At 49.2% G+C, this 138412-nt stretch overlaps 8 protein-coding genes across 14 annotated transcripts; 2 read left to right on the top strand and 6 right to left on the bottom strand.

The window, feature by feature from the left end:
* Positions 1-9291: 9291 nt before the first annotated feature.
* Positions 9292-12462, bottom strand: KAZALD1 (Kazal type serine peptidase inhibitor domain 1). Its single transcript, XM_082673462.1, has 5 exons — positions 12376-12462; positions 11406-11971; positions 10103-10263; positions 9875-10022; positions 9292-9690 (listed from the first exon to the last, which is right to left on the bottom strand). Exons 2-5 carry the CDS (start codon positions 11917-11919, stop codon positions 9596-9598), a joined length of 918 nt encoding a protein of 305 aa, XP_082529588.1. The 5' UTR covers positions 11920-11971; positions 12376-12462; the 3' UTR covers positions 9292-9595.
* A 19003-nt stretch (positions 12463-31465) lies between these two features.
* Positions 31466-38651, bottom strand: SFXN3 (sideroflexin 3). The gene is made up of 11 exons (XM_082674267.1): positions 38560-38651; positions 37234-37397; positions 36397-36571; positions 35958-36052; positions 35546-35621; positions 35104-35189; positions 34755-34882; positions 34545-34594; positions 33631-33680; positions 33101-33148; positions 31466-32828 (listed from the first exon to the last, which is right to left on the bottom strand). The coding sequence occupies exons 2-11, from the start codon at positions 37392-37394 to the stop codon at positions 32732-32734; spliced, it is 966 nt and encodes a 321-aa protein (XP_082530393.1). The 5' UTR covers positions 37395-37397; positions 38560-38651; the 3' UTR covers positions 31466-32731.
* A 2196-nt stretch (positions 38652-40847) lies between these two features.
* PDZD7 (PDZ domain containing 7) lies at positions 40848-58139 on the top strand (the record flags this gene model as incomplete). 2 transcript variants are annotated; one of them, XM_082674141.1, is made up of 17 exons in its annotated part: positions 40848-41085; positions 45234-45374; positions 45679-45853; positions 46359-46535; positions 46772-46919; positions 48116-48176; positions 48561-48968; positions 49469-49666; positions 50840-50932; positions 51250-51300; positions 51892-52067; positions 55095-55186; positions 55312-55403; positions 55549-55620; positions 56478-57071; positions 57380-57480; positions 57902-58139. In XM_082674141.1, 17 exons carry the CDS (start codon positions 40863-40865, stop codon positions 58115-58117), a joined length of 3018 nt encoding a protein of 1005 aa, XP_082530267.1. In that variant the 3' UTR covers positions 58118-58139. The 2 variants fall into 2 exon arrangements, with proteins under 2 accessions (XP_082530267.1, XP_082530266.1); XM_082674140.1 differs by lacking the exon at positions 50840-50932 and having other exon boundaries at positions 40863-41085.
* Positions 58140-58885: 746 nt separating this feature from the next.
* Positions 58886-68970, bottom strand: LZTS2 (leucine zipper tumor suppressor 2). Of its 3 annotated transcripts, none has more exons than XM_082674107.1 (5): positions 68881-68970; positions 63171-63620; positions 61891-62538; positions 61102-61353; positions 58886-60279 (listed from the first exon to the last, which is right to left on the bottom strand). In XM_082674107.1, exons 2-5 carry the CDS (start codon positions 63576-63578, stop codon positions 59596-59598), a joined length of 1992 nt encoding a protein of 663 aa, XP_082530233.1. In that variant the 5' UTR covers positions 63579-63620; positions 68881-68970; the 3' UTR covers positions 58886-59595. The 3 variants fall into 3 exon arrangements, with proteins under 3 accessions (XP_082530233.1, XP_082530234.1, XP_082530232.1); XM_082674108.1 differs by lacking the exon at positions 68881-68970 and adding an exon at positions 67834-67874; XM_082674106.1 differs by lacking the exon at positions 68881-68970 and adding an exon at positions 66125-66263.
* A 3077-nt stretch (positions 68971-72047) lies between these two features.
* Positions 72048-77034, bottom strand: TWNK (twinkle mtDNA helicase). Its single transcript, XM_082673712.1, has 5 exons — positions 75449-77034; positions 75016-75256; positions 74773-74880; positions 74323-74464; positions 72048-73243 (listed from the first exon to the last, which is right to left on the bottom strand). The coding sequence occupies exons 1-5, from the start codon at positions 76689-76691 to the stop codon at positions 72923-72925; spliced, it is 2055 nt and encodes a 684-aa protein (XP_082529838.1). The 5' UTR covers positions 76692-77034; the 3' UTR covers positions 72048-72922.
* A 338-nt stretch (positions 77035-77372) lies between these two features.
* MRPL43 (mitochondrial ribosomal protein L43) lies at positions 77373-78878 on the top strand. Its single transcript, XM_082674364.1, has 3 exons — positions 77373-77543; positions 77634-77740; positions 77853-78878. The coding sequence occupies exons 1-3, from the start codon at positions 77413-77415 to the stop codon at positions 78086-78088; spliced, it is 474 nt and encodes a 157-aa protein (XP_082530490.1). The 5' UTR covers positions 77373-77412; the 3' UTR covers positions 78089-78878.
* A 1353-nt stretch (positions 78879-80231) lies between these two features.
* On the bottom strand, positions 80232-92632 carry SEMA4G (semaphorin 4G). 2 transcript variants are annotated; one of them, XM_082674362.1, is made up of 15 exons: positions 92514-92632; positions 89078-89556; positions 88835-88983; positions 88506-88568; positions 85699-85797; positions 85484-85577; positions 85224-85337; positions 84865-85034; positions 84612-84781; positions 84202-84346; positions 83851-84073; positions 83333-83448; positions 83016-83191; positions 82770-82831; positions 80232-81385 (listed from the first exon to the last, which is right to left on the bottom strand). In XM_082674362.1, exons 2-15 carry the CDS (start codon positions 89199-89201, stop codon positions 80559-80561), a joined length of 2532 nt encoding a protein of 843 aa, XP_082530488.1. In that variant the 5' UTR covers positions 89202-89556; positions 92514-92632; the 3' UTR covers positions 80232-80558. The 2 variants fall into 2 exon arrangements, with proteins under 2 accessions (XP_082530488.1, XP_082530489.1); XM_082674363.1 differs by having other exon boundaries at positions 83031-83191.
* Positions 92633-98713: 6081 nt separating this feature from the next.
* Positions 98714-138145, bottom strand: SLF2 (SMC5-SMC6 complex localization factor 2). Of its 3 annotated transcripts, XM_082674016.1 has the most exons (20): positions 137875-138145; positions 135197-135240; positions 133962-134686; positions 132558-132615; positions 127074-128062; positions 126016-126086; positions 122977-123099; positions 121847-122014; positions 120623-120725; positions 116666-116741; positions 115723-115864; positions 111552-111654; positions 110467-110643; positions 109001-109098; positions 108178-108265; positions 105793-105924; positions 105301-105378; positions 103560-103646; positions 101337-101405; positions 98714-98889 (listed from the first exon to the last, which is right to left on the bottom strand). In XM_082674016.1, the coding sequence occupies exons 1-20, from the start codon at positions 138012-138014 to the stop codon at positions 98854-98856; spliced, it is 3507 nt and encodes a 1168-aa protein (XP_082530142.1). In that variant the 5' UTR covers positions 138015-138145; the 3' UTR covers positions 98714-98853. The 3 variants fall into 3 exon arrangements, 2 of the variants coding, with proteins under 2 accessions (XP_082530142.1, XP_082530143.1); XR_014297898.1 differs by lacking the exons at positions 98714-98889; positions 101337-101405; positions 103560-103646; positions 105301-105378 and having other exon boundaries at positions 105897-105924; positions 108991-109098; XM_082674017.1 differs by lacking the exons at positions 98714-98889; positions 101337-101405; positions 103560-103646; ... (14 more) ...; positions 133962-134686; positions 135197-135240 and having other exon boundaries at positions 137527-138145.
* Between the last annotated feature and the right edge of the window lie 267 nt (positions 138146-138412).

The raw sequence follows: 138412 nt of genomic DNA, 5'->3' as shown, positions 1-138412 counted from the left end.
ACTTCTAAAAGAGATGGGAAAAGCTAGAATCTCTTGGCCTTCAGGCTGCCCAGGGGACAGGCAGGGTCCTTTCCCTCTGCACCCCTCAGAGCCCAGCAGTGACAGCAACCCCTCTTCTTATGGTCCGGGCTGCTTCCCTCCTCTTCCTGGGCAAACCCCAGGGCGTAGCAGTCTGACTGCTGGGAATACTCTATATTCACGTTTGTCTCCTTGGCTGCAGGCGATTCTTGCCTGACCCTGAGTCCCACCTGCCTCATCCAAGGATCTAGCCCAAGACAAATTTGTCTTCTTCCTGTGCAAGCTGAGTCCAGCCACCCTGCCCCCCAGGGCCTTACTTTACTTTTTAGAAGCATCCTCTGTCTACCACCCCAAATCTGGAGTCCTTGTCATCCACAGCCCCTTGGCATTGGGCTCACTTTCCTTCTGCGGGAATAAGGTGAAACCCCTCCCCCTTTAGTGATTGGAAGAGTAATTAATCCTTAACACAAGCTTTAGTCATTTGCCATCCACGCAAAACACCAGCATGGCGTCCCCCACCCCCTCTACACCACCCAACAATCTCTTCCTCCTGCTTGTCCCTGTGCAAAGCTCGTACACGAAAGACTCTCCCTCACATCACTGTTCTTCCAAATCAGCCCCCAGGCCTTCAAGAGGGGCCTGAACTCCTGAGATAGGAGGGAGAGTGGTGAGTCTGTGAGTGCACTTGGCTTTCTCCCGTCCCTCTAATCACCTCTCCCAACTCCCAGCCATTCCCCAGGAAGAGAGTGGAAAGAAGGGTGCAGAAAAGAAGTTGGCAGGGCAATAAAAATGTCAGGGCCTTTCCTCCCTTTCCTCTCAGCGCCCTTCTCTAGTTTCTCCCGCTTTCTCCCTTCGCCCCTCCCTCCCCCTCCCTCCCCCTTTCTTCTCTCTGGCAGATCCTGCAGCGAGTGCGGCCGGCCGGCCAGGAGAGGCAGCCGCATTCGGGGTGTGAGGCGGGAGAGGTTAATTATTGCTCCCCCGCCCCCCACTCCCCCCTCACCCCCGCACAAGATGTATCTGACTGTCAGAAGCGGTGACAGATGAAGACAAAGTACAGGTACGGCTCCCGCGAACCCGGCCCTCGACGTACCAGCCAGGGGTGGGAGTGGAGGGGGGCACGCTACCGAAGTTTTAACCCCTCTAACGCCGGGCCACACAGCAGGGGAGAGAGGGGGCGGGGGAGGTGGGGAAATCCGAATTAGAACCCGGTCCCCTCCAGGGCAGCTGAGCCTAGGAGACCTGTTGGCCTTCTCCCGCCTGGGGTGGGGAACGGGTGGGAGGCAGGGAGGACTCCGTCCCAGAGGCTGCGGAATCAAGGTCGGGAGAGAGACCGTTCCGAGGATGTTACAGGTACAGAGAAATGGGCTCATGGAGTAGCCTGGGGGGTAGGTCGATTTGGGGACCCAGGGACCCCAATGAGAGGGAGAGTTCTACCCCTCCTCCTTCTCCGTGATAACATTCAGCCTCACCCCCAGCTTCATTGCTAGGCTCCTTGTCAGGGTGCGCTTGTGTGTTTGTTTTGTTGGTTGGTTGGTTGGTTTGGCCACGCCTCCCGCCTTGCGGGATCTCAGTTTCCCGACCAAGGATTGAACCCAGGCCAAGGCAATGAAAGCCCAGAATCCTAATCACTAGGCCACCAAGGAACTCCTGCACTTGTGTGTTTAAGAATGAGAATTGTGTGTCTGAACATGTATATACTGGTGATGATACAACTCGACAGACTTGATAAAGTCTAAATATGTTGGGGGGGGGCATGCATTCACACCTCCAATGCTTGGAAGGGGTGTGTGTGGGTACCTGTGAGGGGGCCTATACTGTGAGCACAATGTGTTGCGAGTGTTTGTGTAGGAGAGAGAGCTTTTGCCTGTAGGTATGGCTGTGGTACAGGAGTGTATCTTCAGGTGGGTGGATGCTCTGAGCTTGCAAGTACTGAGGAGTCTGCATTTGGGAGGGTGTGGATGAGGTGTGTCTTTCTGTGGGTGCACAGTGTGTGCCAGCGTGAGGGGCTCTGTGTGGTGACTCATGCAGCTGTGAGTGTGAGCCTGATTGTGTGTGCCTGTCTGTAGGGCCTGTGCATGTGCATGCACGCATGTGCCAGCCCAAAGCTGCAAGCCTCTTCCCTCACTGGCATCCCTCCCTTTCCTGACTCTCCTCTCACCATAAGCAAACGAGGTGAAATAATTACTTTTCCATTTAAATGCCCCATGTTCAAGCCAGAATGAAAACAAAGTGTTTTAATAAAATTGTCTTTAAAAGGAAAAAGAGGAAAATAAACGTCTGCTCTGCTTCTCTCCCTGGCGTTCAGGGAGGCCCCAAGCCCTTCAAAGTTAATTAAAACAGGAACTAAAATCGCAGAATCACTTACTAACCTTTCCCCCATCTTTGTCTTAAAGGTAAGGCAGCCCCCAGAAGGCTTGCCTCTGGCCTGGACCTTGAGGTCCCCCTGTTCTCAGGCTCAAGTTCTCCCTGGGACCAACCTTCATGCTTGGCAGGTACCCTGGCTTTCCGGCAGCCACATCTGGGGATGGGGGGGAGCTCTGCCCCTTCCCTCCTCCCAAAGAGTCATTAAAGGCCTCCTCCGGCCATTTGAAGCCCTTGATGGGCATCATCCCCGTCAGAAGCTTCCGGCCCTCGCCTCCTCTCAGGACACAGCCCGCCCTCAGCCCCTGCTGCCCCTCCCCACGGGTCTCCTGAGTTCCCAGCTGCTCTGAGCTTTATCTGTCTTCACTGACCCCCTGGCCTGGTCCTCAGCTCCAGCTCAGCACAGTTCCGGCTGCTTCCGCCTGGTCTGTATCTGTTCCCCATCAGAGGCCCCATTGGAGCTCCAGCCCTTCAGCAGCCCAGATAAAAGAGATGGATGGAAGTGAGTTTCGAGGATGCCCCTCCCTCCAAGCCCAGAGCTAGAGCCCTGGGTTCTGACAGGGGCTCCCTGAGGAGGGCGGGGGTTGGGGGTGTGTGAGGGTGAAGGCTGCCAAGCTCTCTGGAAGCCCAGCCCCTACCCATCCCCACCTTGCCATAGCCCTTCCCCTCCTCCTAACACCCAATTTCTCAGGCCTCCTTCAGGCAGGCACAAGACTGTAATTACCCACACACTTCAGCAGGAAGCTCTGTGCTAGGTACCCTGCCCCATCTCCATGTAGCTCACCCACCTAGAAATAGTGACAGTGAAATTGACCATTTGTTGAATACCTATTGTGTTTCAGACACATTACTTATAAGATCTCTAATCTCATCACAACCGTTACAGAGGAAGTTTTATCACTGTTTTGCAGAGGAGGACACAGAAGAAGGAAAGCTTAGAAACTTGCCCAAGGTATGCACTTACAAAGCAGTACCACAAAAGCTCATGTCCCCTCTCCAGCCTGTCCTTGACCACAGACCCCCAGTTCTGTTCCCAAAGACCTAGCTTTACCCTTCAGAGACCAACTTCCCCTAGAGATCCCCAGGAGTTAAAACCTGGGCCCCTGTGGGCCCTGAGTCCCGAAGACCTGTGGGTCCTTCTCCCCGCTTTAGTGATCTGGGGTTGGGATGGGGGGACAGAGGGAAGGCAGGAAGTAATTGTCCCTAGAGCCCTCAACACTCATCCTGGAAGACCCCATCACTTCTCATGACCCCATTTCAGTACCCTAAAGTCCATCCTGCCTCCCATGGTGCTGCCCACCAAGGGGACAGGGTGAAACTTGATTGTGGGGTAACATTTGTCACCAAAACTGATTTTCATAACTCTTCACCCTCTTCAGAGAGCTTTCAGTTGCCCAGATAGCAGAGAAAATATAGAAAATAAAGGCAGGCCAGGAACCAGCCTGTATCTTCAGCCCACCCCTCTTCCCTCAACCAGTGTGGTCACAGTCCAGGGACCTAAGATCTCAACCCTGGGAAGAAAAGGACTGAAGAAGGGGAGGAGAGGCAATGAAAGGACAGAAACCCTGGTTTTAGGATGATGTAGTCCAGCACAGGAGGCTGAGAAGGAAGGGGACAGGAATGAGGTGTTACCACAGACCAAGAGTGAGGATGGCACCTGAAGACTTCTGGCCTTGACTGTGTCTGGAGAACATCTAGCAAAAGGAGGGAAGGAATGATCCAGAAGCACCTTTTTCCCAGTTCAGTCCCAGGAATGTATGTGTGGTGAGGGGAGGGTATGTTCTGTGATCTTTTCCAGGTCACCATTGTTTGAACCCCCTGGGCTGAGCCCAAATTGAAACCTGGTAATGGCAGCTGGGCAGGCAATGAGCCAGGTGGCTGGGATGGGGTTTCATGGGACCGTGGTGCTGAGAGTTCTGCCTCACCTCGCCCACCAATGAGTCACCTAAGCCAGGCCAAGGTCTGGAGCCTAAGCTCTTCTCCTCTGCCCCCCACACATCTGGGACCCAGCTTGAGGAGAGAGGACTAGAGAAGAACATTAGGGGCCCCTGCATGGAGAAGGGAGGGGTGGGAGAAAGGGAGGGATGACTCCATCTGAGATGGCCTCCAAATTCCACCCCAAGATTGGTTTTCCTTGCCACCAGAGGCTCTACCTCCATACCCTCCCAACTCCATCCCTGATCCTGGCCTCATTACTCCCCTCAGGCCCCATCTCTATCCACCAGCTCATCCTTCCCCCAAGAATTCTCAAATCACCCCCATTATCTGCAACTGAGTCCCAGAGCTTCCATCACTACCTCCCAGACTGGATCTCTTCCAGTCTCTAAATGCACCACTGCCCTCCGAGTAACTATTCCTACCCCCAGCCTCCCAGACTCCATTCCCACCCATCCCCAACCCATCATCCTTCCTCCTAAGGTGCTCTGCTTTGAGCAGAGAGGTGAGAATTGATCTTCATTAACATTCCATCACTCTAAGTGGACTTACCTAGCTGTTCCCTGTTTAGAAAGAACCTAGTCATTCAGAGGGCTGAGGAAATAACCAAAACATATCCTAGGAGGTAATCAGCCTATGTCTCCAGCCTCTTTCCCTCTGCCCTCAGCTGCCTACACACTTAGAAATAGAGTCCTAGGTGACAGGACCTGAGCTTTTAAACAAAAAAACAGGGAATCTCCAAGCCCACCAGAGTATTTAAGCCTGTCTATTCCTCACATATATATATGTAAACAGAGTTATACATATATACATGCACACACAATCCTGTAAACATACATGTATATAATTAATTCACATGCACATCTTAGAATAGAATGTAAGGGGACTTCCCTGGTGGCACAGTGGTTAGGAATCCACCTGCCAATGCAGGGGACACGGGTTCGAGCCCTGGTCCAGGAAGAACTCACATGCCGTGGAGCAACTAAGCCCGTGCGCCACAACTACTGAGCCTGCGCTCTAGAGCTCACGAGCCACAACTACTGAGCCCACGTGCCACAACCACTGAAGCCCGCGTGCCTAGAGCCTGTGCTCCACAACAAAAGAAGCCACTGCAATGAGAAGCCCGTGCACCACAACGAAGAGTATCCCCCGCTCGCCGCAACTAGAGAAAGCCTGCGTGCAGCAACGAAGACCCAACGCAGCCAAAAATAACATAAATAAAATAAATTAAAAGAAAAAAAAAAAGAGGGCTTGCCTGATGGCGCAGTGGTTGAGAGTCCGCCTGCCGATGCAGGGGACACGGGTTTGTGCCCGGTCCGGGAGGATGCCACATGTCGCAGAGTGGCTGGGCCCGTGAGGCATGGCCACTGAGCCTGCGCGTCCGGAGCCTGTGCTCCGCAACCGGAGAGGCTACAACAGCGAGAGGCCCGCGTACCGCATAAAAAAAAAAAAATTTGTTGAAAGAAAGGCAAATAATAGAACATGTACTTGCAAATAAATGTATACATACAGCTATATACACATATAACAACACATCCATATATACAGTGCTTATGTACACACATACATATATGCACCTACATGGTTATCTACATACATATATCTGCATTTAGATAATCTACATACATAACATTGTGATGTACCTACATATACATACATGTACACAGTGCATGTAAACACATATACACACATAAATAGTATGAACATATTATAGATATCACATATATACTACATATACATGTGCACCTTCACATATGTATATGAATACAAATCAAGCACTTTTTTTTTTTGCGGTACGCGGGCCTCTCACTGTTGTGGCCTCTCCCGTTGCAGAGCACAGGCTCGGGACGCGCAGGCTCAGCGGCCATGGCTCACGGGCCTAGCCGCTCCGCGGCATGTGGGATCTTCCCGGACCGGGGCACGAACCCGTGTTCCCTGCATCGGCAGGCGGACTCTCAACCACTGCGCCACCAGGGAAGCCCTCAAGCACCTTTTTACTCAAATTTTTCCAGTCAATTTAACTGTCTCAAGACCCTAGGCCCAGGTTTGGCTGCTACAACCAGAAATAACCACCAGATGGCACTCTTTCACCACTTCCTGTACTCCCAAGTGTTGCCAGAGGTGTCGCCAGACGTGTCTCTCTCCGCCTAGGCCCAAAGCTTGCAGAGCCGGCGTACCCCAGGCACTGCCCTGTCCCCTACCTACAAGACTGATGCGCTTGTCCTTGGTGCCCAAAGCCTGCAATCTCTGCCCTCTCTCAAATCAGATTCATCCTCTTGGGCCTCCAGGCTTCTGTTGGAGAAGTGGACTCCCCTTTGGGGCTCCAGATCTGCTCAGCCCTCAGATCCACACACACATACACACACCCTGTTCACCAAAGAGCTAGCGGTTGGACTTCACCTGGACTCCCTCGACTCAGACCAGCGCGGCTCAAGGACCCTTCCTTGAAGCCTTCGAACTAACAAGCAACCGGCTTCAGTGGCCCTATTCCCCAAAATGGCCCAAGGAGTGAGTCGAGGACATTTGGACACTTGTAGCACCTACACACTGGTACACACAGCCCCCTTTGGCAGCTTACTCCCCACATCCTGCCTGGGACGCCCAGCCGGGTCAGCCAAAAGCTGGGAGGAGAGTGGCTAGGCCCTGGGACTTAGTACCCTCAGCCTGGGAGCGGCTGGTCCCGGTTTAACCCTTCCTGCCCCGGTCCAGTCTTGACTTCAGACCTCTGGTTCAGAGCTGGAAGGAAGCGCATTTGCTCATCTTAGGCAAACTACTTAAAATCCCAGAGATGGGGGAAGTAGGATGGGGCAGAGTCTCTCCTGCCTCCAGACCTAGACCACTGCGAGTCAGCTCCCCTGGAACCTCATACGTCGGGTGTGAGCAACCTAGGACGAAAAACGCGAGGAAGGCTTGGAAACCCGTGGGGAGGCGAAGTCGGGAGTACTGGCAGCAGCTCGGCTTCCCCCTCCACCTCCCCTCTCCTCCCCCGGGAGCTGCGGGAAATTATTTATTAAAACGCCGCCCGCGTTCTCATTTATTTGCGGAGAATAATCCTCGGCATTGCAGCGCGTTTATTAAACCTTTCCCGTCCCAGCAATTCTTTAATAATAAATCGCGTGTCACTTTCCAGCGACGTTATTAAAGCCAGTCCGCTGGAGCAGGTGGGGGGGGGGGGTATGCGCAGCAGGGGTTCCTCCTATTCAAGGCTGTGGGGCCTGAACCTGTAGCACCGCGGAGGGGGAAACTGAGGCTATAAGGAGGCTGCACCTGAACATCCTGTAATATCTGCAAAAGTGATGGAGTTGTACGGGTTCTGGAGATGCGTGTGACCCTCTAGGATCGTGCGGAGCCTCTGCTCTGCAAGTGGGCGCGGTAGGATCGATGGGCCCACCAGGGGGCGCCTTCGAGCCCAGCTGGCCGGGAGTCGCCGGCGAAGAACAAGACAGTGGCGGATTCCCTGGCTGCTGGGGGACGCAGACCCCAGTCCCCTCTTTCAGCGCGGAGCAGACCTCCTTCTGGGCCGGACGCTGAACGGCCTGACCCTCCTGCCCCCACCATACTGCTCACATCCCTATCCCTACTTTCGCGGTCAACTTAAAATTCGCCCCAAGTATCCAACCCGCTCGAGCTGTTGAGTGCTGCTGGAAACGCCGGACTCCAGCCAGGACTCGGCAACGAGAGCTGTCCTCTGACTTAGCCTCTGGACGAGTCCTGAGGTTCTGCGGGAGGGGCAGCCAAGCCCTTAGGTTGGGGTCCGGGCCACGCCCCTCCCAAGAGGCCGGGCTCCCTGCGTTGGGCCCCAGAGGACAAGCTCAGACACCGAGTCAACTACGACCTCTCCCGTTGTGTGGCGCCAGGCTTCGGGTGGAACCCAGGCACGTAGGAGGCCTTCGACACCCACACACGGGGGTCTTGGCCTCGCCAACTTAAGCTTTCATTTTCTCCTTTAGTCAGTCAATAAACAGTTCGCCTCACCAGTGTCCCTGGGCGAGGTAAGGGGAGTGTGGAGAGAGATTTCGGGAGCAAAAGAGTACAGCTCTGTGAGGCACCTCCAGCCAGAGAAGACAAGTCACAGTTGGGGCAGACGAGAAAAAAGCTTACCATGATTTTGTCTGGGTTCGGCTGGGAAATGGGCGGCTTCGTAGGGAAATCCTAGGGTGTGGCCCATACATGTGACCAAACTTCTCCCCTCCTCCATCCAGTTTATGCTTTCATACTGGGTCCTACCCACATAGATCTGGTTTCCCATTCTGCCTGGGGAGGGGACAGAGAGGCAGGCAATCTATCTCTAGACCAGCCCCAATGGAGTGCAGACTGGGGGGATACCCTCCCTCCCAACCAGATGGCTCCAACCTTCCTGCCTGGGGCGGGGGGAGGCCCCAGCTCAAGCTTCCTCCACATCTGGCAGGCATGTGCTTAAAGAGCAGGACCTACAGCTTCTGGAAGCCAGAGTCCTACTACCCTGGGAGGCCTCCCAGAGAAATGCGGTCTCTGTGTGCAAATCTGCATGAACCATCTGTCTCAGTTCGTTCATAAATCTTTATTGCGTGCCTACTGTGCCTAGTCTTGTGCTAGGCATCGTCCAGTACAAAGTGGTATAATATATGGTACTGCCCTCATGGAGTTCCCAGAACGACAGGAAAATCAGACATGCCCAAATGCCCATCTTACTGCACTGAGCTAAACCACGCTCCATCGTGCCTTCCTGGACAGCAGATGGCAAACAGCAAAGAGGATTGCAGTTAGTATGTGCAATTGGGACTTAGAGAGAGGGAAATTTTCTAGAAGGTGAGTTTCAAGAAAGGGTAGACTGAGGTTAGGCAAAGACTGGGGACTAGGAAAATAACAGCAGGAGCTGTGCAGAAGGGCAGTCAGAAGACTGGCTGAGCAAAGCTGGAGGGAGGGCTGCTGGAAAGAAGTAAAGGATCCTGTTGTCTGCACCCCTTTGTGTCAGCTCCACTCCTCCCCACCCCTACCCCCACCCCCCCCCACTCAGCCTAGAGACCAGCAGGCAGCTATTGCCTAATGCCTGGTTGGTCCACACAGGAGACTGTCCTGGCCAGAGCACCTCCTGCATGGGCCCCTCTGCATCCCACCTCCCCTAGTCGCTGCCTCTCTCCTTACCCTCCAACTTTTGTCTCTCCCACCACCATCACATCTCCCCTACTAAGGGCATTAAAGCGATCTGTGAAGGGGCCCTGCTCCCGCTTTCTAGATCTTTTCAAGAGCAGGGTTGAAAACTATCCCCACTCACCCACCCCCATGGGCCACGGCTCTGGACCTAGTAGTAATCCTCGGCCTCTTCACTCTCAGCCTCCTTCTCAGGAAAAAGGTGCAGGAATGACAGCTGGGGGATGCCTGTGGAGTTCAGCTGGTCTGCAAACACATGGGGACAAAGGAGAGGGAACAGGAAAGAGGGCTGTCAGTGCCCATGTATCCCAGTCTGTGAGAAAGCCATGCTTGTGTGTGTACCCACATGCATATACACACATGGACACACATTCAAAGGCATGAATCCACCACCTTCCCCCAGCCCCCAGAGCTCAGGGCTCTCCCTTACCCAGTGTGAGCACTGTCAGGCTAGCTGGGGCCTCAACCTGGCCGAGGGCATTGCGGGCCAGGCAGCGGTAGATGCCCTCATCGCTAGGACGCACAGCCTGGATCTGCAGCCAGCCCGTCACCTCAAACCTCTGGGGTCCACCCCTAAACTGGAGCCAGGAGGAGTCAGCAGCATCGTTCTAGAGGGACGGTGGGCTGCCCCGGGGAGGCCTCTGCTCCCTGTCCCTACCTGCACAGAGATGTGGGGGTCATCCCCTGGCAGCTGAATGTCCAAGCCGTCCTTTCTCCACTCAATGGAAGCCATGGGGTAGGCAAACACTTCACAGCCAAAGATCACATCCTGCCCCGTCACGTTCCAAATGTCATATGGATGCGACACAATCTGGGGCTCTGGGGGTGGAGATAGGAGGCCTAAGAACAGGATGGCACATCCAGCCCAGCAAGGACCCCATATACAAACCATTTTGAATGTGTTTGTGAGGGAATACATATATGCTGAAGTAAATACACATCCATAAACATGACATGACACATACACAAATGTAGCTGCAGGTACACACAAGGGTGGGAACACAGCGGTGGAAATGCACAGGCAGACAAAATGCGCAAACAAGCACAGAGACCCACACCTCAGCTTGGCAACCACACTCTGTCCCTGATTGCTCCCCTGTCCTCATTCCACCCTCTAGGCCCCTACCCTGCTGGACTTGTAAGCAACACCTCCCTCCCCCACACCCTCCCCGTTCTCTAACCAGGTCCTGCTGCCAAAGTCCCGAAGATCAGCCCTTCCCCCACCCCACCCTGGTGGCGGGGCAGTCCACGTGGCAAAGGCAAGGACACTGAAATCAATCTGGGCAGCAGGCAGAAAGCCTGGGGTCGTGGGGGGACCCTCCAGCAGCGCGTTTACTTTCCCAGCAGCCCCAGCCAAGCCAGACCCCTCAAAGGGGCTCAGGAAGTGAAGGTTACTAGAGCTGCCAAAGAAAACTTGAGGCTTGAATAGCCCTCAGCCCGCTGGGATGGGGGAGGAGGAGCTAGAAGAGTCCCCCTGCTCCACTAAGCCCTAAACGCAGAGGAAAGGGGAGCGCAGGCAGAGGCCCGGAGACTAGATTAACTAAGCACTGGCTCTACGGAGCCGCCCAAACGAAACCGGATTGCATCTCACAGGAACCCAAGTTTCCCTGCCTGAATTCTAGTGGTCTGGGCAAAGTCTGAGAGTCTCTCTTCACTCTCTCAATTTTGAGGCCAAGCGTTGGCTATGTGCCTGCTCTCTCAGAGGGTTGGTCTCTGCCAGCCAGGTCTGGAGCTTTCACGCGCCCCAGCGCACGCTGCTTATTGACAAAGCTCCGGACCCGCACCTTCAGGCGGTGGCTTCTGCGGACCGGCCCCGAGAGCAAACTCTTATAATGGACTCGAGCCCTCCCTGGCGTCAACTTTTTCGCTCCGCTGGCCAGAGACCAATGCCGTCGGGGACCGGGGAGCAACGCCTTTTGGAAACCCAAGTGGCGGGGGTGGGGGTCGTGGGCCGTGCGTACCCGATTCGCAGGGCCCGGGGTGCGCCACGGTGAGGTTGGCGTCCGGCCGAGCGCGGGCCGCCTCCTGCAGGCGGCAGATCTGAGCGTAGGTGCGGCCGTCGGAACCGCAGAGAGGGCGCTGCGAGCGGCAGGCACACAGCGGCTCGGGCACCTCTCCGCGGCTCAGGTCGCCACCAGCGTCCAACTGGCACTCAAGCTGCTCGCCGCAACGCCCGTAGAAGTGGGCACTGGGGTCCAGGTCGCAGAGCTGGCCCTCGAGATTGGCGCATTCCCAGCAGCAGCCGCACGCGTCGCGCACCCGGCCGGCCAGGCAGCCCCGCGGCGAGGCGCACTCTTCTGGCCGGCAGGAAGCGCAGCCCTCGCCCTCCGCCAGCAGCCGTAGCCAGCCGCGCCGCAGGTAATCGGGGCCTAGGGATGGCCGCGCGCCAGCCGGGGACGGCGTCCGCACCACCAGGAGTAGCAGCAGCAGCAGCAGCACGGGCAGCGACAAGGCAGCTGCGGGCGGCTGGGGCATGATTAGCTGGAAGCCTCGAGAGCACTAGGGGCTTCAGCGCGTGCGTGGCACCCTGCCGGGGATGGAAACCAGGTCAGGAGGTCAGAAGCAACCTCCTTGTTACTCGTACCAACTTGGACCCTAGCACTGCCCCCTCCCCTGCTACCCTGGAGTCAAGTGTCGAAGGGTCATAGGAGGGGTCATCCAGTTACGCTGGGTGGTAATTGATTGGGCTGTTCTTGGGGGTTGGGGAGAGGTGAGAGGAGGGAGTGATAAAGCTCAAGCACACACGCGCACCACCTCTACCACCACCACCACAAACCATCCAACTTCAAAGGTTCCTGCCCTAGAGGTGGGTGGGAATGGCTGGTCCCAGGAGGAAGGAGTTGTTAATAAGGGTGGAAAGGGGGTGGAGCGGGGGAGGTTGTGTGAGTTAGGGTGGGGGTGGGGTGATGCCCTGGGGCCCAGAGCGCTCACCTGGTGTCCGGGACTATGCCCCTCAGAGCAGCCGTGACTCCTGTCCGAAAAAGCAGGCAGTGGAAAGGAATCGGGTGGGCCCGCCAGCCACCTCTGCTCCGACTTGAGAATCTCTGACAGAGTCCACGGACTTAAACTCACAGAGCAGCTCCTCCGCCCCCTCTCCCCGCCCCTCGACGTTGCATACCCCACCCCCTCCCCTAGTTCTGAAGCTGCCAATTTCATGCAGCCGTACGGGACCCTCCTGGGCCACTTCCCCCTAGCCTGGTCCAAACTCACAGTAGTAACCGGACACCCAAGCTGGGAAAGGACTAGAGATGGGGTGGAGTGCGGGTTCGGAGTAGGGGATGGGAGGGTGTGGGGTAGCTGGGAAGTTAGAGTTGGTTGAAAGGCTAGGCCCTGTCCCATCTGACTTTACAGTCCAATCCACTAGAGCAGCTGCAAAAATGACAAGGAGGTAGGAATTCTTGTGCCAAGTCGGGCGCTCCTGCAGGGCAAAGCCAACCAACGTCGTCTCCCCGCAGCCCAGGGGCGATTGCAGGCTTGTCCACCCCACTTCCCCACCAAGTCGCGGACCAGAGACTCGGCGTTTACTTCTGCCTCCTCACATCTGGCCTCCTCCTCCCTCCCCACATCCGGCAGGTGCTCCAACCCGAGGAGGAGCCGGGTGATTATAGAGGTCCCAGCCGACCGGCGGCCGCTGGGAGAGGTGGGCGGGGCGCCTCCCCAGTGGGCAGCGCTCCGGGTCAGAATTACAGGTTATGGTTGCTAGGCCGGCAGGGCCAGAGGCATTCGGTCTCGCGGCCGCCACCGGCGCCACCGTGGCACTTCGGGCTGGGGGCGGGGAGGAGAACATTCCTGGAGGCCCGACCTCCGTACCGGGGGGTCTGCCAGGCCCCGCCCCGGCCTGCCCCCAGCGGCTTACAGAAACCGCGCTGCAGTCCAGTTTGTAGGGGGCGAAGACTGAGCTTTGCAGCCAGGGAGGGGACGTTATTCAGTCAGGCTCCTTCCGGAAGGACCTGGCCCGGGGTGGACACCGGCCTCTCCATCAACCGCGAAGCTAGCGGCTGGGCCTCGGCCTCTGGACCGCCCAGGAGGACTGGCTCCGCATGCGCACTGGGTGCCGGGGAGTCGAGCTCTCGGAAGCGGTCAGAGACTCTCTCTCCTGACCTGAACGCAGCCAAGCCCCTTCATTTAGGGGTTCCCTCGAATGGCTCTACTGAGGTGGCCGTAGCCAGATACACAGTCACCCTAGTCTCTAAAACGCAGACGAGTGAAGGGACGCAAACTTCACGCGATGTCTCGTAACTGTCGCGAGAATCAAAACAGGAAGGAAGTCTAGGAATTCAGAACAGGAAAAGCCCGCGGGTTTTAAACCGTAAAAAGAATGGGTGGAGCCCGGTAAGGCTGATAGTTGTGGGTAATTCCTTGTCCTTGGCCCTGGGGGGCAACTGAGAGTGTCGACCTGGGGCAGAAGTGAACTGTAAGAGAACTGCGGGAAGCCCTGAAAAAAAAGGGGGATGGGGGACTTGAAATTGGGGAGCTGACTAATGGAGCCACCCAAGGACACGTCTCTGGCTCTGGTTTACAAAGTACCATGAGGGCTGAGATCGATGTCCGGGTTACAGAGCGGAAGCAATCCGGGATCTCTTAATGAATTGTTACCGGCTTCTAAAACCAGGAGCCAATATTTAAATAACAAACTCCACAGATCTAGAAACTCTTCACTTACCCACCTTGTTGTAGCCGGTTGTTTACTTTCAGTCTCTGCTGTGCTCTTTACGTCTGGTATTAGGAATTGTGACTAACTCACCACTGTATCTTGTGAACCTAGCCCCTCTCCTGGCAGCCCAATAAATTGTCGGTAAATATTTGTGGATTAAATGTGGAAGACTTTTCCTGAGTGTGAAAGTCAAGTTTAACGTGGATTTTCGGAGTCGCTGACGAAGGCTGGATAGACAGGGAACGAGCGCCCTCTGGTGGTCTTGCGGTTGGTGACGAGAACAGGACCATGCATACAGTAGGCACCAAAGTTGTTGACTCTACAGGACATCTTTTTTTATTAAGTAAAGATTTGTTTCAGGAAAACTCAACATAAAATACGTTTAGAAGGGAATTTTTTGCATAAGACACAATTTGAAAGTTTAGATACTTCCCCAGATCCCCATCATCTGACACTTGATCCACTAAGGCTCCAAAACACATTCAGTAACATCTATTCGCATCGTAAATAGTAAATAAATAAATAAATTTAATAAATTTGCATACTTACACTTTGAAAATGTTGACTCAGTTTGACCGGATCATGCAAAATTGTTGGGCCACAGGAAAAGGATTCTCTTAATTCAGATGATGTGACTACTGCAAGGAAAGAAGCCAGGTGGCAGCATCCTTTGCATCGGCATGAGGGAGACTAGATTCAGGTGAGGAGGGTGAAGTTAAAATTTGTTGAAGAACAGATAATCCTGCCTCTTTCCTCTCCTTACTCTTTCCTATAGATGCTTGTACTGAAGAAGGAATGGGGTATAGAATATAGTTTGCTTTCCACTGTGAGCCATAGCCTGGAGTTCACGGTTATCATACATTTACTTTCTTTCAGCCACTGATCCATGAGATAATTGTTAAATATAATGACAGAATGAAATGGGTCCTAGACAAATGAACAACCTAAGATGAAACACAGCATAAAGGATCAGTTTGGTAAGAAATTACTTGGGAGGACCCACACATTCTAACCTGTCACTTCTTGAACCCTATTTTGACACAACTAGTGAAAATTATAGGGTTGCAACTTTGGAAAAAGCAGAAGTGAAATAGATGGTCCAGATTGACCCGTTAGAAATGGATACAGAGAAATTGTGCTTCCAGTGAACATTAGAATCAGTTAAGTCAAAAAAATCTCAACATAAATAATTAAGACGGAATACCTTGTAGCTACCTACTATGACAAACTGGTGAACTCGGTCAAAATGAAAAATACATGTTGGAAAATAGAGTTAAGTGAAGAGGAGAAGTATATGAATACTGATCACAGCTGTGTAAATATTATATATATCATCAATAAACACCCTAAGAGAGTGGAACAAGGCAAATGGTTGAGTATAATGCTCACAATCCTTTATTTTGTAAAATTATTTTTCATAATAAAAAAGTAGAGGCTACTTTTATAGGTAAATTAGGATGTTGAGATAAATGTAGAACGTTGGGCTAACCAGGTGGGAAGATAAGCATTATAATTCAGCAACAAAGAGCATTACGAAATGAAAGCTGGAACACCCAGCAGACTAGCTCTCTGGAATACCAAAACATTAAGGCAACTTGAATGAGCTTTGTGACATGCAGAAAGAAATCAGGTGAAAATTTTCTTCAGCTTACTTTTCTTATGTCACAGGAGGCAACTCCTTCCCCCAGGATCCCAGTTTCCCATCCATCTTTTTTTTTAAAAAATTAATTAATTAATTAATTTATGGCTGCATCAGGTCTTCTTCGTTGCTGCGCGCAGGCTTTCTCTAGTTGCGGTGAGCGGGGGCTGCTCTTCATTGCTGTGCACAGGCTTCTGACTGTGGTGGCTTCTCTTGTTGCGGAGCACAGGCTATAGGCACATGGGCTTTGGTAGCTGTGGCTCGTGGACTGTAGAGCACAGGCTCAGTAGTTGTGGCGCACAGGCTTAGTTGCTCTGTGGCATGTGGGATCTTCCCAGACCAGGGCTCGAACCTGTGTCCCCTGCATTGGCAGACAGATTCTTAACCACTGCGCTACCAGGGAAGTCCCCCATCCACCTTTGAGATGGAAATCATAGCTCCATCTGACCTAACAATGTGGCCACATTTTGTATTGATAAACTTAGAAGTGATGTAAAATCATTGACTCTTTCTATATTTCTGTTCTCTTTGTTTTTAACCTTTTTTTTAAAAAATTTTGAAATATAACAGACAAGCAGAAAAGTGCACAAAGTAGATATAGAGTTTGATTAATTATTACAAAATAAACACTCATGTGATCATCATCCAGGTCAAGAAATACAACATTGTTAACACCCCCAGAAGCCCCCATCATGATTAATCCCTCCTTTTCCCCCTGGATAACCACGTCTAAGCTCTATATTTTTGACTTTTATATAAGTTAGGATACACCTAGGAATGGAATTGCTGCTTCTCATGATATGCATGCATTCAACAGTAGTTACTACCAAACCATTTTTCCAAATTTTTTCCCCATTATGCCACATCCTTGCCAACACTTGGTATTGTCAGTCTTTTTAGTTTTAGCCGTTAAATAAATATTTTAGAGCCTAAGATTCTAACATGACCCATCCCACAAGGATTTCCTCCCCTGGATTTTCAAAAAGCTTTATTTTGAAATAATTTTTAGACTTGTATAGAAATTACAAAAATAGCACAGAAGGTTCCCATGTACCCTTCACTCACCCTGACCCAATGATAATATTTTATTTAACCATAGTATAATTATCAGAAGCAGGACATTGGCATTGCTACAATACTATTAATTAAACTATGGGCATTAATTCAGATTTCACCTGTTTTTACATGTATTCGTGTGTGTGTGTGTGTGTGTGTGTTTATAATTGAAAATTTATCACATACATAGGTTTATGTAACCATGAGGTGAGTTAATGAGTCTTCTGGCGTATGAGAAGCTAAAGCTCATGCCAAGGGAAAAGCCAGTAGAATCTGCAATACTAGATAAAATGTCATTTAATATATAAGTTGCCTTTTCAATTATTACCCAGAGTCACTGAAGGGAAGCGAGGCTAGTTGTCAGGATAGCTAATACTCTCACACTTTCCACTCTACATCTACCTGTTGGGGCGGCTGTGGGCATGGGGAGAGTCCCAGGTTCACTGGTTGAAGTCTACTTGTTGTTATGGCACACCTGGAAGGGAAGGTTTGGTGATGACAAGTGGTGTTCTCCAAAGCAGAAGGCTCTTCAGTCCCACCTGACTTTTTACTTGACAATTTTGTGTGAGGCCAGTGAGATACCCTCCTGCTGACACCTCTACAGTGACTCCTCATTCCTTCCACCATTATTTTATATAATGTCCAGATGATTACCAAACTTCTATCTCTGGCACAGACCTTTATCCTGAAAGTCACACCAATATATCCAAACTGATGAATCTCCTAATGTTTTCTTCTAAGCAGCCAAGGAAGAAGGCCATCAGCAGCTCCAGCCTACGTTATACTTATGGCTCCCAGAAAAAGCATCAGTACATCAAATTGCAGGGAAATATGTTATTGACTCTACTAGGGTGATGTGCTCAACAGGAATTAATCACGTGGCTGAGGCCTGACCAGCCTGGAGCTCGTCTCCCCTGCAGCAGGTGTAGTCGATGCCCCGCCCCGCAAAGTTTACTTGCAGACAGTTCCTGTACAATCTCATGGGTCTCTCTACCTGAAGGAGTCCTCTGGCCCCTAGAGTGAGCTCAGCTAGCAGGGCAGTCTAAAAATGCCACAGAGTTAATTCAGGAGCAAGCCATAGCCAGCGAGGCCCAGGAGTTGGAGGATAAATACCCCTGCTTCCTTTCCTTTCAGTGGAATAATTCTGTGCTGTATTCTCTTCAGGCCTGCAGAAGGGCTCCCCCTTACTGATGCACCTTTTATTTACTTTTCCTCCCTTCTGTCACTTCCCCTCTCTTTCACTGTGTTTTCTGGGATAACCTCCCAAACAATCCCTGTCTTAGGTTCTGCTTTCTGGGGAATCAAAATTAAGATAACCTCTGTAGAGGGAGGAGGCCATCTGTCTGAGAGCCCCATCAAGACCATATGGACGAGGAAAAGTTCTTGGACCCCAAGCTACATTTGTTAGTGACAGTATCCTTGCTTACATTCCACTTTCAACCTTTGCTCTTAAGACATAACACAGTTTAGTGTTGGCTTCTGTGGGGAGTTGGGCAATAGGTTAATATCCAAGACTCTCCTGAGCTGGCTGTTTCCTTGAAGCCAAGGAAGAAGTTGGGAAATGCATGCTAGAATTCCAAGGAAAAAATGGTGGGATGCTTTCCCAAGGGCTGATGGAAAATAGAGAGAACTTAACAGCAAGCCAGGAACTACTTGGTGTTTAGGCAACCAAATCACACATAGGATCCTGGACTCCCGGAGAGCATCAGAATATGGTAAGTATAATGCTGAGCAGAGAACAACTGCCACCTCTGTTCAGTATGGGCAATTCGGTGCTATCAGAACAAACGTGTTAGAAAGAACATGGGCTTGAAAGAAGAAACATGAGGCTCAGCATAAACCTTTGAGCATGTTATTGAGTCCATAAACCTTAAAAAAAAAAGTCCAGAAACCTTACATGTCGATATGCACAGCCTCACAAATCCCCAATTCCTTCGTGTATTTTCCACCATTCTCCCCAGGAGTAAGAAACAGGGAGAGAGGTACCAAAAGATGACGATCAGGTGAACTCTGCCTGGCAAGCCTCCTGCTGGTTCTGTCCCCTGACTGGGGGACACCCCAGTGGGAAATTTGTTGAATAGAATCACACGGAAGTTGAGCTCAAGAATTATGTAGAAATATGGCGCTTTAAGTTAAGGGACTGAAATCTTTGGGGTCCTGGGACTTGACCTGCTGTCACACTGCCCTCTACAACATTGTTTTATTTATTTATTTATTTATTTATGTCTGTGTTGAATCTTTGTTTCTGTGCGTGGGCTTTTCTCTAGTTGCGGCGAGCGGGGGCCACTCTTCATCGTGGTGCGCGGGCCTCTCACTGTCGCGGCCTCTCTTGTTGCGGAGCACAAGCTCCAGACTCACAGGCTCAGTAGTTGTGGCGCACAGGCCTAGTTGCTCCGCGGCACGTGGGATCTTCCCAGACCACGGCTCGAACCAGTGTCCCCTGCATTGACAGGCAGATTCTCAACCACTGCGCCACCAGGGAAGCCCTACAACATTTTTAAAGAATTTGGATTTATCACAAGAGCGAAGGCTGCCGTATATCAGTCTTGTGCGTTGGGAACTGTCAAGTGCTAACACTGGCCCAGCTGCCGGGTGCTGTCTGCAAAGCAGGCGGTAGCTGCAGTGGGAGGCAGCTTAAAATGCCCCACAGTCTAGGAAGGGCCTCCGAGAAGTTCTTATTTTAACATAGAATCCAGGCTTCCAGTCAGCTTTGCCAGCAGCTGTGACCCATCTGAACCTCAGTTTGTTCTGAGAAACGAAGATGAATTCAGCCTTCAAACATGTTGTATTTGGCACAGTGGGTTCTTTTTTCTTAATTGCCAATATTTAAATAATGAGAAATTTTATATAAAAATCCAGAATTTAGGGGCCGGAGTCATTAGGCCAGGATGTTCAGAGAGGCCTAAGGCCAGCTGCTTCTAGTGCTGAGATAAGGAAGTGAGAAAAGTTGGAGCTAATATCTAAGCTCCTAGTGCTGCCAGATTTTGGGGGAAAAAAGAAAACCCAGGGAATCTAGTCCACCCTGCAACCATTGAAGATGAGCATTGGCTGCTGTTTCAGGCAAGGCTGGCCCTCTCCAGCTCTCCACAGTCCCAACCAGGCTTACTTCCCTCACATAAGAATCCTGCTGGCCGAGCTTCCCTGGTGGCACAGTGGTTAAGAATCTGCCTGCCAATGCAGGGGACATGGGTTCGAGCCCTGGTCCGGGAAGGTCCCACATGCCACAGAGCAACAAAGCCTGTGCTCCACAACTACTGAGCCTGTGCTCTAGAGCCCACAAGACACAACTACTGAGCCCACCTGCCACAACTACTGAGACCTGCGCACCTAAAGCCCGTGCTCCACAACAAGAGAAGCCACCCAATGAGAAGCCCACACACTGCAACAAAGAGTAGCCCGGCTCGCCGCAACTAGAGAAAGCCCGTGCACAGCGCGTAGCAACAAAGACCCAACGCAGCCAAAAATAAATAAATAAATAAATTCATAAGAAAGATTCTTGCTGGCCCATGTGGCCTTTGAGTTTATGATCCTTGAACTAGATGGTTACTTCAGCTCTAACATACAAAAACAATAGCTACCCCTTATCAAATGGTTCCAGTGTGCCAGGCACTGTGGCAAGCAATTTACATACATCAGCTTATTTCAAACTTACAAAGGTATTATTATTAACCTTAATTTTTAAATGAGAAAACTGAGGTTTGGACCTGTAGGTAAATTTGCCCACTGTCACACTGACCAGTAAACAACAAAGCCAAGACTTGAACCTGGGGCTGCCAACATCCAAGGCCCCATTCTAACCATCACGTTTGTTATCCTGACGATATCGCTGTATCTTTGTCAGCCTAACTCCAGTGCAGCTGGAGCCAGAACTGCAGCTGGTGTTTTATAATTTAAACACCCTATATTCAGGAGCCAAGCTGTAGAAATACAGGTGAGTGTGCGCCCAGACGGCAGATCAGGAGGTGGGGAGGTGGTGGGGAACCTCGTTGGTCACAGCATCTGGTCATCTGAGGCCAAAGTGCTTCAGGGTTGGCATCAAGAGAAGACAACAGAGATGAGCTGGGGCTTCTGGGGAGGTGGCAGGGGGGAGGCAGGTCAGTCCCCTGTTAGAGGCCTTGGGGAGAACCTCCAGCGCCTCCTGGTGCTGAGACAGGCGGGTGGGAGGCGACAGGTGTTACAGCTGATACCTGAACTGCTAGAGTTGGCAGGAATCTTCCTGGCTATAGGTGGCTAGGGTGGAGGGGATGGTGACTGGAAATGTGGTGGCTCTCTGAGCTGGAGGGCAGCGTGAGCCCCTGAGCCATAGGGCCTAGGGGTCCCGCCCCAGCCTTCCTCATTCTTGTCCCTCTCCCCTCCTTGCTTGAGTGGTCGGTCTGTGGTGACCAGCGAGGCTCCTCTGCAGGAGGCAGACAGCTACCTCACAGGGAAAAATAGCATCGGAGCCCTCCTTAGATGCAGACACACAGCAATTTACCCAAGGCCTCTGGACCACGGCCACGTGCAATGCGTGAAGGTAGGAAGGGAAAGGAGGAAAGGTCGCGTCCAGGGGCGCCTCAGCTCGGCCTGGGGGCTGGGCCGCAACGTGCATGGCCCGGCGGGTAGCAGGGAGGATGAGGCGCCGTCCGGGGCCGAGGGCACCGAGCGGTTCCGCGGCCCAGTCAGATGGGTGGCCCGGAGCCCTGACCCCGGCGGTTTGGGTGGGGTCCTGCATCCAAGGCGCGGAGCGCCCTCTGCGAGGGCCGAGAACGCCGCAGGCAGATGGCAGCGCCGGGCTAGGTGGCCGGCGGAGGGAGCTCCAGCCCCGCCGGGGGAGCGGGGTGCGCCCCATACCACCTGCGCGAGGGCACCTCGCCTGCGGGAGGAGGGGCGGGAGTCCGAGGCGGGTCGGATTCCCAGCCAGCTCTCTCCTCACAGGAGGCGGCCCATTATCCGGCGTCGTAAAAGAGCAATTAGATGGAAATTAAGCCGAGAACAAGTATTGATTATCTCATTAAGGCCGGGGGAGCCCTTTCTGTCGGTGAGAGTTTACCGCCGCTCACCCCATTATCTGCAAGGTGAAAGCCTGCGGTCTTCAAAACCTAGTGAAGTATTGATCTGGTCTCCATCCCCAAACCCAGTCCCGCCCTTCCCCCCTAGCGTATGTGGGTTCTAGAGAGGTGACACGAGGGGTGTGACGAGGTGGAGGAAGAACTCAGGCCCCCACTCTCTCGTCTTAGTACTTCCTCTGTAGTTGCCTTCATTTTCTGCTCCCAAGTCATTTCCCCCCTGGAGCTGAGGGGTGAGGAGTAGGTGTGGGTATGGGAGAGGAAGATCAGAGACAGTTCACAACTCTCCAGGCCTGGAGAGATGAGAATCCCCTAGTTTTACATCCAAGGAAAAGAAACTAGAGTCGAGACTTAATGGAAAGAATTTGCCCCTGTTGACACAGAGCGTAGGGTGCATGTGGCGCCCAAACCCCTGGAGGGAGGGGGAAAGGCTTAGTTCTGGGTGACCACCATCGCCAAGGAAGAGACACCTGGGACCACCCCACACATTCCTCAACGCTTAGAAACCTCAGAATTCAGAAGGGGCTTCCTCAGGATCCCAGATGATGTGAGCTTTGGAGAAAAATCACAGTGTGTTGGACAGAAGAGTTGTTTTCATCCTGGCTCTGCTTCTAGTTGGTTGTGTGACCTCAGGCAAGTCACTTTGCCACTCTAGGCCTCGGAATCCTCAAAAGAATGGAGTTGGAAGAGCTCTAAAGCTCTTGAGTCCTCAGGCACCATAATCTGACCGACTAAGTGCTGAGCTCCCAGCTGGCAGGCAGCTGTGGGCCCAGCTCCTGCCTGCCCTCCGGGAGCTATGACCTCAAGGGAGAGAAAACATCAAACTGATAATTACAGAAATAAGTTACAATTATAATACGAATTAGAAGAAAGAGTGCAGGTGCTGTGAGGGTGCTTAAGAAGGTGGTGGGGGAGTTTACACAGGAAACAGATATTTCAATCGAAAAACACAGGGAACAAGCCTGTTGCCCACTCATCCATTCAACACACAATTACTGAAGGTGCTCCAGAGCTCATGGTGAGCAAAGCGATGGTCCCTTCCCCCTGGAGCCCCCAGTCCAGTGGCAGAGACAGACAATAACGTAATCACACAGATAAAGGTGAAAGCACACATATGGTACATATACTGAAAAATATGACACGGGGAAATGAGCAAGAATAAGAAAAGGAATTGACTTGGGGGAGAGGGGGTCAAGGAAGCCTCTCCGAGAAAGCGAAGGTCAGTCCATCATTTAAGGTCAGAAATCCTTCAATCAAACCCTGGGGTTGGTGGGGGAGACCCCTGAAGAGGGTGCACCTGCCTCCCCTACTCGCCTAGCCTCAGAACAAGCCCAGGTCGGAGACAGAGCAGGGCCTAGAATTCCGGTCTCTGACACTCCCGACACCACTGTGGGACTCATCCGATAGCCTCAGGGACGCCTGGGGGCGGAAAACGAGGTGGCAAGAGGGATGGCGGCGGCGAGTGGTGCGCCCGGCCCGCGCAAGGTTGGCCCGGCGCGGAGCGAGCGGCGCTGCAGCCGTATCTGGGCTCATCTCCCTGCCCCGAAGCTGGGCAACTATTAATCTTGGTTGACGGTTTCTAATGTCCTAATTGGGAGGTGGGGAGAGCGGCCCAGTCCGCCCTAAAGGTAGAAGCGGCTAATGGGCCTCTTCATCACCGCCAGGAGCGGGTGCCTGGCGGAGCGCAAGGCGTTGCTGCAGCAGGTGAGACGCGGAGCCGGCGGCGGCCCTTAATGAAGCTGTCGGGGCTGCGGCGGACCGAGAGGAAGCTTGGGGAGGGAGGCGGTTCCGGGGGTGAGAGGACGGGTCGCCCATTCCCGTCCGAAATCCCAGCTGTGGGGCTCACCTGGGCGCCCTTTATCTGAAGAGGCCTCCTGGGGGCGCAGGGCTGGGGGGAAGGTGCTGGGTTAGACCTGCGTAGTTAGGGATCTTTTCAGAGGAGTTGGGTGGGATACACGGGGAGGTGGAAGGTCTGAAAGCCCGAGTCTCCCTGCCGTAAGCAAGGGCCGGGCACAAAGTGGGCGCTCCGATGTTTGCTGACCTACGAGGCCTGTGCCCGACGTGTGCAGGGGGTAGATGTTAGGAGCAAGTGTGAATTCGCGGGCATCCATGACCCCATGGCTCCAGAGCGCCTCGTCTTTTCCTATTTGCGCTCCTTCCCCCTCTGTGACTCACCTTCCCTTCTGGGGCGGGTCTGTGAGCTCCCAGTCCTCCAACTCTCAAGCGCGTCCCCTCCTCCGGCTTATGCTAGCGGGACCTGCCGCTAACCCAATCCTCCCAAGGCAGCCCTCCTCACCCCCACCCCCATCCAGATCCAAACTGCCCGGGGAAGCAGGGTTGGGAGGGGATCGCCCACGCAGCCGCTCCTCAGCCCTCCCCTGGGGCCCGCCGCGCCGTGGAGCCCCGGCTTCTCTGCGGGATTCGCCGTCTCTCGCTCGCTGTCAGCCTCTTTCCCGCCCGCTCCCCGCTCCAGCCGCATCAGAAATATATTGTATTCTCACCTAATCCTGTTCAATTACAGCATAATAAAACACATAATAAAAACCTAATTCATTTTTCTCCCGTGCCCACCATCTCCCGGCATCTTTTTGCTCGGGATTAAAAATTTGTCTTCATGTTTGTGGCACCGCAGTCCCGGCGCCTCCGCATCTTTAATATACGAGCCGGGGCGCTAGGGACCCGCCAGTTCTGCAGTCTTCGCGCCGGGAAGGCGCCCACCAGTCACCTGAGGATGCGGGCGGGGAAGTAGAGAGAAGCATAGACCTGCATGGGGGCCCAGCGGCACCCACCCCCTCCCTCCCCGGGGATGGGGGCGGATCAAAGGCCCCAGATTTCCGGGGGTCGAGAGATAGCGCGTCTATTTGTCCAGCAGACCCAGTGTGGCCTCCAGGGGGCGTAGTGTGGGGCAGGTCTCTGGAGATTTTACCAAGGAGACTGGGCTACCTGGTGCAACCCAGCTGAAGGTGCAGAGCAGAGCCGTCAAGGCGGCGCCCCACTGTCCTCAGCCTCTATCCTCTCCTTCGCTTCTGATCTTCTGAGCTGACCAGGTCAACACGGCTCTGACTTCCAAGTTAACCACCACCATCCCCAGTCCCTAGGGATGCTCTACCACCCTCTGATCACATTGTGAACACCTGTATCACTGAAACAAGATTAGGACTCCCCAGAAGCAATTATTAAGAATTTAATAAGAGAAAGTTTCCTACAGAGGCACAGTACTTGCTGAGCTTACAGAGGGGCCAGGTCTGAGACCCAAATGCAACCCAGTGATATTCCCTCATTCCTTCATTCATTTAGGGCAGGGGTTCCCAAATTTTCTACATTCATGGAGCCCTTAGTTTTTCAGTGATTTTTTCACAGTACCCTAGGCCAAAAGAAATATCTTAACAATTCCCTTTAAATACTTAGGTCTAGGGCTTCCCTGGTGGCTCAGTGGTTGAGAATCTGCCTGCCAATGCAGGGGACATGGGTTCGAGCCCTGGTCCGGGAACATCCCACATGCCGCGGAGCAACTAAACCCGTGTGCCACAACTACTGAGCCTGTGCTCTAGAGCCTGTGAGCCACAACTACTGAGCCCGCGTGCCACAACTACTGAAGCCCGTGCGCCTAGAGCCCGTGCTCCGCAGCAAGGGAAGCCACGGCAATGAGAAGCCCTCACACCACAACAAAGAGCAGCCCCCACTCGCCGCAACTAAAGAAAGCCCGTGCGCAGCAACGAAGACCCAACACGGCCAAAAAAAAAAAAAAAGTACTTAGGTCCAAACAATTTAATAAATATTTACATCCTAACTCCTTCATAGCCATTTGAAAAACGAACACACATAAATTGGAAGAAAAAAAGAATATTTTTTACATTATTCTTAAGTTCGATTACTAATGAATGGAATGTGTGTCTGTTGGGCTCTGCATAACTTCTCAAAACTTGGAATCAGCTTGGATACTGCCACCAGTTCCTGTTCCACACTGACTTTTGTGTAATTCTTGCTGTTTGTCACAGCAACCATCAAAAACCCAGTTTTGCAAAGACATCATTGAAAGTGATGTAGCACAAACTAATTTTGAAACTGTGAACTACCTCAAGCTAGTAGTTTGTGCAGTGTCTAGCAAATGTCGAGTATTGCTGGATTTCCCTCAAAAACTTTAAATGTCTGGCAGTCCTATGAGTTCATTGTGTCTCAGTATACAGTTTGGAAACCACAGACTTAGGGAATCTACCTGTTTTCTTTAAGCAACAAGCCTCCTTAGTGGTCTTGGAAAGGTTGGGACGGCTGAACAGAGGTCATCTGATTTGGCCACAGGAAAAGAACTTGAATCTTATGCACAACTCAGAGGTCAGATATAAGGAGGGGAGTCTGACAGCCTGGAGGTTGAGGTGTTAGTCTTACATCACTGTTATCCAGCACCACCTTCCACCCCACTGTACCTTGGTGCCCTGGAAAGGAGGTCATGACAATGAAACTATATCACCAGAGACCAGCAACTCTGCGTGGGACTACTCTATAGGAACTGGACAAGAATGAGGTGAAGGTGTCTCCTTTCCAGCATGCCTTAAATGATGGCTGCTCGGTGCCCTCCCCAAGAAGTGGCAGAGGTGGAGGGCAGGTCAGTACCCCCGGGAACTGCCAAAAGGAAAAGGCATTGGCATGTGCAAGGAAGCAGACAGCACAGTTGGAGACAGTGGCTCTGATTACATGTTAGATACTTTCTCCCTCACCTCCCTGCATTTAGGACTCCTAGAGAGACACAGAAGAGGGAGGGCTGAGCTCCTTCTCTTACTGGCTATCATATGTAGGGACATCTCTAGGGACAAGCTTCATTTTGCCTAGGGGACTTTTCAAGCCACATTACCCCCAAGATTCTGACATGCCTCCTTGGGAGGACATGCTCCCCATCCTCGAGGCTGAAAATCACTGAAGCTGTGAGCCATTGTTTCTGTTGTGAATATGTCATATCTTTTAGGTTTGTTGAGGAGTAGAACAGATTGAGAACCACTCGGTTAGTGGTTAGTAACCTAGGACCAACATATGAGTGGGGTTTAGGGCACTTCTGGATTCCACATTCATTTATTCAGGAAACATGTATTGTGTACCTACTGTGGTTCGGGCACTATTATAGGTGCTGTGGGCATATAAAAGTGAAGATATGAGTAGTTGCTTAATGGGTAGAGAGTTTCAGACATGCAAATGAAAAAGTTATGAAGATCAGCTCCACAACAATGTGAATATACTTAACACTACTGAACTTAAACATGGTTAAGACGGTTTTTATGTTATGAGTTTTTCATCACAATAAAAAGTGAGTATCGGGCTTCCCTGGTGGCGCAGTTGTTGGGAGTCCGCCTGCCAGTGCGGGGGACATGGGTTTGAGTCCTGGTCCGGGAAGATCCCACATGCCACGGAGCAGTTGAGCCCGTGCGCCACAACTGCTGAGCCTGCGCTCTGGAGCCTGCGGGCCACAGCTGCTGATCCTGCGTGCCACAACTGGTGAAGCCCACGTGCCTAGAGCCCATGCACCGCAACGAAGAGTGGCCCCCACTCGCGGCAACTAGAGAAAGACCGCGTGCAGCAACAAGGACCCAACGCAGCAAAAAATAAATAAATAATTTTTTTAAAAAAGTGAATATCACAATAAAATGCTGCCTGCCCTCAGGTTTTTCATTTAAGCTGGAGAAAATCATTTGTATAGGATCAATAGGAATACGTGTTGTAGCAAATACCAATCAAGTTAAGTCCCAGCCAAAGTGAGCGAGTGGCATGGACATATACACACTACCAAATGTAAAACCGATAGCTAGTGGGAAGCAGCCGCATAGCACAGGGAGATCAGCTCGGTCCTTTTGACCACCTAAAGGGGTGGGATAGGGAGGGTGGGAGGGAGGGAGGGAGACGCAAGAGGGAGGGGATATGGGGATACATGTATACATATAGCTGATTCACTTTGTTATACAGCAGAAACTAACACACCATTGTAAAGCAATTATACTCCAATAAGGATGTTAATAAATAAATAAATAAATAAAGAGCAGTAATTATAAAAAACAAAACTTACGTCCCAGCTCACAACTGCCCTTCTTTGAGAACAGCCCCAACCACAGAGGTGGACCTGAAGTAATGATGTGTAGTGTCCTTGCAACTTGACCCTGACCTCTGGCCACCTCCTAGGGGTAGACAACTGATCTAAGTTGTACCAATTTTTCAAACTTGAACGGAGAGACTGAAGCTGGCTGAAGCTGTTACCTTCATGGCAGTGTCCATATACTCCCATTGCTGAGGCCTCCAGAACTGCCCAGCTTCTTGCCCTTTCCAAGGCCTGGTTGGTTAGCTCCATGTCTGATTCTGAGAGCTATGGCAGAATCCTTCCAATACATCCCTCCATTTACCGAAGCTAGCCACAATCATTCTCTGTTGCTTTCTACAAATAACTTCAATTATAACCCAAACCAGTGGTGCTCCTTCTGGGAAATAAAAGTTGTCAATTGAGGATTTGCTGGTGATAGGGGAGGGGAGGTCTTCAATCAGAAAATAGCATGGGTGGTTGATTTATAGATTAAAATAGCAAACTCTTGTTGCATAAGCAAACACTTTACCCTGAAGGAGCTGTGTATTGCTTGCTACAGGCACAGGGTTATTTTCCTACTGGAGGTATGGGGATGGGAGGAGGACAGAGTTGTGTAAGTAGCCTAAATTATTCCGAGTTCCTCCCCCATTCTCCTGGTCGTTATTCAGTTGCCAAATGTCGCTGGTCTGAGAAGACTGGAAGGAGGAAGCTGGAGGAGGCTGTGGCCTGAAGCTGAGGCTGCTGTTGCTGGGCTGGGACTGCCAGTCAGGAAAAAGATGTGTATAAAAGAAGAGAGAAGGGAGCAGCCCCAGAAGCTGTCTTCTGGACACTGATCCAGCTGGTTCGAGGTTCCTCCACAATTCCTAGCAAAAGGTTGCCCGGCATCAGGACCTGAGATCACTGCAACGTGCGGGGAGACTGAGGAAGAGGGGACCGAGAGAGGTGCCTTAATGCCTGCCCTGCACGGGGCTGTGTCCCTGCAGATGGGAAGGCCCTCTTCACCCAACAGCCCATTTCTACTCAGCGCCAGGCACAGAGCCACACTTAGCAGAGTTCAGTGAACTGTGGGATACAAGGGTGGAGAGACGGAGAGGCCACGGCAGGCGCAAGAGGCAGGACCAACAGCCTCGCAGGCCACTGGAAAAAATCGGGGCTTGGGACCCAGGAGGGGCCTCGCGTGATTCCTCACTAACCTCGCGGATTTCTAGGCGGGAAGTCAAAGGGCGGGCCCTGGGATGCTCTTGGATTTCGAAACTGGAAAGTAGGGAGGGGATTTGGCGGATTTAACGGTTCAGTACCGAGGTCATCAAGGAAGCGGATCTTTGACGTAGGTTCCAGGATCAGGTAGGCGAGGTGAATCGTATCCCCGGCCTGCGGCGCTGAAGTCACTGCCCGGGAAACGGGAAGGAGGCGGAGCCGGCCGAATTTTGACTGACAGGAGCCACGCAGGGGCGGGACTCTGCTTCTGACTGGCTGTGTCCCCCACGAGGGGCGTGGCTCACCTATGACTAACAGGCCCAGGGGCGGGGCTGGCTTGAGACTGACAAGCTTGACGGGGAGGAAATGGGACTTGGTTTTGGCTCTTTGGACACCAGCCAGGGTGGAACTAGGGTAGTCTGACTGGCATGAGTCCACAGGGCCTGAGCTAAAGCTGGCCTAAACCACCTGTCCTTAAGATGCCGGCCATTAGCCCCAGCGACCAAGGAAAAGAGCAGGATATGGCCACCTGGTCCCCTCCCTATGGCCAGGGTAAGCCAGGCCTCCAGGTCCAAGCCATTTTTTCCCTTCGAACATAGGCCAGGAGAGAGGAAGAAGGCTGGGGAGGAAGGCCAAGGATGCAGATGCAGGTTCCCAGAGAGGGTTCCTGGAGTCTGAGCACTGGGAGGAAGAGAGGAGGCCCAAGAATGGGGCCGATTATTTAACTGTGAGAAAAGTGCTATCTCTACCCAAATGCTGACTTCCGAGGAAAATTCCAAGCATGTGGAGGCAGTCTGGAAAACATGCCTGGCTAGGATTTGCCCCTAGAGAACCTGTGAAATTAGCTTAAACCAACCGTTTTTTCTTTGAGAAGCTGGTATGGAACTAGGAATGAAAGATGGCAGGAAAGCCTTCCTTCTAACTGGCCCACTGGTGCCCTGACCAGCCTTCTCTCTGACATGGTTTAGTATTATCTGCAGAGCACAGATAATTGTTATTAAATGTTCTTAATGATTTTGTTTTACAGAGATTCCAGCACCTCACTCCCCAAGTGGGTTTCTTTTACCTAGATTTTCCAGTAAAAGTGCAAGGCCTCTTTTCAAGGGTATAGCTGTGGGCAACTTCCTTAATGTCTTTAATAAGCCTGTGTCTTTGCTATGAATGGACATAACATGTCCGGCCTCACAGGGGTGGTTGTGGAGATCGAAGGAGACAATGAACTTAAAGTACTTGGCTTCAGTAAGCCTGCCTGGCACAACAGGGAAGGACTCAATGAGCAGTAGCTGGTGTCACCCCCACTGCCCATCAAGTAAACTCCTACTTCCTAAGAGGATCGAGTGAGCGCAGGCCAGGGTAACAGGTCACTTGAGGCTGTTGTGGGACCATTCAGCTCTAAAGATTTCTCCTGACCACCTAGTGTGAGAGCTTTAGGCTGAAAAAAAAGGGAGATGAGGGGTATTTCCTGCAGGGAATAGGGAATGGATTTTGTTATAGATTCATTCACGTTTATTCTTTTGAATCTTCCTAAGCCGAGACTTGGGGTAAGAGAGGCAACTATTGGGGGAATTCCCTGGTGGTCCAGTGGTTAGGACTCTGAACTTTCACTGCTGAGGGCAGAGGGTGCGGGTTCAATCCCTGGTCAGGGAACTAAGATCCCGCAATCCGCAGGGCCAAAAAAAAAAAAAAAGACAACTATACACTGTTTAATAGTAGCTCTCACCAGTTTTACATAGGCATGAACAGGACTTTGGGCCTTATTTTTCCTGGAAAAAAAAAGGCGGGGGTCATAAGCAGGGAGGGAGTAGAGGGCCCTGGGGTCGGGGGAAGGGGTGTTAACTAGCAAATGGTCCCGACCAGGCTTGTTCCAGTGTTGCATCAATGAGAGTGTGTAGGGGTGTAGAGGTGTGCTGGCGCCCTAACAACTTCTCTGATGGAGCCAGGCAGTCCTTAGCCCTCTAGCCTTCCTCTCCCAGAGGCCACCACCCCATGCCAAATGCCTGAAGGGAACCAAGAAGCCCAGAGCCTGAGTTGGTTTGTAGGTGTGTGATCAGCAAACCCGCATCCCCCGCCACCGCCCCCGGCCAGAAAAGAAGGAAATGAAGCCAGCACTCCATCTCCTGAGGGAATAGAAGGTGGAGGCAATCTACCCACATCCCTCCTACTTTAGTACTCAGGGTGCTGATGGAGGACTGATTTTTCTATACTCAGAGCTCCCTCTGCTGGGGGCTGAGGCTCCCTACAGAAGGGGAGGGAAGAGACTAAGAACTGAACTTTGTAGGGAGAGAATGGAAGGCCGCAGGCAGCAAGCTCTTCCTGGACACTCAGGACATAGAATTGAATGAAGATCAAGAAGTAGACAGGTTTTCGGTTTATTGAGTAACAGTGGCACCATAACTTTTATTACTGGTGGCGGTTGTTTGGGGGAGCAAGAAAGTGCTCTTAGAGGATCGCACTGGGGCTTTCACCCCACTTCAGCCAGAGGTCACAGGAGTTGGAGTCATGGTCCAGCTCTGCACTCCGTGAATTCACCAGCACATATTCCATCCCCAAGTCCACCTCCCCTATGGACCAGCCGTTGACTGCCGGGCCCTTCCTCCTCTTGGAGGTGGGGGTGTCGGGGAGCAGGGCCAAAAAGCCTCAAGAGAAGGAACTAAGATCAGGATCCTGCTGAACGTCCAGCAATATCAGTGGAACACAAAATCCCCTGTCTTGAGATCATATGCTCAGGGCCTAGTTGCCCTTGAGGTGTCCTAGTTACAGCCACTCAGACACCTGTGGAGTTTAAGCACCGTTCCCACGCTGTGTCCCTCCGTAAGAGGGTGCAGTGGGGGCTCTTAAACAGGAATGCTTGCTCTGCCTTTGTGGCTTTTTGGTTAGGGGAGGGGGTTGGGATTGTAACTTTAGACTTAAGGTTATGATGTCTTGCGGCCCAAGAACTCCTAAGATTGTGCCTGAAGATGCCCGTGCTACAGTGTGGGGGAGATGGGGAGATGGCAAGAGCAGTACAGGACACTGACACTCCTTTGTTCTAGCAGAGAAGAGGAGAGGAGATGACCCCTTCCAGGATGTAGGGAATGCGATAAGCCCCCTGCCTCCCTTATATTGCCATGTCATCCTCTGCCAGCCCAGTTCCTGAGTCAGCTTCGGAAGCCAGGAAGCAGAAATCTGAAGGATTCAGCCCAGTTTAGCCTGCTAGTGTCCCTCAGTCTCTGTCCTGAGATCCTGGGTCTCCTCCTGTGTCCAGAAGGGGCAAGGTTCCATCAGGAACGACTCGGCTGGTGGAACTGTTTAGGCGAGAAAGTCCCATAGCCTGGCCGGCTGGCAGGTGACAGGAGGCCAAGAAGGGAAGCCAGACATGAGGACATCCCAGGACAACCTGTACACACATGTATCACATATGTACATGTGTAGACACACTAGTGCAGAAGGGATCATGTGATCCTGCTCTTTGAAATCAGAGGAGAGAAAAAGGCTACGGGGGCACCTCTCCCACCCTAATGGATTGCTGGTCTCAACGGCTGCTCCCACACCAGGCCCCCGCCCAGTACCAGGCAGATGGAAAAGTGGCAGGGACGGCAAGGCTCCACTAAAGCAGCAGCCCAAGGAGGTGAGAGAGGAGGCCAGGGGCTGACGCCCCCTCAAAGCCCCTTGTTGTAGTAAACCGCTTCGATACTGGGGTTTTGCTCATGGATCTGAGCTCTCAGCTCCGGCTCCAGCCTGCTCACGTGGATGGAGCTGCAACAGAACAGCGCAGGCAGGCTGAATGTCCCTTGAGCCCACCCCCTCAGCTGGGTGCCCCCCGATCACCACCCCTCTTCCTCCCAGGTTGCTGAATCTTCTCCTTCGACTGCCAGAGGCCCAGATCACTGTCACTCCCCCACCCCCAGAATAAGCTGAATGCCTGCCAGGCCTCCTCCAGGAACACACTGAAGGAACCTAAATCAGCTGCTCCCAGAGACGTGGAGACCTGTCTGAAGCCCCCAGCCAAACCTGGGGGCAACACTTACCTTCTCTGGGGGAACAGGGCACAGCACAGGGGGGTGGCAAATACCAGGCTGAGGGAGAAGAGTGTTGGAAAGGTTTGTGAAGCTCTGATCTAAGAGTGTTCCCTCCCGGCACCCCACCCCATCTCTGGAGACAGCCCCTAGGGGTGGAGACTGATGAAAGCCAACGATGACATTAGGTTCTGGCCGAGGAAAGAGCCTCCAGAGCAGTGACCCAGAGCGCCACAGCCAGTGACAGAATCAGGAATTAAATGTGCATGAAACTCTGGGCTGGTACCAAAAGGTATATTTCCATGGTTTCCGTGGTGGATGTAGAACCCCTTCGACTAGATTCTTGACCTTCAAGAACAGAGATCACTCCTAACACACACAGTATGCCCTACAGGTGTCCAAGACCCCTACCAGCTGAATGTATGATGTATTTAATGTATTAAATTATCTTAATTATCTTATCTTAAAAGCAATAAGACCCCCCCACATCCACCACAGAAAGGATACTCCCACACATTCTAGCTAACTCCCTGCACACTTACCAGAAGCCCACCAGTCCCACCTGCAGGGGCGCCCCCAGCCAGGGGCGGCGCTGTGGGGAGAGAGAGAGAATGTAATGGTGTGTGTCCCCTGGCCCCCCTCACCCCTACACATTCACCCACCGCGGCTCTATCCCATCAGCGCTGCCTTTGAGCCTCTGATATGTGGCCCTTTTCTTTCCCCCAGTCCCATAACAGGGACTCACCACCCTGCACTCCAGCCAGGCCCATTTGCTGACACCCTCCCTAGCGTCCCACCGCCCATCTTCACCTCTCTGAATCGCTTCCCACACTTCCTTCAGGAGCTGCTTTCTTCAGGAAGCCCCCTCTAACCCTCCACTCCCTTCCTCCCATCCCACTGCGTGAATCTGTCCCTTTCCAAACACATCTCCTGCTCTGCACACCCTTCTTGATTTGCTCCAGCCTTAGAGGCCACCTATCTGTTGCTCCATGTACATGGCTGGCACTCAATAAATATTTGCGAATAAATGATTCAACAAATGAGCCAGAGCTTGTATCCCTGTGCCTTGCTTCTCCGTCCTGTTCGCATGCGGGTGAGCCTGTGTGTGTGTCTCAATGTTTTTTGTAGCTGACAGCACGAGCACGATATCAAGCGTGGCTGTGATAGTCCATCCCTATGTGTGTCAGAGGTCTCTGGAGTGACACCAGCTTTCTTCAGGACAGAAGCCCTTTCTTTCCTTCCCTTCCCTTCTCCTCCTGCACCCTCAGTGTTCCTTCCTTCCAGCTCAATTTATTCTTGCTGAATGAATTAGTGAAGGTGGAAGGGGTAGCACAGGGGTGAGGCAAACAGGTAGCAAGTCTTAGACTCAAGTCAGGTTGGAGAGGAAGTTGGGAACCGGTCACTTCTGCCCCCAGTCACCACTATTTCTAGGACGGGAGAGGTGAGAGTGATGTACCTTTAGGAAGTCTTTCTTCTCCAGGGTGTCCATGATCACTGGGGGAATGGCTGAGGGGAGAGCAGGGCAAGGAGGGAGGGAGTTAGTAGAGTGAAAGTCAGGACCCTAAGGAAGAGGCGATCCCCCTTTGCAGCTCCTCCCACTCCCCCCAGAGTCCTCAAACCCCCCGAATAACGGCACCCCCTTCTCTTAGAGCCGCCGCTGCCTTACCCATGGCAGGAATCGCCATGCAGATTCTTGACGTCACCACCTGGAAGATTCCTTGCTTGGCTGCGGCCACCGAGTGGCCAAGCCTCTGACCCTGTTCATCGGTCACTGGGATGCCCACCTGCAGCTCTCTGAGAAGGGAAGGGGGTGAGGGTCAGATCACAGGCCCCAAATCTGACCTGCCATGCTCTCACGGGCAGCTAGTCCCCTCAGACAGCCTAGATTCAAAGGCTGGCTCTCCCACCCCAGGATCCCAGCACCAGACCGAGACTAGGCCCAGCAGCTCGTGTGGCTGGCTGGTGTGCCTACGTGCACCCTGGGCGTGCACACGCCAGGAGCTGGGGCCTCTCACCTCTGCCTCATCAGGGGGATGTTGATGCAGTTGGCAGCTGCCACAGCTGCAAAGGGCACGAATCTGCCAACCAGCGGGGGCAAATGCTGGGGGAGGAAAGATGTCATTTAGTGCAGGGGTCCCCAACCCCAGGGCCGCACAGCAGAAGGTGAGTGGCAGGCGGGCGAGTGAGCGAGGCTTCATCTGCCGCTCCCCATCGCTCGCATTACCGCCTGACCCATCTCCCCACCCCCGTCCGTGGAAAAACTGTCTCCCACGAAACCGGTCCCTGGTGCCAAAAAGGTTGGGGACCGCTGATTTAGTGACCCTAAGGGCCATGGGGTGGTAAGGAACTCTGAGGAGAGAGATGGGGAGCCTGTAGGTTGGGGTGGAGGAGTGGTAGGGAAAAAGGAGGCAGATAAAGTGCGAACTGAGGGGGGGCAGTGGAATGGGGGGGATTTACCTTAGTGAGGGATTTGAGTCCCAGGGCCGTGGCCACAGCCCCGGTGGTAGCACTCACGTAAGCCGTTCCCAGCTGCCTGTGGACGGAAGAGCCAGGACACGAGGTGGGAGGTAAACAGTCCAGCATGTGGCTCTTTGCTTCAGGGACGTGAGGCATGGGAGGGTGGCCTCAGTGCAGAGAAACGTCTCCCCTGCTCCAGGGCAGACTTGTCTGGAAGCCCCAATCCCTACCCTTGAAGAGGACTGGGTCCCCCAAAGCATACACAAGAAGACCTCAGGCCCTCAGTCAGGCCAGGAAAGTGAGTGGGGGGCAGGCTGAGAGGAGGCCGCTGAGCCACTGGCTGCATAGGCCCAGGGGAACAGGAGAGAGCAATGGAGGGCCGGGAGAAGAGTCCCTGAGAACAAGCTCTCACCCCCCAGTGATGGGAGCATCGCCACTGCGGTTGGAGTAGTTAACGATGGCATTGAAGGACTGATTCACCCACTGCCAGAACACCACGGTTGGGGTCTTCCTGAGGGAACAAAGACACTTACTTCCACAGTGTCCCACATCCTTGGACACTGATAATAAAACCCCAAAGGTTAACCCCAAACCCTCAGGAGGGGCCCTGTTGATGCCCCTAGAACGTGCTCTGGTGACCCCTACATGACCCTCCTTACACAAACACACCCATTGTCTCTGGGGTGGGAGGACCCCGGGGGCTGAATTCTGAGGAATGGAAGGGATTCTAACGCAAGCTCTCACCCACCTACTATTTTCTGCCCAAACTGGCCCAGAGAGGAAGTGCCTAGTCATCAAGTCACACTGTACCTTGAACAGAGCACCCAGGGAGGAGACACACAGAATAGGACCTGCCTGTAGAAGGTGAGCATGCAGCCGGTGATGGTCATGTTCATGGGCACCTGGGCTGACATGCGGCCAATCAGGACCACCTTCTCCCCTGTGTCCGGATGGAAGGCAGAGTCGTACACATACTTGGCCCTCCAGAGCTGGTCCTCGGTGAGCCCTGGCGTCACCACGCCGGCCCTGCAGAGGTTGGCAAGGAGGAGACAGGCAATTCTAGGGGGTAGATCTGCCCTCCCAAGCCCTGCCCACCCAGCTCAGGGGAAGTCTGGGCAGAGGACCAGGCACTTTGGCTCCCAATTTCAAAACAAAGGAACTACTTGTCTCTGGGGAAGAATCATGTCTTGCCAGAAGGAGGGCTCCTATTTCTATTTCCCTTCTAGCCACACAAAGAGGGGTGCCCTTCTGTTTCTGCCCAAATGCTAGGTCAATGCTGGGTAATGGTGGTTTCCAATGAGTCAATGGCTCATTGGCTGGGGTGTTGCATGAGTTTTTCCTCCTGGAGACAAGGAGGCTGCCCTCCTACTTCCTTGGGACTCAGCTGAGCCCCTCTGTCCTTGCAGAGGATGGCCCAGCAGTGGGACAGGTCCTTGTACAGGGTTTGTGAAACACAGAGCAGCCCCCTACCCACAAATATCGACACCACCTCCTCAACCCAAACACCCTGAAATCCTTTAAGTTAAAGTTCTGTGCCCTAGTTGTCTGTGATTCCAATCGAGAGGGCAAGGGAGTGAAGGGGTGGAGGAGTGGAACAGGGTCACGCTCAAGTTAGGGGAGACAGGTGCAAAAGGTACTGTATTAACAGCAGGGAATGAGCCCCTGTGTTAAATGGGGTTGGGGGTCACCTGTAGTTCTGTATGATGTTCCGGGAAGCTTCTAGCTGTGCCCCAGACAACAGCAGATTTCGGGGGTCAGTCACAGTGAAGAAGTGCCGGGCTCTGCCCAGGAAAGTGCTCTGGTCCCAGCGAGGTTCCTGGATATTGATATCTAAGGGCAACTCACCCATTTTCTGCAGGGCAGGGACCAAAGTCAGAGGACTCCAAGGAGGGGTCCAAGGGGTCCACATGGGGGAGACTTTGGTGGTGCTGCCCTGGTCCCTGCCAATCCTTCTAGAGCTCAAGATGACTCTAGATAGGTAAGCAAGGATGTGGGGAGGAGCTGTGTTCTAGGCAATGTTCCAGCCCCCCTGGGCCACTAGAGAACATGGCCAGGAAAACAGATGTCCTTGCACTCTGGCCTGATACAGATTTTCATGAGTGAGGATTTACATGTGTGTGGTTGACGCATGAGCAGCAACTAATCCCATGCAGCTACTCTTGTGCTCTGTATGCACAGAAATGCAGATTATATGCATTACACATCCACGTTGATGTCAGCTTTAGGCCCCAGTTGCCTTGAGACCTACATACAAACCCCCAAGGCTGTTTGGGAAGATGGCATAAGCCATCTCACTCCCCAGGCCCTGACTGGAGGACAGCAAGGGTTCACTGGCAACTCCAGGGCTTACCTATTCCAGATCTCAAACAGGGGACTCTGATGCCAGCCAGCCTGGTGTGCTCGTGGGCATGCACAGTCCCCTCTCCAGACCCATCTTCCTCAGCCCACACTGTATGGCCCAAGGCTCGCCTTGTTCCCTAGCTGGGCAGGGCTGGCAGGAACACACATCCACCTCTCCCTGAGCTACCTACCTCTAAAGGAGCAGGATTCAGTGAGTGAACCCTCCACTCGGCACAGAGAAGAAAGCCTGAAGCATTCAACTGGCCATGTTGGGCAATATCCTACAGAATGACTAATTCTCTCCAACCACACTTCCTCCCTCACAGGCAGACACACCCTCCCCTCTCACACACTTACATTCACATACCCACACACAAAGACACCAGCATACACGCCCTACACAGACCTGCAAACAGGGTGGACATGCCCTGCATACAAAGACCGTTACTTACACACACACACACACACAGCTCATATCCATCAGTTGCAGACACTTGAATGTGTGACCATACAGAGTCTCACCCCGACATTCCCTCCCCAACCAACCTCCCCTCGTGCTTTAGAGCCGAAGATGCTGAATCTCGCAGGACGGAGGCAACTTTCCTCTCTGACTCCCAGCCCTCAAGCCCCTCTCCCCTGACCCCCGAACCCCGCCCGGCACAATGGGCACTCACGATTTCCTAGGCTCCTGGGCTCCCGTCCTCTGCAGCTCTCAGTCCCGCCTTCCTCTCCGCGCGACGCCCCCGCCCTCACATCCATCACGGGTAACGTCACGCGTGACGCTCGCCAGCCTGAGGGGCGGGGACTCCCTTGGCGCATCCGCCCGGCGAGGCCAGGGATTGGCAGAGCCTGGGGGCGATGGGTGTCATTTAAGGGCGACGCCCCCAGCCCGGGCCACTGAGACCCGGCCCTACGCTGTCTCCCAGAGCCAATCTGACCTCAGGGATCAGTTCTGGTCACGTCCCCAACCCGAGAGAGGAGGGTAGGAGCTGCCCCATTTGCTTGCAGTCCCCTGGCTGGCCTCGGGAGGCACCCGGCCTCTGCAACCGGGGGTCTAGGTGCCCGGGGCGAAGGCGGGCGGCGTGGAGGGGCATCCTCTGACGGTACGCCCAGAGAGACTCGGGTTACCGCCCGGCTTGTTTACTTAATGGCTGCCTTGGCAGTGGCCTCTGCCTACTTGGACCCCTGGTCTCCTACCCCGGTTCCCTCAAGGTCCTCTCGCAGCACCTTGGCATTCTCACCCCTTCACAGTCCGGTTCTGCTCGTGCCTGTGCCTCTTCGGTGTCCCCAGCCCTTTCCTCCTCCCTAGTCCCCTTTATACTCCCCTCTATAACCTCTAGCTCCACTGAGTCCCCAGTTTCCTTATGCCCCAATCCCTACCCCTGCATCACAGACCCTGGCCGCAGTCCCTGCCCCGGATGTGAAGGGGCAGAAAGCTCAAGGTACCTCTGTCTGCATCAAGAAAGTGGATCAGAAAGAGTCTTCCTCCTTCTAGTGTCCTGGAACCAGCTTCCCTGCCTTGCGTCCTTTCCAGAACTGGGTGGCCAGAGAGACACTTTCTGACATAGGAGGATGCATATGAGGGCAGCGCTCAAACACACACACACACACTCCCAACTCACCCAGTCACCATACAGAGCATGCGTGCTGCACACCCAGGTGCCAGCCCGCGCTCCTGCCCACCGCAGGCTCACGCCCCGCTCTGCCCAGGTGGCATTCCCTCGCTGAGGCCTCAAGGGTGACCGCGGAGGGGTGGCAATTCCATGAGCCCTGGTAGCTGGTTTGGCTTGGAGAAGACGTGGTTCTGGGCTCCCCTGCGCTGAACCGGTAGCGGGAGCTGGGCGAGCTGAGTGAGACCAAAGGCCTAAGTTCGCGGTGCGGGATGGGGCACCAGAACTCGAACTGGAGCGAGTAGAACACAGAGGCCCCAGCCCAGATTACAAACGGCCGACCGGGGTACCCAAGGGAGGTGGCTGGAGGGAGTGATTGGCGGCCCTCCCAGCCAATGGGAGCCCGGGGCTGCGCTGGGCGGCCCTATTCCTTCAGCCTCGGCGAGGCTTGGGCGGGGATCCCCCTGCTGCTGCTGCTGCTGCTGTCGCCCGCGCCCGCGGGCGGGCGAGGCTGGCGGCTGCAGCACGCGCGAGCAGGTGAGGGGGGCCGGGAGGACCGAGCCGGGGGTAGGGTGCTGCGTTCTGGGTCCAGGAGCTGCTCTGAGGGATTTGGCCCAGGTTTTGCGCGGGATGTTGGGGGGCTCTCGCCAGCAGGTCCTTCCCCCAAGGCTGGGAGAGGTTCACGCCCCTCTTTGGACGGGAGGGAAGGGGGGACAGAGGGGACCGCAGCCTGGGGCCTGGGGATCTCTGGGGCCCTTGGCTGCAGCTGTCCCAGGTTCTGAAGCCCCTCGAGGCGCAAGTCCCTGGGGCTGGCCCCCTACCCACATACACAGGAGGGGTGGTTCAGCGAACTGTACTGGCCCAAATTTCTCTCACACTGCTTGCAGCCCTAGGGCCGGCAATAATCCCATCTCCACTATCTCAACCTCTACTGAGGACTGGGGACCTACCGGAGTAGATGACTCAGCTGAGAGCAGGAACTAGGGGTGAAAGAGAGGTTCTCACCCACCTTGTTGTATAAATGGCTCCAGAAGTCCACAATGGTGGCTGAACTGGGCAGTTCTCTGGCCAGGGGGTGGGAGAGGTGAGAGGCCTAAGGCATGGGAGGCAGGATGCTCCAAGCAGGGGGTGGGGTGGAAGTTCTGGGGGGCAGCGGAGGCAGCATTCACACCCCTTCCCCAATCTCTGCTCTCCTTGTGCAGGCCTGGAGCACACACTCCTGAGAGACAGCAGAGATCAGGGACACCAGGTCCCTGAGATCCCAGTCAGCACAGAAGGCTCATGGAGCCTGGGGCACGTGGGGCCCTCCTCTCAAGGGCTAGCAGGTTCCCTCTGGACCTGTAGTGCACCACCCCCGTCTAGCCACCATGGCGCATGGCTTCCCAGTGGGCTTCGACCCAGTGGGCCTCAGAGACCTAAGCTCTGGCTCTCTGAGCTCCCTCTCCTCCCGAGGCCACCTGGGCAGCGAGTCAGGCTCTGCAACCCGATACCTGCTGAGAAAGCAACGGCGGCTGCTGAATGGGCCCCTCCGTGGAATCCGAGCCTCATCGCCCATGGGCCGTGTCATCCTCATCAACTCCCCCATCGAAGGTGGGAGCAGAGCCCAGCCACCGGGCCGGGAACTGCGGGTGGGGGTAGGGGACAGCAGGCACTAGGTAGGAGAGGGCAGAGCCAGTGTGGGTGGGGGAACTCAAGAAATGGCAATCATAGGGATGCAGGGAGAGAGAGCCTCTGGTAACCCATAGACTCTTCCTCATCTACCCTTTTCTCACCTTTAAGCCGATCCTTTAGTGTTCCAGGATTGTGGAGAGGTCAGAGGTGGGAGGTCTGGCATGAAGGTAGAGAAGGGGGGTGTGGTATGCCAGCCCCCAAGGAAGCAAGGCAGAGTATTAAATTGGCCCCTCACTCCTATGGACTCTTCCTTTCTCCAGACCCATTCATGTATGACTTTGGGGGGTGGGCAGGACGGAGAGGGACATTCTTCATCAACCAGTTCATTGTGAGCCCAGCTCTGTGCTGGGCTGTGAGGAGTGAATGTCCAGCTGGACAGAAAGAATTAAAGGCTTCACGTGCAGAGGACGGAGACAGAGGTAAAGTGGAAGATGTTGCAAAGAGTGGGGAGAAAAGGAGAGTTGAGGATAGGGAGGGAGCCCCAGGTCTGGGCCCTGAGGGAGGGGGACACCTAATCTTATGTAGTTGCTTAACGTTTCATTGCACACCTATTGTATACCAGCTCTCGTTAGGTCCTGTGGGAACCTACAGAGAAATAAGGCTCAATCTTCACCTTCCAGAAATTTCCAGTGTAGCAGGACTTAGAGACAGAGCAATGACAGCAGCTGGTGGTGGGGTGGAGATATCACAGACAAGGTTGAAACGGAAAGCATGGAATATGATGGGTGGGCACTTAGGAGACAGCCTGGCTGCAGTGACAGATGTGAGGCGACAAAGAGCCGGTGACCAAGGCAGGACCTTGAATACCAGCAGGGGAGTGGGGCCCCCTGGGCCTGGGCTTTCCGTGGGTGGGACCAGATAAGTATCTCCAGCTCCGCTCTTCTCTCTCAGCCAGCAGGGCTCCCCTGGCTGGATCCCAGACTGGACTTTTCAGCCTGCTCCTTCCCGCTGACTCAGCTGGGTCCCTCTGTCCCCTACCCAGGGCACCAGGGCAGGGGAGGAGCATGTTGCTCAGGGAGCAGGCTTTCCTGCACCAGTGGCCCATCACGCTCACCCCCATCGTCCACCAAGCCCGGCCTCAACTTCAGGTGAGCAGCAGGGCGGCATGTCATTCTGGACATGGAGCAGAAGTCGCCAGATAAGCTAGGAAACACAGAGGGGGAGAGAGGAGGTACTGTAGCACGGCCCTTGCAAGTCCCATCGTATTGGAAGAACTACGTCATACCTCCCCCTCACGTGCCCACATACTCCATGCCCAACTGTGATGCGAGGCCTATGCACACTGTCCCTCTTCCAGAAGTTCCATGAGGGCTCTCTCCCTCTGCCCCACCCCAGTGCCCTAGTGCAGCCAGGAGAGATGCATCCCCTAGCAATGGAAGGACTGGGGCATTGCTCCAGCCAGCTGGCTTCTCTGGGTTGGGGGCCTGTGAGCTCAGAATCATCCCCTCTGCCTGAGCACAAACATCTCCCAACTCACCACAGCCTGGAGCCCCTCCCCCACGTTATTATCAATATTTAGAACTTTCCAGAGGCCTAAAGTTAACTGATAAGGGAGACACAGTGGGAAGGGGAACACTACCACCCATATCACCCAGGAGTTCCCACCAACTCCTCAAACTCAGTGGGTCCCAGAGAAATGGTATAATCTTTAATCCCAACCAGCCCTTTCTCCTCACTCTCCTAATTCATTCATTTATTCATTATTCCACTTATTATTTCATTGATTAAAAGAAGACTTAGCAAATATCAAGCACAGTGCACAAAACTGGGGATACATTGGTGGAAAGAATTACTAAGTCCCTACCATGACTGAGCTTACAGTCCAGTGAAAAGAGAGCAAGGATAAATAATATACAAGTAAGCAAATGATGAGAAAGGATGGTAAGAATCTTGAAGGTACTAATTTGGATGATATGATAGAGCAGTGGTTCTCAAACTTCAGAATACAGCCGAATTGCCTGGGGGCCTTGTTAGATAGGTTACTGGGCCCTACACCCGGAGAATCTGATTCAGTGGGTCTGTGGTAAAACCCCCAAGTTCACATTTTTAATAACTTTCCAGGTGCTGCTATTCTGCTTGTCTGGAGAGCTCGCTTTGAGAACCATTCGAACAGAGACTACCTGGGAGGAGGGGGAAGGGACTTTCTTAGGTAGGGTTGTCCAGGAAGGCTTCTCTGAGAAAGTGGTGTTTGAGCCAGGAGGAAGTGGAAATAGGAGGTGGCTTTATGAAGGTCTGGGCAAGGGCATCGCAGGCAGAGGGAACACTGAAAGGACTGGCCGGTGAGAGGAACAGGAAGGTAGTCACTGTGGCTAAAGGTCATGAGGCTGGGGAGGGTGGCCAGAGGTGAGTGTAGAGAGGTGGGCAGAGGAAAGCCCAGGGAGGGCGTTATTGGGCATGGAAGGAATGTGGAGCTCCTTCTAGAAGCAGGGGTAGGCACTGAGGTTTTTAATCAGGGGAAAGGCATGATCTAGTATGAAAGTTGACTCTGGCCACTGTGTAGAGAATGGACTAAAGGAGGCAGGAGGGGAGGAGATAGTGAGGGGCTGCCGAGTGCCTGGAGGGATGCCTGGTGGCCCCAGGCTAGGGCAGTAGAGGTAGAGGATCTTCCCTCCTCAGAGGCCCCAAGCTCCTAGGCTCAAAACCCCAGATTTGACATCCCCCTGGCCCAGGGCCCTAGGGAGGCCCCCGAGGAGAGACTGAGGAGAAAGAGGGTTGGAGGGCGGGAGAGCAAAAGACTCCTTGTCTGGGCTGAGAAAGTCCTGGGACCTGTGCAGATAGAATCAGCTAGGAAGCCCCAGAATCTCCCACACCTCTGTCCTGCACTGTCCCCACCTACAGGCTGCCCTTGGGGATTACTTCCTGAGCTTCCCTGCTCACGTACTGTAACCTGATTTCTCTTAGATCGAATAGAAGTGTGTGTGTGCGTGTACGTGTGTGTGTGCGTGTGCGTGTGTGTGTGTGTGTGTGATATTTCTCCTCTCAAACACCTCTGAGTAAGCCTTCCCCAAGAAGAACTCTGACCTTCCCAACTGGGACCCAACTTACCCCTCCAGTCCCCTCACTTTTCTCTAACCAAAAGGCCACTTCTGAGCCTTTGCTCACTCCATCCCCTCATCAGTGCCTTTCCCTTCCCCTCCACCCATCCAAATCCCATCCTTCAAGAAACCTTCCCTGACAGCTCCAGTCCCGAAGGACCCCCTCCTCTGACTTTCCCCATCACTGATGGAGAGGACCACTTCTGTGCTCTGGGCACATACTGAGGCATGGTGGTTTGAGTTTCTTTCCTCATGTAGTCAGTTAGCTCCTAGAGCCCTCACCTCCAGGATCACAGAGTCTATGAGATACAAGGGGCCTCAGGATCCTTCCACAACATCCCAGACAGGGACTTACTAGGTATCAGCTTGTATGCCTCCAGTGATGGGAAACTCACTACCTTTCCTTGGAAAATTCATTCCATTGTCTGCCAACTGAAGGTTTTAGAAAGTTTTCCCTGATTAAATCTTCCTCCATATAACTCCACTGCGTGGGCTTGGTTCTGCCTTATGGATTACACAGACAAAAACATCTAATGCCTTTTATAGAAGAGCTCTTCAACTATTTGAATATAGACTTACCATACTCATCTCTACTGCAAGCTGGAGAGCCCAGACTCCCTCAACTGTGCCTCGTAGAATGGAATCTTGAACATCTTTCCCATCCATCTGACTCTCAGAGTGGCAGGATTTTTCAGAATTTGGCCTATCCCAGGCCTGTGGTCATGGGTAGCTTAGTAAGGATTAGAAACACACACACACAAACACACACACACACAGACTCTGCATTATGAGGAAAGGAGGACCGTGTCTTCTACCATAGAGTCCTGTCCTGCCTGTTCCCACACCCTCCCTGGCCCATGGTCTCAAAATCACCCAGAGAGGACTCAGAAATTAGCTACCTACCCCCTCATTTAGGGCCCTGGGTGCCGGTACCCAGCAACCCAGCCTTCGCAGGCCCCAAGCTGGGGAGGCCAGGGTCCCTCTCTGCCCAGAATGGGCAGGGGAGTCATGCCTGTGTCCCTACGCCAACAGCCAACAGCGATGAAAGTGACATCATCCATGCAGTTCGAGTGGAGAAGAGTCCAGCTGGGAGGCTGGGGTTCAGTGTGCGGGGCGGCTCTGAGCATGGCCTGGGCATCTTCGTCAGCAAAGTGGAGAAGGGGAGCAGTGCAGGTGAGTGGGGCCCAGGTCCTGGCTTCGGACGTGACCCCCACTTTGGTGGGGTGTGGAGATGCTGTTGTCAAGAATAAGAGGAGAGGGCCCTCAGCTTTGGAGGGCCTGATCCAATGGAGAGATGGAAGGGGCTAATGAACAGGTAGGTCCCTGTCTGATGGCAGATACTCAGACCCTACCTGGGGATCCCAATCTCATCAAAGAGGTTTTACCCCAGGGAGCCTAGTCTGATGGGAGAGGCTCAGCCTCAACCTGGGGGACTTCTCCCAAGTGGCCCATGCCAGCCATGCCTCCCCTGGTGCAGAGCGGGCTGGTCTGTGCGTGGGTGATAAGATCACCGAGGTGAATGGGCTGAGCCTGGAGAGCACCACGATGGGCAGTGCCGTGAAGGTGCTGACGGGCAGCAGCCGCCTGCACATGATGGTGAGGCGCATGGGCCGCGTACCAGGCATCAAGTTCTCCAAGGAGAAGACCACATGGTGAGCAGGCCTGGTCCCACCCCACCCACCCCAGCACCACCACCCAAAGCCGTGGAGGGAGAGGCCAATGGCACAGGGCTCAGCCGGGGGCCTGGCTAGTATGGCTTCCGTTCTTCCCATCCCCTGGCACTGGAAACACAGAGATCCGACAGCCTGACCTTGAAATGAGAAAAGACCATTTCTTTCCCCGAGCCCTCCTCTCAACACTCTGCTGTCTCAGACCCCAGTGGCCCTGCCCCTCCGTGCTGCGGCTGTGAGCCAGGGGCCAGTACAGGGCCTCTCCCTCGGGGCCTGGGGAGGATTTGAAATGGGGCCTGGCAGTTAGAGCTGCTCAATAAAGAGAGATTTGCATGGTTTCCCTGGCTTGATGAAATCTATGGCCCAGTGAAGATCTCAGGTCTGGGAGTCCCCCAGAGGCAGCCCTGCCTTTCCTATGCAATTGTCTTGGCTGCTGGGAGGTGAGGGGGTGGCCGGTGGTGGCTGAGGGCCCCGTGCTGTTGTCCAGGGTGGACGTGGTCAATCGGCGGCTGGTGGTGGAAAAGTGCAGCTCAACGCCCTCTGACAGTGGCTCAGAGGACGGCGCACGGCGCATCGTCCATCTCTACACAACCTCTGACGACTTCTGCCTGGGCTTCAACATCCGCGGGGGCAAGGAGTTTGGCCTGGGCATCTATGTGTCCAAGTGAGGGCCGGGGCAGGGTGTGGAACGGGGTTGGGCTGGAACCTGGGGATGGGTCAGCAAGTGAGTCCTGGCCAATGACCTAGGTCAGGGATGGCATCTGGAGAGGGGGTCGGGGGTCACCAGGAGGAGGGTCGAGGGGTTTGACTGGTGTATCCCTGTATGCAAGTGAAGAGTCTGGAAGAGGGTGAGGGAGAGCAGCCAGGTGGCCTATCAGAATGCCTCCTTTCTGACCCCAGAGTGGACCATGGTGGACTGGCCGAGGAGAACGGCATCAAGGTGGGGGACCAGGTCCTGGCGGCCAATGGTGTCAGGTTCGACGACATCAGCCACAGCCAAGCCGTGGAGGTGCTGAAGGGCCAAACACACATCATGTTGACCATCAAGGTGGGCAGGGCTGTGGGAGACAGGGAGAGGCCAGACTCTGGGAAGGACTTCCCAGGCCACTCTAGCACTTAGTGTTGCCCATCGCTGTGCAACTTATGACTTTCCACAGCCTCGTGAAAGGTAGGGCAGGCATTGTCCTCACACCTATTTCACAGAAGAAGAAACTGAGGCTCAGAGAGGCGACATAACTCAGGAATCACAGTCAATTACTCAGTTGATCAGTAGGAGGGCCTGGTTTCTGTCCAGCTCCCCACCAGATGCGTAGGCCAGTGTCCCTTTGTATGAGTGGTGGAGGTCTAGGGGCCTCCACCCAGAAAGGGGGGTGGTAGCTGTGGCTTTGGGCAGGACCTGGGTAGTGGGCATCCTCAGGGCACAGGGCAGGGAGGTCTGGGCTGGAGCCAGAGATTGTGTTTCAGGGGATACGCCTGGATTCATTATTCATGTGGGTCTCACACTTGCCTCAGGATCAAGTCCTTCTCACCCTGGCTCCCGGAGGAGGTGATGTCTCACTCTCCCCTAGCGCCCAACCCTGGCCCCTGCCCCCGTCGTCTCCCTTGTGAGACTTCTTCCCTCTCACCATTCAGTGCCTCCCCTGCCATCCCCCCTGCCACCGCCTCTATTTCCCACCTCTCCCACATCCCGTTTCTCTCTTTCCTTCCTCTCAGATTATCCCAAACACTCCTCCTCTCTCCCACTCTGCCCCCATTCATTCATTCAATATTTTTGAGTACCTACTACACGGCAGCCACTATGCCAGGTACTGGGTCACAGCAGTGAACAAGATAGACCAGGTCTCTGCTACTGGAGGGAAACAGACAAACTAGGTGCATGCGGACTGTGACAGCTGCTGTAGGGAAATTAACGGAGAGGTGGGATGGGGTAATTTGGGAAGGCTCTTTTAGCCAGGGGGGTCAGGACCTTTCAGCTCTGAGGAGGTGATACCTGAAGAGCTGGCCATAAGACGAGCTAAAGGAAGAGAAGCCAGGCAGAAGAGACAGCAAGTGCAAAGGCCCTAAAGTATAGAGGAACTTGGCACGTTCAGAAACAAAGTGGCTGGTGTGGCTAGAAGAACATGATGAGCTCGGAGGAGAGTAATCAGGTTGAAAAGTTGACTCCCGTCCCATCGCTCCTCCATTCTTACCCTCCCTCCTCACCCACTCCCCTGTGCCCTCCTGTGCCCACCATGCCCTCCCTAGGAGACTGGCCGGTACCCTGCCTACAAGGAGATGGTTTCTGAATACTGTTGGCTGGATCGATGTAAGTAGCCAAGCCTCCAAGGTTGGAAGGAAGGGGCTGAGGCCCTAAATTGGGGCTGAAATCTCTGAAGAATAAGTGGGCAGGGGCACCAAGATCTCCTCAGGACTTTCACACGCCCAGAGCCATTTATGGGCTCTCCTCCGAGAAGCTGCCGTTCCTTTACAGGCTCTCCTGGGGTCTGGAGTTGCAGGGGGTGGTTGAAGAAGTGACTTGCTTAAGATCTCTCAACCAGTCAGTGGCAAGACGGCTGAGCAGCTGGTTCCCTAGACCCCATGCTTACAACCTTGCTGCCGCCAAGCCCACGGGTGGCCTGCAGCCCCGGCAGGGCCCCAAAGCCACCCAGCCGGAATACTGAGACGCCCTTGCCCTCCCCACTGCCCGCAGTGAGCAACGGGGTGCTGCAGCAGCTGTCCCCCGCCTCGGAGAGCAGCTCCAGCGCCTCCTCGTTCGCCTCCAGTGCCCCCTACAGCTCGGCCGATGGCTGGAGCTCCCTGCCCTCGGACCACATGGATGTCTGCCTGGGGTCTGAGGAGCCGGGCAGCTGGGGGCCAGGCCGGGGGCGGGCAGACACGGCCATGCAGACGGAGCCAGACGCGGGGGGCCACGTGGAGACCTGGTGTAGCGTGCGGCCCACAGTCATCCTCAGGGACACGGCCATCCGCTCCGACGGCCCCCCGCCTGCCCCCCGCCTTGACTCTGCGCTCTCTGAGTCCCCCAAAACTGCTCTGCTCCTGGCCCTCAGCCAACCCCGGCCCCCCATCACCCGCTCCCAGAGCCACCTGACCTTGTGGGGTATGTGGGGGATGGGTGGCTGCTGCTCTCTCCAAAGCCCCTGCTCCAAAACCTGTCCCGCACCCTGCCCTGGGCCCCAAAGCTTCCTCTGCGCCAGGCTTTGCCCCAGCGCCAGCTGCAGAATACACTCAGACCCTGCTCTGGGCTCCATTTCAAACTAGCCCTGGACCCCAAACCTACCCTCAGCCCCAGCCCCATCTTGTCATCCCTGGGCCCCAAACCAGCCCTAACCCAGCCCCTCCATCCTGGAGTTCCCAGCCCTGTCTACAGACAGACAGACACACGCACACACTCCTCACATAGCTGTAGCTGTGGGTGGGGGAGGGGTAGAAAGCTGAAAGAGGAACCCCAGCCCCGTGCTCATCCCCACCTCCCCACATGGCTGCAGATCCCGTCTGCCCCCTACTCTCCCTTTTCTCTGCCCCTCCCCACACCCCTGCCCCTCGTCCTTCCCTTCTGCCCACCCCTCCAGCCCCCCGGGTGCTCCCTCGTGTCTGCAGAGGAGAAGAAACAGCGGAGGAAGGAGAAGTCGGGGTCCCCTGGGGAGAAGGGGGCCCTGCAGCGCTCCAAGACCCTGATGAACCTCTTCTTCAAGGGAGGGCGGCAGGGGCGGCTGGCACGGGACGGGCGCAGAGAGGCCTGGACGCTGGACAGTGGGAGCACAGCCAAGTCCCGCCCCCACCCGGACCTGGAGAAAGGTAAGTACTGGGCAGGTCAGCCAAGCAGGACAGAGGAAAAGTCCACTCTGGCCTCCAGCAGGTCTGAGCTTAAATCCCACACTGCTTTGTCCTAGCTGTGAGCCACCACTTCACCTTGCGAGCGTCATGAGTAAAATGAGAGTAATAATACCTATTTCTTTGGGAATAATGAGGAATAAGTGAATTAGTGTATGTTAATCATTTAGCACATGGTCTGACACACAGAAGATGCTCAGAAAATATAATGGTCCTTGTTATACTGCCTTATCTTCCCATTTTACAGAAGGGAAAACTGATGAGAGTCACAGCATAGACGAGAAAGCCTTGGGTCAGATCCCCGTGCTCTTGGCACTGAGGGGAGGCAGGGCACTCCTTTCCTAGAGCATTTGGCTTCACCTCCCCTGGCCAGAGCTCCACAGGCTTTACCCAATTCTAGAACCATCTTGAGCAAGGCCATTTGTAGATCAAGGGCCATGCAGGAAGGCCTAGACAGGCTTCACTCACGTCAGGGGCTTCCTAAGGACACTTACAGAGGGTGTCTCATCTCTCTCTGGTGAGATTCAGAGACTGGACCCAAAATGGATGAGTAGAGACTATAGGGGTTGCCTGTAACAGAAACTCAACTCAAGCTAGCTTTAAAAAGCGCTTCTTGGCTCAGCTACTGGTGGAAGCTGGGTCTAAACGTTTAAACAATCTTCCCAGACATCTGCCCCCTTCATCTTCTGGTTCCTCTTTCCCCTGGGTTGGCTTCATTATCTTCCTGGCTTTGCCACTTGGAGGTAAGAAGGCCACTGTCGCTTAGCAACCCAGGGGAAAGAGCTTCTCCTTAAATAGTTCCAGCTTAAGGCTCTCATTGGCCCAGCTGGGATCAGGCGCCCAACACATCACTTGTCATCTGGGAGAGAGAGAGGTGCTTTCATTGGCCAGCCTGGGTCATGTGTCCACCCTGGAGTACAGTGACTGAGAATGGGGTGGGGGGGGTGGTCCCCAAGTAAAATCAGGGTGCTGTTTCCAGAAGGGAGAGTGGATGTTGGGTAGGCAAAAACAACCAGGGGATGAGGGGCTGGGCCTTGCCCCTCCCTGGGGTCTCAAGGTGACAGTCTCATGGGAGAGACAACCCCTTCAAATCAGGGCAGGCCAGCCCCCTCCCTAAAGCCATCTCTTTTTCCAAAGCCCTCAGGGCCCTGCTCTCTCCTGGTTCTCCTCCTACTTCTCTGGCCACTCCTCTCCTTCAAAGGCTCCTCTTTTTCTCTCTGTCCCTTGAAGGTAGGTGATTTGCCCTTGGGGTTCTTCCCTCCATTCATTTGCTTCCAAATGAACCTCCATGAGCAGGTTCAGGGTGCAGACTGGACCCTCTCTTGATCCAAAGCCTTCACTGACTCCCCATTGCCTGTGAATGAATCCCTGGCCTGAACATGGCCTTCAAGACCCTCCTCAATAGCCTGGCCTCTTGCTTCCCGGTCCTATCACCTTCCAGCCTTGAACGCTCCATTCCAGCCAGTGATCCAGCCAGTCCTGAGCCCCCAAACCCCATTTTCAGATTGGGGACCAGGGCTGCAACTGAGCCTCTTTCTTCTTCATAGCAGGGGGAGTGGGATCCGTGCAGAAGTTTGTCACCTGGAGGCTGAGACGTGGTAATGCATGCATCCCTCTGCCAAGCCTGGTTTACAGTAGAGCTGCAGATGGGGTGCATATTGGGGGTAGTAGCTTAGGGGCTTTGGGCTAAACTCAGTTGGGGTCAAACATGGGGGATCAGACAGATAGGAAGGTACACACTGGGGGGCAGCTAAAAGAATTGGACTATACTTTCTAAGAAAGATAGGGTTGCAGACAGATATTGGGGTGCATTTTTGAGGAATGGGAGCTTGAGTTGGGTTTCCCCAAAGACAGATTTTTGGAGAGATGAGGGAGGTAACCTTGCTAGAACTCCAGTGGGGACGTTCAGGGGGTCCAGGGGGCACTGGGCTAGGACTCCACTAAGGAACAGCCTGGGATAGGGGTCTGTGTTGGGGGCTGAAGGGCCTGGATTGGAGCTCCAATGATGAGCAGATTGTATGGGAGACCGTGGTGGGGAGCATCTGGGCTAGACTGGGATTCCGTCGGGGGTACATGGGCCCCTTAGCCAGTCTGTTCTGGGGTCTGACCCCACTGAGGGGAGCCCCCCTGCCTCCTCTTCTGGATGGCTCCTGGCTCCTTCATCATACCCTTTTGCTCCTGCCCTGCAGACCGGGAGAGGGGCCGGACTCTGCTCTCTGCCAGGTCCAGGAGCCCCTCCAGCCAGCTGCCCAATGTGGATGAGAGGGTGCAGGCCTGGGAGAGCCGAAGGCCCCTGATTCAGGACCTGGCCCGGAGGCTGCTGACTGACGACGAGGTGCTGGCTGTCACCCGCCACTGTTCCCGGGTGAGCCTCCAGCCCGTCCCCAGCCCTAGTACATGGTCACTCAGTCTCCCAACCCTTCATTCAGGCCACTATCAATTGACAAGTATCTGGGCTTGACACTGTGAGGCCAGTGGTAAATAAAAGCAGAAGTTACCCCTGTAACTCGTGAGTGCACACAGACACACAGACACATGGACACACAGACACACAGACACACACGCTGAGCTCACAGCCAGGAAGGGAAGATAGACAGTAACTAAAACCTAAGCACCCATACTGACAAATCATGTGAAGTACTGTGAAGAAAAAGAACATGAGAAAATAACCTAAGAGGCACAAACTAGATGGCGTGGTCTGGGAGGGCCTCCCTGAGGAGGTGATATTTAAGCTGAGCGGACAAGGAGCCAGACCAGACAGGTGATGAGTTTGGGACTTGAGTCCCTGCAGTCACCTGCTCTGTTCTCTGTTCTCTTCTAAACCCAGGCTTCCCCACCCCTCATGCCTCCTTCCACTCCTGGGTCAGCCAACAGGTCTGGCCTCATGCCAAGCACCCTCCCCTGTTACCCAAGTCAGTAATCTTTTGTCCTCCCAACATACCCCAAGCCTCCCCCAACACCTGCACTGTTGCTCTCTGTTTCGTTCAACTTCAGACAGAAGCAGAGGGCCCCACGGTGGGGCAGAGGGTAGATCTGAGGGAGTCTTTGTGGCCTGGTTGTTGGGGAGGCTGCAGGAGGCACAGGCCACGCCCTCCAGGAGGATTGGAAGGCACTCTCCTATCCCTCTGCCTCAAGAACCTGCAGGTTTCCTGTGATGGGTTCCTTGTGCTCCATCTGCATCAGTGTGCGCGTGATCCTGTATACCAGGGCAAGCTGAGGAGTTTCAGGAAATTGTGGTTCCCCCGACCCCCTCACCTTGGCCACGGTGGGGCTGTGTTATGTCTGTGTGACATGTGCATTTGTTAATCTCTGGGGCACCTGAGTTTGTGTTGACTTAACTGTACGGTTGTATCTGTGTGTATGTCACCTGGAGACTGAGGCACACTAATTCATGCATCCTTTTGCCAATGCTTGGTTTACAGCAGAGCTACATATGGGGGTGCATCTGGGGGGCAGCTAAAGGCCTCTGGGCTAAACTCAGTTGAGTGTCACGCTCAGCTCTGAGCGCCATGTAGGGCTGTGCGTACCAAGCCTTTGTGAGCCTGCAACTCTAGGCCCTGGCCACTAGGTGGAGCTCTGCGTCAGTTTCTTTGGTAGGTTCCTGTTCCTCCACCCCTCTGCTCCTCCTACCCTGCCCAGGCCAGGAGGGCCTCTCTCTGTGCCCCAGAGCACCTAGGGAGCAATGCCTACCACCCAACCTGACCCAAGCCCCACCCACACCAAGAGATCAGACCCTCGGGGTGGAGTCCTGGCTGGAATGATTAGTAAAGCTCTGCTAGTGACTTGGCTGTGTGGTTCCCGAACCCCAAGCCTCCCTTCTCTCTCCCCCTCTCAGCCATCTCCCCACAGCCGCCAGACCAGGTATTATAAACCACCTCTCTGATCACTTTACACTCCCCAAGCCCCCTTGCAGCCTCATATCTTTGGCAGAATGGAGTACAAGTTCCTTATCCTCACATTCAAGGCCCTCCCTGATTTGATTCCCCAATTCACTAACCTCTGCTTTCCCATGGTCACCACATCACATCCTCTTCCCTTGGTATAACATATAACACTGGTTTATACAGCCTACGAATTGCACAACCCTAGGGGCACTACTCACACTGTAGTCACAAACTGTACAGCCTATATGGAGGCCCTCCATGTACCCCATGTTCCAGTTCAACCTCTATCTACCCATTATTCCACAGTACCCTTTCCTGCCAGCTATCATGCTGTTTCCCTGCATTTATCCTTAAGAGTCAGTGAAAGGCCATCTCCTCCATGCAGCCTCCTTTGATCTTCCCACCCTCCTCTGAGACTCCCTCTGCCCCGTCGCCAGTGGTCTGTAGTTTACTGGAGCATGTGGCTCTCTGTCATTGTGTGCCCACTGCCCAGTACAGGACCTGGCACTTAGTGGAAGCTGAACACAGGTTTGTGGACTTGAAGTGTGTGCACATATGTGACTGGTTCTGTGCAATTATGTGTATCTCTCTCCAGACAAAAGGGGGTGTATTGTCCATATTTGTAAGTGTGGGTCCCTGTAATTTTGTGTGTGGTTTAGGGCCACACACACAGTTGAATTTCCAGATATTTATGAATGTCTCACTCTGGCCACCAGGATGTGCTGTTTCCCTGTGTCTGTGCACGCCCGGGTTGCTCTGTGTGTGTCCCGGAACCAGTATGTGTGTCCCTCATAGCACTAGGGGGCAGTGTGCTGTCCAAGTCGGGTGGCTCCCAGTATACAGTTTGCCAGTTTGTCTGCGTCGGTGGGGTGTGGCTGGTGGCATCGGGGCAGTGCCAGGCAGAAAGGCCTCCACCACCCTGGGTACTGACTGGAGTGGCTTTCTGTAGGGCCACCCCTTCCCCAGAGTCCCCATTCCAGCCTTGAACAAAGCCTAATTTGTAGGTCTGTGCAGACACAAGCTGGGACAGCCAGGCGCACAGCCTAGACTTTGGCTCAAATTCCTTCCTTCAGCCCGGGAGGTGGGGTGGGGAGGAGAGTCCACGCCCTGCATATCCTTTTCCGGTACCACAGCAGGCAGGAGCCAGAGCTCTCAGGTTCCAGTCCCTCTTCACACTTCCTCATCTGTGTGGCCTGGGGCAAAGTCCTTCTCTCTGAGCCTCAGTTCCCTCATCTGTGAAACGGGAATAATTGACGTCTCTCTCAGAGTGGTTGCTAAATGAGGGACCGTGTGTACGAGGCCTAGAAAAAGGCCCAAAGCTGCTATTGTTACTGCTGTTACAGCTCTGTCATTATTATTGCAGGCTTCCACCCAGTCACCAAGATAAGACAGCCCGGGGGTGGGGAGAACCTCTCCAAAACGTGGGGTCCCTCCATGCCCAGGCATGCCCCCTCACCGGGCTCTGGAAGTCCCCGCTGCTATCTGACCTGTGGTGCCTCTCTCTGCAGTACGTGCATGAGGGCGGCGTGGAGGACCTGGTGAGGCCCCTGCTGGCCATTCTGGACAGGCCTGCGAAGCTGCTGCTGCTGAGGGACATCAGGTGGTGAGGGCCTGGGGGCAGGAAGGGGATCCCCGATACCTCCCCTAACCTCTCCAGGGCTGAAGTCCCTCCGGGCACCTCCAGAACTGAGCCCTGACCACCCCTCGTCTCTTGCCCTCCCCCAGGGGTGTGGTGGCCCCCACAGACCTGGGTCGCTTCGACAGCATGGTGATGCCTGTGGAGCTGGAGGCTTTTGAGGCCCTCAAGAGCCAGGCAGGTCAGCAGCCAGGGGGCAGGACTCCCGAGCCACAGGTGGGGCTGGGGGCGTGGCCTCCCAGTGGAGAGGGGCAGAGATTGCCTGGGCCCTTTCAGCTGGGCCCATCAGGGAGCCTTGTTCCTGACCTGCTCTCCTCTCCAACCAGTTTGGCCTCCTGCCTTGCGACCAGCCCGGCAGGACACACCGCCCAAGCGTCACCTCATCACTCCTGTGCCTGGTCAGTCAGAGTCCCAGAGCCCGGGGAGGGGGCACACCCTAGGGGGGCTGGGGGAGGGAGAGTGAACCTTCCATCCTTGTCCCCATGTGGGCTGTCGCGGCTCCAGAGGTATGTGTGTTTCCCTGAAGGAAATCCCTCGTCTGCCAGAACCATTTTCATCATGTCCACTCACCATCTGTACTATTATTTACTTAATAATTAAAAAAATTTTTTTAATTAATTAATTTTATTTTTGGCTGTATTGGGTCTTCGTTGCTGCACGTGGGCTTTCTTTAGTTGCGGCGAGTGGGGGTTGCTCTTCATTGCTTCTCATCGTTGTGGCTTCTCTTGTTGTGGAGCACGGGCTCTAGGAGCGTGGGCTTCAGTAGTTGGTGGCTCGCGGGCTCAGTAGTTGTGGCTCACGGGCTCTAGAGCGCAGGCTCAGTAGTTGTGGCGCATGGGCTTAGCTGCTCCAAGGCATGTGGGATCTTCCCGGACAAGCGTTCGAACCTGTGTCACCTGCATTGGCAGGTGGATTCTTAACCACTGCGCCACCAGGGAAGCCCCTTAATAATTGGGTTTTAAATCCACTCACTTTTTAAATCATCTCATTCTATGCAATAACCTCTGAGAAATTACCAGCTTGGTGTGGGAGTCATATTTTTACTTGCTATTGTAATAGTTACTTAAATAAAACTGTAACTATGACAATAGAAAGTTTTAAAATACTATTGCAATAGAACCCGGGCACGCTGCCACAGGGCCTGAGCAAACCCAGGCCTGGGTCTCCCTACACCAACAAAGGCAAGGACTGGGGTCTGGTAAGGTGGTCTGGGCTGTTGAGGAGAAGGCGGCCTGACCTTGGCCCTCTTCCCCAGACAGTCGTGGAGGCTTCTACCTACTTCCTGTGAACGGCTTCTCAGAGGAGGAAGATGATGGGGAGCTGAGGGAGCGTCTGGGGGGCCTCCAGGTCTCCCTGGGTGCCTCTGCCTCCCACCACCCTCATAAAGGGGTCCCCCCTCTCCAGGATGTGCCAGTAGATGCCTTCATCTCACGCAGAAGCGCCTGCACACCCCCTCCCCAGCCACCCCCCGTGGCTCCCCGGCCCCCAAGGCCTAACTGGCTGCTGACAGAACCCTTGACCCTAGAGGGCCCTCGGCAGAGCCGGAGCCAGGGCCCAAGCCAGAGCCGCAGCCGCAGCCGCAGCCGGGGCAGAGGCAAGTCCCCCGGACGCAGGCGTTCCCCATCCCCAGCACCTATCCCCACTCCCAGCACAGCCAGCGGGCGCTACCACAAGCCTTGGAAGGCCAGGCCTCCTCTGCCACGACCTACGGATGGGCAGGTGGCCAAGGCAGGGGGCAGTCAAGGGCCCTCTGAGAACGGAACTGGTGGGACAGCCGAGGAGGCAGCCACGAAGGTCCCCAGTGGGGAGCTGAGGACCGTCACACTATCCAAGATGAAGCAGTCCTTGGGTGAGTCCAGGCAGGACTGCACCTGCTGGGGGGCGGGGGCTCTTGGGTGTGGGTGAGGTTGGTGGGCTTGGTTTTGGGGTATAACTAGGGGACCTGGGACTAGGGAAAGAATCGGGGTATTAGGATATAGTTGGGAGGGTCCATATTTGGGAGGTTTGGGGTCTAGAGTGAGTTGAGGATTGAGTAGTAATAGAATCTGGGGGTTTGGGAGAAGTTGGGGGCTCTCTATTTAGGGCTGGGTTTTCCTGGGAGCTCTGGGCTTTAGGGGTGTGGCTGCATGGTAACCCAGTGTTTCTCCCTCTCACTAGGCATCAGCATTTCTGGGGGCATTGAGTCCAAGGTGCAGCCCATGGTGAAGATAGAAAAGATCTTCCCTGGGGGCGCTGCCTTCCTCAGTGGGGCCCTTCAGGTGGGTGAAGGGCACCCAGGCCCACTCCCTAGGCCCAGAGCTGAATTCTGGCAGGGGGCGGGGCTGGTACATGCTCATCTTCCAGCCAGACATGTTTAGACCAGGTCATGGGAGGAGGCTTGGGAGCAGCGGGGTTAGGCCTGAAGGATACGCAGACCTAGGGAAAAATCTGTCCCCTCATGCCAGCCTGCGCCTGAGGGTGGCCCATCCTGTTACACCGCTAGCCCCAAGGGACAAAAGGCAATTGTCTGCACCCCACCCTGCCCCCAACCGGCTCTGGACACAAAAGTCCCATTGTCCATCGCCTCCGCCCAGAGCCCAGATGGGGAGGAGTGTCCTAGCTGGTGGAGGTGAGAGGTTGGGTGGTGGTGTGGGGTTGACCTGAGGAGGGAGGTCTGTGATTCTCCCACCCCCATCCCAGGCTGGCTTTGAGCTTGTGGCCGTGGATGGAGAGAGCCTGGAGCAGGTGACCCACCAGCGGGCAGTAGACACCATCCGCCGGGCTTATCGAAACAAGGCTCGGGAGCCCATGGAGCTTGTGGTCAGGGTCCCCAGGCCCGACCCACTGCCCTTACCCTCTGACTCATCAGCCCTCACTGAACAGCGGCTTCCTGGTGACCATTCCCCTGCCCGCTGACCCCTTGATGGTACTCCAGCTACCTCCCACTGGCTCCCAGAACCTCCCATTAATGCCCTTCCCACCCATACCCAGACCCCTCCCGCTGATGCCAGGCTTCTCCAGCTGACCCCCAGCCCAGTGCCCTCTCCAGTCTTCCAGCCTCCTGATACTAATCCCAGACTCTCCCCGGCTACCCCGTAACTCTTCCCACTGACCCCAGAGAATCCTCCTGCCATCCCCTGGACCTCACCTACTAACCTCTTCAGGCCTCAAGAACCTGCCACTCCTGCTTGCCTTGCCTACCCGCAAAGCTCCGCACTGGTGGCTCAGATCCTCTCCCCCCACATTCTCCCTCCCCAGTTGTCACTAAGGCTCTGCCCATTCCAGATAAACTTGGTGTCAAGGACAAGGTGCTACTGGGCAGCTCTGTCACCAGCTCACTATCCCTAACCCCCCAAGACAGGAAGGGGGTTGGGAAACCCAAGGTCTGGGGCTTAGGATTGGTGTGCACTTTCTCATGATTCCCCCAGTGAGGGACAGGCACTCTCAGATAGGGCCCTCAAGGGGGTCACTGTATCTAGCCCCCAGCCCCAAGCAGTGTTCTGTGCAAGGGACAGGATGGGAGTCTTTTCTAGTTTCTCAAACCCCAAGAGCCCATTTCATGTTGTGGTCCACTAGGAACTCAGATTTTCTGCTGGATTTGTCCCTGCCCCATCACCCTTTCTCCCTGGAAGACCTCCATGAGGGGTTAGGGGAATAGCCAGCAAATAAAAGAGGGCGTGGGGGTCAAACAAGTTCCCGTAATCTTTATCCAGCACACTCATCATTTTCTAAAAACAAAAATTTTTTTTTAAATTTTTTTCTTTGGGTTTGTACAAGAAATTTACAATGTGAAAAATATACAAGTGAAAACAAGGCCATAAACCTGGGTGTTGGGGAGGGGCCACTTGGTCACAAATACAAATAAACAAGACATTTCTGAGTTCTTCCTTTGGTCTGACTATAGCCCCCTTACCCCAGGAGAGAGGCTGCAGAGCTGGAACCTGGGGATCAGACCCCGCTCCCAGCCCTGTCCCCCAAAACGGGCAGGGTGGGGGCAGGCACATCTGGAGCAGCTGGCGCTGTTTGGCTCGCTCTGGCTGTGTGATGGGGAGAATGTGGAGATGAGGGAGCCCCTTCCTCTTCCCAGCCCCCTGGCTGGGTGGGCTGGAATGCTGGGGGTGAACGGGGTTGGCAGAGTGGCAATGGCAGTAGTTGATGAGTGAAATAGGCTGAGTGAGTAGGAGCCTCGGGGTGACAGTGAACACAGGGACCTTCAAGGAGTCTGATCTTGCTCATCCAAATCACAGGGCAGCCCTGAGTCCTTGAAAGAGGCCCAGAGGCCTGGATCACAGGGGACAAGTGGCCCTGGGGCCCTCCGACTTCGGGGCCCTCAGTGGATCTGAGGCTACCATCTGCATTCAGTAGACCTCCCCGCAGAGCTGGATGCCAAGGCCCTAGATTTCGGTGGCAGTGATCTCCTCCAGGCAGATGCAGGGAGCTGGCTCCGCCAGGCCCAGGTCCGCGAGTTCCCGGGCCTCCAGCTCCAGGCTGAGCTGCTGCAGCTCCTGCTCCAGCTGCCGGTTGCGTCGGTACATCTGGATGTAGTTGTGCTGCAGCTGCTTCTGGTAGCGGATCACCTGCTCCTTCTCCGCCTGCCAGGCCAGCCGCTCCTCCTCGAAGCTGTCCCGCTGCTCCTCGCCTCGCCGCCGCTCCCGCTGTAGCTCCGCTCGGAGCCGCTCCACCTGGGCCCGCAGGCTGCCCCCAACCCCGGCTGCTGCCCGCTGTGCCTTGGCCTCATCACTCTCTGCCAGGAGGAACGGGTCAGCAGTGGCAGGAGGCACAGGGGGTTCCCGGAGGCCGGCCGCCTCGGTGTCCAACTGCCCAGCTTTCTCCCGCAGCCGCTCAGCCTCCTGGCGGTGCCGCTGCAGCTCCTGGGAACAGGCCTCCAGCTCCAGCTCCCGTGTTCGGGCCGCCTCCTGGAGGCCCCGTGCCCGGCCCTCACTGACCCGCAGTGCCGCCCGGGCCTCCCGCAGCGCCACTCGCAGGGCCACCAGCTCGCTGCCCTTCTGCACCAGCTCTGCCTGAGATTCCTTCAGTTGCTGCTTCAGGAGCGAGATCTCGCCTGACTTCTGGCACACCTGGGGGTGGGAGATAGTCAGAAAGGATGGTGAGAAGTGTTCTCCCAGGGTGTCAGGCCCTGACATCATGCTGGGCATTTAGGGAGAGGTGGTTTGATCATTATACCCATTTTACTGATGGGGATAATGAGACAGCTATTAATTGGCTACGGTGGAATACAGACCCAGATGTTTTGCTTTCAAAGCTGGGGTCTTTAAACCATCACAAAGCAGTAGCGCCCTGGGGACTGGGTGGTGGCGGGTTTGGTAGGAGTGGAAGCAACTCAGGGCAGTGCCCACATTTCCAGTTGAGAGGCACTACAGTATCCTGGTGAAAAGCAGAGACACTGGAGCCAGACTGCCTGGGTTCAGACCTCAGCTCAGCCACTGACTAGGTGTGATCTCTGGCTCTAGCCTTTCTGGGTCTCACTTTCCTCACCTATAAAATGAGGATATTAACAGCACCCACTTCACAGGGTTGTTACGAGGATTAGAGGATACACTCTACATTACACGCTTAGAATAGTGCCTGTTGAGCAGTAAGCACTACATTCTCATTCTCATTATGGCGGGAAGGCAGTGGATAGGAACGTTACTGGCTACGTGCGCACTTAGACCAGACCAATGAGGAGACCAAATGTGGAGGCCCAAGAAGACCCGCACCCAGAAAGGGAGGTCAAAGGGGGAGCCTCATCTCACAAAGGTGAGGAAGGGGAGGCCCTCTGGGGGTGGCAGGTGAGGGGGTGTGGCTGGGCCCCTCCTTTCAAGGCTTACCCACTCCCCACCCCCACCCCCACCTCCCTGCCAAAGGCCCTGCTCCCTGCCCATCCTGGTCTGGCCCACCTCCCACTTGGTCTCCTCCAGCCGTGGCCCGAGCTCCCGCTGCTCCCGCTCGAAGGTGGCGCAGCGCCGCTCCAGCTGCTCACGTTCCTGCAGCAGCTGTGCAAAGTCATCCTGCAGCTGCCGCTTCTCCTGCTGCAGCTGGAACACCTGAAGCTGCAGCAGCTGTTGGGCCCGCTGCGCCCGCTGCGCCTGGGCCATGCCGTCCTCTCGCAGGGCCTCGCGCTGCCAGTGCCGCTGCCGTTCCTCGTACACCTATGGGCGAGAGGGTAGGCCTGGGTCCTGGTGGCTCCCCCAAACCTCAAGCCCTGGCCACCCCCAGCTCCCCAATCACCGACTGCCCTGGCTCCCGTCCTGGGCTCAGGGAAGGTAGATTCCATTCAATAATTACAATACCAACAGTAGCAGCTACTTTTACGAAAAGCGACACAACAACAATAACAGCAAGCACTTCCCAGGTGCCAGGCATTAGTCTAAGCACTTTACACCCTTCACCCTACTTACTCTTCATGATAACCCTGAGGCCAGGAATATCCCCATTTATAGATGAGGAAACTGAGGCTCAGTGCAACTAAGTAACTTGCTTAAGTCTGAAGGACAGTAAATGGTGGTGCTGTGTCAACCACTCTACAGTGTAAGGCAGACAGCTGGGGTGGGGATGGGGTCACAGTGCAATAGCCCGACATCTGCCCCTCAGCACAGACAGAAATGCTTCTTGTATTCCCAGCACCTGTGGATGTCCTGCCATGCCACCCCCGTCACTGCCACTGACCACACCCGGCACATGGTCACCTCGCTCTCGTCCAGACTGTCCCGCAGCTGCTGCAGCTCTGCCTCCCGGTCTCGGAGCTTTCCTTCCAGGACACAATGCAGCAGGGCCTCGTCCGAAGGGGGTGGAGGGGGTGGAGGCGGTGGCGGGGAGCGTTCCCCACAAGAGCTGCTGTCAGGGGAGGCCCGGGGACCGCTGCCCAAGAGCCCCCCGGCCATGCGGCCCCCCAGGGAGCCTGTGCTCTTGCTGGAGGAAGATCGGCCGCTGTCTGAGTGGGAGGGCCCAGTGGGGGCCCCTCGGGCTGGCCCAGGCAGTGCCCCCCGCCCAGGGCCGTGGGAAGGCAGGTGCCCGCCTGGGGAGCTGGTGGCTGGCTCTGCACCCCCGGTGCTGTAAGTGGGCAAGCTGGACAGTGAGTTTCGGCCGGAGTCGGATAGAGTTCCCGATGGACAGCTGCTGGCCCAGCCACTCAGTGTCAGGGGTTTGTCGGCAGCCGAGGAGGAGGAGGAGGAGGAGGAGGAGGCAGGGCCCCCAAACAGCTGCGTTAGGCTGCCTTGGCTTCCTGACAGTCCGGCAGCCCGAGGACCCAGGAAGCTAGGTAGGGATGGTGCCCCTCGAGGTTTGGGCAGCACTGGCTTGAAGGCTGTTGGGCGGATCACAATTTTCTCCATGTTCTGAAACGAGGTGCCACTTGACAATGGGGATGAGGCCGCCCAATCTTTCAAAGCCCTTATCATACCCCTGCCCTCCCATCTGGGGTCCCCAATCCCCATATACTAATAACAATTGCTCCCACTGGCTGAGGGCCTCCTGAGTGTCAGCTTTATGTCAGGCAATTTAAAACGTTCCTCTCAGATCATTACAACAGCCATACAAGCAAAATATTATCACTATCTCGTCCACAGATGAGGAAATGGAGGCTCAGCAGAGTTACGGGCCTTGCTCAAATTCAAACACATTGTTTTAAGTATAAAACAGTATTTCTAAGCAGCTAACACTTATCGAGTACATATTACATGCCAGGCACTAGGCTAAACACTTTACACACATTATTAGATGTAATTCTCCCAACAATCCTGTAAGAGTTGACCTATTACCTCCATTTTACAGATATAGGAACTGAGACTCAGAAAGGTTAAATGACTTCTCTGAGGTCATACAACCAGAATGAGGCAGAGTTGGGATGAGAACCCAGGTCTGGTGAATCTGGAGCCCACACTCCTCCCTCTAAATAGGTCTCCTAATTTTGGCTTCTCCAGGGGACCCCTGATTCCACCCAGGCCCCAAAGAAAGGGCTGGTCCTCACCTTCTCCAGCTTTCCGGAGACAGGGATGAGCTTTGGTGGGGGACCGCGGAGATGGGCATTGCGTGCCCGCTGCTCTCGGGCATCTTCGATGTCACTGCTTGGGCTGGGGGGTGACTCTGTCCGGAAGTCTTCATTGACGTAGGTAAAGTTGGTGCCAGGGACAGCCTTCCTGGGGGGCACAGCTGGGCACAGCGGCTCCTGTGCCTCATAGCCACCCTGCAGCAGCCCATCCTGCTGGCGGAAGAAGGTGGGCCCAGGGGGACCGTGATGGCGGGGAGGAGCCGGCCCCCCAGGGCAGGGCCGGCCTGAGATGAGGCTGCTCACGCTGCCCATGGCTGGAGCTTGTGGGGCAGTGGCGGCCTCAGGAGCGGGCTCCAGTGGCACTGGCAGCGTCTGCACAATGGCCATGGCAGCAGAGGCTCAGGCCTGGCCAAGGGCCTCCAGGGAAACCTGTGAGCAGGGCAGTGGTGTCAGTCTCTCCATCTTGAGCTCCCTCCCTATATAAGGTCTCGAGTTCCTCCTGGTCCTTTGTCCCAGGTCAAACAGCCCCCTGACATCAGTAGCAAACAACGATACCCTCCCCACAAGGCGTCCCCTCCGAGTCTTGGCAATAACCTCAATCACCCCTGGGCCCCAGGCCACTGCCCAATTCTGGTCTAAACATGGCTGAGGACTGAATCTACCAAGCAGGGATGATGACGGAATGGGGCCCCACAGAGGCCAGGACTCGAGTTAGGGAGGGAGCCCTCTCTACCAGCGCCCAGCACCAGTCCTTGGTCCCCTGGGACAGGTGGCCTCATTAGAGGCAGTCTGGGCAACCTCAGGGGTGCAGTCAGCAACTCAGCCGGTAATTAGGAAACAAAAAGCTAAGGCCAGGCAGTGCCCAGCCTCCCCCAGCTGGGCCTCAGTTTCTCCCAGACAGACAGGCGGCAAGGGTGGAGCTGGTCAAACAAGAACTCAGAGCTCTTAGGGAGCCCACAGGTACCCTCTGGGGTCTCCTGCCTCCAAGAGGTGGATGCAGGCTCATGCCTGTTTCCATGACAACTGGCCTCACCACACCCTATCAGTCGGGCCTAGAGAAGCCTACACAGACCCACTGCCAACCCTATGAAACCTTCTAGCTTTGGACATTCCCCAGAGTAACCCCAAGGGGATGAGGATAGAAGCTCTACCATCACCTCTGGCAGCTGCTCCAAGATCTCATTTCCCTGGAGCCCAGGGAAGAGGGCTCCACCTCCCCAGGCCCTGCTCCTTCCTGGAAGGGGACAGCAAGTCTCCACCCGGAACTCCCTCCCCAGTCCTGAGGCTGAAGACCAGGACTCAGGCATCTGCTGAAGTCATCATGCAGAACGGGAGCCAAGAAGTGGACAGAGAATTGCGTAGGAGTAGGAGTGTATGCATCTTACTTATTTGTGTGTGTGAAACTGTGTGTACAAGAGCATGAATCTGAGCACTGTGTTTGAAAATACCATGAATGAATGTGTGAGTATATATGTTTGGATAGATGCATTAGTACATTCAGATATACATGCGTATGTATGTGAACTCATATGTGCATATCTTACAAAAGTGTGTGTAAATAGGGTGTCTCTCTCAGAAAGTATGTGAAAGTTACAAATGCATACATAAGTGAATTTGTGGTGTATGACTGTGACTATGTGAGAGAATATGTTTGGTTAGATGTCCATTCATATATACATGAGTTTATGTATCTTACACAAGTGTGTGAGTAGGAAATGAGGGTGCACAAGTGTGTATAGAGCACCGTGTGTGCATGGGAGCATGTGAGAGAGAGGGTGAGAGCTTGGGTGGCACGCAGGGCCAAATGGGTGAGTAGGAGCCTGGTTTTTGTCACTCACTGGATTGTGGGGAGAGGAGAGACACGTTGAGTCTTTGCTTGATCTGCTCTCCTTCATTCTTGCGTGTGTTCCGTTAAGTCCGCCCCCACCCCCCCTCCCCGCTCAAGTCAGAAGATCTGGAGAAACCAGGGAGGTGTCCAGACTGAGGAAGGAGGAGCTGGGAGCTGGGGGTCGGGGTGACTGGTGTCCACGGAGCAGGGGCAGGGGCTGAGTCCACCCCACAAGCGCCAGCCCTGAGCAAAGCCAATGGAACACCCCCTCCTCTGCCCTCTCCCAGACCACTCCAGGGCCTGGAGGAAACAGTGGGGAAAGGGCTTCTTAGGGGGCCATGGGGGCTGGCATCTCTGTCTCCATTTCCCCACTTCTGTGAGCACAGAGAAAGTGGAAACTGAGGGGAGGAGACAGAGAGATTCAGACAGGGACCCAGAAGACAAGAGACAAAGACTGAGAGAGGCCCCAGGGTCAGGCAGACCCAGTGAGCCGGGGTCCCTGCGCGCCACGGAGCCAGGAGCCCCTAAACCCAGAAGAGACACTGAGCTGGGCCCTGAGAGCCAGACACCCAGGGAGCCAGCGCCAGGCGTCTGGAGAGCCAGGCCCAGCCAGCCCGGCTCCTGCTCTTGAAGCCCGAGAGAGAAGGAGGGGCAAGTGGAGGCTCCATTTTGAGAAGTGCGTTTGTGGCTGTAGGAAGGGAACCCCCAGCTCTCCCCAACATCCTTGAGGAACCGCTCCGGCACAGCACACACTCCCCCCGCCCAGTGGGGACTACTGAGGGCTGGGTCCAGCCGGGGTCCGAGGGAGGTCTGGCCGAGGTCCGAGCTCCCACAGACCTGTTTTGAGGGCAGAAGAGTTCGGGAAAGTCTCCCCCTCACCAAACTCCAAGGACCATCCAGCGGGATCAAGTCTGGGATCACGAGTTGCCATTCCGAGACCGGAAGCCGGGAGCCCCCAATCCACCCTCCGGAATCCATCCCCCTCCGACCCCCGCCGCTTCCATAAAGTGGGGGCAGCTGTAGAATGCCGCCTCCCCACGGGACCTCGGCCGTGCATAAGTTGGGGTCACCCCCAGGTCGCCTCCCAGCCCCGGCCCCCCCTCACCTCCACCGCGCTGCTCCATGCTCAGCCCCGGGCCGCCCCCAGCGCTCCACAGGCGCGCCGACCGGCTCCAGCCCGCGCGCCGCTACTCGGAGCGGCCCGGTCCGGCCCGGCCCCGCCTCCGGGGAGCCCCCGGCCCGGCCCGGCCCAGGCCCCGCCCGGCCCAAGTGGGCGGTGCAGCGCGGGGGAGGGTCCGAGGGGCGACCCCGCCCCCGGGGCGCGGATAAGCGTAGGCACCCCGTGTCACGCGTGTCCGGCGAGGCGCACGCACGCAGGGGCTACGTAGCGGGACTCAGGTTCCCTCCCTCCGAGGCGCCGCGGCTGTGTCTGGAGGCTCGGTCGGCTCAGGACTAGGCGGCAGCGGGTCACCCTGTACCCCAACCCGAGCCCCGGGGCCAGCGGCTGCTGACCATTGTTCGAGCACAAAGGGCCAGGCGCCGCGGCGGCCGCCCTTCCCCCTCCGCTCCTCTGGTCGATGCCAACCCCGCCCCCCCCCCACCCCCGACACACACTCCGGCTTCGGAGTCCAGAGAGGGAGGCCGAGGGTCAGCTGCCCCCCACTCTGGGCCCTGCGCCCCAGCACAAGTCGGGGGCCGAGGTTTGGTGGGTGCTTGCCCCACCCGCAGCGGGTTGGAAGAGGCACGCTTGGATTTGCGGAGGCTGCGCCACCTAGCGGCCTATTCGGAGAACACGCCCAGTCACCCCCAACCTTGGGGGGTCCCTACCCGACTCCCCAGCACTGTGCCCTCTCCCACTAGAGCCCAGGCCTCCCCCGAGCGCGGCTCTGTGCTCCCCAACCTTCCCTCCGAGTCATTTGCTAAGAGAGAAGTCATTGATCGAGAGGCAGCCCCTGAGCCCCCAAAAGTCACTGGGGTGAGCTGGTCCAAACTTACAGGCCAAGCCTACACGAGCCTCACAGCCGACAACATTCCACTGTCTTCTCAGGGTCAGGGATATTCTCACCCTCTGGCAAACAACACTGTCTTAACACCCACACGATCTTTCCCACATTCAGTCTCACACAGCCACAATCACACAGTCTGTCTCGTCCATCACAAGGTTCCATGTCCCTTCTTTCCATAATCTTCAGGCCAACTCACAGAGATACACTCGGTGTCACACGCCTAGTTGTGCACAAACACTCGGTGTCAGACGCCTAGTTGTGCACAAACACTCGGTGTCACACGCCTAGTTGTGCACAAACACTCGGTGTCACACGCCTAGTTGTGCACAAGCTTTCACAGCTCGAGTTCCTTCGCACCCAGTCACAATCTTAAATACACTTCGTCTCCTAAGTATGTTTCACACTGACAGTCTTATTCACAGTCACAAAGACAACTTCTTACACATACACGTTGTATTTCACATTTTAACACATAGACTTGCCCGTAGGGGTCTCTGTGACCTAGTCAGGTCAGCTGATGCCCGCACCCCTGGGCAAGGACAGCCTCCTGCCCCCTAACCCCGCCCCCCAGGGCCAAGGCCCGCCGGAGCTCCTCCGCCCCAGGAAGGAGCATTCCCCCCCTTCCAGGCCACAGCCCTGGCCGGCTCTCAGCTCTATTTTTAGCTCTATGGAAAGGGTTGTTTTTCTTTCTTTTTCCCTGTAAAGGGAAACATAGCCCAGCCACCCTCAGGCTCACCCTAGACCCTCAGCCTTACAAGAACAGACTGAGCCCCCCCTCCCCCGTGGAGACCCCCTCTGCTGGCCTTACCCTGATCCCAGCCTCCTGGGACACCAGGAGCCGCCTCCCCTTTCTGGCAGCCTGCCCAGAAGCTCAGGCAGCAGCTGGGCTCAGCGAGTGTGTAGAGGTGGGGGGTGGGGCAGGGAGGGAAGCCGAGGGCCGCTGCCCACTACTTCATTCCCTGGGGGCAGGGGGGCCGTCCTCCCTTCTACCAGAGGGAGATAGGCCCACTCTGGTATTGAGGTGATGTGTACGCTCATGCATCCTCTGGGGAAGGGGGACTCCCACTCTTGCATGAGTGGGCCTTCTGCTTCGGGGGTAGGAGCTCCCAGTTCTTCAAGGAAGAGTGGTAGTAGGAAGGGGACCCACAGGCGCTCCCGCAGCTGCTCCCTGGGCTGGAGGACCGGGCGGGGGCTGCTGTACACTGCCATCCAGAACAGCACCCCCTTCAGGGATACTTTCAGGGATGGGGGCACCATGTTCCGGAGAAGGAGGACGAGGAACCCAGGTAACCCCACCCCAGCGCAACAGTCTCTGGTCCTCCTGCGCTACCCCAACTCCAGGGGGCGTTGTGTTCCCATTCCTGGGGGAGGGCTGATCACCTCCAGGAGGAGAATGAAATACAGCCCGGCAAGATACCTGGCAAACTTGCTGAGTACCGCGGAGGGAGGTTCCCGCCCCGAGGCTGGGGTGGGGGGAGGACAGCCCGCTGGTGGGCGAAGCGATCACGTGCTCAGCGCCTGTTTACGTCTTAGTCTTCACCTGCGGGTGGCAGGGAAGCAGGAGCCTCCGGAGGTGTCCCACCCGGCCCGCCCCCATCCGCGGTCGCTGGGCGGCTCTTTCCTCCCACCCCCATCAAGTACGCGACAGCAGCGTGCCCTGCCCGCTGGGGGGGGTCCTCGCGGGCCAGTGGCGCTGCTCCACGGACTACTAGCGTTAACTCACTGGGCGCGTCCGCCCCGGAATGCACGTGTGTTCGTGTGTCTCCAGTACGCGTGTGTGTCGGGAAAGTTCGCTCCGGGGCAGTGTGCGGCAGGCGAGAGTTCCTGCACCTCCGCGGCCCCACCACTCACTCACCCAGCGCCACCTGCACCGCCGTTCCAGCTTCCGCCCGGCTTCTGCTCCAGAGCCGGTACCTCCTTGCCGCGGACCAGCCGGCTCCCAAGCCTGCTCCCGGTTGCGGACTCCCAGCGCCCGCCCGGCCGGGCTCGGTGGAGCGGGGCGGGGCGGCTGAGGCCGCGCCCCCGACCCCGGCAGGGGAGTGGTTTGCGCAGCACCCCCTCAACAGCCGACCCAGTACCCAGCCCAGCTGTGGCTCGACGGTGGCCCGAGACTGCTCCTCTGGCCTCTGACTTCACAGCTTACTGGATTTGGCTTTTGACTTACGAAGGGGCCAGTGGCGCGACAGCCAAGCTAAGCTACCTGGCTGCGCTAACCAAGTTGGCTATAGGGCTTTACTGCCACCCTCCTCTGCTTTGTAGGGAGCCCACCCTGGTCCACTCTCAGCCCACCCCCCAGACACAGGGGAAACCCCTGGGAATCAGACAAAGAAGGCTCGGGTTTCACCAAAACAGACCCCGCCCTTCCTCACACACACCTCGGGGCTGGGGCTGCCCGAGCAGAACCAGCGTCTCCCCCTCCCCTGGAGTAGGTGTCTGCCCAGGTGAGCAGGCTTGCCAGTTCTGGCCCCTACGGAGTATGGCCAGGTTTCTCTCAGGCTCATAAAGTTCCACCCACAGGCACAAACAGGAAGTTGACCTGTATTGCAGGGAGGCACAAAGGGCTCCCACCCTCCATGGCACTCAGGCAGCCTGTGATGTCTACAGGTATCTGGGCCATATTTGCAGCCTGAGTACTTGGGGAGCAGGAGTCCTGTGAGTTTAGTCCCTTCTCAAACCCATTCCCAGTAAAGGGATGGAGGACCAAGGCTGCCCCTCACAGGCAAGTGTGACAACGAATCGAGGACAAGGCTGCAAATCCAGCTGGACTCTGCTGGGCCAGGCTCTTCTTCAGCTCTCAGGAAGATTCTTAATGTCCAGCTGGGCACAGGCAATTTGCCTCAATACACTCTGGCTACGTACAGGGACAGTGATTCTCAGGGATCTTACACAGGACCCAGGGATTAACTACTGCTTTCTAGGTTCCAGGGACTCCTGAACACACTTTGGGCTAATTTTGATGTGAGGAGTTTAAGGCAGGTGTGGAATGGAAGGTGTTTGTATAGGGGGTGGGGCTGGGGGAACATTAGCTTCCCCTCTCCCCCATTCTGGTTTGTGCAGTGTGGGGGGTATCTGCTAGGAGGGTGGGGCAAGACAGGCAAGTGTGTATCTATCCCTCTAACTCCAATTCACACAGACACCTCACAAAAGTCCCCTAATGGAAATCCCTAAAGGATTTCCTGAGAACACACCAGGCATCCTAGGGAGACCAGAATATGGAACCCACATCCTTATAGGTAGGACTGACCTGGTGGTGTGCATCTGGAAGGCATGGCTGATGTTCAACGTTACAGACCCTGGATGAGGCCTAGACCAGCCAGCGGCTGGGAATGATTACTGCAGGATTAGGAGGCCTGGCTCCAGCCAGTCTGGGAGAGACCCCCAAGAAGGGAGGCCCTGGAAGAGGTCCCCCCTCCCTCCCCCCCAGAGAACAACTTTGCTCCAGGGTGTTTCAGGAGACAATTGTAGTCACAATTCTCACACACCACAGACCAGAGAGACCCCAGACCATTCCACAGGGTTCCAGAGCCCCCTCTTAGGTTGACAGGGAAACCTTGATAAAGCAGCCCTGCTTTCAGGAAGCAGGAATCCCACTGACCCCACCACCCTTTACAAAAGGCTTCTCCCCAGCCCCCTTAGAACATCTTGCATTCTCATCACGCTTGCAGGCAAATCTAAAGGGAAACAGACTTTAGGATATCAGAGGAAGTGAGATGGGAAAGTGTCACCATTTAGCAATATTTCTTTAAAAAATTTTTTTTCATTAGAAGCTTTCTTTCTTTTTTAAAATATTTATATATTTGGCTGCACGGGGTCTTAGTTGCAGCAGGTGGGACCTTTATTTTTTAATTGCAGCATGTGGGATCTAGTTCCCTCACCAGGGATTGAACCCGGGCCCCCTGCATTGGAAGCACCAGAGCCTTAGCCACTGGACCACCAGGTAAGTCCCTTAGCAATATTTCTGACAGGTCTCTGGGTAAGTTATCTTACAATCTCCGGCAGGGTTTCTTAAAAATGAGGAGTCCTTCAGCCATAAAAAGAAATGAAATTGAGTTATTTGTAGTGAGGTGGATGGACCTACAGACTGTCATACAGAGTGAAGTAAGTCAGAAAGAGAAAAACAAATACCGTACGCTAACACATATATATGGAATCTAAAAAAAAAAAAAAAAAAGGTTCTGAAGAACCTAGGGGCAGGACAGGAATAAAGATGCAGATGTAGAGAATGGACCTGAGGACACAGGGAAGGGGAAGGGGAAGGGGAAGCTGGGACAAAGTGAGAGTGGCATGGACACATATACACTACCAAATGTAAAATAGCTAGCTAGTGGGAAGCAGCCGCATAGCACAGGGAGATCAGCTCGGTGCTTTGTGACCACGTAGAGGGGTGCGATAGGGAGGGTGGGAGGGAAATGCAAGAAGGAGGAGATATGGGGATATATGTATACATATAGCTGATTCACTCTGTCGTACAGCAGAAATTAACACACCATTGTAAAGCAATTATACTCCAATAAAGATGTTAAAAAAATAGGTTCTGCATTTTTAAACAAGAGCCCCAGTTCTGACACACACTAACATAAGAGAAAAGCTGAGAGGGTACAAGAGGAGGGAAATGTATGGGGTGGGTGGGGGGTGGCCAGATAAGAATATGCTGAGCTTGGGTCCACGAAGAGAGGTCAGTGAGTGGCTCATGTCACAGAGGTACAGCTGGTCAGGCAAAGCCTTAGGCATGGGGCCCAGTGATCCGCACCTCTGCCAGGGATCACATGGAGATCCTCAGGGAAGACAGATAAAGAAGCACCATCCTGTCTTCCCTAGGCCACAAAGAGATGTAAGGGTGTGCATGCATGAAGACCCTTTAATACCCCTGCTTTCTTGGGAGTGCGCAGCTCAGACAGGGTGGGGGAGGAGACCTATCTGCTCCCAATTCAAAGTGAGAGGAAAATCCAGTTAAAGACTGGGGTGACACCCAGTGGTCAAATAAGAAAAAGCACAGAAACAAAGGCAATGGAAACTTTTTTCAGTAAAACTGGAAAAGGCTCTACAACGTCATGATTGCAGCCACTCCAGCAGTCCAAGGCAGCATACCATGGAATGAGTGTCTAGGTGGCAGGCACCCTGGGCTAACAGCTCCCTTCCATGGCTCTCTTCCAGGCTTCCACCTTTGTGGCTGTCCCTGGTATTATAAGGGCTGAGCACCTAGATCCAATGGTAGTAAGCACTACCTCAGGGCAGGCTCCAGAGTGGGGAGCAGAGGAGATTGGTATCCACCATGTCGCCCCTTGGCTCTGAAAGCCTGGGCTGGAGTTTTGGCAAGAAGTCCCCTATCCCCTTTCCAGCTTCCCCACTGCTTTTACCTCAACTTGCTCATTCCCACCTCAGGGCCTCTGTATTTACTTTTCCCTCTGCCTGGACTCCTTTCTCCAGATGTTCACATGGCTCAATCCTAGTTCTTCAGAGGCCCCAGCTCAAATGTCCTCTGCTCAGAGACACCTTTTCAGATCTTAATCTAAACTAGCCTGTAAGCATTATCACATTACTGTATTTTTTCCTCTAGAGCATTTTTCACTATCTAAAACTATGTTTTGTATGTATTTGTTCATTGCTTATCTTGTCTCTTCTACCACATTACAGGTTCTGTGGAAGCAGGGACCTCATCTGTCTTGTCAGTGCTATATTCGCAGGATGCAGAACAAAACCTGGCACACAGCAGGTTCTCAAATATTTGCTAAATTGAATTCTCTTGCAATGAAACCCTGCCCTAGGCTAGGCCCCTCAGATTGAGAAGGGCCCATAGGTCACAACTACAGGACAGAGGCAGCCCTAGCAGAGGACTAAGAGTCTCTACCCCAGCCTGTCCTGGTAGGCTCATTTCAGCATCCAGCTCTGCAATGCCTTCACCTTGAAGGCTTGGAGAGGTCTGGCTTGTTGGGGTTGGGGGCCTGGTCAGAGTGAGTCTCAGAGATCTGGGGCACAGCCCCCTTTTTGCCAGAAGAGGGCTTTTTGGCCACTAGCCCATTGTCATCCTTGATCTTCTTGAGCCGGGCCTTGCTCTTTGGTGGTATGGAGAAGGTGAGAGAGCTCTTGTTGAATTCAAGTGGGAAGACACCTACGTCTCCATCAAAGCGGTTCTTGGACACCTGTAGATACCGTTTCCCTGGCCCAGTTACCAGCCTCCTGTCCTGCAGGATCAGAACATTGTCTGCTTCCTGGCTTGCCTGGGGGATAAGGGGCAAAAGGAGGAAGGAGTAGTGAGAAGACGTATGAGAGAACCACAAAGGAAGGTTGAGGGTGCAGGGAGGAATAGCAAGAATGGGGGAAGGGAAAAGTACTTCCCCCATCACCAAAGCTCTTTGAACTACTGACCAGAATGCTGGGGCCACTTGAGCCTTTTAGTTCCCTGACAACCCTGTTGCTGTCCCAGATTGTGTACATGCTGTTCCCTCTGCTGCTAACATTTCTGGCTCCACAGCTCACTCAACCCGAGTTCCTTATCATTTAGGTCCTGGTTTAAATGTTACACTTCATCAGAGAGACCATTCTTGATCCCTGTAAATAAAAAAGGCACTACCATCTTTCCATTTCTGTTATTCTCTCCCCCAGTTCCATGTCTGTTCCATTGTGGCACATAGTTTGTGTTCCTTGCCCTGTATTCCCCGTGCCCAGCCCAGGCTTGGCGTGTAATAGGCACTCAGTGTACCACTGGAAGCTCCAGGATCTGGCTGGTCCCGCTGCCCAGAAGGCCCTCTCACTTATTTGCTTATTTAACACCTGTTGTTGGACAAAACCCAACCCAACCTCTGTTGACACATCTTCTAGGAAGTCTCCCCCCAGGCTGACTCAGATGCCTTTTCTCTTTTCTCCCAACACCTGTGCTGCCTATCGTAGCGCTTATCATACTGAGTTGTAATCACTGTCTCCTTTTTTCCCTGTTTTTTTTTTTGGATGCGCCACGTGGCGTATCGGATCTAAGTTCCCCAACCAGGGATCGAACCCGCGCCCCCTGCATTGGAAGCACGGAGTCTTAACCACCGGACCGCCAGGGAAGTCCCTCACTGTCTCCCTCTTTTCCCCATAGAATATGTGAGTTCCTGGAAGGCAAGCAGGGCAAAGGACCCACCATTATCAGCCTTGTATTCCAGCACATGTGTTCCTCATGTCATGGCCCCAGAGGCAAGCTGCCTCCTGCCTGTTCCAGATGGACAGTCAAGATGATTTAAGGCCGAATGAGGGCTGTCCCTGGTCACACCTGCCCCCTCTACTTTCCATAGCTTGAGCTCCTCTAAAGCCCACTTACTTTGGCTGAGCCAAAAATGGATGCTGTCTGTAGTTCTTTATCATCATCTTCCTTCCGGGGGTGAATGACCAGTGTCACATGGCAGCTACTGTCTGTGGCAAACTTCCGAAAAGCCCCGATGATATAGTCTTGAGCTGCAATCCTACCCAACAAAGAGGTTACCAGACACAGAAGGACAAGAACAGACACATACTCCTGATTCGTTAACATCTCCCCACAAACCACCACAACCTCACTCTACTTCCCTCTACCTAAGGACTCACACTTAAGTCCCTGTCCATACTTCCCACTACCACACCCCACACCTCTACAAAGACAGAAATACATATGGGATGGTATGCTCCTGCACATATGTCAGAAAACAAGAGTACAGTGTGTCTGCCCAGAGGCCAGCTCCCTGAGAAGATGTGTGTCTAAGTGGGTTACAGCTAGACAAGAGGAGGATGTCACCTGTCTGTGGACAGCTGCTCATGACCCATCATGAATTGCAGATTGTCGATAACCACATGACAAATGTCATACACGTAGACTGCATGTTGCATCGTGTCTATCACAGTCCTGGGAAGAGGCAGAGACAATGAATTCAAGAGTCAGTTACAAGTAATCTCCAGACCATGGCAGCCAGAAAACTCTGTTGGGAGTCTGTTCTCCCACCCTCCTATTCTTTGAAAGCTCCACACCTAGGAATCTCACCTGATGCTCTGTTGCCCATGAAAAGTCATGAAATAGAGGGGCAGGTCTTCAAAGCGGTCGGCCCACTCGTCATATTTGTCCAGTTGCTCTTCCAGTCGCCCCACAGCGAACTGTGTCAGCATGACCCGGGCTAGTCTCACGTTGCTGATCTCAAAGCTACCCCATAGCGTGTTCACTCCCTGGGTACACAAGTCCAGGGCATATTCACTGATGAATGTCGTCTTTCCACTGCCTGTCGGCCCTGCATGGGGGGTTGAACACAGACCCGGGTGAGGAGTAAAGCCCTACCGTTGAAACCAAGACAGGCAAGGAGCTTCAAAGTTGGGAGGGGAAGGCGCCTCTTCAACATTTACTGTAGCCCAAACCCACATGCTTCAGTCATCTGACCCTCTGCCCCCAAACCCGCCCAAGCAGTGATTTCCCAAAGGGTCACCTGTGAAGACTGTCAGCTCGCCCTTCCGATGTCCCTTCAAGAGACGATTGAGGTCAGGGAAGCGGCTCCAGCGAACGCCAGCTGCCTGCTCCACATTTGACAGTTCTCCTAGCACCTCCTCCCGAAGCTGCCGGAAAGACACGATAGACTTGTGCCAGGCAGGCAGGGCAGTACGCAGAATACGAGAAAGATTTAAGCCTTGGTTCAGAGCCTCCAGGGGAGAGGGCTGCTGGTCCCCAGGCCGCACCAAGGAGCATCGTTTGGGGTTCAGTTTTCGGGCGAACAGCTTGGCAGCTTCCCAGGACCGAAGGTCATCCCCCAGCCAGAGCACAATGCGTCGAAACTGTTCGAGGTAAGGAAGCAAGACAGGGGGTAAGCAGGCTGTTCCTCGGGGTAGGGCAAGGGTGGGCAGCCCTGTGGACTGGCTCAAGGCCAGGCTGTCCAGCTCACGACTCGTCAGCACCACCTCAACATCTCGACGACTGATCACGGGTAACCCAAACAGGTTGTGGAAGGCACCAGGCTGGGGGATGGTGGTCTCCATATAGTGCACTCTGTCACCCTGGCCTTTGGCCCCTAGTAGCTTCAGGCCTCGTAATCCCAATCCTCCAGGGGAGAACCAAGGAAAGACAAGGCTGTGAGCAGGCCGCAGGTAGCGCACACTGAAACGCTTGAGTGTGTCATCTGTCACTTTGGTGAGGCCAAACATCACGCGAGCCAGCTGGGCCTCTTTTGGTTCAGGCAGCTCCCAGAGAGGTACGGCTCGGTCCCAGATCCTCTGGACCTCCTCACTGTCCTCAGCTTCTGGGGCCTCACTAAGCAGGACCCCTTCTCTGGCCCCATCCCCTCGCCCCTCCACGCTGGCCTGGAAGTCTTCCCAGCTCCCCTCAGCTAGGCTGGTCATGCAGAGAAAGCGGCCTGTGGTCTTGTCAATGAAGAGGCTGAAGGAAGTGGCAGCACCAGTCTCGTCCTTGAGCTTCGAGGCACCCACAAAGGGACTAGGTGCCCGCACGCAGCTGTGCCCATCCTGGAAGGGGATCCCATGGGCCCGCAAATATTGCCGGATTTCAGTTGCTGTTACAGGCAACACTGGTACCTCCAAGGCGGCGAGAGCCTCCTTCCTGTACCGTCTGCGAGGAGGGCCCACGGCCAAGCTTCGTGGCAGGCCCCTCCACCCCATCCACGGCCCACGTAGTGGCAGCAGGATACGGAGGGGGTACCCACTTCGGAGGAGGACCCACATTCCTAGTCAAACGGGGGAAGTCACTGCTTGAAATGCCTTAGGTGCCCGGTTCGGGTGCCTTCACTACTAGGTCAGACCCTAGGGATCCTGCACGCAGCTCTCTTCTCCCTCTGAATCCTCTTCAGCCCCTCTACATTGCCACTTCACATCTATGCCAGAGGACACGGCCCTTTCACGTCCGTGTCCCTTTGGCCGGTTCCCTACCTCTGAAGTCCTCCACAGCTGCTGCCCCCGCCGCCTCCCCTCCGCGCCGCCCCTCGCCGATGCGGTTTTTCTCGATCATCTCCTCGCCACTACCGCCCCTCCACTGCCCCTCCTCGTCGTCCTCATCTCTGCGGCCGCCTGCGTCCCTTCCGTAGTCCCTCTCCTCTGAGCCCCCTGCTAGAGGACCGCTCCGCCGCTCCTTCCCTCAAGGGGACACCAGGCAACCTGAGCGCCACTCCTTCGCTCCCGCCGAGCTCCGCGCTCAGAGGGACGCCCGCCGCGCCTCCGCCGCGTGGTTTTCTCGGCTCCACTGCTAGGAGCTCCGCCGCTCCTGACCCCGGCCCCGAGTCACCACTTTCCTCTTGCCCCTGTTGCCTGCAACATGGGTCACTCGCGCCACTAGCCACGACCTCGGAAACAAAACTGCCGCGGCGCCAGTGTTCCAGGAAGCGGAAGCCTCGGGTTAATCCCGCCCCCACACTGAGAGGCCGGGCTCGACGGCTTCGGAGCTGCGGCCATGACGGCGCGCGGGAGCGCGAGCCGCTTCCTGACCAGTGTCCTGCACAACGGGCTGGGTCGCTACGTGCAGCAGCTGCAGCGTCTCAGTTTTAGCCTCAGCCGTGACGCGCCCTCGTCCCGCGGCGCCAGGTGAGCCGGGGAAGGGCGCGGACGTGCGACTCCATGCCGAGGTTGCCCCGGGTCAGGAGTCACCTTGCTCACCCTTCTCCGGTCCCTCAGGGAGTTCGTGGAACGAGAGGTGACCGACTTCGCCCGCAGGAACCCCGGGGTCGTAATATACGTGAACCCGCGGCCGTGCTGCGTGCCCAGAGTAGTGGCCGAATACCGTAAGTGGGGCCGGACGAGGGCTGGAGGGAGGCGTCGTGGGGCTCGGCGCGCTTCCTGCCACTCGTGTGACCCCTGACCCGCTTCCTTTTATCCCCACCTCCGTTCGGCCAGTTAACGGGTCTGTGCGCGAGGAGAGCATCCACTGCAAGTCGGTCGAGGAGATCGCCACGCTGGTGCAGAAGCTGGCGGACCAGTCGGGCTTGGACGTGATCCGCATCCGCAAGCCCTTCCACACGGACAGCCCTAGCATCCAGGGCCAGTGGCATCCCTTCACCAACAAACCGACAACGCTGGGCGGGCTGCGCCCTCGAGAGAGGTCCAGGATCCTGCCCCAGCCTAGCGGCTAACACAATGAAGAGTTGCTCCACCTACTCCAGCCCCAGGGTTTGGACTCTGACCCCAGTAGAGCCCCAGTAGAGGTGGTTCTTCCTTCTGGTTTGGTTCACAGGAGGCAGATGGAGCCCACCAAAGGGGAAGCTGATGCCAAAGCTTTTGCTTGGGATAAAGAAGAGCTGCCTGTTTCTTTTTGATGTACCCTGTGAGGGGCAGAGACTGTGAGTCTCCTAATTCTGATCCAGCTGACATCTCGGAAAGCCGAGAGTCTTCAGATTTTACTGGATCTTCATTTCTTAAATCCAGATCTCAAATCACAGTGAGAGGATTTAAGGCTGGCTTCTGAAGAATCCCTTATGTCCTGTTTTTGCAGCCATTGACCAAGAGAGAGCTAGTACCTTGTACCCTGCTGTGAGCATGGCATTGGGCTAGGTCCTTTATATCTGTGAATGTTTGTGTGCAGATTAGAAAACTGAAGTTAATAAACTTGTCAAGGTCACACTTGAAGTCTACTTCAAAATATGCACATATTTAAACTATAATGCCATTTTTTTATCTTAAAACCAGAAGCAAAATGAATAATAACTCTTCAGGATGGTGTAGTATCAAAGGCCACGTGATTAATCTAGGCTTGACCCTTGGAGAGAGTGATTCTCAGGCCAGCTGATAAATAGGCAGCATCTTCTAGGCTTAGCTAAAAATGAGGTGAGGGATGGGGGGAGATGGTGAGAAAAAGAGCCAGGAGGTAAAAACCTAGAAACTGTTGTATGAATTCTTGAACTGTCGTAATTTTGTTTGTCATCCCCTTATCACCATGATCAATAAATAGTGAGAGCCTTTAAAAAAGGACTGTACCTGCCCAGGACAGTCAGGATGGAAGCTGAGGAGCCCAATTTCCTCTGCAAATAGCTTTATGGGAAGCAAAGCCAACCCTGCAGCACCTTTACCATAGGCTCAGAAGCCTGTCCCCTGGTGGTCAGGAGAAGACCAGTCTAGACCAAGCAGACCACTCATAGCTGTGGGGAAGGAGGGTATTTATTAACCAACAGTGGGGGGAGGAACTGAACCCAGCCTCCCCACCCTGTCACATGCCTCTCCCGCCTCCCTGGGTCGTGAGCGGGGGCATTTCTAAAGAATGGTAGCCGGTTTACAATAAATACATTCATTGTGGGGTAGAGGGGGGAGAGGCTGGGTGAAGGGCAGTAAAAATCCCGTGGGACTCCACGTTCTCAGCTACAAAAATAACAGTCACCCTCACCCAAGGGGAATGGGGGAGCTCAGTCAGGTTTTGATTGTCCCATATGGACCTGGAGACTTCAGAGGCCCCTGGACCCTGAAAGTGCCCCGGTGAGGTAGGACAGGGGTGGGAGCCAAGCATCCAAACTCCCAGCCTCTTATCCTTTGCATAGTTCCAAGAACGGGCTTCATGTGCCAGGTGAGACATCAGATCTCTTCTCCCCCTGCTCTGGTCTAGGGGTAGCAAATGTTTGGTCCACAAAAGGGAGGCTGGCTCATTGAGTGCAGTGTTGGTCACCCATCCTAAGGAAGTGTCTGTGAGGACAGCTAAATGGGAGAGAGCTCTCCCTCTGAAATGTTCATGGATCAAACCCAACAGACACAGGTCCAGCGCAGCAAGGGGAGGCTCAGAAGGTGCACGTGAGTGGAAATGTAAGCACATGTTCATGAGGAACACCATGCCTGGAACTGTCTCTGTCACTCTTGAGAGTGACTAAGGGGGTAAGGAGGCTGACTTACAAGGGCTGCACATTAAGGAAGAAGAGTGAATGATGCAGTAGTCTTACCTCCCCAGGCTGGCCTGTTCCCAAGCTCTTGCCAAAGAGGTCATCACACGGGGCTGGGACTACAGGAGAGGACTAGGTAGGATGGGATGTGGCAAATTGGGAGGGTACCCAAAGTCCAGAAGGGATGAAACAAGAATGCACCAGGAGGTGGGCGTGGGGGCCCTGCAGCCCAGCTGATAGACATTCTTCCATGTGCACACGTGAATGTACACAGGGCTCAGGTGGTTCTGGTGGCTGGCAGAGGTCTTGTCTGTTTTCAGGACCATCCAGCACATAGGGCCATGCAGAGGGTGGTGACATTGAGGCCATCTGGACCTGCAGAGCCCTGCCTGGGAGAAAGAAGGGTTTGAGCAGATGAATGGGGCAGGAGGATGGCATCCTCTCCTCCCAAGTGCTTAGGTTAAAAGGGAACAGGAGCTGGCTCTGGGTCTGCAGAGCCTGAGGGAGCACCTACCTCTGAGGAGCACCGGTTGGCCTGGGCTGCTCACAGATGGGTCCATGGAGACTGAGAAGGGGGCTTTGGCTGGGCCTGACTCTGGCCAGCCCTACAGGGACATCAAAAAGTTGGGAGAAGGGCCTGGAGTTGTAGGGATGAAGGTAGGGTGTCTGTGCTGGGGAGGCAGCGGCCCAGCCTGGGGCAGACAGGCTGGTTTGGAAGAGCATTTGTCCTGGGAGGCTGGGCTCAGACAGAGCTCTCATCCAGGTGCTCCACAAGCTGTGTGTGCTTCCTCTTCTCCAGGATGCGGCTGAGCTCCTCTGTGAAGGAGCAGGGCCCTGCCGGCACTCCATTGTTGCTCTGCCTCAGGAGCACGTAGCTATTGCCATTCATCCTGCGCAGCCGGCTGGGCAGTGCCACCAGCCCGTTGGTCAGCTCAGCCGGTGGTGGTGGGGGTGGCGGGGGTGGCGGGGCTGGGGCCCCCTCCCCGGGGATGATCTGGAGGCAGCCACCCTCCAGGCCCCCAGCCCCCTCCCCATCATCACCATCTTCCTCTCCGGAACACTGGCCTGACACTGTCTGCAGCTGCACAGCAGAGCCCCCTGCCCGGCCGGCCCGACCCAGTGAGTATTTCTGTCGGTGTCCTCGTCCACCTCTCCGAAGACAGGCAACGTAGAAGAGGGAGGAAGCCAGGATAAGGCAGAGGCCACCAAGTGTAGCAATGGCTAACACATAGAGCAGCCGCATATCAGGCGCCAGTTGTGCCCCAGGCATTGCAGGGGCCTGTGGAGCAGGGGCAGGAGTGGCTGGCCGCACTGTGAGGCTGTAGGAGGCCAGCAGGGTGCGGAGGCCATTCTCTTCAGCATAGCAGCCGTAGTTGCCACTGTGCTCAGGCTGTGTGTCTGTTACCAGCAGCCCATCCACACCCACGCGGTAGCCATCCTGCCCATCACTCAGGCCCATGCTCCCATTGACCATCCACAAGGCCCGGGCCAGGTTGGATGGCTGGTCACAGGGCAGTAGGACATCATCACCCCGGAGCACAGAACGGGTCTTCAGTGGTGGTGGTGGCCCTGGAGGGAGCGGGGGACAGGAGAAGTGGTCATTGCCTGCCTGTCCTGGGAAGGCATTGGAGATGGCAAGCCAGGTGGTCCACTGTTAGGTCCCCAGCACCAAGCACAGAATCTGGAATTACGGTGACAACTGACTAAGCTCTCTGTGCTCATGCTCCCACATAAGGTTCACGTTGGCCCTTCTCAGTGGTTTCAATTCCTGACATCTGCCAATGATTCCTCATCTCTACCTCCAACAAAGAGTTCTCTTCTTCTGAGCATCAGATTTGAATATCTTCCACATGCTGGGCATCTCTTGGACATGTCACAGGAACTAAGGCCAAAGTCTCCCTCCCAGCCTACACCAGGTATTTTTCTCGAATTGTCATCACCATGTATGGTGCTACCAGCCATTTCCCAGAAACCTGAGTTTCCCTTGGCTGTCTCTCCCCCTCTTCTTTCTATCTAACCCTCACTAAGATTCTGCTTCCAGAATCTATCTTAGACCTGTTCACGTCTCTCCTTCCCCAACTGCTGGCCCCCATCTAATCCATTCTGCATGCAGCAGTGGGGTGACCTTTTAAAAACACTATGCTGATCATGCCACTCCGCTGCCTCAACACAGTCCCGCCCATTTCCCCAGCCTCTTCTCTTGTTGTTCAAACACCAAGCTTGCTCTGCCTGCTCTTCCCTCTACTTGGGTGTCATCCCCCTCCCCATGCCCTCTATTTGCCCGGTTAACTTGGGGGAGAGAGCATAACAGTGATCAAAAGCACAAACTCCAGGCAGCCTGCTTAGGGCCAGGTTCAAATTCAGACCCTACTGCTTAATAGCTGATTTAACTTTGGGTAGTTTACTTATTCTCTCTGTGCCCCAGAGATTGCCCCTCACGGAGATGGTAATAATGGCACCTTTCTCATAGGAATGCTCTGAGAATAAATGAAATTGTTCATGTAAGTGTTTGATCAGTGCTTGGCGCATGGTAAGTACTCAGTACATATTAGCTATGATTATTATTATGATTATTGCTCTTGCTTCAGTTATCAGCTTGGTCATCTGATCTTCCTTGGGGCAAGCCCTTGTCATAGTTGTAATTATTCCTTTTGTAACAAAAACCAAAGAAAATAATTGTAATTAATTGGTTGTGTGATCATTTGATTGCCTGTGCATATACTTGGCTGTAAGCTCCAGAAGTGACAAAAAACTTCACATCTTGAACCTGTTTCCTTATTTACAATTTTTTTTTGCAACAAATATTTGTCGAGTACTTACTCTGTGCTGGGTCATTCTTGCTGAAAGCACAGACACAGCCATTCAGAATCATACATGCACATACAAGTGGCATCAAATGGTAAAGAGGACAGGCTATGCAGCCAGATGCACACACATCTGTGACGTCACTTACCTGTGTCCCTGTTGCCCTCACAACCTCGGTTTCCTCTCTCTATGTCTTGTATCAGTGCTGTCCTGGAGATAGAAGATTGGGATTTATGAACAAGGAGAACTGGGCTTCAGTTTCCCCAGTGGAAGGGTCAGTAAAGCTGTTACCAACAACTGGTCCCAACTCCCTGCAGCTGGCAGGCCCTCCTCCACCCCTCAGGCCCGATCCCCTGGGCAAAGGGGACCCTCACACACCTCTATGGCCTCCCACCTGCTACCCTGGGACCTGTTGGCTCCGGTTGTGGTCACCACGCAGGTATGGGTGCCGGGGTCCCAGCCACAGTAGGGGTCCCGGGCCAGGATGCAGTCGTAGCAGGAGCGGTAGCGGGAGCAGCTGGACAGTGATAGCTGGATGACTCCACTAGGGGCCCCCACGTAGAGGCTATGCTAGGAGCCAGAGAGGACAGCTGGTTGGCAACACCCCACTCCCACTTACAGACACACACACACAGCCACTGCCCAGCCTCCCCACTCCCTCCACTTATTCTGGCAAGGCCAGAATATTGAGGGTCACAAGTCAGGGGCTACCTGTGTCGGAGAGATGACCAGGTTCTCCACAGACTGGGGTTCCTTGAACACCTGTGTCTCTTCAATAATGTGCATCCCAGAGCCCAGGACCACTGCCTTGTGGATCCAGCCATCAGCTGGTATGGGAATGACAGAAGGTCAGACTCCAACAGTGGAATCTACTCTCAGCCCCCTGCAATAGCCTAATGGGAGCAGCTTGGAGTCATGAGGTCAGGGACAAGGATTCGGCCAGTAGCAGTGGGCCCTCTGGACATTGGGAACTCCAAGCTAGTCATGACAAGAAGTATTGGATTTAGAAGCATTAGTGACTAGGGTCAAATGTCACTGTGGTTGGTGACAGGAGTCAGCAATCACCAAGAGCTAGTGGTCATTGGGGACCAGTAGTGTTTATTGAAGAATCAACATCAGTGGTCATCAGGGTTTTGTGATCAGGGGTCATCCAGGGGGCTAGAGGTCAACAGGGATCAAGGACTCAGGCCAGCAGTCACCAAAGGGCTCAGGCCAGGGGTCAGAAGCACCTGTGCCCAGAAAGAGCAAGTCATAGGTGGGTCCAGCTGGCGTGGTGACAGGTGTCCCCGTGAGGTGTGTGTAGCGCACACTGCGCTTGAGCAGCAGGGGCCGTCCGCGTGTGGGTACCACGGGCCGAGCCATCAGTGGGTGTAACTTCACAAAGTCCAGGACCAGAGATGGCAAGTCCTGGGATGAGTTGTAGCCTCGGCTGCGCAATGAATCTGTAATGCACTGTGGTGGGGGACGGGGTGGTGAACCTCAGGACTCTGCCACCTGCCCGTCCTCCCCACAAGGCTAGACCTCCTGCCCCTCTCAGGGGTCCCGTCTGCTCAGCACTGACCCCAGGCCTGGGCACTCACCGAGCCAGGCCGGGGCTCCGGCACCCCTCCCTCGTAGCGGCCCCAGCGTCGGACACCATCCTGGTATTCCATGTAGGGGCCTGCGAAGACAGCCTGCACCTCGGCCAGGTCATAGCGGCAGATGGCTGAGGCCTCCAGGGTCTTCCTAGAGATGGGACATAGGGGAGGGGGCTGAGTCACACTGAATGGAGCCTGCCCACTTGCATGGCCTGGAGCCCACTGTTACCCTGACCAATCCCTGCTCCAGGCCCACAGGGCCTCTCCTGAGGGTGAGCAGGCCACTGGACGTGCCTGAAGTTCTCTGTCTGCAGCCAGCCTCCCCCCAGTGGATCCTATCTCATCTTCACTGAACTCTGCTCCAGCCCCTATGCCGTCCCCGTTCCTTGCCTCCCCACTGTCCCTGCACTGACCACTGTGTGGTCAGCGTGAAGGCCGCATAGAAGTGCGTGCGGGCCGAGGTGTCAGCTTCCAGACTGCAGACACCACGTAGTGTCTCATACTGTGGAATGTGGCAGATGAGACGCGCCTTTAAGAAGGAGGTCCACTTCTTCTGCAGGATCTTCTTCCCTCCCAGGTCTCCCTGGGGAGGTAGGGGCATGGGGTCAGGGGCCAGGATCAGAGGTTCAGCCTCTACACCCTGGCCCTTCCCTCAGTCCTCCTCACCTTGCACACACGGGCCACACGGGCCACACGGTGGCTGCTGCGGCTCTGAGCAAAGCTTCCAGAGCCCTCCTCAGCAGCACGCTCTGTGAAGAAGTAGTAAACCTTGTCGTCGTCACCTGCTGCACTGGCCTTGCTCTCCCGCACCAGGACAGAGAACACAAACTCAGCATCTGTGGGTCAGGCAGTTCAGGTGGCTTCTGAGTTAGGCTGGGATCTCCCCCAACCGCCCTCACTCAACAACACACAGGAATAGACACGATCACCTGGGGATATGGGGATGGGATGGTCAACTGCCCAAGGGAGTAAAGATGAAGAAATAGTCCCCTGCCCCCCATCATCCTGTGCCTCGTCCTCCTAACCATTGAGCCAGTGCATTGGTGCCTCCTCAGTCCTCAGGGAGTGCGGGTGGCGGCTCCGGCGGATGTCAGGGATGCTCCTGAATTCATACCGAGTAGCTGTGTAGAGGCCTCCATCTGAGGCAGGGACATGCCAGCCATAAGACATGTCACACAAAACAAGACACATAACACATGGGTGGCAAGTCCTAGCAATGAGATCCGTGTCCGCAAACAGCATGCTTGTGGATGAGGGGCCGATGTGGGGAGGAGGGCATGCTTACCAATGATGAGGCCTGTGAAGCCACGGGCTGGGTCATAAGGACACTTCTCCTTCCCCTCCTCAAAGCTGGTTGGCAAGGTGAAGGCCTCAGCATCCTGGGGGAATGAAGGAAGGGCCAGAGGTCATTGATCCTGAGGATAGGCCAGGGTTGTTGCCGAAGATCAGACCAGTCCAGGGTCAGGGACCAGCAATCAGGGCAGGGACAGGAATACTCACAATGGCTGCACAGAGAGGCTGGAAGGCGTGAGTCCCGCACGCATAGAGGTGAGTGGCATTGAGGCGCTGCAGGAAACGCACGTGGTTGAAGCACTCGGTCTGTGGGATAGGTGGGGGAGGGCTGTGAGCCCTGGGCTTCCTTAGAGACTGCTTCCATTAGGCCAGCTTTGTGGTCTGGCTCTTGCCCCCACCCACAGGACAAATAGTTCTTTCCAAGAGCCTGGTGGGCTTTCTCACTGCCCAGAACACAGACTATTCCCTGGAACTCACTGTCCTTTGGTCTCCCAGGGGCATGACCCCTTTTCCCTTGGCTATCTCTTAGATTGCCTGACACACTTGGCTGGCTTCTCCTGCATCTTCTATAGTCCCCTGCACCCCCCAGTTCGGGGGCTCCAAGGGCTCTCACCACCCTAAGATGCTTCTCTCTTACATCTCCTCAGCACTGTCCCCCAGTCATGGAGCTCCCACACCTGCTTCGGGGTGGCACTACCAAATCTACCCCCAGGTTCTAGCCATTGCTCCACCTGATATCCCACAGACACATCACACTCATGCTGTCAGAAACCAAGCTCATCCCCTCCCCTCCCTCACCTGCATCCTCCCTCTTAAAACTGTTCATCCAGTCTTTCCCACTTCATCAGTCCATCCCATCACTCAGTCCAGAAACCAGGCGTCATCTTTGCTGCTTCCCATTCCCTCACCCTCACACTCAGTCTCTCTCTGTGATTAAGTCTTTGTCCTACATGTTTCATGACTTGGTCTACTCCCCCTCCACTACCACCACCCTAGTCCAAATTACCACCATCACCTCTTCCCTGGGCAGCTATGCGACCACCTGGCAGCTCTCCCAGCTCTCTGCCACTCTTTACAGAAACCATTTATTTATTCAGTGAATGAGGAATACATGCACACAGTGTAAAATTCAAAAGGTAGAAAGGGATATGTTGTAAACAGTCTCCTTTTTATCCTCGTTGCCTTCAAAGGAGACTGCTGTTACCATTGTCTGGATTTTCCTTCCAGAGAGATTCTACCAGTCAGCACCGTCTTGCAACCCACTTTCCAAGGCATATTTAAAAAATGTAAACCAGATCATGTCACTGCTGTATTTAAAAACCCTTCAGTGACTCACCAGAGTCCTGAACATAGGGTCCCATATGCTCCTGGCCCTACATGATAGGGCCCTACCCCTTCCTGTGGCCTAATTCACCCTACTGCAGCTACCCTGGCCTCCTCTGCCCATCAAATGCCCTAAGCTGCCACCCTCTTGACTTCTTTGCCTTGTTAATGATTTCTCCTCCTGCCTATTACCCAGGGTTTGAGTCCATGCAGGCCTCTTTGTCTCATCCCACTCCCTCACCAGGTGCAGTACTTTGGCATCCATCCCTCCTCTCCACAAGCCTGCTCAGGCCTCCCTCCTCTGACCCATATGATGCCCCCAGCCTCCTCACTGCCTTTCGTGCCTCCAGACTCACTCTATTTTAAGCCACCTAGTGCCTGGGACCAAATAAATATTCTTATAATAGTGTTTCCCCAAGATGTTTACATTAAAAAAATGGAGCTGGGAAGGGGAATTCTGTGGTCAAATAAGTAGGAAACCACAGGTAAAACCTACCTTTACTGAGGACTCCTCAAAGCCTTAAGGGTATTGCTGTGCATTGTGGGATTGAGCACACAGCATTTCCCAAACTCATCTAACTATTAAACATCTCTTTTGAAAATTAATGCTCCTCAGAACATGCTTTGGGAAATGTTCTAAAGGCAAAGTGTGGTTCGGGACCAGCAGTGTCAGCTTCATCTGGGAGCTTGTTAGAATTGCAGAATCTCAGGCCCTTCCCCAGACCTACTGTGTTAGCATCTGCATTTGTAATACACCCAGGTGATTCACTGCACATTAAAGTTTGAGACTCTCTAAAGTGTCATATGGTGAGGGTGCCCATTGTCCTAGAATAAAATCCAAACCCCGAGCTGGGTGTTTACAGCTCTCCATAAACTGGGCTCCATCTGCCTCACCAGCCCCATTTTCTACCCATGTTATACTAAGAGGCAGCCTTTGATGGAATCTCCTGGAGACGCCTCTTTAAATGCAGCTGCCTCAGCACCACCACAGACCCACTGAATCAGAATCCCCAGGCCAGTGGGCCTTGGGAATGTGTATTTTTAAAAAGCTCTCCAGGGATCTCCCTGGTGGTCCAGTGGTTAAGACTGTGCTTCTACTACAGAGGGCGTGGGTTTGATCCCTGGTCATGGCCAAGAAAAAAAACCAAAAAAAAAAAAAAACCAAACCAAACAAAAAAAAACCCCACTGTGTAAAAAGCTCTCCAGATGGATCTGTTACATAGCCAGACACAGGACCCCTGCAGACACCCTGTTCTTTAGCCAGAAAGGGCTGACACTTCACTAATACACCTTCCACGGAAAACTGGGTACTTGAGCTATTCCTTGACCAAAGCCTCATTTTTCTCATCTGTAAAATGGAGGATAATACTATTTCATAGGGTTATTTTAGAATTAAATGAGATAATAGCTAAGTCAGCAGTTACTAGAGATTACTTATTGTTATCATGATTATTATTGGGGAGCCCAGAGGAGATTAAGATGCTGTCTCAGACCAAGCTAGTAGGTCACCAGATGTTTGGATTAAAAATACTGCTCCCAGGGCCTGCCACTCCAGTGGCACTTACAGTGCTTATTGTGGTTGCTGCAACAGACTGGCTGATCCGTACCTCTCCATCTGTGTCCCCACCAACCCTGACATCCCCCACTGAAAAGAAAGAGGAAAGGAGCTGGGGAGAGGGCAAACCACATACCTGGTTGTTTTTCCCTTTTTGATGACATTTGCTTTGCATCTCTGGGGAGGCCTCCCAGTGAATCTGGAGGGGGCAGTAAAGGGAATTGGCTGATGCATTGAACCCAATGCCTTTGCCTTTCCCCACTACCTGTGGGACAAGGTGATAGGATCCCAGCGTGGGGGTAAGTTTCAGGAAGAGTATTGGAGGTAAGGGAGACCTGGGCCAGGAAGGGCAGTGCTGTCTGACCAGGAGGCTATGGAAGGCTGACAGGGTTTCCAGGAAGTTGAGGTCCCAAGGAGCTGGATGAAGCTGGAGACCCTCTGGTGGTTCAAATTCCAGGGGCTGACCTCTTTGTGAGTCCCGTCTCCTATGTTGTGGGCATTGAGAGAGAACAGGGCGCCTCGGGCTCCCACCAGCAGCCTTGCTGAGGCCTCCTCCAACAGCAGCGTTGAGTAGTTCTGGGCTCGGCCCTTGAAGTGCTGGGTCCCGGAGAGCTCTGGGGAGAGGGGAAGCTATAAGCCCAGCTCTGGGGCTGCCTCCCCACGCCCAGCCCTGGCTCCTGCTGCCTTTCGAGGTTGGGGATGTCTAACCTTCGTAGGGGATGGTCATCCGCGGGGTGGCATCTAGTTCTCTGGATGGTCTCCGCAGCGAAGGTCCAGGGACTGCAGTTGCTGTGAGGAAGCTCAGGAGGAGGGGCCAGAGCCTCCCCCACATCTTCCTGGGGAGGCCCAGACCAACAAGACCCCCAAGGGGAGCCAGGGCCAGAGTTAAGGGGATGATGGGAAGAAGAGTCACAGGGGTTAAGGTCCAGGGAGGTGACTTAGAAGGTCAGGAGTCATGGGGCCAGGGGGGGTCCTGGAATTGGGGAGACATGGAATCACAGGGTTGTGTGGCCATGGAATCCCAGGTAAGAGGTCAAGAGGAGAAATGGATTACATGCTGCCTGTCGGCATCAAATACAAATGCCATGGTGAGAGGGAGTTGTGGGGTCACAGAGGGGTTGTAGGTCACTGATGGGGTCACCCTGCCCCAACAGCAGGACTGGTCCTGGTTCTCTGAGGTCTGTTTTCTGAAGAAAAAAAACAGGAAAAAAAGCCCTTTCATCTGTGGAAAGTAGATAGCATTACCCTCAGACTTCAGGTGGTACCAAAGGGAGGAGGCCCAGCATCTACGAAACTCCCACAAGAGGATGGATTCAGCCATTCTGTCCCCCTCGGTGTTCTGATGCAGGACGTTGGGTGGAACTTGTCCACTTTCAAGACCCTAGACTCCCTTCAACCCAAACCCAAGGTAATAGCCCTCCTCTGACCGAGTCAGAAGCTTGGCTAGGCCTCCATCTTGGTGGAGCTCGGGTTCCTAGGGAGAGTGCCTTTTCCCAACAGGGAGACCCAACTCAGGCAGCAGCTGCCCCTGCCACCTGCGGGGGTGCCTTATGCAGGAAGGCCTGGGCAGAGATGCTTAATGGGCCTTTGTTTATTTTGTTCTGTTTTCCCTTTGTTTTTTCTTTTCCCTGACCTGAAAGCTCCCTTTGGAATTTGTCTTTAATTAGATACTTCTCCTCCTCGGCATTCCTCTACAAGGGGGTGCACATCTCTGCCCTGCCCATGCGAGTCTGTACTATACCCTCTGGCTAAGCATCCACACGTGCCCCTACCTGCAAACAGGCACTCACAGGCACCTCGGGGTGTATCTGCCTCCCTCTGCTCTCCACCCCCCGCCACTGTACAGTTGTAATACCTGTACAGGAGTCTCTAGTGTGCAAGGTCACTTAATTGAGACATAAGCAACATGTAAAAGGTGAACGATAGGATCCCTGAGCTCTCGGCTACCTCTCCTGGCACATCTTGGAGACTATTCCCACACCAGGACCCTCCCTCACGCCAACCAGCTGGGGGTGGGGTTGGGATAGGTGGCAGGTCTGATGTGATCCCTGTAATAGGCCTGATCTCTGAAGTTCCTGAGGCTTGGCTGGGCTAGGTGTGGAGAAAAACCTGACCCACCCAATCTCATCAGACAAGGCCAGGGGGGCAACTGGCCTCTCCCTTTCCTTCCAGGTCAAATATTAACTATGTGGCCTCGAAGAGACAGGAGGGACTGGGAACTGGCCAGAGGGAGAACAGGAACTTGGAGGGTTTTTTCAAGAGGTAAAGGTCACCACTGTGGTGGGCAGAGCCCAGAGAGAATGGAGTATGAGTAGACTGAGGAGAGTGCCGGGCTCACAGAAGGGGCATGGGCCCCTGGTGTGGGGGCTGGGGCAGCAAGAGGCCCCAGGCAAACAGCGCATGCCCCACCTCTCACTGTGGAGGCACACCTGTTTACCTTTGGGCCTCCTGTCTGCTTAGTGCAGAAGCGGGGGTGTGGGGGAGCCCTATGGCTAGGAGGGATCAGCCTCTAGAATTGGGCAAGAGGAACACACCCCGGGTCAGAGTGTGGTGCATGGCACACTTACACAGGTTTAAACGAGTCACATATGTCCAGAGGAGGGTGATGTGCATGCACATAGGTACACACATACATACATATTCATCAGAGGGCTGTGAGCACGTGTACTTGCAGGAGAGTCATGCACACACACATTCACAGGGAGGTTTGTGCACACATATGTTCACCTAAAGGGCCTGCCACATGTTTATACATACTTACATGTAAAGTTGTATTTACATGCCCATTTGTTCAGCAAGTCACCCAGCCTATGGGGTTAACAAGGAGGGTTATAAACCCACACATGTCCCTATGAAGGATTGTACACCTATTCACAGGAGGGTCCTGCACATACACATGTACATGTAGGGACATGCACACAAACCCATAGATATAGTGGGTCAGGCACCGTCATGTTTGCAAAAGGATCAACTACATGCGTACGCACACAGTCCTCAAACACACAGTTACATCTACGCAGAGACAAGCATATGTACATACAGGGGTCCAGTTTTCACTGCAGGCTTGGAGGCTGCCAGTGTCCACTGGGGGTGAGATGCAGAGCAGAACCTTGCCTCCTTTCCCGAAAGTCCCAATTCTAAGGCCAGAATCCAAGTATGTGTTTGTGAGTGTGTGTGTGTGTGTGTGTGTGTGTAGTGATGGGGGAAGTTTCTGACCTCGCACGCTCAAATAGGATGGGTGCATGGGTCAAGGCTGCTCTGTAAGGGAGGGAGGGGCTACCTAACCCAGGCAGGAGGAGGCCCCTAGTTTTAGCAAAGTAAAGATGCAATGGAATGTGTAACTTAGTCCTCCTCTACTCCCATGTATACTGCAGTTCTAGATATGGGAGTTGGGCAGGAGCTCTCAGCCCCCATTTAACTTGTTGGGAGGGAGGATGGGGCTAAAGGGGGGGGCGGAGCTGCCAACCCCCTCCCCCAGTGGCAACGAGGCTTCAAGGTCTCCAGTCCACATCCCACACTCCACCCCCGGTTCCACAGCTTGGGTTCCTCTCCCAAGGCCAGCCCCCTGAACTCTGACCACCTTCCCTCTATTAGATCTTAGGGCGGAGGGAACTGAGGAGGGGAGTCACCCTGCAAACAGGATCAGTGCAGGATGGGCAGGCTCTCGACCTTCATCCCAGATGTCCACCTGCCTAGTGTAGGTGGTATCTCCCTCTGCCCAGTAGGATGGTGGTCCCTCCAGGCCTGAGAGCCCCTCCCCCGCTACCCCCTCCCTCCTCCATCCCGGACAGTCCGCGGTTCTCTCCTCTCCTCAGGTCTAACCTCAGTCTCTACTGCTGCAGCTCGAGGACAAGCTCTCCTTCGATGCAGCCAGATGCTGGGAGACGTGACCCAGATCCCAGGGAACACTGTTCGCCACGCGGGCCCCCGCCCCACGCCAGTTCCCGACTCTGCGGTGGCGGGTCTGCGCCCAGCGCGGCCCGAGGCCTGGCCCGCGCCCCTCTAGAGCCTTTACTCGGGACCAGGGGACTTGGTGGTGAGGAAGGCCTGGCCTAGCTTGGCGGGTTTAACAGACGTGGGAAGGCCTGGCCCCCGCCCCCCCGGTCCGGGCACCGCCGCCGCCCGCACTCCACGCCTCTCTCACCTTTGCGCTCAGATCCCCGGCCATAGAGACATTGGTGCGCGGCTCCGCGGCCCCACAGCACCACAGCACCAGCGGCTGGAGGAAGGGGCCGCGGCCGGAGGAGGGGCGGGGTGGAGGCGGAGCCGGGGGGTGGGGCGGGAGCCTGGGAGGCGGGGCCAACAGGGTGAATTGCGGGGAAGGGCGCTTCCCACCCTACACTATAGGTCAGGGCTCACAAACAGCCCTCGGGTGTCTGGCGTGCCCCGCCCCCTAGGGCCGCGGCCCCGGTAACGCCCCCTGGTAGTGGCTTCACCACCCCGTGCGCCCTCGAAGGGCTGATCCTACCTTCCCACCCCTCAGCCCTAGAACCCCTTGGACTTGACTGCTCCTGGGGATGTGCACACGTCTCTTCTCGGGGCTTAACTCTCCGAAGGCCCTCTGGCCAGTCCTCTAATCTGGAGCTCACTTCTTGTGCTTCTGCCACCTCCTTCTGCTCTCTGCCTAGGGCAGAGGGCCAGAGTAGGTGGAGACCAAGAGTTGGGGCAGCTCTCACCACAGAACAGTGTCTTGATTCCTAGCTCAAGGGTCTCCAGCCGAGGTCTGAGGAGGTGAAGGGGGTCAGGCTTGGAGGGATGAAGTAACAGCTTGACCAGAAGTGCACACAGAAAATGCTGTTTTTCTGATTAAATAAGCCACAACCATTTGCACCCGTCCACTCAACCAAATCTTAGATGTAACTGGGGTTCACCTCCTCGGGGACTGGGTCACTCAGACACCTGCCTTCCCTTCCAGCTCATCTTGAATATCATTCTTACTCCAGATCTTACAGTGAGCTCCTCCTAGGCAAATATCCTGCTCTGCCTAGGCTTAATCATCGTACCCAGCAACAACCTAGGAAGCCTCCTCAGAATCAATTCCCCAACTCTCTTAAACTCAGCTAGGGAAGTCCTCCCATGCCATCTGGCACCCCCTCTAGGGTTTGAATCAAACCTGAGCTCTAGTCATGATCTGGCCTGATCTTCCCTCTCTCATCCGTGACAGTATTGATACGGGCCCAAGAATAAGACCAAAATGATGAGGGCCACAGGGTCATAGGTAACTGAGTATCACATGTGCCTAAGAATCTGAGCTCTGGAGGAGCAGGCGGTGGGGGAATAGGCAGATGAGCACTGGCCTGAGAGGGAACAGGATTAAAGTAGCTGCCGTTATTTAACTGAAGGGACCCTGGGAAAGACATGTCATCCCTCTTCTCAGAATTCCCCAAAGCTCAGTTTGGCACTTCATCATATACAGTCTCGTAGTTTGTGCGGTTGTGTGTGACTGCAGACCGCTAGACAGCAGGGCCCACGTCACACTTCCACCACCCCAGCACTCTGTAAATAGGATGTGTGTATATGTGGAAGGGGAGATAGCTGGGGAGAGATGTTTATATTAAAGTATACACAGGGAATTCCCTGGCAGTCCAGTGGTTAGGACTCTGCACTTCCACTGCAGGGGGCATAGGTTTCATCCCTGGTTGGGGAACTAAGATTCCAAGATAAATAAAATGTACACAAACTTTTACAAAGAGTGTCCAACTTCTTTCTTTCATCGTAGCCTCATTCCACCCTGAGGGATTAATAGCCCTATTTTATAGATTGGAAAACAGGCTCTAAGGGGTTAAGCAACTTGCCTTGAAATCAGGACTGGAAAAGCCTGAGAAGAGGGAAGCAGGGTAAACCTGAAGGGGAATTGTCAAAGCAAAGGCAGAAGTGTGCAAGTTTGTGCACAGATGAGTGTTGGGGGAGTAGGCAGAAGGGAAGGGGCATGAAAGAGGAAAGTGAGTTTGATTTGATGAGATGAGAAGGTTCCTAGTAAGAAACAGAAGGGAAAAGTCAGCAAGTAGTGCAGAAAAGACTGCAGAAAAAAATCCTCAAAAAGAGCTGACGGATTGAGTAAGGAAGTCCAAGCTGGGAAGACCAGGAGAGACATGGCTATGAAAAATAAATCTGCAGTCCTTGTGGGAAAGTGGGTTGGGGGACAGTAGAGGGAAGGCAGGAAGACTGCTAGCCCCATGGTACCAGACAGGAGAGAAATTAAACTGCAGGGGCCCAGTGGGCTAAGGGACACAGCTCCTCATGTTCTCACAGAACTCAGTGCCAACCTCAGATACCTCAGGAGGTGGCAAGAAGGCCAAAGTGACCTGGTGGTCATCCCACTTGTGTACACTCTACGAGGCAAGCCTTTCTCCTCTAAGGAGGTCTCAACCTATGTCTCCTCTCAGGTGGCATATCCAGAGCTGTATCTGCCTGGCAAGTTGGAAGTGGTCCTAAGCTCTGCCTCTGCACTGTATGGCTTCCCCTTTCTTTGCCCTGAGCTCTAGAACAAGGGAGTCAGGCCAAGGGAATTCTTTTCCAGTCCCCTTTGCCTAATAACCGAAAATATTTTCACCTGGATTTCAGAAAGTAAGATTCATGAGAGCTGTTTGTGTTGTTTACCTAAAAAGAGTGCTTAGCATGCAGTAGGTACTTAACAGTTGTTGAATGGACATAGTAAATGAGGTAATCTAAAAATGAGATTACCAAATTCCTGACTGCAAAGGATGCAGCAAATAATTGGGTTATATAAAAGTGAACTATGTACAACTATGGCTTTATGTATTCCAGAAACAGGAAACATCAAGCTAAAAATCTGACTGGAGAATCCAATGCAAGAGGAAGAAAGGAAGAAATCAGTTTAAAAACTAGAGCTTCCCTGGTGGCGCAGTGGTTGAGAGTCCGCCTGCCGATGCAGGGGACACGGGTTCGTGCCCCAGTCCGGGAAGATCCCACATGCCGCGGAGCGGCTGGGCCCGTGAGCCATGGCCACTGAGCCTGGCGTCTGGAGCCTGTGCTCTGCAACGGGAGAGGCCACAACAGTGAGAGGCCTGCGTACCGCAAAAAAAAACCCCACAAAAAACAAACAAAAAAAACAACCTAGGTGGGGCAGGGGAAGAATCAGGACATTCCAGATACTTAACCATCCCCACTCCCAAACAAATATTACTAAACACATGTCCAAAATGAAGAAAAAGCCATTTTAATAACAGACACATACATTCATAGGACTTAAAACAAGATGTAAATAGTATAAAATTAAAAAAAAAAGAGGAAAGAAAAAGGAAATCTGCATTTACTTGTAAACTTCATAAAAGCTGGTGGATTAACTGGCTGATAGGATTGCCCAGGGAAAACAAACACACAGATAAGGAGGTGCACCAACACTGTTAATGAATAAGAAATAACTGCAGATCATGCTCTATATGCCCAAGCCACCTGTACCCTAACTTGTCTCCTTAGAGACAAACCAGAACAGTCCTCCCCTAATTCTCCAACTCAGTCACTTGTTAATGGGTCACCTCTTAAATTTTTGTTTTTTTAAATTTGAAAACTACTCTTGGTTTAAAGACTCCACACATTATTACTGGCCAGTCCCCACCAACTATACTTGTTTTGACAGAAATAAAAATACAAATGCTCCAACTGAGCCTGGATGACAACACACCATTTTCTTTTACATCTGGGGAGATTTTTGTGAAGTCCAAAGCAAGCTATTACTTGTACTTCAAAACAAAAACAAAATGCCAGCCTTCTAAAAGGTGACAAAGGCACCACTGCCCTCAGGAGATAGACAGAAAATGTACAAATGCTGTTACTTTACTGCTACATAGATGCATTTTGTGCATGGAAAGCCTCTTCATTTAACTTGATATACCCAAAAGAATTATATTTTAGGATAACAAGAAAAGCAGTTTAGAAAAGGCAAACAGTTACACACAGAAGCAAAACACAAGTACCTTATTTTTCAGCTTGCAATAAGGGTAATAAGTTTGACATACATATCCAGAAAATTAGACAAGGTGATTTTTGGCACAGTAATATTGCCAAACACACCACCACTCAGTGCAAGCTTTGTTTGCCAAGTCCAAAAAAGTGGCCTGACATTCTCTGTGCAATGAACATATTCTCCCCCACTACCATCCCATTCACTGGGCAACAGCAGCAGGAGGGAGACAAAGCATGGGGACTCAGAGGGAAAAGGATAATACTTAATTTGGGAGAAAAACCATGGGCTAATTGTGCTAAAGAGACTCACAAAAATTTTTGAGAACCCCAATGCAAATACTGGCTGGAATATGACCTGGAGACTAAAGACACCTACCAAAGTCATAAATACAAGGGTCCCAACTGATGTTTGGCCATTGATTTTAAAGGGACAGATGAAGTATTTTTCTCTAATGGAGAAAGACAATTAAAAATAGAGACTTTTCTTATTGGAACTGCTAAATAAAAATGTATCAAAGTGGTTTTAAATTTGATGGGCAGTTATCTGTTGAAACTGCAATACAAAAGGGTCACTCAAAAAAAAAAAACCTGAATAACCCACTTGTCCCCCTGTCAATGTACACAATTAGAAAATATTTACACACTGTAATTACAAGCAATATAAGCAGTATTTTATACTTTGAGATATTGTACACTTTACACAATGCAAAATGAGAAAAATATGGACACTTATAAAATTACACACAAATAATGTATCTACAAAGTATTAAATTACAGAGAGTGAAAGCCCCCATTGTTGGGCAGATAGATGCCAGAGTTTCAAGCTTCTGTCAATATAACTCTTTGTATCTATCTCATTAACCATAAGTGGCATTTTCTAACAATACCCTTGAGAGGTAGTATCAAGATAATAATATTCTTACCAGTAAACTCAACACAGAATAAAACTTTTGTTGGTCTGACTCTTGAAGCCTCATTCAGCCTGGGTTCTTGGGAACTGGATTAACTTATTCTTCCCTATAAAATCTCTAACTGCTCAATGCTTGACATGGGCTCAAAAGTTACTGATACTATTTTAAATGATAAATTTAAGATAAAATGGTTTTTACTCCTAAGCCTCAATTTAGAGGTAGAAAGCTAGTTTTCAAAATTTATTTTCTCCCCTCTCAAACCCATTTAAACGTCAAGCCCAATTCCCTTCCCCTCCATCATCCTTCCCCCACAATTGGAGGAAGCAGAGTGCTCAGGAGAGCAGTGTCATCCAAGTCAATATTGAAAGAAAGGAAAACAAAGCTGGCATTATCTTTCAAGAAACAAACCCTCCTAAAAGGGACAGTCAACAAAAGAATTTTTCAGTTAGCTAGTAAGAGGCTATTACTACCAAAGGCTTCAAAAGGCCCTTAGGCTAAGACCAGCATGTGCACTTCTACTAACCCTCCACCATTTAAACCAAAGGATGGCTTTCCAGTGTTTAAGAATTTAGAGCAGCTGTGGTTTTCAAGTGCAACAAATTTAAAATACAAGCACACATGCGCACACAAATACACACGCGTGCGTAGTGTACCAAAGAATAAATGCCATTCAGGTCTCTGCCAAGGTTATATACTCATGAAAGTAAGGTTTTTGGAAACTTGTCCAGATCTTTAAGCTTTTACAATATAGACTTCTGTAATATGGCTACAAAGGGCCAGAATTCTAAGATTTAGCCAAGATTCTAAAATTTAACCAGTATTAAAAATATATATATATATATATATATATACACACACATATATATATATATATATATATATACACACATATATATATATGCACTTAAAGAAAATCCAAAACAAACTGCATATGTATGTTTTGGAATAAAAACAGAGCCACTATTTTATAGCTTAAACTCTTCCCCTTAAGGGGATCTGACAATATACCAAACTTCTGTTTCTCAACTGTTTGTTTCGATGTATTTTAAAAACCCAACAGATTTAAAATCTTGAATAGCCAAGAAAAATGCATGGATTAAAACCCGCCAGTGGTTTGCAGGAGTAACAGAAGAGATTTATCCTTTCTATTAGTAAACTCAGTTCTAAGTGTTCCCTTTGAGTCGTAAAATAACGAAGATGGAAAATTAAACCAAACTGGAACTTGATCTGGGTTTCCATGTCCATCTCCTCAAGTTCATCCAAACCCTTTCTTCCATCCTTTCTGTGATTATCCAAGTGCCGCAAATACAATCCAAACAAACAAACAAAAAAGATAACTGGCTTAAAATTTAACAAGAGTTAACAGGGGAAGGTTAGACATGCAACTATCAGCTGCTTCCACCCCTCCCGTCTTGTTATGGGATTCTGCTCTTTTAAAAGGCTGGTTGCCTTTTTAAGCGGATCGCATTTCGTATCTGCTTCAGAAATGGCAATTTCTTCATTACCAGCTTCATACTAGATATTCAAGTAGCACATTTGCTGAACATTTTCTTGGCCTTCCACTGGGTTCTGTACTACTTTCTACTCCTTTAGGAAAGACTCTTATTGAATTTCTCTTGGTTCATAATTTTGCTGCTGCAACTCCTGTTAAGAATCTGGTACCCAGAAGTCATGAAGCTGCCCCTAGAAAAGGGAAGGGGGAAAAAAACAGAATAAAGGAAAATCAGATTATGAATTAATCCTTATAAAACCACTAATCATCAGACAATGCGCTTTGATAATGAAAGTAATAAAGTTTTGATATTATAAATTGCTCTGAAAATTTACAGTAATCAGATTCAAGTTTCACATTTTATAGTCTAAAAATTTTTAAAAAGTATAAATAAGTACAAGATGTTTTCCTCAGTAACACACACATGTGGAGCGACATATTTAAAAAGATTAAGTAAAAAGTTAAGCTGATTTTTAAAATATTTATTTATTTGGCAGTGCCAGGTCTTAGTTGCGGCATGTGGCATCTTTTTTAGTTGCGGCATGCGGGATCTAGTTCCCTGACCAGGGATCAAACCCGGAGCCCCTGCATTGGGAGTGTGGAGTCTTAACCACTGGACCACCAGCGAAGTCCCTGTTAAGCTGATTAATATAAAGTTTTGGTATTAAATTCTTTTCTGTTTTAATGTTACATGAACAAAAATGGCAAGCCTAAAAAAAAAGTCTACTGAGATTAAAAACTAAAACAAGAACAACAAAATGTTAACTTAAGATTTCTCAAAGACTTCTCTATCTTATGAAGAACACCAACAGCAAAAGAGTCAAAGTGTCATAACACAGTGAGACTGCTTTTCTTAACTAATCTTCAGTGTTCCTGCTACTTTTATAGAAAATATAAGCAACTTCTAGGCCCTGTCTAATGAAAGTATGGTCCCCGGATCAGCAGCATTGGCATCAGTCTGAGAACCTGTTAGGAATGCAGAATATATCAGGCTACACTCCAGATCTATTAAATCAAAATCCGTATTTCAACAAGTTCCTTATTGAAGCCTATGTACATTAAAATTTGAGAAGCAGGGAATTCCCTGGCAGTCCAGCAGTTAGGCCTCTGTGCTTTCACTGCTGAGGGCACAGGTTCAATCCCTGGTCTGGGAACTAAGATCTCACAAGCCACATGGCATGGCCAAATTAAAAATAAATAAATAAAATTTGAGAAGCATTTTCGACAATCCCATATTAGTTGGTTTGTAAATAAGCAGGATGGCAAACTTAATATCAGGTGTTTAAACAATGCTCCTCTTAAGGAAAGTCTCCTTAGATATAACACCAAAACCCTAAGTGACAAAAGAAAAAAAAAGATAAAACCGAACTTCATCATAACGAAAAACTTCTGTTCTACAAATAATATCATCAAAACAATAAAAGACAACATACAGGATGGGAGAAAATACCTGCAAACTATATACCTAATGAGGGACTTATATTTAGAACACATGGAAAATTCTTACAATTAGAAAAATTAAAAATGGGCAAAGGATTTGAACAGACATTTCTTCAAAGAAGCTATATGAGTGGCCAATAAACACATAAAAAGATGCTCAACATCATTAGTTATTAGGGAAATGCAAATTAAAATCACAATGACATTCCATGTCCAACCCCCTACTATGACTATATCAAAAAGACAGATAATAACAAGTGTTGGCAAGAACGTGGAGAAATCAGAAACCTCACACATTCTGGTGGGAATGTAAAACAGTGAAGCCACTTTGGAAAACAGTCTGGCAGTTCCTCAAAACATTTAACACAGAATTACTATATGATCCAACAATCCCACTCCCAGGTATATGCCCAAAATGTTTTCATTTGAAATCATACATTTACACCAAAACCTATACACAAATGTTCATGGAAGCATTACTCATAACAGCCAGGAAGTGGAAACAACTCAGATGTCCATTTAATAAGCAGATATATAAAATGTGGTATATCCATAATGAAATATTATTTGGCAATAGAAAGGACACACAACATGCTACAATATGGATTAACTTAACATTATGTTACATAAAAGAAGCCAGTCATAAAAGACTACATCATATATGATTCCATTTGTATGAAATATAAAAAACAGGCAACTCTATACAGACAGAAAGTGGATTAGTGGTTGCCTAGGGCGTGGAGTGGGGACAGGAGTGCAGGTGGTTGGGAATGAGAAGTGACTGCTAATAGGTATGTGATCTCTTTTTGGAGTGACAAAAATGTTCTAAAGTTAGATTGTGGTGATGACTGCACAACTCTGTGCATATACTAAAAAATACTGTACACTTTGGGTGAAATGAATGATATGTGAATTTTATCTTAATAAAGATATTAAGAAAAATACTCCACGAGAAATAACCTCCATTTGATGCAGTGTAACATTTTAAAATGGGGTCAAACACCTTTGGAAATAAATTAATGAATATAAGAGCAAACAGAAATTTAAAAACCATACATAAAATATTATACTGGGGTTTTCAGTTCATTTTAGGATACCTAGAAGCAAGTGCTCTGTCATGATTTTTTTTTAACAGTATGAAGAAATAACATTTAGCAAAACTACTGAGAATAAATGAAACTGTTTAATAAAACGACACCTGAGTAGGTCGACAGTTCTGGATTATTTCCTGCCATTTTCCATGTATCCTGGCAACCAAGTCTTTTACCTTAAAAATATCAAGAAGGGGAAAAGGGATCAGAGCAAAACAATTTAATGCTTGATACAAAAGACCTGATAGCTGTGACAGACCCACACCCAACAACTCAATGTGGTTTCTGTTAAGAAAGAGAGAATAAACTCCTCAACTTCTGGAGGGGCTTTCAAGTCATAGTGATTACTAAGACCTTCCTTCATCACCATATCTAAAATACTGAATGCTTAGGACTCCATTTTTCCATTAGTTACTAACGATCATCCAGAAAAACACACTCCCTGCCTTCAAGACACTTATATTTTCAACTTGCTGTCTTTTGAACACCGAAAAGGGAAGCTGAAGAGTGGCCTTTGTTACAGGACCCAAAGCTTTGGCTGTTCCCTGCCTTCCAAGTTCTATTTGAAAGACTCAAGGCCACAAAAAAAGGGTTGTCATCTGTTCCTTTTCACATTATTACAAGATCCAAAATTCAATGTTAAGCCTCTCTAGGTTTTTGCAAAGTACAGTGGACTCTTGAACAACGTGGGGGTTAGTGGTGCCAAGACGCCGCACAGCAGAAAATCATACTGCTCTCTCTGCCTCAAAAACAAAGAAAGTGATAAATGACTTACCCAAGGGCAGGAAGCTAAAATGGTTTGGACAGAATCAGTACTCAAATCCGTGTTGTTCAAAGGTAGACTACACTATGAATCCTCTTCTTTTTTTTTTTAGCAGTACGCGGGCCTCTCTCACTGTTGTGGCCTCTCTCGTTGCAGAGCACAGGCTCCGGATGTGCAGGCTCAGTGGCCATGGCTCACGGGCCTAGCCGCTCCGCGGCATGTGGGATCTTCCCGGACTGGGGCACGAACCCGTGTCCCCTGCATCGGCAGGCGGACTCTCAACCACTGTGCCACCAGGGAAGCCCCTATGAATCCTCTTTAAATACCTGATCTATTCCTGTATTTGGAGGTTTAGCAAGTCTCTGTGTGAAACTCCTACCATATTAGAGATTCTCAGTTAGTTCCTGGACATAATTGCTTGACAAAATGTTTTATTTAATTAAATTAATTTATTTATTTGGTCGTGCCACACAGCATGTGGGATCTTAGTTCCCTGACCAGGGATCGCACCCACGCCCTCCGCAGTGGATGCACAGAGTCTTAACCGCTAGACTGCCTGGGAAGTCCCAACAAAGTGTTTTAAACAGGTCAGGAATTTTATAGTTGCTTTAAGTTATTTCAGGGTCTGCTTTTTTCTCCATTTAGAGTTCAGCAGATTCAGTTTCTCTAAAACAAGCACCACCTTTTTCTACCAGAGGCTTGTGGAGAGGCATGCAATTCATCTATTTCAGCAAGACCATCCCCTGAAAGCAACTGCCACAGACCTCTGTGTCATTCTCTGCTCTAAGTAAGAGGAGCCCTGGCACCAGTCTATGCCCAGCCTCTTGGCTTTAAGAAACAAAAACCTTGGGTGGTCCTCCTTAGCATGTCTGTCAGCAGTAGCCACTACCACCAAGTTCTATGGGCCAGTAACTCTAGTTAATGTTCAAAAGAATGTGCTTCTGAAACTACAGTTTCCACTCTAAGGCAAAGAGCTATCCGCTACATGTATTTGAAAATCTGCAATCTGATACAATTTCATTAGCTGCTCATTTTTGTATTTAACTTAAATCTATTTAAATACAGATACTAAATCTAAATGGGAATTGTTGAAATATCTAACCTTTACAGCTAATTAATGTAAAATATAAAGTTACAAAGCTGAAACCTCACATTCAATGACTATCCAAACACAAATGGCAAGAATGGATCGGCTCTACACTACAAAAGCTAAAAGATGATTTAGAATAAAAAAAATCCTCAGAAGAAAAAGTTTCCAGAAAATCCTGTTATGTTTCAGGAAAAATCGTCAAATTGTTTTATTAATACCGAAGTTGCTTTCCTAACTCCATACTCATATATTCAGCTTGTCTTAAAATGTATTTGCTTTGAGATTCCCCCCCTGCTTTACTTTCAATCTAGCTAGAAGTACTTAGTAGAAGTTAATTTGTTATTAAAGGAGAAAGTCATATTTCTAATCTTATATGTTCCTTCTTAAAGAGAGGCTTATACGTATTACTCAAGTATTAACGAAACCAAGGTTAAACAAACAAACAAAAAGCTAACAATAAGAAAAACACACACTTACCTTAGTTCTATAAAACAGTCTTGCATCTTCCCTAATATCACACTTAACATGCTTTTCTAAAGCCCCACAGAGGTGCACAAAGTGCTTCTGTGTAAAACAAATGCAAGGGATGAAAACAACTCTGAAGCATTACAAATTAACAAAGAAAAGATCATGTAGCTAGGACAGCTAACAATCATTTTAAAAAATCTACCTTAGCAATTTCTGATATTAACTATCCAACATAATAGCAGTCATATCAGTAAAAAGTACTAACTGCCACAACAATAAGACTGTTATAGTTTATTGCTAGTTAATGCATAAAATATACACAAAAATAAAGGTTGTTTTGCTATGTATTAAGGCACATTAATGAAAATTAACCCTAGAATTCAGACTGTGAAGTAGTGCCTAGAAATTTAAGAGTCTTTCCATTAACACACTCTCTAATGAAATATTCAAGTAACAGCTAACCTATTTTTTTCTCTATGAACAAAAGGAGGTTTAGTGGTAGTTCCTTGAAAAATTAAGTGCCCTAAGTTTTAGAAGTGTATAGTCCAAAACAGTCACACTCATATATATATACTAAGGTTGAATATACTAAGGTGAGAATGTAAATGAACATTTTTTGGGAGGGAAATGTGATAACAACCATTTTTAAATAATTAAAATTTGAAAAATTTATAACCTTTGATCTAGCATTTCTACTTCTAGGAATTTACCCTACAGAAATGCTTCCAAAGGTTTGTGTTAGCACTGTGTGTAATCACACAGAAAGGAATGTTCATCAATAAACGTTTTGAAATACTACAGTTATGAGATAGACGTGCCAGTAATTTACAGTGGGGGGAAAAAGAAAGACAAGTTGCAAATAATATGAATAACATGACCTCATTAAAATATAATTATGTTAGTATATGCATAAATTATGGAGAAATTTATAGGAGGGCACTGGATTATAAAGTCTTTCACTTTCTACCTTATATGGTTTTATAATAATTGAATTTTAAAGCAATAATCATTGATTGTTTTCTAATCAGAAAAAAATAATTTAAAAATGTAAAGACCATATATAAGAACAGATAGATGACTATGTTAGGTTCCAATCAGGAGAGCAAACAATAGTTCTATGTACAGCAGTGTTTATAAAAAGACATGAACCAGTCTTGTGTCCTTCTGATCAGGCCTAAGGAGATACAAAGTTTTAAACAGGGGTTGGATTACCTAAGGTGTGAAACATGAAGAATTAAACAAGAACTTTCCCCAGGAGTATGGAACATGATAGGACAGGAAGAATAAAATAATTCAAAATGAAAATCTTAATATGGTGAGATAATTTAGAAATGCATATCTGAAGTAGCCTGACTTACCATCAGTTTAATTTTGAAGGCAAACATTATTTCTAAATAAAAAGGAAGTGGAGTGGGAGTAGAGATGGGAAGAAACCAGCTAAGAGCTAGCCCATTTGGTATCTGGTGATCTTGATATCTTATTAATGTATTACACTACTGCCAAGTTATCACAGTTAAGTCCCACTCCAGTAAACAGAACTAACATGTGTAGACAAATAATTTTTGTCAGTGACATGGCTGCAAGGTTACTATTACTTCTCTCTTTCCAGTGTACACTCGGATTTCTATAGAGAATCCAAAGGTAACTTGATAAAAGTTATTTTATTAAGTTTTCTCCTATATAAAGAATGTTCATTTATTCCATCAATAGTGACACTTATTAAAAACAAAAAACACTAAAAAATACCTACCCGTTGTCCAGAAGAAAAAGAGTGAGAACAACTAACTTCACCGACTAAATGAAGAAGAATGTAGGTCAGGTAATATGCCTGGTAGAGAAATGAATAAAATCAACACCCATGAATTAGCTAGAATACATGTCATCCCAGTTTATACATTAGGAAAGCTGCCTAGGAAGGATTAAGGATTTGCTCAAGTTAACTGAGCTGGTTAGTAAGGAAAAGCCAAGCATTTATCCCAGGTTTCTGATTTCTAACTCAAGTGCATTCCTTTTACCACCTCATGACTGCCCTGGTAAAGGGCTACAAAAAATACTCCCAGTATTAAATTACCAACAACCATCCTTTTACCTCAATCCTCAAGTCAACTGAAGAATTTCATGACAGCAATAAACAAAAATATCATTCACTATATAATTGTGTTTGCTAGAATGTTATCTAGTCTCTAAACCCAGAAACGTCCATGGTTAAGATCATCTTTTGAGATGATCTAGCCGTGGATACCTGCTTTTCAAGTTCCAAATGAAGACTATCATCAATAGTGCCATTTGGTTGTTCAGCCCTTTTCTTCAAGACCATTTTCTTCAACAAATCTGAAGGCTTCATTTGCACAAGATAGCGATGCAAGACTGATATCTATCAAAAGAAAGAGGAGACACTGAATAATTTTTGCCTTCTCTAATTTTGCCCCTTTAGCTTCTTATAGTCCAGTGATATTCACTTAACTTAAAAGTCCCCAATTGACCCACCAAGGTCATGTGACTTTTCTGTACTATTAAACTTCACTGCAATAAAATGAGAGTAAAAAAAAGTCCCCAATTGCTTTAAAGGGATCTTATTTTATTTTTATGGCTGTGCCATGCAGCTTGCAGGATCTTATTTCTTCGTTCAGGGATTGAACCCAGGCCCCAGCAGTGAAAGTGCTAAGCCCTAACCACTGGACAACCAGGGAATTCCCTAAAAGGGATATTAAAGATTTAGTACTTGTAATTGAGGATGAAAACTTAAGGAGGAGACCAAACGGCATTACAATAGAGGTCAAAGGGAGGACTTTCTTTGAGAAATTATTTGAAAGGCAGCAGAGTTGAATCTTCCTCCCTGTGAGTAGCATTATTGAATTCTGAAAATTCTTTTTAAAAATAAATTTATTTATTTATTTATTTATGGCTGCGTTGGGTCTTTGTCGCTGCACATGGGCTTTTCTCTAGTTGTGGCGAGTCGGGGCAACTCTTCGTTGCAGTGCGTGGGGCTTCTCATTGAGGTGGCTTCTCTTGTTGCGGAGCATGGGCTCTAAGCACGCGGGCTTCAGTAGTTGTGAAGCACGGGCTTAGCTGCTCTGCGGCATGTGGGATCTTCCTGGACCAGGGCCTGAACCCGTGTCCCCTGCATTGGTAGGCGGATTCTTAACCACTATGCCACCAGGGAAGTTCAAGAATTCTCTCTTGATGGCAGTAAATATCACTGAAAGGACTGAGAGCTATTTGCTAATTACCCTCGTGGCTCAGGTGTGGTCCCCCAAAAAAATCTAAAATGAAATCTACGTCAACTCTACTAATGTAGAAACCAGCTGTCCTTTCAATCTCTCTGTCTCACAGCACCTTGTGCATACTTCCATCACAGTTCTTGCTACACTGTACCACAATGGTTGCTTAATTCTGTTTCGACCACTACATTATATTTTCAAGGTCAGAGTCTCTATCTTATTCATTTTTTTTTTCTTAATCTGTAGGACCTAACGGATTATCTTGTACTGAACTGCAGTTCAAACAAGAACACCACATCTAGATCAGGTTCTGTGTTGAGTTTTCAGATTCAACTATGAATAACCCCATTAGTGTTACTATGCTTGTAAAAAGCCTTCAGGACTTCTCAGAGTGGGGTTTCTATAGGACATGTTTATACACACTCATATACACACTCATACATGATATATTCACTACTGGGCAACCACATTTAAGCTCTATAATTTAAAGACTTTAATATTAAAATAGGTACAAGATGAAATTAATGTTTAACAGTTCTACAATTTCTAATCTGGTGATAAAATTACTAACATTGACAAGGTGAACTAATTAAATAATGTCATATTTATATAGCACATTACGATTTTCCCAGTACTTTTTTTTTTTTTTTAATTTATTTTTGGCTGCATTGGGTCTTCATTGCTGCGCATAGGCTTTCTCTAATTGTGGCAAGCGGGGGCTACTCTTCGTTGTAGTGCGTGGGCTTCTCATTGCGGTGGCTTCTCTTGCTGCAAAGCATGGGCTCTAGGTGTGCGGGCTTCAGTAGTTGCAGCGCACAGACTCAGTAGTCGTGGCGCACAAGCTTAGTTGCTCCGTGGCATGTGGGATCTTCCTGGACCAGGGCTCAAACCTGTGTCCCTTGCATTGGCAGGCAGATTCTTAACCACTGTGCCACCAGGGAAGCCCTTTCCCAGTACTTTTAATACATTAATTCATCTAATTGTCCACAACCATCCTATGTGGTAGAGGGTGTGATACTGTCTCTATTTCACACATAAAGAAACTGGGTCTCATTAGTTAAGTACCATGCTAAAGATTACATGAATAGTATTATGCCTGAGTTAGGATCTATTTTTTTTTTTTTTTTTTTTTTTGCGATACGCGGGCCTCTCACTGTTGTGGCCTCTCCCGTTGCGGAGCACAGGCTCAGCGGCCATGGCTCACGGGCCCAGCCGCTCCGCGGCATGTGGGATCTACCCGGACCGGGGCACGAACCCACGTCCCCTGCATCGGCAGGTGGACTCTCAACCACTGCACCACCAGGGAAGCCCATAACCTCAGTATTTTTGACGTAGGATCCATCAATTTTCTCTACACGTCACTAGCTCTCCCATTTATTAAAAGAAAACAAAAATGTTATTTATACCTGCAGATTATTCGCATTAGGGATATCTTCATGTTTCTCATCCAAAAGCTTTGAAATAATCACTAGGCTGAGGCACTGTCTCAGTTGCCTGGAATTAGAATTTTAAAGTATTTAGAATGTGTTTAATGAATACTGCTTAAGAAGCAAATGAAGTTTGCAAAAAGAAGTTCTAATTCGAAACATAGCTAATGTTTCAAAAGAAGGCTATACAAGAATATAAAAGCTATACTAGAACAGTAAAATTTTCATGTAAAATATTTGTACACAAAGTTAAAGTTGCCTGAAGCTCAGGAAAACCATTAAGAGCCTTTATCTTTGACCCTGATGATTTACTGTTAGAAAATCTATTTTACTGCCGGGATTTCTTTTTTTTTTGCGGAGCACAGGAGGCTCCGGACGTGCAGGCTCAGCGGCCATGGCTCACGGGCCCAGCCGCTCCACGGCATGTGAGATCTTCCCAGACCAGGGCGCAAACCTGCATCCCCTGCATCAGCAGGCGGACTCTCAACCACTGTGCCACCAGGGAAGCCCTGGGATTTCTTTTTACTAAAGTCAAAAAAAAAACAAAAGCAAACTGATTTATTTTCATGGTATATGCCATCTATATTATCAGATAAGCTAAAATTAAACATCAAGAATATTACAAACTGATCTAAGTATCAGAATCAGGCTGTCTATGCCTTTTCCCACAACTGAATATGAAATGAAATAAAAGACTCTGATTTAACATTCAAGGAATGATTAAAGGAAATAAAGGACCTAAAAGCATTTCATTAATGTAAACATACATTTTTCTTAGTGTTTAATTCTCACTTTTCAATACCTTCCACGTGATGTCCAGTTAGGGACCAGCTGTACCAACCACAGAAGGTTGTGGGGATGACTGGAGAGTTCATTTATGGCCAGACAGAGTTCAGGCACCTGAAAACAAACAGTGAGCAAGATTTTTCAAATAGGTCAGTGGAATCAAATATCTAACAGATCACCCACATCCCTTCTTAATGAAGCATTATTATAAAAAGAGCATTCATTTTTAGAAACAGCATGGAGTACACATATTCAGTGTTTTTTTTTTGCGGTACGTGGGCCTCTCACTGTTGTGGCCTCTCCCGTTGCGGAGCACAGACTCCGGACGCGCAGGCCCAGCGGCCATGGCTCACGGGCCCAGCCGCTCCGCAGCATGTGGGATCCTCCTGGATCGGGGCACGAACCCGTGTCCCCTGCATCGGCAGGCGGACTCCCAACCACTGCGCCACCAGGGAAGCCCCCACATATTCAGTTTTATCTTAAACTCTAGAATAGACTGAATAGATACATTTACCAGAATTTCATTTGGCTTTTGTGTTTTGGGCTACATCATATCTATCTGTATTTAAACAGTCCTTCGAAGAATAAAGTCTAAGTACACATACCAGTTTCCAAAGGTATATAATGAGAGTTGCACAAGATAATACATGTTCCTGATTTGGGATTTCTTGAATTTTAGGAATCAACTATTCCAGTATTTAAAGTCTAACAGAACTGCTTCAAAATAATCCCTGAGTAGGGAAGGGAAGTATGGGATGAGGGTAAGAGATGAGATAAGATTGATTATGTCTTGATAATTGTTGAAGTTGGGTGATAAGTATTTAGGGGTTCATTAAACTCTTCTCTCTACTTTTGCATGTTTGACATTTTCCACCAAAAAAGGCTGAAAAATATAATTTAAAAAAACCTAACAAAAACTATACATGTTTACCACCAATGGCTGCAGAAATTCAACTCAACTTCTTGCTGTTATGTATGATTCACTCTATCATTTCATTTAGGTCTCTGTTCAAAGGTCACTTCAGAAAGGGCTTCCTTAACTGCCTCATATGAAATAGTAGAGCATCCCTGCCTTGTCCTGCTTTATTGTAATTTGTAGCACTTATTACAACTTAACGTGATATTATAATCTACATTTACATTGTTTATAACCTAACCCTTTGACTAGAATAGAAGTGCTGGGAGAGCAAGGGCTTTGTCTTCTTCACAGCTTTATCTCTAGCACCTGCATTAATGCTCGGCCCACAGTAAATCCCCAGTAAACATAACACATTTTTTGTGGAATGAATTAACTGCAGTTTTAGAAAAGATTCAGTTTCATGAATTTAAATACAGTGCCAGCACAGATAGTCGTTTCTTCAGTTTATTTTTCATCTGCTGAGCACCTTAACTGAGGTTACAAACTTTCAATTCTGCATGCACTATGAAAGTCAAATTGTGATGCTATACAAAAAACAATATTAAAATTTTAAGTAATGTTACCTTTGTATTCCAATCTCTGATGTTTTTCATCAGGTTTATCAGGAGGCTTTGAAAGTCTACTAGAGGAATCTGTTTCAGTTGTTTTTCCAGACTCATTTTAAACAACATTAAAATCAGTAACATTATTTCACAATCCTGGTAACCTTCCGGATGTATAGATGTACACAAGCCTAGAAACTTTGACACATATCAGAGACAAAACAACTTAAGGAGATATATTTTGCTTGAAGAGTTTAATTATAAAAACTTTTTAACAAAAAATGCAAAAGAGAACTATATAGAAATTGAAACATCAGTTGTCTAGGAAGAAGGCAAGAAATACTCATGTTAATAGTTGACTTGATAAGTATCTTCTTCCCCATTTTTAATTTTCAAAATTTTCTTAACAGTTCAATATCACTGATTTGATTCAGCCACTAAAAATGTTTTAACACTGTTATTAATTCTTGGTCACTAAGTTATACTGTAAGTTACAATTTTTTTCTTCATATATTCTAGTTCTAAAAAATTACTGGTTTCAAAACTACTAGTAGCAAAAAGCTTCTTGGTAAAGGTATTCCTAGAACTATTTTAATCACATAATTCTGATTCAAAGTTCCCTTTCGTTCCTAATATTAAAACAAAAATAAGGGACTTCCCTGGTTTGTGTCAGGGTTAGTGGTCCAGTGGTTAAGACTCCACGCAGGGAACTAAGATCCCGCATGCCACACAGTGCGGCCAAAAAACAAAACAAAAAATAAATAAAACAGCAAAAACAACCTTTAATATGAACATTATTGCTAAGAAATTTCAGAGACTAGAAATCCCATGGTAAAACACTAGTGAATTTTTTTTTTTTTTTAATTTGGCTGTGCTGTGTCTTAGTTGTGGCACACGGGATCTTCGTTGCTGTGTGCGGGATCTTCAATGCGTCCTGAGGGGATCCAGTTCCCTAAGATCGAACCTGGGCCCCCTGCATTGGGAGCGTGGAGTCTTAACCACTGGACCACCAAGGAAGTCCCTGATTTTGTTTTAAAACCATTAAGCAAAAAACTAAGTGGTTCCAGCTCTGTGCTAAAGACATACAAAAAAGAGTTTTCTCCTACCTTGACCACATTTAAAATGTTGGTTTCAGGGAGAGATGAAAATATTGGCTTACAAGAAGAATCTTCACTTCCTTTCACCCCCAGTGTCATCTGTGTTTCAGAACTATGGAAGAGTGAATAAAAACAATGTGAAATTATGCACAAAACTGTGAGAAGTACTGAACAACAAAAGTTTTACTGAGGTATAATTTACATACAATAAAAGGAATACACACATTTAAAATTTTGATGATATGTATACTAGTGTAACCACCATCCAAATCAAGAAACAGAACATTTCTATAATACCTCAAAAGTCCCTTCATGTCAGATCCGAGTCAATCGGCTATCTCCACTCCAGGTAAATTTGATTTCTATTTCTATGCATTAGTTTTCCCTTGAACAGCTACTTTTTTTTTTTTTTTTAAGGTAAGAAATGGATTTATTTAGAGAGAAACACACTCCACAGACAGAGTGGGGGCCATCTCAGAAGGTGAGAAAGGCCAAACAGCTACTTTTTATGAGGCGTTCTCTCTGTTGCTCTTGGTGTCAGAGAGCTATGTAGAAGGTGGCTCTGACTACAAAGAACTCATAATATTTAAAGGCCTCATAAGTGGCCCAACAAAACTTCCACAGCAATATAAACAATTCTAAGCACCCCAATTTTGGTTGAGGAATCAGTGAAGGTTCATGGAAGAGGAGACACATGAATTTGGCCTTCAAAACATAGATAATATTTTCTTGTTTTATTTTTTTTTGAATAAATAACCCTTTCATATGGTTTAAAAAAAAAAGTTAAAAGAAATTAAGGCACAGTGTGCTGAAGAGAATTGTCCTCCCAGTCTAGGCCTTCAGCCACTCATTTCCCCTCCTCACAGACAATCAGTACTAGTTTTAGTCCTTCCTCCCACAGGCATTTTATATACATATAAATAAATATGAATACACTCCCCACTGCTTTAATACAAATGGTAGCATACTATACACTCTGTTGTGCACCTCTCTTTCTTCATTTAATATGTCTTAGAGATACTCCTATAACTACATGGGAAGAACTTTATTTTTTAAAATATCTGCTCAGTAGTCCTGTGTCCATTCCTAGCTATACAACCTCAGGCAAGTTACTTAATCTTTCTGTGCCTCACTCACCTGTAAATGGGAATGAAAAAACTATCTAGTAGTTGAAGTGACTATTAAATGAAGTACTCTATATTAAGCCCCCAGAACCATGTCTGGCACATAGTAAACAATATGTAATGTTCGTAATTCTACTCTTATAAACAGTGCTTCAACAAGTGAGACAGATAATTTTGGTGAGCAGACACTGAGGATGGAGGTGAGGGACTAGCATGAGGAAGATCCCATGCAGCAATGGCTAATGTGGAGGAACAGCAACAGAATCAATTTGGTTAGAACAACAGGGTGAACAAAACAGAAAACAGGTCAGAGTCAACTGTAGAGTCTTAAATACAGGTGTAAAGGTTTACTAGTGGAGAAAAAAGCTTTCATAAAAGGAATCCTGTAACAATGAAAGGAATAAATATCTTGGAGGTGGAAAGCCCCCACGGAAAAGGAGATTTTTGCCAGGCTAGGCAAGAAACGAGGATCTGAGTTAGACTGACACCGGGAATGAAAAGGCAAGAATAGTTGTGAGATAGGTAGAGGAAGAGGAACACAGGGATGTGACAACTGATGGAATACAGACTAGAAAGAGGTTAGGACTAGGTCTGTATTTCCTGCAGAATAATGGTAAAGAAAAGAACTGTCCTAGTATCCTTTAACATCTTACTCTCCCCACCTGAATATTTACTCTAACAACCTTTAAACATTTTTCACTCCAAACCTCCCATTTGGATAGCAACTTGCTACTGTGAACATGCACATATATACCAGCAAAAATGGATAAGCTGCATGTGAGTCCTAGTGAGAAGAGTCAGTTGTGGTATTTCAACAGAATTCACTCTCGTGCTCATGTTGTTTAAACAGGTATTTGATTATGTTTCGCTGATTCCTTCACCAGCTTACTCTTGCTTACCTGTGTTCATCTTTGCCTACCACTACACAGCAATGGTGGTGACTTACAGCCACCATATCCCGGCTCCCAAACCTGACTGAGGCAACTCTTCAGTTGGTAAATAATCAATCAAAAAAACAATTTTGCTAAGTATTATTTGCATTTATTATGTCTTAATGAAATAATTATATATCTTTATTTCACTATTTCCTCTACAGTACCTGTTCACTACAGTGAAGAAAGGAAAACAAATCTGTTGCATACAACATAAAAATTCACCACACACTATTCAGTTCATTAAATGTTAAATAATAAAATAGTATTTTAACTTTCTAAATATAGGTATTTGAGTATTTTGGTCATGTTTGGGGTTTTTGAACGGTCTGAGAAAGCATTATTTTTCCTATTTAAATGGAATAGGATGGATGATGGACTACACTCTTTATGTGAAAATTTGCTATCCAACGTATTTTCAGATACAGGTTATATCTGAGCAACAAGGAGGGATCCTGTATGGGGTGGAAAGAAATGGAGAGATGAAGAGTTTGGTTCTGGATATACCAAGTAACAAAAATTTGCTTTTTTTTTTTGAAAAAGTGATGAGAATATTCTCATAAAGTTTAAGAACTGTTTTAATTTTTCTTTTTCTGCCTATTTCCTTTGCCCATTTTTCTAATAGGTTATTGATCTTTTTATTAATTTGAAATTAAGCCTTTGTTTGTGACCAGAGTTCCATTCTTATATAGTTGACCCTATTTTGCCTTTTTGTATGTATGTATATATGTATTTATTTATTTTTGGCTGTGTTGGGTCCTCATTGCGGTGCATGGGCTTCTTACTGCGGTGGCTTCTCTTTGTTGTGGAGCAAGGGCTCTAGGTGCGTGGGCTTCAGTAGTTGTGACATGCGGGCTCAGCAGTTGTGGCTCACGGGCTCTAGGAGTGCAGGCTCAGTAGTTGTGGTGCACGGGCTTGGCTGCTCCGTGTCATGTGGGATCTGCCCAGACCAGGGATCGAACCCGTGTCCCCTGCATTGGCAGGCGGATTCTCAACCACTGTGCCACGAGGGAAGTCCCTACACTTGACCCTTAAACAATGCAGGGGTCGGGGCACCCACTTGCCGCAAAGTCAAAATCCTCGTGTAAAGTATAGTTGGCCCTGGACTTATTTTGTTCCACTGATGGAGCTATGAATATCTATCTGCATTTGTCCCATGTTATTATCTGCTAAGGTCAGTCCCACCTCATAACTCTTCTTTCTCAAAACTTTCCTGGGTATTTTTTCTATATGGCTTTAGAATCACTTGTAGAGTCCCAACTCCCCTCGTCCCCACAAAAATCTGACTGGCATTTCTTTATTTTATTTTAATTTTATTGGAGTATAGTTGATTTACAATGTTGTGTTAGTTTCATTTCTTATTAGGATCTCATCAAGTTCACAGTTTACCTCAGGGGTAGCTCTAATGTATTTATGATGCTGAATTTTCCTATCTGGTCTTCTTTTTTGTCTCTTAGTAATGTTTACACACACACACACACACACACACACACACACACACACACACACACACACACACACACACACACACACACACACACACACACACACACACACTTCTATTTAAGTTTATTCCAAGGTATTTAATATATTTTTCTTACTATTGCAAATGAAGTGTATCTTTTAACTAGCTACAGTTCATATACCTTAAGGTTACTAATTTCTCTTTATTAACATTGTACCCTGGCATCCATACCAAATTCTCTTACTGGTTTGCCATAGCTTTTCAGTTGATTCCTAGGCTTCTATGTATACATTAAATCACTTTTTCTGCAAATAATGAATCTTTCACCAACTAATTTCCTATCTTTATATCTCTTTTTTTTTTCTTGTCTAATTGTTTTGGCCAGTAGCTCCAAAATAATGGTAAACAACAATAGGCAGTCTTATTTAAAAAAATTTTTTTTAATTTAAAAAATGTCCCCATTTCTTCCCTGTTAAACATGCTGATGGCATTTAGATTAAGTTAGATGTTAAGAATATATCTAATTCAAGATCCGTTTCAACTTTAAGTTTTAAAAAAAATCAAGCATGAATACTGAATTTATCAAATGAATATTAACTGTTTATATATAAATTGTTTAAAAGACAATTTTTGGAGTTAATTATGAAAAGAACACTTACACTAGGTCATCTTCATTAAAGTCTGGCTGAAGATTCTCCAGAGGGAACAAAGATTTAAAATCAATTCCCATATTGAAAAACACAGCAGCTATATCAGACAATGATGGGATCCAAGGCCAAACTGGTGAATCACTGAAGGTATCTAGTTAACAGAAGAAAATATTTTATCCCAAATCCTGGGTTCACAAACCCATAGTTGCAAGATGACAGTCTGCACATGAAACATGGATTATTACTATGATTTTATAGAAATGGCAGCTGGTAATGATATGTTAACCATATAGTTATTTAGAATGATCATATAGGAATTACAGATTTTCAAATAAATGTGAAGGAAATGACATTTATGAACAAAATATCTGCAAGTGATGGATAAAAGGGTGTAACTCAGGAGGAACATTTTCAGAAGACTGGAAAATAACAACAGTGAAAAACCAACTACTGCTAACACAAAGATTTTACCATGTTCAGTGCCTATATAGTCCCAAGCCTTAAAACAAGTGAAAAAGGTAAATCACAATGCTTGTTTCATTATAAGGGATCTCACAGGTAAGAATGCAAGTGTCATAGTTTTGCAGTGGATACTTTCAATCTTCTCAGTGCATAATCAGTACAATACTGTTGCTCACCAAAAAGCCATGAAAGATAATTGGCTAAATAAACTTGCAACTATTTCCACTTATTCAGCACAGTAAGCTATGTCTTGGTAAAAATTAGGTAAGGGATGCCACTTGCAAGATCTTATACCCTTTTTCTCAATGCAACTAGAAAAATGCACTCATTTTTTATTGGAGTTTCATTTCATTATTAAAGTCTTTATATTACAAAAATAATTTTTTATTCTATATGTCCAAATATCCTAATTGTTTAGTAATACAAAAGAGTTCATGTACAAAGCAACCAATAATTCACACTGTTAATCTCAATACATTTATCTACTCACCATTTCTTATTGTTATTTCCATTAATGTACTTAAAATCTGCACAGACACAATACAGTCTGTATGAACTGACATCATCTGCCAAAGTAGATAAATGATAGAGTATTAAGAGAGAAGAAAGAGCAAAGAGGCTCAGAGAGATGAACATACTCCACCCAACATAATACATGAGTTGGAATTTAAATCCAGGTCTGATTTGTAAGTCAGAGCCCTTTCCATTCTAACATGCTGATTTTTCTTTTTTACAACTTTCATCTACAATTAGATAAATATAACTTTAAAAACTATCAAAAATACCTTTCTAGTTCATATTATGCCATGAAACCCAAAGACCATAAAGGAGAAGGCTACTAAATTGATCACATCACAGGCAAAAATCAAACCACAAACTAGTAAAAATATTTGAAAAGATACAAATATACAAATTAATAGACCAATGTATATTTTTAAGAGCTATTCAGTATCACTAGTAATCAAAGAAATGCAAAGAAAAATGACATGATATCATCAGCTGACTTCAAGACTGGTAAAGATTAAGAGTTTTCATAATACCCGGTTTTCACAAGAGTACTAGGAAAGAGGGAGTATGTCCAGTATGAGTGTAATTTGGTAAAAACTGTAAAGTCATTTGGTAATATTTATGCAAAATCATTGTCCTTACACTTTGATCTACTCAGCCTTTTTTTTTTTTTTTTGCGGTACGCGGGCCTCTCACTGTTGTGGCCTCTCACGTTGCCGAGCACAGGCTCCAGACGCGCAGGCTCAGCGGCCATGGCTCACAGGCCCAGCCGCTCCGCAGCATGTGGGATCTTCCCAGACTGGGGCACGAACCCGTGTCCCCTGCATCGGCAGGCAGACTCTCAAACACTGTGCCACCAGGGAAGCCCTACTCAGCCTTTTTAACGTACAGGAATTTATATACAGAAGCATATCATGAATGTAATTTTACAAGACAACTTTTTGGGAACAAAATCTCAAGTTTAAAAGACGTTAAAAAATCATAACATATTGAAAGTTATTTTAAAGTGGTTTTATAGAGAAAAACATGGTGTATTTCTATTTCTCTTTTGTTGTGAAACCATGGATTATGATTATAATAAATTTAAATCTAAAATATAAGGGTGAACAGCCCAAACTCTGGTTTCAATCAGGCATATAACTTGAGTCATTTCCAAGTCAACCTATGTGAAAAAATGTCTTTGCTATGATGTTTGAGGCATTACACTCTGCCACTAGGGGCAGCACCATTCAAAGCCATGTTGGACACAGGACAAGTTCTGCATAAGAATCTTTTTGTGGGGGGTGATGAATTTTAAGGTGGGCATTACAGTACGTGAAGCTAAATAAATATGTAAAGAGATACATACATACATATAAAACAATCTAATGTCTGTCAATTGAGATTGGGTTAAATAAATAAATCATGGTACAGCACTACAAAGGAATACTATTACTATTACAATATAAAGCCATTAAAAAGAATGATAACATGTCTATACTGAGATGAAAATACTCAATAATTTATTGTTACCTAAAAAAAAAAGTTATAAAACAGCACATATTCTGTTCACATTGTCTTTCTGGTCAACTATGTTTAGACACATGATAAAATCATTAAGATGCAAACATTTCAATTACATTACAATTAAATTTCAAATTATCAGGACTATAGCATTAAAATGAATTCTGATATATTTTATAAAAAAAAAAAAACTTGTGGGCTTCCCTGGTGGCGCAGTGGTTGAGAGTCCGCCTGCCGATGCAGGGGACACGGGTTCGTGCCCTGGTCCGGGAAGATCCCACATGCTGCGGAGCGGCTGGGCCCGTGAGCCATGGCCGCTGGGCCTGTGCGTCCGGAGCCTGTGCTCCGCAACGGGAGAGGCCACAACAGTGAGAGGCCCGTGTATCGCAAAAAAAAAAAAAAAAAAAAACTTGTAAGTTGGTAAGTCTCTCCATCATGAAAAATGGACTTGGAATTGAAAAGGAGAAATGAGACAAAGTGTCTTACACAGAAAAAGCACTTAACAAATGATTATTAGTTTGCTTTTCAAAGAATATAAAGAGTATAAAAAGCTGCTTACATGAAGATATGCTTGTATGTCATCATTAGGGTTTTAAAGGCTATAATGATGGGCCCTCACCAACAAGATGAAAACAGATAAATGCAAAGTCCTACTTGTAAGTTTAAGAAAAGATATATTACATAATTAGAGAATAATGAAGTCCTGGTGTGACAACAAATGAAGTTTTGAATCACAATAAACAAATATGTGGGGGCGGGGGTAGATGCGTAAGAGCCTTGCTGGAAACTGCTGGTAGGAAAGACCTTATCTGGAGCATATATTCATTTACTGGGGGGAAGGAGGAACACTTTAGGAGGGAAATTGACAAGCTAAAGGTCATTCAGAAAGGTGATCAGTAAAGGGACTGGATATTTAGTGACTCGAGAAAGTTTAGTGTGGGGAGTAATGAGGGTCATGATAGTTGTTTAACTGAAGGACTGTTAGACAGATGAGGCATACTGTGGGAAGCTATAGAAAAGATAATTAGTACTACTACTTAAAAAACCATTTGGAGGCAAATTTTGATTTAATTAGGACTGTTTAAAAAAAAAAATCACTGGGATCCAAGTAGTGAGCTCCTAACAACTGGAAGCAAATGCTCCTGCCCCACAGTCTGTCCCACCCCTAGAATGCCCTTCTCCCATTTACCATCTGACGTATCTATAAACATACACACACCTGTTTATTGTCTATCTCCTCTATACTAGAATGTGGGTTTCATGAAATCAGAAACACTGATTTTTTAAATTGCTGTTCTCTCCAGCACCTGGCACAGTTGGCACTCAAACATGGCAGCTATATGAAAAATGAATGAAAAACTATATTGGAATATATAGCTCTTGCAAATATGAGATTCTTTGAAATGTAACCTTAAAGCCCAGAATAGAAACTGCATATATTTTTCCCACTTCTCACTTCACATATATAGAGTAGTTACAGTTCTCTGATACCACTGATATTTATAAAGTTACCATGTAGATAATACAAAATTATTTATTTAAGTGCATTTAAAAGTTAAATACAAATGGGGAAAAGAAATATTCAATTGGATTTGCGCTCCCCGCACCCAGTTATGAATGGGGAAATATCAGTATACAAGTCAAATCCTAAAAATGTATGTAGGCACCTCCACAAAAATAGGGGGGAAAAGGTAGAAAAAAATCCCCCCAGGTACACAAGCATTAGAAGAATTCTTCTAAAGCAAACTACAATAGTGATTTACCAGTGTGATGAAACGACTTAGGCACAACTAGCATTATTGCCTATCCTGCACACTATCTGCATTAGCATTTCTTTTTTTTTTTGCGTTACGCAGGCCTCTCACTGTTGTGGCCTCTCCCGTTGCGGAGCACAGGCTCCGGACGCGCAGGCTCAGTGGCCATGGCTCATGGGCCAAACCGCTCTGCAGTATGTGGGATCCTCCCGGACGGGACACGAACCCATGTCCCCTGCATCGGCAGGCGGACTCTCAACCACTGTGCCACCAGGGAAGCCCCCCAGCATTTCTTTTTTTTTTTTTTTGCGGTACGCGGGCCTCTCACTCTTGTGGCCTCTCCCGTTGTGGAGCGCAGGCTCTGGACACACAGGCTCAGCGGCCATGGCTTACGGGCCCAGCTGCTCCGTGGCATGTGGGATCTCCCCAGACCGGGGCACGAACCCGTGTCCCCTGCATCGGCAGGCGGACTCTCAACCACTGAGCCACCAAGGAAGCCCAGCATTTCTTTTATAATCTCTTTATACTGACTCTTTTTGCTTCATTCTAGCCCACTAAAATCATGGGTTTGATATGCTAGATTTTTTCTCTAGTAATGTGCAAATAAGATTATATTTTAAAAGTTTATTTTTGACTGGGAAATATAGAAAGAGGCAACTATACCCCCCAAATATTTCTCTTACCCGAAACAGCCACTTTAACACAGGTACAGGACACTGGACATAGTGATAAGCAGAGGTAAGGAAGCCTTGTGTTGTCAAAAAAATCTGATCTGTTTTTCCTGATCTGAAAAAATACAGTGAAATCAATATGACTGTTATCTTCATGGCAAGAAACTTCTACCACCACATCTGACATAATCAGGGAAAAGAGCAAGCAAACCATCGTAGTCCGTGGAGGTGGACTCTACCCCAATGTGGATGGGTTACTCATTAGAAATTCAATCAGTGGCCTAAAGCTGAACCAATCTGTTGGCTTGGCTCCAGATTTATCTGGTGGACAAATCTACAGTAGCTGGCAGTGTCGAAGAGCCTATCAAGTCTCAGAGCATCATCTGCTTTTGCCAGACTGGGTTTGTACTTCCATAAAACTTAGCACCACAATTAATGTGATCTGTCTGGATCTGAGCTATCACGTACTGAGAGAAATTAGACCAGTTTGGGTACTGTGGTAGAGACTGTTAATCCCAACATCTATTCTTGTCTTTCCTCTTGGTAACTGAACCCTGGGGTTTTTAGCTGGGCACACTGGCTGCCTGAAATGAAAATCACTTCTCAGCCTTCCTTGTGGCTAGGTGTGGCCATGTTGACTAAGTTCTACCCAACTAACCATAAGTAGAAATGTTGTGTGGGGTTTCTGGGAATTTAAAGGCTGGAGCTCCAGTAGCACCTGAAGCAACCAGGTGCTAAGGATGGTGGGGAAGAAAGATTATATGGTGAAACACCAGCCCTGGACTTCCTACCTCTGAACTTCTTCCACATCAGAAAGAAATATACTTCTTGTTTAAGCCTTGTTATTTTATTTATTTATTTTTAACATCTTTATTGGAGTATAATTACTTTACAATGTTGTGTTAGTTTCTGCCATATAACAAAGTGAATCAGCTATATGTATACATATATCCTGATATTCCCTCCCTCTTGCGCCTCCCTAAGCCTTGTTATTTTGACAGTCACTGTTACTAGATACTGATCTTAACCCTAACTAATAAAGGCATGTAATATGCCAAGTGACTACCTTACATGGCTTCCTATAACTAAATAATAAAACACAAAGAGCAACAATAAGTAAGAGGATGAGGAAACTGGATAGGTCAGAATAGAAATTAACCTTTCAGAAGATTACATCAGTCAGAAACCTTTCAATTTTTATACAAGAAAAAGTTAAATGTCTATTTTCCTACTTACTTAAGAATAAGCTTTTCTACAGCACTTTGTCCGATAAAACCAGAGTCTCTTAAATCCAAGGTATACTGATTGAAAATTTTTCCAGAATTAAGGAAATTAAATATTTCTTCGCCTGGATGATGATCAGGAATAGCATCAATTGTAACTGAAAATTTCTTTAGAAATTCTCTGAAAAAAAGAAGTTATTGAATACTGAACAGTTATACTGCATATAATTTTGTATTTGAAGATTGGGTGCAAAAAACCCTTTTCTTAGGACCACTATTAATCCCACATTAGAAGATGAACATGAGAACACATGTTCTGCTCTCCCACTTTTTGCTAGTATTGAATATTTATAGTCCAAAGCCACTAAATGTGTCTGTGTGAAAAGGAGAAAAGACAAAAAATCTAACTTGGCCTTAAAATCTGCCTTTCAAATCCACCCCAGATGGATTAAAAACCCACCATAGATTATTCACAGAGTAAATAACCGTCAATGGCTCATTTATTTTACGAAAATAAAATTTTAAAATGTATTTTTAATACAGCATACATCATGAAAAATGCTGTACCTGTGCTCTTTTTTCCTCTGATTTTATTTACTTATCCAGTTTTATTGAGGTATAACTGACATACAGACTGTTTAAGTTGAAAATATATAGCATAAGGATTTGACTTACATACATCATGAAATGATTATCACAAGTTTAGTCAACATCCACCATCTCATATTGATACAACATTAAAGAAATAGGAAATCTTTTTCTTGTGGGGAGAACTCTTAGGATTTACTCTCTCAACAACTTTCATACATAACATAAAGCAGTGTTAATTATATTTCTCATGTTGTACATGACATCCCTAGTACTTATTTATCTTATAACTGGAAGTTTGTACATTTTAACCACCTTCATTCAATCCCTCCCTGCCCCAAACCTTCTGCCTCTGGTAACCACAAATCTGATCTTTTTCTTTGAGTTTGTTTTTTGAAGTATAACTGACCTACAACACTGTTAGTTCCTATTATACAACATCATATTGATTTTGTACTTCTATACATTGTAAAATGATCATCATGATAAGTCTAGTTATGATACACCACTGTTTACAAAGATATTATACAGTTATTTACTATATTCCCCACATACCTGTGCTCTTCTAAGAGGCCATCTTCATCATCTGTACTGTCTTGATCGCCAATTCTGATTGGAGATTTAATGCCTCGGCCCTGCCTTATGTCTTCCTGTAGTTGCTTCTGCAGTTCATCTAGCCTGAGAATCGAAAGAATGTTATAATAAATGGCTTAAAGATTTTTTTATTTCTAGGGTCTGTCTAAAAGCAGCACCAAAGAAAACTCTCATTAAAAGATCTGAATATTTCTTTATGGCTAGGACTTCAAGAATGATGTCCAAATCATTTAGAGATCGGGGGAGGAAAAATCACAAAGAATAAACACCACTGATTTGATTATCCCTCTAATCTTTAATGCTCATTGGACTTCCAGTAGACCAACAACCTGATAACGTTAACTAGGCTTTCTAGAAGCAGCAGTCATCACCATTGTCACTATGATTATCACAACACCCAACACTTACTAAGCAGTTACTGTGACACCGTACCAAGGACTTCATGTATTAACTCTTTTAACCCTCACAACAATTCCATGAGGTAGATTATTACCCATTTCATACACGAGGAAACAGGCATTAGAAAAGCTTACTTGTTCAAGCTCACAATGTAAGGAGCTGGGATTCAAAGCCAGAGAGTTTAGCTCTGGAGTCCTTGCTTATATTGCTTGCCAAGATTAACTTACTTTAACCAAGGTCCTTATTCCCAGCTCCAGCTCCACAGTAGATGAGTATAATACAACAGTAAATGACCAGTAAAGGCACTGCTCTATCACTACAGGAAAGAGTTAATCATCAGATCAAACTAGAACCTCTGGGCTTCCCTGGTGGCGCAGTGGTTGGGAGTCCGCCTGCCGATGCAGGGGACACGGGTTCGTGCCCCGGTCTGGGAGGATGCCACATGCCGTGGAGCGGCTGGGCCCGTGGGCCATGGCTGCTGAGCCTGCGCATCCGGAGCCTGTGCTCCGCAATGGGAGAGGCCACAGCAGTGAGAGGCCCGTGTACCACAAAAGAACAACAACAACAAAAAACTAGAACCTCTGCCTTTGGTCTGTGCAATGTTCAATTTTAAATAAGCAATTTCAGATCTGACATCACAAATCACATGAATTCATGAAACTTTTAAAGAATTTTACAGTTGACGGGAATTCCCTGGCAGTCCAGTGGTTAGGAATCCATGCTTCCCTTGCAGGGGGCACGGGTTCCATCCCTGGTTGGGGAACTAAGATCCCACATGCCGCACAGTGCAGCTAAAAAAAAAAAAAAAAAAAAAAGAATTTTATAGTAGAGACAAATTTCTCCAGTTAAATTCAGAAAGGGGAATACTCCTCACTTACTGTCTGCAATTCCTATGCTTAGCTACTTAAAGACACATATATACCAACTTCAAGCCAACTGAGTTTTCAGTGAATTTCTTTGCATTAGTTTCAAGGATAGTCTTTGAACTAATAAGGAATATTATTTTTCCCCTCTCATAAGCAAAAGCAGTTTGCAACTAGTTACATAAATTTCATTGGGGTTATTATAATGCCCAAACTTTCTGATTTCTATATGTGTGTGTGGGGGTGGGGTTATCAGTAATAATTCTAAACTTCTTCCTCAAAAGAGTAATTTGATGTAGAAATACCACTTCTGGTTATACTCATTTCAAAACTTGGACTAGGACGGCATACGAATGTTTAACAAGTATGAAGATGCCACTTCATACCTGTTAGGATGGCTATCATTAAAAAACCAGAAAAACCAAGTGCTGGTGAGGAGGTAGAGAAACTGGACCCGTGTGCACTACTGGCAGGAATATAAAATGGTACAGCCACTCTGGAAAACAGTACAGCAATTCCTCAAAAAATTATGTATAGAATTACCATATGATCCAGCAATTCCACTTCTGGGTATATACCCAAAAGAACTTAAAGTGGGTACTTGAAGAGATAATTTGTACACCCGTGTTCATAGCAGCAAAATTTACAGTAGTCAAAAAACAGAAGCAACCCAAATGCGTCCATCAATAGATAAATGCATAAATAAAATGAGGTATATACATACAGTGGAATATTTTTCAGCCTTAAAAAGGAACGAAATTGGGTCATTTGTAGAGATGTGGATGATCTAGAGACTGTCATACAGAGTGAAGTCAGAAAGAGAAAAACAAATATTGTATATTAACGCATATACATGGAACCTAGAAAAATGGTACAGATGAACCATTTGCAGAGCAGAAATAGAGACACAGATGTAGAGAACAAACATATGGACACCAAGGGGGGAAAATGACGGGGGGAGTGGTGGTGGTGGGATGAACTGGGAGATTGGGATTGACATATATACACTAATATGTATAAAATAGATAACTCATAAGAACCTGTTGTATAAAAAAATAAATTCAAAAATTCAAAGAGGAAATTCTGACACATGCTACAACATGGGTGAACCTTGAAGACATTATGCTAAGTGAAATAAGCCAGTCATAAAAGGACAAATACTGTATGATCCCATTTATATGAGGTACCTAGAATAGTCAATTTCATAGTAGCAGAAAGAGTGGTAGTTGCCAGGGGCTAGAGGGAGGGGAGAATAGGGAGTTATTGTTTAATGGGTATAAAATTTCAGTTAGGGAAGATGGAAAATAAAAGTTCTGGAGATGGATGGTGATGATGGTTGCACAACAATGCGAATGTATGGTAATGCCAGTGAACTATACATTTAAAAATGATTGAAATGATAAATTTTATGTTATATATTTTTGTCACAATAAAAAAAATACAAAAAATTTCTACCCATACTTTTGATCAAGAACTTCAGCTACCAGATACCAGCTGTGATAAGTAGAAAGGAATTCATACTATTAATTAATGCAGTATGCCATAAAAACCAGGATCTTTTGATTCAGCCTGTAAATAAGAACACCTTATTTCTAACATAGTTGACAGCAAAACTGTTATAATAGCACTAGCACAAAATACATGCTAATTTCTCATGTTTTTTTAAGGTAAATTAAAAGCCAGCCATACAAACAAACAGTATGTTAAATTTAGCAAGACAGTCACGATGCCAACCTACCTTTGTGTGTCTTCCATCTCCTTCACTAGACGCTCTAAAGTATTTGTGTAAGTTCCACTATGAACATGTTCCTAAAACAAGAAGAAAATTTGGCAATACTTTATAACGTATCTTAGTAGAAGAATTGGGATGTTTTAAATTATTCAGAAGACTAAAAAATATTTTCTATTTCAATAACCTGGGCCAGGAGGATATCTTTCTTAAAAAGATAATTTTCACCATCATGCTTTAAATCTAGAATTTTGTACTGCAGGCAATTTGATTTTACCATCTATTAGGAAAGGCACTACTTATAAAAACCCTGCTAGCCTTAGGAACTGACTGTTAACACCCAAGGGCTCCATAGTTACCCTGTCTTTATTTTTAAATTCTATTTTAGTGGAATTAAACTACTAATTTTTAGGTGTTACCATGAAACATTAACACCTTCCCCACCATATTTTACACACATGAGAATTTAATTCAGCTTATTCCCAAGATAGAATGAAGCACTTTATAAATAAAATTGCACACCACAATTAACAACATTTCTACACTCTACCTTCATTTACAGCAGTGGTCTCCAAAGCAGGGGGTGTGCAAGGTGATCCATTGGGGTGCAGGAAGAAAATAATAGAACTTCTATTTATATGGAACTTCTATAGAAACTCCAGTAGAACTTACTCTATTGTAACTTCTATATAACTTATATAGGAAAATACTTTTTTCTTCTTCCTTTCAAATTCTGTTTTCTTCATATGCTTCAGAAAGTACATAGTAGTATAGTAGTACAGGTATATAATCTATAGGTATACATATATATTGGGGTACATGCTCAAAATTTTTTTTACTAATAAAAGTGTGTGTGATCAAAAAAAGTTTGGAGACCACTGATTTACAGTTATAAAGCTGAAGATATGGGAAATCCATTAACCAAAAAAGAACTATATCACTTTCAGTCTAATTATAATTGTAACAAACAGTGAATTTTAAAGTAAGTTCTAACAATCTATCCCTCGTTCACTAGTCAATCCATCTTTCTCTCTTCAAGTAAAGATAAATATCATAAAACTACTTACTGTATAGTCTGATGACTGAGATCTAAGCCCCTTAGAAAGAGCAGGAGGCTTTCCTGTAGTTGCAGGAGTCTGATTGAAGTTCAAAGCCATTATTTCTTCCAGTGATTTTAATGTTTCCTCTTCCTCATCACTGTCTAGGTTATAACCTAAACTTTCTTCATCACTATCAAAATCACCCCTTAGTTTTCTTTTCAGTGCATTGCTACCTGCATTGGAATTTCCTGAACTCTCTTTATCTGAAGGGGCTTTATCTGAAGATGCTGTTGGGCTCGGAATACATGGCACAACTTCCAAAGCAGCCGGGGGAGACTTTGTAGGAGTGCCATATTCTGAACGCAAAGATCCCCCACAAATTTTCCCTGTAGATACGTTAGAATCAGCCTTATTAGTCTTTGCTTTGTGTTCCTTGTGTTTGGAGGACTCTGTAGAATGCCCAGAACATTCTTTAGATGAGGAACGCTCTTTATCTTTTTTAGGAACTGGAAGAGTGCAATTTTTAGCATTTAATGGAACCCGAGAGGAACCAGCACTTGGAACATGGGAAAGTAAAGGTAGAAGTTTTGTCTCCTGTGATGCCACAGAGCTAGCAGTTTTATTTTTCTGAAGGTTGCTAGCTTTTTTAACTGCAGACTTTTCCTGAGGTAAAGGTAAGTGGGGTTTCTGTATCTTAGTCTCTTTGGTACTTGCCACACGAATTTGGTCACTATTCCTGGAAGAATGGTGCCCAGTATTTGAAGGTGTCAAGCCTGCAGAGGAGCAATCAGCTTCTTCATTCGGTTCCCTGGATATATCTTCCAAGCGCAATACACCACCAGGTGTCTTCAGTGCAATATGCTTTATAAATTTTTCTCTCTGATGTGGTCCATCAGGACGCTTCTCAAGGAAGGACTCTTTTGCTTTTGGCATTATAGATTCTCTTGTGCTTTTCAGATCTGAGTCCACAGAGTTCCTTTTTCTTTTGTCAGGGAATTTATTCTGCTTAGAGCCTGCTAAAATTTAATTTTTGCCAGATTAGTGAAAAGTATACTTTCCTATCTTATTAAAGTTTATTCAGTAAGTGTCTAGAATACCCTGACAAAATGTTTAAATTCTAAAAGTTTAGGCTGAGATTATTAACCACATATGGAATGAGGAAACAGAGTTAATATTTTATTTATTAACTGATAAATACTAGTGTCCACGAAATTTAGTCCAAAGCTAATGACAAATGCTCATTTTCATTCAAAAGCTATTAAAAGTTTACCACCTAAATAGAATTAGAGGTGTTACACCCCAAAACACTGCGTATCTGTAACAAGGAAAGGATCCTAAAGGCACTTTTCCTCAAAGTGCATATACTCTTTCTTAGACTAAAGCCTACCTGGTTCTAGAAATCTAACACTTTTACATCTAAATTTATAGTACCTTAAAACACATACACAATAACTAGTTGAAGGCAGAAAAATTTTAATTTCTCAATTAAAAAAATTCCCCTAAGTCTTTTTCCCTACTATTAAATTTTTTATTCTTTCCCATGTATCCCTCTAGTCTTCAGCTGTGTTATAGGTTGAACTGTAGCTCCCAAAATGATATGTTGAAGTGTTAACTCCCAGAACCTCAGAATGTGACCTGAATTAGAAATAGAGTCTTTATAGGGGCAATCAAATTAAAATGAGGTCATTAGGGTGGGTCCTAATCCAATACAATTGGTGTCCTTATAGAAAGAGGAAATTTGGACATGGAGAAAGACATGCAGGAGGAAGATAATATGAAGACACATAGGAAGAAGATGCCACGTGACTGGAGTGATGCACCTACAAGTCAAGGAATGCTAAGGATTGTAGACAAACACCGGAAGCTGGAAGGGCAAGTAAAAGGAGTGTCCCCTATAGTTTTTAAGAGAGAGCATGGTCCTGCTGATAACCTTAGTTTGGGAATTCTAGCTTCCAGAATCATGAGACAATAAATTTCTGTTGTTTTAAGCCACTCAGGTTTAGGTACTTTGTTATGGCAGCCCTAGGAAACTAATACAACCTGTCTCTGTGTTAGGAGCTCCATCCAGAAGCATGTATATCATCCAGAAACACATATATTTGAGTTAACCAGTTTTTTTAAATTTCTGTGTTTAAAAATGTGATGTTTCATTAATTCACTCTTAAAATTTATTATTCATTAAAAATTCACTATTTATATAACTAGTATTCTCAAAATCAAATTTCCCTAAATCAAGTTCTTTCTGCACATGGACAGATGTCCCCAAATTCTTTTTTTTTTTTTTTTAACATCTTTATTGGGGTATAATTGCTTTACAATGGTGTGTTAGTTTCTGCTTTATAACAAAGTGAATCAGTTATACATATACATATGTTCCCATATCTCTTCCCTCTTGCGTCTCCCTCCCTCCCACCCTCCCCATCCCACCCCTCCAGGCTGTCACAAAGCACCGAGCCAATATCCCTGTGCCATGCGGCTGCTTCCCACTAGCTATCTATCTTACTACGTTTGTTAGTGTGTACATGTCCATGACTCTCCCTCGCCCGTCCCCAAATTCTTAACAGCTTGATTTAAAAAACAAAAATCAAAAAAACCTCGAGAGTTAAGCAATTATTTGCATAACTTGATCAATACATACTCTGGAAAACTCAATTTATAAGAATGAAAAATCAATTAATAAACAAATGCTCCTATCTATATTCTTCTACAGATATTTTTATTACCTGAGAAATCATTCCATGCCCACTAAGTTTTCTGGGGTTAAATGTCTTATAAAAAAGGACAGAGGTCCCTTATAGGGCAGGATGAGAAATCAGATAACTAAGAAAAAGAGAAGACTTACACTGATTATCTTAAGTTTGGGGGTTACAAAAAAGCTACAGAGCTGCTAATTTGAGTTTTGCTCCATTTCCTTAGAGAAGTCAATTTATACACAGCTAGTAATGAGGGGAAATTCCTGCTTTGTTTAAGAAGTAAAGACTTACCTAGGAGGAAAGAAAAACTGTGGGCAAAGTTTAGGAAAAATCAGCTTATTATTATTTTTTTAAAGTGGACGGTGTTTTTTTGTTTAATTAATTTATTTTATTTTTGGCTGCATTGGGTCTTTGTTGCTGCGTGCGGGCTCTTCTCTAGTTGCAGCGAGCAGGGGCTAATCTTCACTGCCATGCACGGGCTTCTCTTGTTGCAGAGCACAGCCTCTAGGTGCGCGGGCTCAGTAGTTGTGGCTCGCGGGCTCTAGAGTGCAGGCTCAGTAGTTGTGGCGCACAGGCTTAGTTGCTCTGCAGCATGTGGGGTCTTCCCAGACCAGGGCTCGAACCCGTGTCCCCTGCACTGGCAGGCGGATTCTTAACCACTGCGCCACCAGGGGAGCCCGAAAAATCAGCTTATTAAGAGCTTTTAACATCTAGTGTTAAGAGGAGAGTGAACTGGTACTACAGGTCTCCTTTTGCAAGCTCTCTAGGGCAGTAATGTAACTGTAAACGTTTCATGATTCTTTTCATACTTCTTGTACAACTTGTAGGCTGAATGTTTGTTTTACAACACTTCAAATATCTATTAATATATAAAATACTCAGATAAGATAGGGACTGAATTTGTAAAAAGAAAAAAAGGAAAACTCCACATGCTCAATAGGGGATTGGTTATTAATAAATTATGGAATAAACTAGGGAGGGATTAAGTTGGTCCTCAGAATTCAGCCGAAGGACAGGGCTCTGGAAGACCAAAGAGCTAAATGCCTACACTACCAACATTTTTGAAATCCCTGAACTTGTGTGTGATTAATGAATGTGTGATTATGTGTATCACCACAACTGTTAAGTGTAATTAGCAGTAATATAAATAAAACATAATATTTGGATTAGTAATATCTATTCATTATTTATCTATCAGATAAAGATAAACATTGTTCATGTTATCTAGAGCGAAAAATCCCCTTATGCCCTTTATATTCTGTTGATATTCAACAGAAGTATAAATGTATGTTTACTAAGATTACAACACCATAATTATTAATGAGGATTATGAAAACATGCAAACATTATTAGAAATAAAAATACAAGTGAAGGCAATTATCTTAAACCTGCCTCTGAAAATATGTAGAAAGCATCCTTTTCAAGCAGTGTTCGAGAATGCGGGAAACAGTATATGGGAAACTACTTTAGTCACCACTGATGAAATCTGCAAACCCATGAACTGAAGAGAATTTTTATCTTAGTCATTATCAGAGAAAAAAATGCTGAACAGCTGGGTGGCAACACCACCACCAGTGGTCCCTTATACTAGCAGAGCTAGCCTAAAGATATTTTGTTTTCCATTCACCTCAGTGCAAAGTGATCATTTATTTAGTGTTACAAATATGTAACACAGTACAGGAGCAATCTCATGGCTCATGGCTGAGAAATTATTGTTCTTGTACTATAATGTCAAAATCCACTAAAATTTGATCACTAAAACCAACAATACGTAAAATTTTTTAAAATTAAAAAACAACACATAAAACCTCAAATTTATTCTTTTATCCTAGAAGGTCCTTCTACAATAGTAAAATATGATTTCAGCCTTGGCTGCAGATGGATTTTAAGACTCAAGATCACTTGGTCAAAATGCAGTACACCTCTAGAATGTATAAAAAACAGAGTTTTACATGAAACCTGAAGAAGAATGAGTCAGAACTGTCTCTCTGTACCTGCTTTTTCATCTCTAAAAGTAACCACCTTATAAGGATGTGAATCAAATGATTAAAAGCATGGCGCACAGTAAGTGCTCAATAAACGTTGGCTATTATCAGTATGTCCAATGTATCTTACTGATTGTGGAAATTTGTAAAGCCCATTTTTCAAAGTCTGCAGTTATAGCAGAAAAAGAAATTTGATACACCAGACTATTCTGAACAGTTGGCATTTCTGGGGGCCTTTCATTTTCTATGTTATACATTTCTGCGGTGTTTGAATTTTACACTGTTCTATCTTCTAGTTAAAAAGAATACTTTAAGAATTACTGAGTTAACAGTAGCTGTTTGTTATTATGTATTTTCTCAATCAACAGTTACTGAAAGTACAAATTAATATCATGTAGGTGTCCTTGAATTTGATATTAAAAAGGGACCTTTGTATTTGAAAAATTAAGAAACAGTTTTAGACCTTGATAACAGTTTCAAACTTAAACAAAGCATCTATAATATCAAGACCTCAGTCCATAATTCCAAGAATTTAAGATTATGCTTCTTAATGTAGCCAAGGATTCAGAAGTAGAACACTGAGTACCAATATGAAAAGCACATTGTTAGGAACTCTTGAAGAAGGCAGAGAAGAGTCAAGACAAACCACTGTTTACACATACTGAATTCAAGAACTATTCCTTCTGAATATAACATTACCAAACTTTTAACTAATCTGAGACACCGAATTTACCTCTAGGAAGGAAACTGCATATTTAAACAAATTTAAGTAAAAAACAGTTCCATTAAGATGCAAATTTATTTAAAATTCTGAAATTTAATTTTGATTCTACCTGAGGCAGGTTCCCATGAATCAGAAGAGGATCTTTTTCTTGAGAGAGGTCCATTTTCCTATTAGCAAAATGAGAAAAAAATAATTAGGAGTTGGGAGCAGTCAAGAATGTGAACTTTTCTTCATAATATTTAAACACAGATTTCTACTCTGAATAAAACAAGCACCAAATTTGGAGGTAAACCCAAACTTCTATAATAAAATATTTTAAATTCCTAAGTCTTTTCATAAAAATGAAGTACATTTGTATCATATGTAAAAATGTCAGTTTTCATAATGTAAATTTAGAAATTTTTATTAATAGCTCAAGATTAATATTAGAGCACTGTACTGTACTATTATTTTAATAAAGAAATAGCCTAATATTTGCCTATCAAATAGCTACAACTCTTCAACACTTCTGTTTACGTACTGATATACCACCAAACACTGAAATGTTATGAAAATGGACCAAATGTTACTAACTTCTATTGATCATTAGCAAATCTCACTGGTAAAGGCACCAACTTCCTTGCAAACAAACCCATGAGTTTACAAATATAATTTTCCAGCAGTATAAAATACAACTCCATTCACTCTTAGAATGTCATAGTTTGGTTTATTTTTGGTCCATCTGATTTTAAAATCTCATAGTATCTTATCAACATAGCACTTTCTTGATATCTCATCTGCCTTTAGTTGCTCTGTATGTAGAAAAGCTTTCTGAAACAGATGTACTTAACAACTTGACTTTCCAGGGGACAGGAACAGCTTTTATGCTAATTCTCAAAACAGAAGTTTGATGAGCTTAAGATGTATCTGGATAGTTTTCATCATATTCTAAGTTTTCTAAGACCCATACTCAACTACTTAAGACATATAACCTAAACTAGTGATTTTCAAACTTTAAAGTGCAGCGGAATAATCTGGAAGGCTTGTTAATTGCAGATTGCTGGACTCTACTTCAGTTTCTGGTTCATTGGGTTTGGAGTGGGGCCTGAGAATCTACATTTCTAACAAGTTCCTAGGTGATGCTGATGTTGCTAGTCCAAGGAACGTTCTGAGAACCTCTGTTCTAAACCATTTCCTGTTGTTTTAGATTTTCCATTCCCTCAAGAATCTCCCTTCAGTGTAGCCTAACTTAAAAATGACTGCACTTGTCTACAAAAAAAATGCTTACTTTCCTGATTAAGAAAGATCTTTGTTCCTGGTCTGAAAAAAATTATGGGCAAAAAACAATGCTTTACTAAGTTTGAAGGACAGTTGGAGGGAATTTAATGAAACTAGCTTCTATACAAACTGTGTATCAGTATTTCCCTAACAAAACGTACCAAATTGTTTCTTAACAATTATCAAACATTTTTAGATTTAGTATCTAAATATGATAAAATAGTAGCCAAGCTAATTCAGCATTTATTGCACATACCAGGTTTGAAAGATTACTATTTCCGGCTGTGACATCATTCTGTTTACTCTGTTCCTGCCTTGGTTTGCATCTTCTTCCTATACTAGAGGATTTTAAGGAAAGAGTGCTTGCTGCTGAGAAAGAATTTTCTGAGTTGATTCTCTGCTCCATTTGCTCCCTTCTCAACCTCTTTAGTTCTCTTTCTCTGCAGTAAGAAGCTAGAGACAACTGGAACTTAGCTCCCAGTGGGCTTTCTCCTGGGTGGTGCCTAGACAGGCTGCTCCTGCTGCTAAGACTTCTGGAGCTGTTCTTGAAGATGTCAGCTTCTGTCACCGCGGCCTGCTTTTTAGAATCTGCACTGATTTTGCCTCGATCTCCATCATTCTTCTCCCTGCTATTTTCATGAATGAAATGTGACTTCCTTCCCTCTGGAGACTGATGTTTTTTCTTCGTCTCTTTTGACAAGAGATATGAAGGAGGAACGTATTTTGTAACTGCCTTTGGACATTTGGTGGCCAGTGACACACAAGGCTGACGTGACTCATGTACACCATGATCTCTATGGTGCGCTTTAACACCTTTCATGAATGCCTCTAAGACGGGGCTCTTTTCTGATGGCACCCTTTTGGGTTTAGATCTTTTTGGTGAGGATAGTTTCCTTTCAAACTGCTCTGTCCCACTGATGGACAATCCACTTTCTCCATATTTGATGTTCGATTTTTGTGGAGAATCCAACATATGTCTATCTAAATAGCCAATTAAAACACATACACATTGTATGTTATTAAAAATAGCACAAACTATTACATTTGTATATTTATTATAAATTATTATACTTAAAATATTAAACTATCACAAAAGTTTTCAAATTGATAATTAAATGATACACATATTATTGGGGGGGGAATTTAAGACATGATTTAATAGCCTTACTTTCACAAATCTCCCTTTTGTTACATCATGTAAGCTCCCTATAGCTCCACTTATGAAATAAGTTAATTTAATACAGAATCGAAATAGTATACATTATGAACATTATTAACTGGAATATTTTCAATTAAGAAAGCGTAACAGCAAAAAGTTTCTTCATGATGTTTAGAACTTGTTTATCTTTGTAAACAACACTGCATCTTCTTTATATTTTCTATTTTGAACACCATGTTTAATCAAATTAATAAGTTTAGAGTAGATTTAAAAATTGACTCCATCTTCCTCCCCAAAAGATCCCACAAAAAATGCATTAACAGTATACATACCTTGTTTTGAAGCTGGTTTGAAGAAATCTATAATTGACTGCTTCCTGAAAATAAAAGCATAACTAATATGGGATCACATTAGCAAATATTAAAACTTCAATAATTCAGATTAAGTGGAGAATATCAGTAGATTTATAGACTATAGGCTGAATTTCACTATCTGGTTTAATCAAGTTCTGACAATGACAATAATGCTTTGCTAAACTGTTTATAAAAAATTTTAAAAATTAAATTCAGCACTTCCTGTAGGAGTAAATTTATAAAAGCAGTATTGAGGTTTATATACTCTATTGTACTAAAATGATAAGACTAGAGTGTGGATCTAAGGAATTGGTAGAGTATTTCCTAGGACTGAAAAGCTTGTTGCTATGTGGGAGAAGAAAAGAACTTGAGGGGATCTGATCCTATTCCTTCATATCTCCAGTGCCAGGTACAAAATAATGCTCAATAGATGTTTGCTGAACGAATAATGGAGATTATAAAAACTAAGTAAAACCTGAACAGACTCATAACAAGAGTAGATGGTAGAATGGCAAATATGGGTGATTTTGCTGGTCTGGAGAGGCAGATGAAGAGTGTGCTGGGCAAAAGAAAGAAAGGATCAAGTTCTAACCTTATATTATACTCTTTATACAATACAGTTAATGTTAATCTAAGTAACAGCAAAAACTGGAATGAATCGTGTTTCAAAATCTTAATTTTTTACTAAGAATTCTTAAGATATTTACGAAAATAATGCGTTGCCGGGAAAAACACAAAACAGAGAAAAAGGAGTAAGTTAACAAGAATAACAAAAACCAAACTTTTAATTTTTAAGGATTTCTGCATCCTACAATGAACACAAAGTGAAGTAGGACCATATTACCATAATTTGTATTCTGATTTGTTCATGTGTTTAGAGTTGTCAACTGCATAGAGGGATGTTATTATATGTTGAGCAACAAATCACCTTTCTGGCAAATTTTGCTAAAATGTATTCATTTTAGCTGAAAGAAAATAAGCAGTAGATGAATTTCCCTAAATATTTATCCACTATGAGCTTGGAATGCTCAGAGGAAACTTGAACAATCCAAGTCCTTTGAAGGTTATTCTTCTTCTACATCTTGTACTCTTTACTTGCCACATTAGAATAGCAATGCCCATTCTTAATGGTTTAGTGAGAGTCCACAATGTCTGTTTGAGATGCTGGTAGAAAAGCTAAGCAGCTATGAAATGAATGAGTGGGAATCTATGCATTTTTTTCATAAAATAAATTATATCAGAGGGTAAAAGAAGAAATACTAGAGGTCTGCAAAGGGGAGAAGGATGATGCCTTCAGTTACTGGTTGAATAGACAGACACGAGAAAGGACTAAAAAGCAGCTAATTAACTCAAAACAATACTGAATGTTTTTACGTTAATTACTAAAAGTAACACTGTATCTCTTCCCTAAAGTATTACATCTTTTTGGTTAATACACCTGAGAGAAAAATGGCTTTGGGTAAAACATACAAGAAACCTGTAAAATAACCAGGAATGTGACTTTCAAGAAAGAACAGTCCCCTAAGTTCATATGCACAGAAAGGTCCATTACTTATTTATAACTAAACTAATTATAACTAATTAAAAAATTATTTGTAACAGCACACAAACCCTTATCTGAAACTTTTGGGGCCAAATGTGCTTTAGAATTCTAAATTTTTTTTTTTTTGGATGCATTATGTAAAGCCCCCAGTGGGGTCTGAGACTGCACCCTATAAGCAAACACATTAGTATTTCTCCAGCAAAACTTACGGAAAAAAAAAAAAACCACACAAAAAACAAAAAACTTACGAACACTCACACCTAATGAGATAAAGACCATCTATAGCCTTCCATTAGTTCTGGTCAGGTTTGGCTGCCAAGTTAGATGTGGTGCCAAACTTACTGAAAACTTTGGATTTTCATAGCTTTCTGAATTAAGATAAGGGGTTGTGGACCTGTACAACAATATCTGAAGATAAATTTACTGTTAAACTTACGTTACAAGCTTTCAAACTTAAAATAAAAAAGACAGTACCAAGTGCGTAGAGAATTTAAACATGTTTTATTGTCAGAGGATGTCATTTGATTAAACTCCCCATCTCATTACATAGCTCCCACAAAATCTTTACAAAAAAATCTGGCCTCTTGGAGAGGCGTAAAGTTACTGAAGGAGAAAACATATCACATTCCAAATCTGCATGTTTTTTAAATTAAGACTTATCGTGCGTAGTGGACTTTAAAGCAATTCGTGGAAGGATTTTCCTCATCACATCTTACATAATATCACCCACAATACAGAAAAGGCTTATACTATTCAACCACTAGGATCAGTAAAACTGACAGCGTACAGAAAACCACTTAAATATGCACTTAGCAGCCAGGGCCCCGGGTCCAGCTAAAGTAAAGGACAAAAATCACATTCTACCTAAGGCGGGTGGTCCGTAGCCATCCAGGCTGTGGTCACTAGACCAAGAACAGCGTCCCAACTACAGAAAAGAAGACTCCAGCTCCCAGCAGCCCCCGCGCGGAGGCGGGGCGGTGGTTTGCCAGGCCCCGGACGCGGAGGCCTGAGCTCGCGGAGGATGGCGGGAACTGGAAGAGCGGCCGTCCGCAGTCCTCCCTCATATACCCTTGCCCCCGCGACCCGGCCCCTTCTCAAGCCCTCTGCACGGTACCTGTCCCCAGGACTCTCTGTTCTCTTTCCCGCTGCAGCAGGGGCGGTACTACCGGGTCTCAGATGGCAGCGCGGGGGCGACGACCCCGGGGCTGGGGATGAGGGGAAACCTGGCCTAGCGGGCATGCAGCGCCTTGTCATGTCGGCGCCGCTGGCGACGGCGGCATGTGCTGTGGCTGGAGAAGTTGGGTGCGTGGTTGCCGTCTTGCTGCTGGGACTCGGGGAGGCTGTCGGAGCAGAGGTGGGCGGCACCACCTTCTCTCTTCATGGCGGTTCTCTCTCTTCGGAAGTGACTCCGGTGTGAGCGGGAAGGAACCTGAGGACCAACAGGGGGCGGGTCTTACTTGAAGCATCGCGTTCTGATTGGCTTGCACGTCGGTCATTCCTGTTGTAGCGCAATAGAAAGCCGCAGCCTCTCAGGAGAAGGTGGGGTTTCGGTGAGGGGGAGGAGAGAAGGAAAACTGCCCCTCGTCACGTGCACAGGGACGGGGGCGCGGGGGGTGGGGTGGGGGCGCCGCAGCTTCCGGGTCGCTTCGGCT

This window comes from Grampus griseus (assembly GCF_964374135.1).
Source record: "Grampus griseus genome assembly, chromosome: 16".
Lineage (NCBI taxonomy): Eukaryota > Metazoa > Chordata > Mammalia > Artiodactyla > Delphinidae > Grampus > Grampus griseus.
Note: the sequence above shows the minus strand (reverse complement) of the source record. Positions and strands in the feature narration are given on the sequence as shown.

What these genes read in the sequence shown, in the direction of transcription:
- KAZALD1 (XM_082673462.1), bottom strand. Translation starts at nt 11,919, where the DNA reads ATGCCCCAGCCGCCCGCAGCTGCCTTGTCGCTGCCCGTGCTGCTGCTG. An exon ending in CCCCGGGCCCTGCGAATCGG is followed by an intron (nt 10,264 to 11,405) that starts GTACGCACGGCC and finishes CTCCACCCCCAG; the next exon opens with AGCCCCAGATTGTGTCGCAT. An exon ending in CCTGACAGTGCTCACACTGG is followed by an intron (nt 9,691 to 9,874) that starts GTAAGGGAGAGC and finishes ATGTGTTTGCAG; the next exon opens with ACCAGCTGAACTCCACAGGC.
- SFXN3 (XM_082674267.1), bottom strand. Translation starts at nt 37,394, where the DNA reads ATGGGTGAGTTGCCCTTAGATATCAATATCCAGGAACCTCGCTGGGAC. An exon ending in TGCTCACCTTCTACAGGCAG is followed by an intron (nt 36,053 to 36,396) that starts GTCCTATTCTGT and finishes TCCCTCAGGAAG; the next exon opens with ACCCCAACCGTGGTGTTCTG. An exon ending in GTGGGACTGGTGGGCTTCTG is followed by an intron (nt 33,149 to 33,630) that starts GTAAGTGTGCAG and finishes CTTCTCCCTCAG; the next exon opens with CCTGGTATTTGCCACCCCCC.
- LZTS2 (XM_082674107.1), bottom strand. Translation starts at nt 63,578, where the DNA reads ATGGCCATTGTGCAGACGCTGCCAGTGCCACTGGAGCCCGCTCCTGAG. An exon ending in TCTCCGGAAAGCTGGAGAAG is followed by an intron (nt 62,539 to 63,170) that starts GTGAGGACCAGC and finishes ACCTCGTTTCAG; the next exon opens with AACATGGAGAAAATTGTGAT. An exon ending in TGGAGGAGACCAAGTGGGAG is followed by an intron (nt 60,280 to 61,101) that starts GTGGGCCAGACC and finishes TCCCACCCCCAG; the next exon opens with GTGTGCCAGAAGTCAGGCGA.
- TWNK (XM_082673712.1), bottom strand. Translation starts at nt 76,691, where the DNA reads ATGTGGGTCCTCCTCCGAAGTGGGTACCCCCTCCGTATCCTGCTGCCA. An exon ending in GAGCAGCTGTCCACAGACAG is followed by an intron (nt 74,465 to 74,772) that starts GTGACATCCTCC and finishes TTTGTTGGGTAG; the next exon opens with GATTGCAGCTCAAGACTATA. An exon ending in CCATTTTTGGCTCAGCCAAA is followed by an intron (nt 73,244 to 74,322) that starts GTAAGTGGGCTT and finishes CTTATCCCCCAG; the next exon opens with GCAAGCCAGGAAGCAGACAA.
- MRPL43 (XM_082674364.1), top strand. Translation starts at nt 77,413, where the DNA reads ATGACGGCGCGCGGGAGCGCGAGCCGCTTCCTGACCAGTGTCCTGCAC. An exon ending in CCCTCGTCCCGCGGCGCCAG is followed by an intron (nt 77,544 to 77,633) that starts GTGAGCCGGGGA and finishes CCGGTCCCTCAG; the next exon opens with GGAGTTCGTGGAACGAGAGG. An exon ending in CAGAGTAGTGGCCGAATACC is followed by an intron (nt 77,741 to 77,852) that starts GTAAGTGGGGCC and finishes CCGTTCGGCCAG; the next exon opens with TTAACGGGTCTGTGCGCGAG.
- SEMA4G (XM_082674362.1), bottom strand. Translation starts at nt 89,201, where the DNA reads ATGTGGGGGAGGCTCTGGCCCCTCCTCCTGAGCTTCCTCACAGCAACT. An exon ending in CTTGCTCTTTCTGGGCACAG is followed by an intron (nt 83,449 to 83,850) that starts GTGCTTCTGACC and finishes TTCCCATACCAG; the next exon opens with CTGATGGCTGGATCCACAAG. An exon ending in TGAGGGCAACAGGGACACAG is followed by an intron (nt 81,386 to 82,769) that starts GTAAGTGACGTC and finishes CGCTCCCTCCAG; the next exon opens with GGCCACCACCACCACTGAAG.
- SLF2 (XM_082674016.1), bottom strand. Translation starts at nt 138,014, where the DNA reads ATGACAAGGCGCTGCATGCCCGCTAGGCCAGGTTTCCCCTCATCCCCA. An exon ending in CAAACCAGCTTCAAAACAAG is followed by an intron (nt 134,687 to 135,196) that starts GTATGTATACTG and finishes TTGGCTATTTAG; the next exon opens with ATAGACATATGTTGGATTCT. An exon ending in TTCATGGGAACCTGCCTCAG is followed by an intron (nt 128,063 to 132,557) that starts GTAGAATCAAAA and finishes ATTAAATTTTAG; the next exon opens with CAGGCTCTAAGCAGAATAAA.